The 126225-nt window shown below is 40.8% G+C and overlaps 1 long non-coding RNA gene across 1 annotated transcript; it reads left to right on the forward strand.

Annotated features, from left to right (window-relative positions):
• Positions 1–7612: 7612 nt before the first annotated feature.
• LOC142599934 (uncharacterized) lies at positions 7613–119424 on the forward strand. Its single transcript, XR_012833434.1, has 2 exons — positions 7613–7967; positions 119144–119424. It is a non-coding gene; the product is annotated as an uncharacterized LOC142599934 (long non-coding RNA).
• The last annotated feature ends 6801 nt before the right edge of the window (positions 119425–126225 follow it).

The raw sequence follows: 126225 nt of genomic DNA on the forward strand, positions 1-126225 counted from the left end.
ACAAAAGAGGCTGCAGTGGACCACATGGCAATGAAGAGATGCAGAACCAAGTTACAGAAGGAAATTGTACTGCTTTGTGGTAAGGGGAATATGGTCCCTGCTGCTTTGCAGCACCATGTTTTTTCTCCTGCTCTGGTACTTTACACATCCAATACAACAGGCTCTAAACAGGCTGTGAAACCTGTGAGCTACCAGCCTTGCGGCAGGGTGCAATAGGGGAAGCATCTGTAGGAGCAAATATTGGACTCCAGCTCAATGCAAGATTGATCAGACCTGAGGGCATGTCTGTCTGGAGGGGTGCATACAGTTTTGTCTGTGTCTTCCCCACCTGTGCTTTGGGCCATCTGGACTCCAGCCAGCTCTGATATGGAAGCCATGCAATTACAGTTGGTAAGATAGTGCCTGAACCAGAGCTAGCTTTGAGCCATGAATAACTGCCATCACCTTCCCACATGTACTGAGTGCTCTTCAACTCTTCTTGCAGAGTGCAAGCTTTGGAGTCACCTGTGGGTTTCTTTTGGCAAATTTTTCCAGAGGTTCAGATCACTTTTCTTAAAGGTTCATCCCCTTCAGAGCTAAGGGTTACCTCACGGTTGAACCCTCTGTGTCTAAAGGGTTCTCTCTCCTTAGAGGTCTGGATGTAGAAGTTCAGGTGAATAGAAACTCCGTGGCATTTCTGAGTGCAGGTGACCTGACCTCCTTCCAGGCAAACTTGGGAGAAAGGTCCGGGCAGTGAGCTGCCTTGTCCAAACCCAAACAGCAGCCAGGTTTAGCAGCTATGGTATAGTCATGCCTTCTTTAAGCTCTGCAACAATTTCCAACTCCAAGGATGTGTCTTGACTGCAATCCATTAGGCCTATGGATTACTCTCATCCCTAAGCCTTTAATATGGAAGAGGAGCAGAAGAGCATTTTTTATACTCTTCTGCATGCCCATGCAAGGGCCAAGGACATGCTGAGCTGTTCCTTTAGTGCAAAAGGAAGGTCTCTGCTTAGACACCTTACTTGAAGGCCTTCAGAGATAAATCCTTGAAGTGACCCTCCCATCTAGCTGTTTGTCATTTGACAACACCTAGTCAATGCTTTAAATACATCCTGTTAGTATTATTCTTTGTTAAGAACTGACAATGTATTTGGCAGCCTATAAGGAACAGCAGAAGATGCCATTATCTGGTAATGTCAAGGTGGAGAATGTGGACATGGGGCAATTGGCTATTTGTGTCCCTGGGCTCAGTTCTGCATGTTTCACACAACAGTAAATGTGACATCAGGAGCAGTATATTTTTTAAGCACTGAATTGTGGAGCTGTGTAAGATGTTATCCATGAAGGAGCCAGTCCTTCAGCTGAGACTTTATGGTGGCGGACTTGAGCATCTGCCCAAAGACTTTGAGGTTTGCTTTTGCAAGAGAGCTGCCAGATCCAGTTGGAGGACGTAACTCCTAATTATTATTCATGGAAAGAACAGTCCATCTGTCATCAAGATTTATTTGGGGATAAATATTAAAATTCACTTCTAATCTGAAAGGATAGTATCTGTCTGGTGTATATTCCCTAAGGACGGCAGCCTGGCTAGATGTCAGTGTGGTCAAAAGTTGGCCTGTTTCAGAGAGGGAGCAAAAGGAGAGGGTTATATTGGTTTGTGTATATATGCATACAAGCATATGTACATATATATGCACATATGTATGTATTCATGTATGGGTGAATATACATATAAATGTGTATTTACTCATACTGCAAGCAAAGTCAACATTCCTGTCAGTACTGTATGCTTTGAATGCATGGAGGGTGAAAAAACTTGAAATCCATCTTCCCTGGCCAATTTTTTTTTCTTCTAAACTCCTCTTCCTCCCACCAAACTACTGGAGTGACAGAACCATCCATCTTATTCATGAAAACAGGTATGTTTGCAAAAGAAACAATAAGATGCACCTTGGACTCAGATATGGATCCTGAGTCGGTATAAAATACCCTAATTAATAGAGCTTTGATTGCTATGACAAATTACTGTTAAGCTACTGCCTTTTATTTTTATGTTATGTGATTTTATTTTGAGCAGCAGTAAATTTTAAATCAGTCTCCCTCCACTCTTTTTGTGTTCTTGCCATTGGTGAAAGATATATTTTCTTAAGACTTTAGAGGATTAAGCTGATCATAAAATGAATCTACAAACTTCATCATACTGAAATATGACCTTTTTCTGCTTAAAAAATCTTAAAATAATTAGGTCAAAGTTTTTGTTGTTTATATTTGTGCTACAGTAATTCATGGCTGATAATTTAATTGAATTTTCATATGTATGAAGCAGATGTTATAGGTTCTCTGCTACATCACTATGGTAGTGTTAGTCATGCAGATTTATAATAAAGCAATTCCTTATTGTTCCTTCCCACATTTATCTACATTTTGTGCTGCAGCTGATTTTGCAATTGTCTCATTTAATTATGAACATTGACATCATTTACAGGATTTATGCATCTAATTAAGTGGGCTCTAATAGAGAAGTTTCAGACATAAAGCCAAGAGACTAATACATGTTTGCTAGTGGTTACATTGGTTTCTATTGTTTCTTTAAGCAAGAGGAGTGAGAAAAAAATAAGGTCTTTGTTTCCTGATATCAGAAGGAGTCTTAAAATAAAATATTTTCAGTCTTCTCAGTCATATTATATATGAAGGAATATTTTAAAATCTTAAATTGACTGTTAATGGTAAACACTGTGTAAAAGTAGCAGAGCAGAATACAAAAGCAGAAGTGGTAGTAGAAGCTGAGAAGCCATGGTTATAGGCAGTCTGTTAACCAAGGAGATTTTATAACAACTGGTAAACCATTTATTAAAGCATATATTTATTCATTGAATAAGCCTTTATAAACTATATGCTTGTGACATTATTACAAAGTGTGAACCTTTTCATTTTCCAGGCAAAGATAAAAGATATTTGTTGATTAATGATCCTCTAAACTGGTGGAATGGCCCAGCAAGGTCAAGAATGAGAAAAAATCCACTTCATTAGTCAGCAGGTTTTCCTCCTCGTGGTTTTATTGCTCAAGCTTGCTTATTTATTGGTCAAGACAAGGGAAATGAACAGGAAAAAAGCCAGCTAGGGGTATAGTCCAGCTCTGTAACAAGCAGATATCTCTTCCTGCCCTTCAGGACTTTCCATTTCTGCTCATCCCCCAGCCATCAAGTGTTGATGTGGTCACAATTCGCTGAAAACCACAAGTAACATTAATTTAGCCTGACCTCCATCATAGAATGTATTTATTCATTTCCATAAATCTGTCTAAGCTTGATGGTCCTTCCTGTTTTAAAGCCTTCAGGTGAAGGGAGGGTCTACTATGTCCATAGATGCTTTGTCTGATCATTTATTCAGGACCAGGCTCATCACCATGAACCCTTTTTTGTTAAGTATAACAGTAGGGTAGTTGGGGTGCCACTGTTGGAGTTGAAGATGTTCAGAACAACCTATGTGTGATAGGTATGTCCTATCTTATGGTAATATGTCGTATCTTAAAGAGGTAGTGGGCATTCAAAAAGATTTGAACCTGGAGTAACCCATACCTGATGAAAAATGGTGCTTGATGAATCAAGAAACAACAGAATTCAGAGGGACATCAGTCATCTAGCCCATACCTCTGTCCCAACCATTATCCCTCTCGTGGTTTAACACCAGCCAGTAACTGAGCACAACACAGCCACTCACTCACCCCTAACCCCCAAGGAGATGGGGAGGAGAATGGAAAAAACCTCATGGGTTGAGATAAAGACAGTTTAATAAGATTACAAAGGAAGATATTATTATTATTATTAATAATAATAATAAATAAATAAATAATAAAAAGAAAATATAAAAAGTAAAATCTAAAAAACAAGTAATGTACAAGTCCAATAACTCACCACCCACAGAAAAACCCCCACAATGCCCAGCCTGTTTCTGAGCAGCAATCCCGCCTCCCGGCTAGCTTCCCCAGTTATATCCGGAGCATGACGTTATATGGTGGGGAATATCCCTTTGGCCAGTCTGGGTCAGCTGTCCTGGCTGTGCTCTCCCAGCTTCTTCTGCACCTGGCAGGGCGTGATGGGTTGACCCTGGCTGGGGGCCAGGTGCCCACCAGAGCCACTCTATCACTCGCCTCCTCAGCAAGGCAGGGATGGGAGAAAGGAAGATGGAGAAAAACAACCCCAAACTTGTGGGTCGAGATAAAGGCAGTTTAATGTAGCTAAAGCAAAAAGCCGCATGCGGAAGCAAAGCAAAAAGCAAAGATTATTCTCTACTTCCCATCAGCAGGCGATGTCCGGCCACTTCCTGGGAAGTAGGGCTTCAATATGCGTGCCCCTTACTCCGGAAGACAAACATTGTAAAAAGAACCAACGAATGCCCCCGCCCTGTTCCTCCCCCTATTCTCAGTTTCTTACTGCTGAGCATGACGTCATATGGTATGGAATATCCCTTTGGTCAGTTTGAGTCAGCTGTCCTGGCTGTGTCCCCTCCCAAGATCTTGCCCACCCCCAGCCTGCTGCTGGAGGGGGGGAAAGATATGTTGGAGAGACAGCCTTGATGTGTGCTGGCACTGCTCAGTAGTAGCCAAAACACTGGTGTGTTATCAACAGTTTGCTAGCTACCGATACACAACACAGCACTATGAGGGCTGCTGTGGGGAGAATTAACTCCATCTCAGCCAGACCCAATACACAGGGCTTGACAGCAAATTCAACAACCTCTCTAGGCAATCTGCTTGCATAAGTAATAGTTGGGAAATTCTGTGAGTTTAAAATAATTTTGTCTTGTATTGATTTAATCCTATAATTTTTGTGTCCATTTGCAGAAAAGATGAAAACCAATTTATTATTTTCTTTTACATATTTGAAGGTTTGTATGTCTCCTTTCAATCTTCTGTAAGTTGAACAGGATTCATTTTTTTCTAGGAGGGAATGGAGAGAGGTATTCAATACCCATGAATTGAATACCTATGTGCAATATTTTTTAATTATGTAGCTGTCATCTCTCTTCCCCAACTTTTCAGCATAATTGTCATGAGCAGTACTTCTTTCCATTCTGATTTTTTCATCAAAATATTTTTTTGTTTGTTTTGTTTTGTTTTCATTAAAGTCACAGCTCCAGGAGTCATGGGATTATTTGAAACTTTCAACTTTTCTTAGAAGAACTTTTCAGAGATAAATATAGCATATAAGCAAAGAAAAAAAGAGTTTGTTCTGGGCTAGCATGCACATTCTTCTCCCTCCTCAACCATATAAAAGATTTTTTTTTCTCTCTTTAAAAGAACAGATCATCAAAAGCTCTTATTTTGCTTATTTTAGCAATTCATGTGAAAGAACATTTGCCAACATTGTGTTGGCTAGCAGACGACACAACAGCTGTGAAAGCTTCCCAGCACCTACGGTCAATAAGGAAATGGCTACTGTACTAGCTGACAAACTGCAGTGTTTTTGAGAAACTCATTACTTCCAGGAGAACTATGGTATTGTTCTCAGAACGGAGGATAATCTGATGGCTAGAGTATGGTATTTTTCATCTGCGTGCTTTCAATTTGAATAAAAAACAGATGCAGAGGTACTAGCTTTCATTTCTCATAATATTGTCACTCTTATCAGCAAGCTGAACTGATAATATGTTGAAAAACCATAGCTGGGTGGCCATTACATTTAATCCTCCAGCAGTTATTCTTGCCCTGTTGTTTCTCACCGCCTTGCAAATACCCCACAGTTTATCCACTGCCACCGAGCACATATTTCTGGTGGAGCTCTTCTGTAATCGTATGGAAAGCAGAACAGGCTAGCTGTAAAATAAAAAATGGATCAGGTTGTGTGAGACCCACAAGGTGACTTTACAACAAGAGCGCTATCAAAGAAGGAGAGGTGTGACTAGAATTAAGCAGAAGACAGCTGTGTCAGTGGGGTGCCAAACGACAGGATGGAGTTGTCTGTCTGAAAATATCTTAATGTCTGCCACTTAAGCATACACCAGTGCTTGAATAGGTAATTTATTAGAAAGTTAGAGTATCGCTCTTCTTGTTTGTGTTCCTCCGCGCATTAGATGAAAAGGCATGTTTCATCTTAATATGCTGAATGTGTTTTTCTTCTGTCCACAATCCACAGTTAAGTGATTTAATTTTCATGTCTGGCTTCTATTTCTTCCACAGAGCCAGAAATCTTACCTCTGTAATGGTCTGATGCAAGCTCCTTTAGAATTCAGTGGAAAGTCTTCTGCTGACATTAATGGGCTTTAAATCACATTTCAAATCAAAGTTTTAAGTGAAGAACTGAGTTGGTAACCTCTGTATTTCTACAGATTATCGATAATATTGGGCTGTATTTTTAAGAACTGAAGATTCACTTTACCATGTAAATCGGCTAATTGTTCTTCTAGGTGCAATGTCTGAAAATGATCATACTCTTTTCTGAAAACGCAGTGGACATTTTTTTAATCCTTTTGTAATGTGGCTCCATCGTGTTAACCCAAAAGGAAAATTGTTCTATTGCTATAAGCTATTCATATTGTTATAATCTGTATATCTGTCAACCTTGGATATTCTTGAAGGGGATAGTGAGAGTGGGGAATGAACTCATCTGAACTCAGCAGGAAATTAAGGAGGTACTTGCAAAATAAAATGAGCTACAAATAGAAATGCCCGCAAAGAGGAAAGCAAGAATTAATGGAGGAAGCATCTGGAAATACAGAAGAAAGAGTTTATTGGTCCTAAACTAAGGGGCCATGCCCAAAGTAAGGATGAGAGAGGGTAGGTGGGGTGTGGAGACTTTGTTCTTTGCTTTCTCGTGGGATCTAACAATTACTGATGTGAGGGATGCATGGGGTTGGCTTCTGGCATGCTCTAGTGCGCTCTGGTTTTGGAAGTGTGTGAATTGCCAGCAACTGTCAATCTAACAGAGGTTTTTGCATTCCCTTTTTCTGTCTTTTGCAAATTCCTATGAATCTGAGGACTTCTGTTCTTTTGTAGGTTTTGTCTTGTCTCTCTGTAAAGCGAATAGAGGGGAAGAGAGGTGCTTGAAATACACTTTAAAGACAGTGCTTGGATAGAGGAGCTGAGAACAGGTACCCCTGACGCACATCACAGACTCTCATGTGCTAGTGCTGCTGTGTAGCAGCGATAGCAAGAAAGCAATTCACAGCTTTTCGAGCTTCCCTCCCCCATCTATATTTATACCCATGGATATTCTCATTCTGCTGAGACAACCATATTTAAAGAGATGATTTTCACACCTGTAATTACCACTTATTGTTTCCACCTTGGAATAGAAGAGCTAACATGTGAGGACATAGACTACTTCTGTGATTTTTTTTCAGGGGTCTAATGAACCCTTTGAAAACATTTCCAAGCGTATTCATACCATTCTGTGTTGGGTTTGCATGGCAAGGTTTTGGTAGCAGGGGGGCTACAGGGGTGGCTTTTGTGAGAAGCTGCTAGAAGCTTCCCCTGTGTCTGATAGAGCCAATGCCAGCCGGCTCCAAGACGGACCCGCCGCTGGCCAAGGCCAAGCCAATCAGCACCTCTGTGATAACATATTTAACAAGGAAAAAAACCAGTTAGAGAGAGCTTTTGCAGCCAGAGAGAGGAGTGAGAAGATATAAGAAGCTCTGCAGACACCAAGGTCAGTGCAGAAGGAGGGGCAGGAGGTGCTCCAGGCGCCGGAGCAGAGATCCCCCTGCAGCCCGTGGTGAAGACCATGGTGAAGCAGGCTGTCCCCCTGCAGCCCATGGAGGAAGGATGAGGGGGTGTAGAGATTCCACCTGCAGCCCGTGGAGGACCCCACACTGGAGCAGGTGGAGGCACCTGAAGGAGGCTGTGACCCCATGGGAAGCCCACGCTGGAGCAGGCTCTTGGCAGGACCTGTGGCCCCATGGAGAGAGGAGCCCACGCCGGAGCAGGTTTGCTGGCAGGACTTGTGACCCCGTGGGGGACCCCACGCTGGAGCAGTTTGCTCCTGAAAGTCTGCACTCCGTGGGAGAGACCCACGCTGGAGCAGTTCGTGAAGGACTGTCTCCCGTGAAAGGGACCCCATGCTGGAGCAGGGGCAGAGTGTGAGGAGTCCTCCCCCTGAGGATGAAGAAGCGGCAGAAACAACGTGTGATGAACTGACCGTAACCCCCACTCCCCGTCCCCCTGTGCCGCTGAGGGGGGAGGAGGTTGAAGCTGGGAGTGAAGTTGAGCCCGGGAAGATGGGAGGGATGGGGGGAGGTGTTTTAGGATTTGATTTTATTTCTCATTCCTCTACTCTGTTTTGCTTAGTAATAGATTAGATGAATTTCCTCTCTAAGATCTATCTGTTTTGCTCGTGACGATAATTAACGAGTGATCTCTCCCTGTCCTTATCTCGACCCACAAGCTTTTCGTTGCACCTTTTTTCCCCTGTCTAGTGAAGGAGGGGAGTGATAGAGCGGCTCTGGTGGGCACCTGGCCTCCAGCCAGGGTCAACCCACCACACCTTCACACCATGCTTACAATGTATAAAACAGACAAAAGAACATTTCAGAATAAAGTTATATCCTTTATTTTTATCCAAGCACTGTAGCAGCTCTGTGCAATACACTGTAAAAAACTACTTTGTGCTTGATTGCTGTCTTGTCTCATGGTTACAAGTTCATCACGGGTTACAAGATCCTCCTGGGGAGATTTTGATTGGACATAAAAGGAGCATCTTTCAGAATGAGAACAATCAGCGTTGGAATAATATCCCCAAGGAAGTGGTGGATTCCCCAACATTGGACACTTTTAAGATTTAGCTGGACAGGGTGCTGGGCCATCTTGTCTAGACTGTGCTTTTGCTGAGAAAGGTCAGACCAAATGATCCTTGAGGTCCCTTCCAACCTGGTATTCTATGATTGTCTGAGAAACGGTTTTTCTTCCTGAAACAGACCCCAATACCCTGCCACCCTTCCAGCCTTCCTCCATCAAAAGCAGGCAAAGTACAAACACAAGGAAGGAAACCACCCCCTTGGAATCGGAGTGGCAGAACTTGTTAATTAGACACAAGGCTGCCCACAACAACCTTCTGCAGTGTTGAGTTCACTCATCTTTAATCTCTAAAAGCAAATGCAGGTGAGGAACTCATCCATAATTCTGCCATCTCTGAGTGATATACTATGTCTTTACCACACACACACGTGCTCCCTTTCTTTGAAATGAATAGAGCGGGAAACGCCTGCTGTAAAATACTTTCCATGCTCTGAAAAAGCAACACATCTGCTAATATTTACGATTCTTCCATTTCCTTTTGTAATCCCCTCACCCTTCATACACAATGCCATCTAACGCCCCTCTTTCATTTTCCCAGGATAAGACCCACAGATTTCACTCATCTCACTTTTAACGGATGATAATCCCCAAGACAAAAAGAGAAATTATGCTAAGCTTCTGACACAATCTATTCAGCACACCACTGAAATGAGGCACCGCAGCCTCTGCTGAGGTACATTTGCAGCTCTTCCTTTCTCCACATATGCAGAGGATGCCTGAAGCACCTCACATCACAATCACAGCTCTCCCAATTGCTCCATATTATCTTCAGCCCTTCAGGACACTTACAGCTAATAAATTGGGCACAGCTAAACTACTGACAGGTGCTTCCTGCTTTCTATCACTTCACTCAGGGTCAGTAGAATTAAAGATGTTTGGGTAAATAGTGCATGTATATGGCTTTTCTCTGTTATTTCCTGGCTTTCAGAGGTCTGAGATTTAGGAGCTCAGTTGCAGAAAATACCGTTGGTAGCTGCAAATAGCTGTGGGCTTTTGGGAAGCATTATATGTCCTGATGACTCCGGGTGTTTTCACACGAACATGAAATTCCTCCCCAAGTATACAGCCTGAATTAATATGCTAAGTGTATTTTGGACTCCAACAGCAAGAAGTGAAGGTATTTTCCTTCCCTGCCTGAGTTATAGCTGAAGTCTGCATGAGGAACAACATGATTCTTGTGTGAGGTTCTTGTCTTGTAGATACTGTATAGAAAGAGGGAAACTATCTTCAAGCTCTCACCCTTCAAACACCACTCCCAGGCTTCCTATTCTGACATTACAGACTCTGAGAGTCACTTCTACAAAATGCTGAATGTTTATTTCAACAGCTGAGCAGATCCTGGATTCCCTTTTGCTTTAGTGGGCATTTAAGGAGCCTCAGCAACTTCCAGAAGTGCCTGCAGCAGCACTGACCACAGGTGGGATTTCTGCGTCAGGGAGAAGCCCAGGAGGAGCACTGCTTTTTGTGGTGCTACGTACTGCTCCTGCACAAAGTCGCCCCATGTCGATGCCCGTGGACTCAGCCTGCAGCCTCGTCCTTTGTCATTAGGAGAGCACAGAGGAAGATGTTTGTTAGAAGGGTTACAATTGCAACTATCCCTTTAAGGAAGTGGGACATAATCTGTCCTTAATTAGCTCTAGTAGGTAACTTATTTTATCTTATTTTGACATGAGTTAGCCAAGTATTTCAGGCCTCTCTTCTTAAACCACATGGAAATCTCATAAAGCTTGGATAAAGTAAAGCAACCATTCCTGTAAACCTTCTCTTTCAGTGAAGAGATGTTTTTGATTCAGAGACGTTTTCAACCTGTGATCAGAGGGTCCTTGATAGAGCTGTACTGAATAGCATCCAGGACCTGAGTATCTTTTGTATATGCTCTTCAGATCAGAGTATATCTGTACCGGTTCTGCTGTGTCCAAGACTGATCTCTCCTTTCACTCAAGGCATCATTGTTCTCCGTAAAGAATAGGTGACCTCGGTGCTAGGATGAAGCGTCTGGTGATTTTTAAAGTCAGGAAGATGGGCCACCTCATATTTTCTATACGTACCTCAGTATATTTTCTACAGAAATATACTCTACCCTACTTAACATAAACTGACCTTCCTCTGTGTCTTTTGAAGTAAGGCACAGTTACCTGACCTGCATCTGGAAATGGAGTTGCAGCTCTTCAGACAAATTAAGGATATCAAAATGCCTGACTTCCAGGAAGTCCTGCACCACTATATTCCCATGTATCACTGATGTGATGGCTGTCTGAAGCCGTATGCAATGACCTAATTCTTTACTTAATAGAAATTTTCCTATGGATTTAGCTGGTGCAGGATTTTTTAGTGGGGAAATGAATTATGCCAATATAAGCAGAGTCCTGTCAGTAATGTTCATTTAGTCCATATGAAGCAAAACCGTAAAGGCCTCAACTTCTAACAGTAGCAACTGAGACTCTGGCTTTTGCTATAGCTCTGCTGGATCACTTATCCAGTTCTTTTGACTGAGCTTTCATATTCATGTCCCGTGTGCTTGCAAAACACTGTTGCAGTTAATTTTGTGGGAGTGATAATTCCCATGATTCCCATCTCACCCGTACACTTCTGCAATTACTCTTGCTCCTTCACTACAGAGAATTAGTCTCACATTTTTATATTATTTTTGAAACATTTTGTGCACACAACTCTGCTTATGTCTGCAGATTTAAGACCTGTTCCAGCTTGCTGTGCTTGTCCCGCCCTTGATTTACTATTTGAAATAATAAATGCAGAGCATTTATGTAACACTTTACCTATGGAGGCTCCGTGGTGCAGAACAAAGAAGGCAGGTAACACTACCCCTGTTTTACAAGTGGTAAAACATGACATAACAGCAGTTTCAGCCGTTCCAGGCAGTTCTAAAATTAAGGCTGGAATTCAATGGAGTTATATGAGTATTAGACCTGAGCAAAGCAGTGTTGAATTGAGTATTTATAAAACACCAACCCTGTGATGTCTCCTTTCACTTACACAGGATGGAAGAACCAGCAGTATTGAGATGGTGGGAGACAAAGTGCCAGAACAAGCACCTAACACTGGGCACAGGTATAAATTGGGAGAGGAGCGGCTGGAGAGCATTTCTGTAGAAAGGGATCCCGGGGTGCTGGTCAACAGCAGGCTCAACACGAGTCAGCAGTGTGCCCTGGCAGCCAGGAGGGCAAAACACATCACAGGGCGCATTAAATACAGTATAACCAGCTGGCCAAAAGAGGTGATTATCCCGCTGTATTCAGACAGGTGTTTCACATACCTTTACCCTGCCCTTTGACACCCCTGGTATGTATATTGATATCTTAAGCCGACCTAAAGCAGCGTAGCTCTATGAAAGTCAACAGAATGACACCGCTTAGGGCCAGCTGACAGCCTCAGTCATAAACATACCTCCTGTGAAGAGAGCTTGCTGTTTTAGATGCAGATGGGATATTGATTGAAGAAGAAATGAAGACCACCAGGATAGTTTTGTTTCCGGTATAAGCATCAGTCTTCGTTATAGATTAAAAGCAGCGTGTCCACGCAATGGCTCCATTTCTCTCATCATTTGTTTTAATCACTGCTGACTCATTGTTTTGCCTCCAATCACTTTGCTGTGACAACAATGACTAATAAGGATAATTCAGAAATATAAGTTTATGGAGAAAGTAGGATTTGATATCTGGGTGACAAACATATACCTCTCCTTTTAAAGTGAGAAGTCTAAAATAATATTAAAATTTAGAAAATATTGTCAATTCTGTGAGCTTTGCTGTGCTCTTATGTGACAAGCAAACTGTAACCCAATCATGCTAATGAATCACTATGTATTTTACACTAAATAATTAGGGAGAAATGGGATACCATATTAAAAATGTGCATGGGTTTCATTTTGGTTAATCACAAGCCATTTTCAAGACTAAAGAATATCAGTAGCAAATGGCTTTTCTGCAATTCCATGTGCAGTCCCTGTAGAAACCACATTCAACTTGGAAATGAGGCATAAACAGAGGATTTTCAAATGAATTAATAACAGCCATAGACTGGAATCCAAAAATCCTTTTCATGTTTTAGATACCACCTGATGTGACAAAGAATAGACACAACCTGCTTCTTATTTCAAGAAACGGACTCAATCCATGAATTGCAAAGGCTTTGCTCTATTTTTTTTCAGAATTTATTATCTCACTGGCTGAGGTTTTATAGGTACTACCTTTTCCAGCTAAGATTTGAATAGTATCTTTCCTACGCCACCCAAGGCCAAATTTTCAGCCACATTCAACTTCTGCTAGTGCGAACACATCAGCCTGGTGTTTTGTTTGCAAATGGATGTTTGCATTTTCCAGGGAGATTATGGGAATAATCCATCCAATATTAAAGACTGTCACACAGAGCTTGGTCAAAATTTCCAAATCTAACATCAGACTTCTGAAACTCTACACAAATAAACCAAGATTTATTTTCAGGAACACTAGAAACCTGTCGCTGCCATTGATGTAGGCAGAAGTTTGGGGTACTCCACAACTTGGAGAATGAAGCCACATTTATTTAGTTGCCTAGATATGAATTTAGGATCTTAATTTAGATGCTTGTTCTATGGCCATCCCACCAAGTTAGACAAGCTGGGAAAAGCTTCTGGGTGTGGAGGCCCATTGCTCACATCTACTCTAGTTAGCTGCTCGAGCCACAAAGAGAGGGTGACTAAGTGTCAGCTATATATTGGGAATGGTCCCTGGGCCATTTAACATCCAGGATATATCTGGGATTTCGGTGAAAGAGATGATATGAAAAGCCCATACACATTCCGGGGAACAGCCTAATGGTTTATTAGCAAAGATGACCTTGATCCAGCGGGGAGGAATGTTCGCAGGCAAACTTGAGTTTATTACCATAGGTGCTGTGTTTTGTTTCATAATTTTGCTTGGATATTTTAGGAAAGCCAGGTGCCCACCAGAGCTGCTCTATCACTCCCCTCCTTCACTAGACAGGGGAAAAAAGGTATAACAAAAAGCTTGTGGGTCGAGATAAGGACAGGGAGAGATCACTCACTAATTATCATCACGAGCAAAACAGACTGATCTTAGAGAGGGAATTCATCTAATTTATTACTAAGCAAAACAGAGTAGAGGAATGAGAAATAAAATCAACTCTTAAAACACCTCCCCCCATCCCTCCCATCTTCCCGGGCTCAACTTCACTCCCGGCTTCAACCTCCTCCCCCTCAGCGGCACAGGGGGACGGGGAATGGGGGTTACGGTCAGTTCATCACACGTTGTTTCTGCTGCTTCTTCATCCTCAGGGGGAGGACTCCTCACACTCTGCCCCTGCTCCAACATGGAGTCCGTCTCACGGGAGACAGTCCTTCACGACCTTCTCCAATGTGAGTCTCTCCCACGGGCTACAGTGCTTCACGAACTGCTCCAGCATGGTCTCTTCCATGGGGTGCAGACCTTCAGGAACAGACTACTCCAGTGTGGGGTCCCCCACGGGGAAACAAGTCCTGCCAGCAAACCTGCTCCGGTGGGCTCCTCTCTCCATGGGGCCACAGGTCCTGCCAAGAGCCTGCTCCAGCATGGGCTTCCCACGGGGTCACAGCCTCCTTCAGGTGCCTCCACCTGCTCCGGCGTGGGGTCCTCCACAGGCTGCAGGTGGAATCTCTACACCCCCTCATCCTTCCTCCATGGGCTGCAGGGGGACAGCCTGCTTCACCATGGTCTTCACCACGGGCTGCAGGGGGATCTCTGCTCCGGCGCCTGGAGCACCTCCTGCCCCTCCTTCTGCACTGACCTTGGTGTCTGCAGAGCTTCTTACATCTTCTCACTCCTCTCTCTGGCTGCAAAAGCTCTCTCTAACTGGTTTTTTTCCTTGTTAAATATGTTATCACAGAGGCACTGATTGGCTTGGCCTTGGCCAGCGGCGGGTCCGTCTTGAAGCCGGCTGGCATTGGCTCTATCAGACACAGGGGAAGCTTCTAGTAGCTTCTCACAGGTACCACCCCTGTAGCCCCCCTGCTACCAAAACCTTGCCACGCAAACCCAACACAGAAAGTCAGGTTTAAGCCAATGCATTGGGATAATCCTGTGGTTTTCACTCCATTGAGAACCTTAGCTTGCCAGGAAGTTAATTTTTAGAAACTTAAGTCCATCTGGGTACTTTAGGGTGCTCAGCTACCCTTTGGTCTAAACATCTCTTTGCAGCCCTGAGGAGAAGGACTTGGGGTATTGATTGATGAGAAGCTCAACATGAGCCGACAGTGTGCGCTTGCAGCCCAGAAAGCCAACCGTGTCCTGGGCTGCATCACAAGAGGTGTGACCAGCAGGCCGAGGGAGGTGATCCTGCCCCTCTACTCCACTCTTGTGAGACCCCACCTGGAGTACTGCGTCCAGCTCTGGGGGCCCCAGTACAGGAGAGACATTGAGCTGCTGGAGAGAATCCAGAGGAGGGCCACAAAGCTGACTGGAAGGCTGGAGCACCTCTCCTATGAGGACAGGCTGAGAGAGTTGGGATTGTTCAGCCTGGAGAAAAGAAGGCTCCGGGGAGATCTAATTGCGGCTTACCAGTACCTGAAGGGGCCTACAGGAAAGCTGGTGAGGGACTGTTTATGAGGGAGTGTAGTGACAGGACAAGGGGTAATGGGTTTAAGCTGAAGGAGGGTTGATTTAGATTAGAAGTTAGAAAGAAACTCTTGACTGTGAGGGTGGTGAGGTACTGGAACAGGTTGCCCAGAGAGGTTGTGGAGGCCCCATCCCTGGAAGTGTTTAAGACCAGGTTGGATGAGGCTTTAGGCAACATGGTCTCGTGGAGGGTGTCCCTGCCCATGGCAGGGGGGTTGGAACTAGATGATCTTTAAGGTCCCTTCCAACCCAAACCATTCTATGATTCTGTGATCTACCATCTGTGTGAAGGACCTTCCTTCACTCAATGTGATACAGAATAGGAAGTACTTGTTCAGGAATAAATGATAAAAATGGTGAGCAGGCTGCAGTTGAGCACAGAAGCTGTACATAGCAAAAACCATAAGGATTTATGTTGCATATGCTATCAGTAATATTTCCCATCCTACCTGAGCAACTATCAGGCATCTCACTCCCTCACTCCTCTCCTCCTCCTTTTCAAACATAAATATGGGCTGCTGGTGTGATATGGGGCTCCACTGTTTTGTAGTCTTGCCCTTTACGGAATGCCTCACGGCCACTGGCAGCGAAAGTGGAGCCTTTGCAGGGAGAGCTGTTGGCTCTGGCTGAGCCGAGCTCCCAAGGTGGTGTTGCAAGGGCAGTTTCTCATCTCAGCTATGGCTGAACGAGGGTGAGATAGAGCTGCAAGGGAGTGGTTTTAAAAGACTGTTCCTTTTTTTTTCTTTTTTTTTTTTTTTAATTTCTCCTCAAGGGTCAAATTGGGGAGTCATTGCAAATCTTTAGCAAAGAGAGTGAGCTAATGTTCAGTAGCATTTATTTCGAAAGCCCATGTTTTCTATTCTCTCTTTTAAGGTCAAAGTCAAACCTCATGAAATAAACATCTACTCATCTTGTACAAGTGAGGGAAATGCAAGTCAAGATCCCACTCCTTTCCCACTCCTTCTCTCCTGCAGCAAAACCCCACAGCTGGAGTGGGAAAACTATCATCTCCTCTGTAGCTTGTTTCTTCTCAGCGCACAGAGCAACAACATGATGCAAACAAAGTTTGTGTAAGAGCAGTAGCTTAGTGCTATCATTGTACATGTGAGTTGAGACCCACTGCTATTTGAGGTTTGAATTCCTCAAACCGAGTTTCTCCCTTCCTTTTCGTGTTTCTTTAACGATTTATTAATTTTCTGCAGTTTATTATCAAGTCATAAACATGCCCATAATGCTGGAGAGCTGTTTGGCGCCTGTTCATCCAATGGCCAGAAAAGTTATTAGCTGCCCCATCTGAGAAAGAGCACAGCAAAGCACACCCCACAATACTCCAAAGAGGGCATGCACACTTATCTAAAGTGGATCACGGGAACACACGCATCTGTACCACATGTTCTCTTAAATTAACAAACACTTTAACAGCACAATAACTTGTATTCACAAGATGTGACTGAATGGAAATCTGACTTTAGACTTATTGAAAACCTCTCTAATGAGAAATTAAAGCTACAGAATGATCTTATCGGAAAGGATTCTGAACACTTTCCTTGGACTGAGAAACAAAATCCCTGAATGCCCTTTTGTGCTCAGAGTCACTGAATGTTACTGGCTTCTTTAAGGAACGTCTTTAGTTGGCTATTAAATGAGATTGGAACCAATCAGACAATCTCTCACAGATGATTTCTTGAGAAAAGCGTGAAAAGAACTAGAGAATTTGATCCCACATTTCCTCTTCTGGTCCTTTTATTCTGTCTAGCTCTGCTCCCTTTTCTTGTGACTGATTAAACAGCATTTGAATCTCAACAAAGGGAAAGAAGGTAGGATGTGTTTTGAAGGCCTTGGCCAAAAAGAAAGTTCATTAAGTTTATTTGCAAAAACAGCTAAAGACCTCAGAGAAAAATATCTTTGAATGTTTTTTGAAATGCAGCACCTTGGAAAAAAAAGAAAGCTATATTTCCTTGGGCATGCCCGGCTAAAGAATAGAGAGAGGATTATCAGAGGAGCAGTTAGGAGCACAGTTTCCATGGACTCCAATATGTCTGTTCAGTTTACTAAAAATCTTCTTCTGCCAGAAAAGGAAAAAAATATTTGTCAATCTTTCCAAATATGAACCAAATAAGAAAACTGTTAAGAACACACAGAATTACTCTCTTCCTCTCACAGAGGAATTTCTGAAGTGGCAATGCATGAGTGCATCAGAAGCACTATGAAATCTGCCTCACCAAGGGTTAACAGACAAGGCTCACAAGAACACATTGTGCAGAAGAAGCCAGAATTTGGATCTGTGGAGCTTGCCACAAGCTCCATCAGGACTGAAATTTAGCTGGCCTCTAAAATGTTCAGGAGTGTTAGTGAAAAGCCTATGAATTCTGAGCTGCAGATTTTTCCTGGCTTTGTAACACTCAGGATGTATTTCTTCAGGCTAAACAGATGACTTACAGACCTCTTAGAAGTACCATAAAAATGAATATTAGGAAATAATACACTCCACGCTATGTTGGCTTTGTGTAACGCATTGAATAATATTTCCATGCACAGTACACTTTCTTTGTTGTGTGAAATATTCACAAGCTTTTTCAGAGAGATATAATTTTTGTACTGTGGCATCAGCTGTGTAATCAATGTTTTATTGGCCAACAAGATTGAAATGCAGCTCGTTCAATATTATTATGTGATTGAGGTTAGAAATCCCTCCCCCACCCCTAAAATAAAGTATTAGATAACCTTTATTTAGCATTCTAGTGGTAATTCATTTCAACTGGATACTTATAACTGATACAGCCAGGATGTTTTTATAGCTGTGGAGGTTGGGGCGGTGGCACTGCACATATGTTTAATTCCTTATCATCATGCTGATCAGCAATGTTTGTTTGCTAAATGCAGGTGGGATGAAGCTGGGAATGGTAGAGATCTGGCAGCAGCGACAAATTGTGTACAGTTTCCACTTCCTTTCATTAACAAGATCCTGGGGAAAACCTGCAAAAGCATTGGATCACTTCATATCAGTTTTGGATGCCTGCTCTGAATAAATCTGTGTCTGAGCTAGTCACCATCAGCTCCCTTTAGTCAGTGGAAAGAATTAGACATTTAAGGGCACAAATTAGATGTCTCATTTTGGGTGTCCCATTTTAGATGTGTAGTTTAGGGTAAGATAACCTATTCTATTTCAATGCCTGTTTCTCTCCAAAAACTATAAGGGGAAACTAGGAATCTACTTTGTATGTTGAAGTCTACACTAAAGATGTTTAGTCAGGTGAAATCCAGCTTGATGTAAAAGCCAAAATGAATACCAAAAAGCTCTTTATAGCTGTGTAGAATATTGGCAAGGAGTCAATAAATCATCTTACAACAAAGACCAAGAAGTAAAACACTGGCTTTCCAGTGGAAATGGCTACTACACACTTCTGTTTGTGCTTCTTGCTTTATTGAGAGATTTTGTCACAAAAATGGTAGGAGAAAAAGAAAGAAATGAAAAGTATATGGTGGAAATAAAAAAGTTTTTTTCCCTGAAAGAGTACAGAAATAGAAAACTTTGCAAATTGCTGTGCACAAAAATAATCAGATTGAGCAAACACTCATCACAAATTCTTTCAGTGTAAAATAATTCACAAACAGAAACACCTTAAAGTTTTAAAACAGCTTGTTGTGCATCTTGAAATATGTTGATGTGACAAGTTACAAGATGATGCAATTTGGCAGGTATACATTAGGACAAGTATTATATCATATGTAAGTACTTCAGTGTTTTCAATAGAATTTAAGTTCTTAATAGTCAAAAATGCTTTTGAAAAGCCCACACGAGCCTCTTTAGGTGATGTGGGCACAAATGACTGTGTTATTGCTGAGAATGACTCTAAAGTTACACATGATGAAATGCAATCAAGCCATGGAAACTTGGAAAGTTACTACTCATCATTCAGGCTCCTAGCACTGATTATATGTACCTTTTTGGCATACAATCCAGAATGATTGAATCACTGTGGCGTAAGAAATCATTGCCTAGCAGCTGGGTGGTAATAACCAACTCTTCATGCTTTTCCCCACCTTTGGGGAAACTCATTTTGCTTCATCTAATATATTCTGTTTCATTATTGGAATGAGCCAGGAGGCACAACTGGCCAGCTGTGGGAGCTCAGCTGCATAGTGGCAATTTGTTTACCTGTCATAACTCAGCCTTGTAGATCGTGTGTCCACATCTGCTGTGCTATAGGCCCTAGACCTGGTTCTTTTAAAGTGGATCTTTGGGTTCTAAAATGTAGAAAAAAAATGAAAATTTTTCCCTTGTGCATCAGTCAAACAGAATTTTTAATTACAGTCTAACCAACACCGAGATTTCAATGACAACAGACACAAATAAATAAATCCTTCCATCAGTTCAATCTTCTGTCCAGTTCTCAGGATTTGGTTTGGAAATTGTAATCTTTTCTCATGGTGAAAAGTTTCATGAGAATTAAGTCAGAGCAAAAGTTTTAAAAACTAGTTATATTAAATGGTCATGAAGTCCATATGTAATCTTTCTACAGAAGCATCAGTACAGATGAAAGAAGGATCAGAAAGCTCTTTTTTCTTACTATTACTCCCAGGAGAAGATTTTGATATGGAAAATCAGGCTGTCCCTATATTTTTATGAAAAGGTGGTCTTAATCTTATGCTCTAAAATAACCTCAAACCATAGAAGTTGTCTTCAATCTGTTTTCTTTTACATCTTCTGTTTCAGTAAGCATCATCAGCAGATTCTTTCTGAAAGCCTCAGGGACACTAGGGGTCAAGTAATTCCTTAAGACTGTCCTTTGGGACACATCACTGAGAAAACAGGGAACAGTAGAAACTGTAGGAAATGTTTTCTATAAAATACATAGTAGAGCAGCACTGCAGGATAGGACCCCATGAATAATTGATTTCTTGGTTTGGCTGCTAAATGGAAGAGGAAGTTTTATTTCAACCTGCAATTTTTTCAATTTTTTTTTAAACTTGTCTAAATAAATTTAAAATAAAAACTTCAATGCAACATTTGAAACATTTTGTTTGATGTGAAATGAAGACCCTTATTCTAATTTTGGACATCTTTAGGAAAAATGATACCGATGGCTCTGGAGGACTTTGTTCAAAGCCCTTTCCCAAAATAAAGGAAGAAAGGGAAATGTGTCCCTTCTAATCAGCAGCTTAATATCAAGGGAGCTTTTTCAGGACTGAGAGACTTGAACTCAGTTCCCTACTTTGTCTAGGGGAAGGAGGACTCACATTTCCTGTGGATGTTTCCCCAGTTAACTTGGTACTGGGCTTTTTGGGTGGGTTGTTCTCAAACTGTAGTTTCATAACTGGTAGAGTCAGGTGGAAGATCACCTTGCTGATGAAAGCTGCAGGATTGGTCTCCTTCACCTTGTCCTCAAATGGCTGTTCCCTTTCCCTCCTTGGTGCTGCTGCTCACACTTGTGCGGCCAGGAATATGGTCTGGCTGCAAACTAAATCCATGCAGAAGAAAAAAATAATTGCTGCTAGCTAGATCCAATCCTGTCTCCAGGCTTGCTGCTCAGCTGCCCAAGGGCTAGCGCCGGTGCGAAGAGTGTGACTGCACTGCTAGAGATGGCGGTGGAGCATGCAGCTCAGGGTTTTAGCTGTCTGTGACCCAAGGCCTGCATTTGTGAAGCTGAGCTCTCTAATTTCAGCTCAGCTTTACTGAAAAAAAGTTGGTGTTGAGCTCTAAGGGAACATAAGCCAAAGCCATGCAAAGTAAGAAAAGTAAAAACACAGACAGAAGCAAAATTGTTGAGCCATAAATTAAGTACTCAGGAGAAAACTACTGACATGTGACGGTATAAAACTCCAAGAAATAAAATGAGAGCAACTCAGCAAGGTCAAGGTTCAGTCATTTCCAACAAGGCGGTTGACGCTTCCCCATCTGACTGACGGCTGCCCGGACAGCAGATACTCATGGGGTGCCTCTATCATGGGCAGCGAGTGTGCTCGTGCTGAGCCCAGTAGCCTGTTAGCCCTGGCTGCCTGCTGTGTGTATTAACTGGTAAATAATTGTTGTGAGCTCATAAAATGTTTATAGTGCTGCTTGCAGTGTCTCTGCACCAGGCAGGCTACAGGGCTACCCACAGCCCCGCTTCTTCTGACTCCATACTTATAACACCACAATGTGCACACTGGAGCAACGTCCACAAGAGAAGCTGACGTCTACTCACCGCATCGTCCTATGTCAGGGGACAATTAGTATGATCAGGGAGATGTTTTGATCCTCTCCATCAGAGCTGGGAACCAAGCCTGGGTCAAAGCCCTGGCCACTGTGATCCTGGGTAAAATGGGGTGACCATCAAACTGTGCAAACTGTTAATTGAACGTGATCTGCTGGAGCCCGGCAAGAGCCGTCCAGTGTGATGTGTCCTCTCCTGTTGCAAATTAGCACATGGCCCACCACCAGCACAGACAGACATCATACTGCTTGTAATCGACATGCGTGGAGCTGTGCCAGTCGACACCAGCTGAGAATCTGGCTTATCTACAACTTGCATTGAATTTATTGGCAGCTCGGTTTGTGCGCATAGGCTTTGTCTTCAGTGCAGAGAGGGGTGTTTCTGCAGGATTTACAGCTATCTTGCTGTAAAATGCTACTAGAGACTGGAGGCTGGTAGTTTTTGCTGCAAATAAGTAGCCAAAATCGTTTGCAGGTGAGGACTGCGGGGCTGAGTTAGTTTAGTTTTACTGAGGTTACAATCTGTGCCTTGTCATTAGGATTTTGCAGCAAGAGTGATCTCTGCATAGGAACAGCCATCACTGGAGTGAAGACAAGCCATAGCTGACACCAAAATTCGTATAACACATCATGTTTCCCCCATGGAAAGAGCACATGCTGGGATGAAGATGAAAAATTCACTGATACATACTGTTTGGTTTGGTAAGAAGACACATTACATCTCTTTTGCACATTAGAACAGTGAGCTAAATTGATCCTAAAAACGTACTGGTCCGTACAAACGGGAAAGCTGCTCTATTTGTATGTACATAATAGGCTCATCCCTGCTGGGGAGCCAGCAATAGGTTATGGGTAGTTGAGAATCGACATGCCTAATTGCTTCACCTCGGTAATCGGTGACAAAATGTGGGGCGAAGAGCAGGGGGGAAGGTAGCAGAGGTGGCTCTCAGGCAGACCAATGCATTATTCTGCTATTTCTTCTCATGAAGCTTTGTTTCCAAACTAGTGATCCTCACTGTAACTCCCATCCTCTTTTTCATTTGTCTCATTAGACCCACTGGACTCATTTACACCTGTTCAGATGAGTTAACTTTCAAAGGCGATAAATGAAGGGGGAAATGAAAAAATTGCCTACTCCCCAGGGGTATTTTTATACTAACCCATTCATTACTGCTTGACTAATGTCCTGAAGCGTGAGATTTTATACCCTTTACCTACTTTTATTCTGTTTTATGTAGCTAGCTGATATTATCCCTATGTCTAATTAAGATTACCATTCCTTAATTCTGAAATAGAAGAGAATTGCTGCTGTATTTCCTCATATAAAACTATTTAATCAGCTGGCAAAGTGATCTTTGTTCACAACCTGTAAAACTCTTTGTGCTTCTTGGGAATGAAAAATGTGAGCAAATTTTTCTGGAATATGAGCGTAGAAAGGAATATATTGGCATTTATAGGCTTTCCTGTATTTGTAAATTCAAATGAGGGAATTGAAATCACTCAGTTGTTTAGTCATTACAGGGCAGATAAATGAGTCTGCTACCTACTTTTTAAATTTTTTTTTTTCCTAAGGGTAGGTATTCAGATCAAGAAATAATCAGCAAAATTGGCAATCAGCAAATGAGCCAAGTAGCATGGTCATTGAGTTAAACTCCTGAAGATACATTGCTCCAAGGCTGAAAGCTTACTTTATGGCTCCTTTTTAAAAAAGTATTCCACCTTCTTTCATGAGCTCTTTTAAGTTACCATTATTTTCAACCACTCTTGTGGTTTAAAAATGCAAAGAAAACCTGCATGAAAGCATTTGCAACCCTTTCAAAATTAGCTCTATTTTTGCTCACATGTTCTGAGAAGCCTGCATTTGCTCACACAATATCTTCTAAAGGCTTTACAGAAATGTATTATATTTCAAAGTTTCCTGTTACAAATTTTGCACTTGTAGGAATTTTTCATAGGCAGAGTTTTTTACTTGTCTATGTATGAGACTTCTTCATTTAAATATTGTAATAAATGGAGAATTTTGCTATTATGAAGAACCAGATGGAAAGCAGCACAAACTTTGAGGAAGAAAACTGTTAATTTTTATTGCTATAATTTTAGGATTCCAGTGCCAGTCTTCTGTCCCAGCTCTTCTGGCACTGCTATAGTGTACAGCTCATTAGTGTCTCCCAATGAGTTTTCCTTTATAAGTGTATTTAGTCCACAGAAATGCAGATGCTCAGAGTCCTGCCCTTTCATTTGGTTCTTATTCTTCACTTGTGCAGGCTTATAATCATACTGTCCCAGAATATATCTTTGATCTATGTAGGCTCTGACTAACGCTAAAATGGTAGATATTAAGCATCTTTGTGTGTCGGGGTTCTCTGGAATCTCCTTTAGCAATTTTTTGATAGCAGTGCCTGTATAATTTAAAGAGCATACAGGATATGCTAATGAGGTGTTGAAAGTATTAACAGCATTTGCGAAATTAAGAATTGGAAGTCAGCCTCAAAATGAGCCCTTTGAATTTAACTTAAACTAGCAAGCACATATTTTGTGTTAGTGTCTCTACAAAAAGTATATTCTTTGGTGTTTACAACGTGATGAGAATTTATTTCGCTGATAGGAATTTATAAAAAATGTGTGGTTTGGTTTTTTACAACATTTTGTCTTGGGATGTGTTTTCATGAGAAGACAGGGAATATTTGAAGACATATTTCCATCACCCCATCTTCTGCTTGCAGAACAGTAAAGAGCCCAAAGTGCTTGCTAAGAGTAAGACCTTAAGTGGATAACCTTCATGTTTAGTCTCCACAACCAAACAAAAGATTCTCCCACAAAAAAAGAAAACAATAAGAGATGTATTTAATAAATGCCTGGCCCCCACCAGGGCAGGGGACCCTTCACTCCCTCCTCTCCCATGCTGACCATCATCAGCCAGGGAAGACCCCTGGTCCTGAGGTGACCATCCGTGCAGCGCCTTGTGCACAGCACCCTCCTCAGTGCAGGCAGGAAAGGGAGCTGGGGGGCTCAGCCCCTGGCCCGGAGAAGCTGGGGGGGGCGGGGTGTGTGTGTGGCATTTGCTGATTATTTTCCCTTTATCTGGCACTAGCAATATCTACACTTCAGTGTGTGAATGCCCTGCATGCATATCCCTGTGTTGTGTAAGAGGAGTTTTCCTGTAGCTGTGTTCATGTCTAACAAAATCTATTACTGTAAGAGCTTTTTCACACTGGGGCAGCCCTTCCAAAGAGAGACAAAACTGCAGAGCATGGCTTTACCCATGCACTTTTTGCCTGTATCCTTACTGTGCCTGATACTGATCATAATTTGCAAAAAGCTGGAGGCTCTTCTGATTTTCAGTGTGTTTTTCCTTGATCTTTTTCAAATGACCATCTATCTTCTATATCACAGAGTTTTCTATAGCATCCATCACTGTTCAATCTACACACTTCCCTGCTAAATCAATTCTACATTGTGAAGTCCCCGCAGGACTCTGCGGCTGTTTCTGCTCAAGTCCACAGTCTGCTTGGGGAATACTTTGTTTTAAATCATCATGATTCTTAAAACCTTTTAAATTGTGCCAAAGTACGACTGTCTTTCTAGTATAGACAAAAAAGGGCTTAGGAGTGTGTGTTTGGAGGGATATGAGATAATTTAAGAGATGTGGTTTTGGTCAAAATGCCAAGATTTTTTTTTTTTAAATCAATTTATAGGAAAATAATTCTCTCTAAGCAATGTATACTGAATGTTCATTGCCTTGTGTGGAATTCTTCACTGTTTCAACAGGGGCTTTGTTAAAGAAAATAAGAGGAATGAAAGAAGATCAGAGAGACATGCCGTGGCTGAAGGATCTGTTTAGCCTTGTCGCAAGGTTCTGGCAAAACAAATGCTGAAATACAGATACTTGCTGATTTGTATCCAATGGGTCGAATTCTGCTGTTAGTCACAAACTTTGGTGAGTTGTAAGCGAATAAACATATGGGAACAAATGACAAAAAAATACTGCTTCGGACACAGTTGCTTCACCGCACTGCTCATGCTCCAGCAGGTATTCAGCGATACTCAGTGTGGAGGGTGTTAGTGGAAATCAGAATAAAAGATCTGGTGCCTGGTTTTGACCTTGCTACCAACTGGCCGTGTGGGGTAAAGCATATAATTTAATCACTTTGCTGGCATCAATATCTTCCCAGGAGTTTGTTTCTGTGCACATCTCATCTACACAAGCACCTATTCTTATTGCCATTTTAGTTTTCCCTCCCTTGCACTCTGATTTCTGTTTTGCTATCAACCTCTGCTCAAGTTGGCTCTGATTTTTGCAGCCATGGAGGAGAAAACTGCTGTCTCTGCACAGAGCCCCTCTTGTAATCAATAGAGAGCCTGCACAGGGAGCGGCACATTGCCAGTTGCCAGGGTTTAGCTCGAACTTAAAAGCTTTTGGAGTCAGGGCTGACATCCTGCTGTTTGTTTGTTCCAAAAAGTTGTAAAACAAATAGAGCTCTGATCCTGGACAGGGCTTTGGGCAGTGTGGCCTTGCAGACACTAAGGAGAACTCCAGGAATCAATGAGAAGCAACCTTCAACTCGAGGGAAGTAACACAGAACCAACTTTAGTGAGTGCTTTGAGATTTCTGGTTCAGGTAAAAAGAAAACTGTGCTTGTATCAATATTTAATTGATGTAAAGTAGGTTTAAGTAGACTTTTCCTCAGAGGGGTAGTATGAGCTCTCTCTGACTAATAATATTCAAATCTACTTTCATTCTAATGTTTCAGATAACTGCTTCCCACTGATGAGCAAAGGCTTTCCCTTCATTCATTTCTAACGGAGGACTTTGTCCGAGCTCACAGTCTCTGGTCATCTCTCCTGCAGAGGATACGTGATTATGAAAGAGTCGGTGGGTGTGCCAGGAGACCTCCCAGCCCTGCACACACAGCATTCCTGGAGGAGACAGGGTACAACCCTGTGAATATATTCAGGGCTGTTCAAGAGCTCACAGCGTCGAGAGCCTCTAGCGGGTACCAGATAGCGTGACGAATGCCTGGAGGCTGAACGGGTTTGTGCCAGACGATGCACAGAGGCTACGGTCCAACTCATGAAACAAGATTGTTCTCCCCATTAATTTCCTTTCCTATCTCATCTTCCCACATGTTGTCTCATTTCCCTGCTGAATCTGGCCACCTCCCTGTTCAGTTTCTGTATGGGAAGGGGCTTCCCATTGCTACTGCCCTGCCCGGTGTGCAGCCTGACGGGACCGTGCTTTTTGCCTCGAGGCTGTTAATTTCTCCTGCGGTAGGAATGAGGAGTGGTAATTCAGGAGAGGGATCAAGAGCAAAGCTTGGGCTGTGGGGTGTGAACTTGCTGCATTTTGAGTGGTCTGCTATAATTGTCCACAATGATTTGTTCTTTCTCCATGACAAATGTTTCTGACATAAGAAATGAGAGGCACCTTTCTCCTCTTATGTTGATGGTTCGAGTAGCTGGTGTATTTTGCCAGATAAAAGCATGTCCATAAGCATGTCACAGACCAAGTTAAACACTACAAGTTCACAGCCAAGATTATCCAAAGGAACCTGTCCCTATGTCCCTGCTCTAAAATAATATTGCTTTGCAGCTGTCTTGATTTCCAGTTCATTTTTTGGGCATACCAGCAAAGTATATTTCTCCTGCTGAGAGTCAGTATTACATTCTCACTAGTGACTGAGTAATATCTTTGAATTGCAGAGAAACAAATATTTACGGCTCATAGGGGTAGACAAGAAAAAACATTAAGGAATAAGATCCAGCTATTGAGGCTTGCTATAATTCTGTGCTCCAAATTCACAGAGAGTTGCTACATTTTGGTATTCTTGATGAATAAGTCCCTGTATTTAGAATGGGAAGCACCATGAAACCAGTAATATGGTTAGGGTTATTTTATTTAAGAAAAAGGAAAAAGTTTTCAATGCCTTTGTATGGTGTACAGTTACCCAGAGGGTATGAAACATCTGCTTTACTGTGGTAAGTAACAAATAACTCCAGCTGAGCATCCAATCACAAAATTAATCTGCATTTTATGATCTATATAAAAGACACCAACAACTTAACACTATTTTAGATTATATTAGACTGTGTTTTGAAGTAATTTTGGAAAACAGTATTAAGCAATTAAATAAAACCAATGTCCAAATAAAACACTGAAACACTTGGGACTAAGTAGTCTGCCTGATTTTTTCAAAACTCTCATTTTGTTACTGTTTTTCTGGTAGAACTTTCACTTTAAATTGAAATGAGAACTAATTTTGGTGACACCCAGAAAAAGAAATAAAAAGCAAAATGAATTTTTGTGCAAACTGCCAGAATGGGAAGGCACAAAATGCTCAGTCATTCAGTTCAGGTACCTGTTCATCTAAAAAGGTATCTGTGACAAAGCCAGGGAACTGTGTTTGAATAGCAAAGAAGAGGGGAATGAAACTGACTTCAGACAGAACCAAACTGACAAAACCTGCATTTAATGGAGGTAAAAAAGAAGAAATTAAAAAGAAAAAGCAAACAGGCAAGCAAAAAAAAAAAAAAGTTGGAAGCAAACTAGGTATGGATTTTGCTTATCTGGAGAATATTCCTTTGTACAGGTTATTTTAATTGTATACTTACTATTTTATTCCAGTTATTCTATTTTCTTCCAGTTATTCATACTAAATTTTACTTGTAGGTCCTTAGAAGAGCAATTCCAAAGCAAGTTTTCTTTTCTGTTTCTTTTTTTTTTTTTTTCTAATTTGTAAGTGAATATTGATTATTTTACCCTGCTTGCAGTGGAGCTTGAAATGAATATTTTTGATAGTTTCCTTGCTTGTGCACCAGTGCTATCAATAATCCTGGCAGAACATTAGTAAGAGGAGGTGAAACAGGCCCAAGCACCTTGATTTGCTTGGTACAACTATAATGACATAGGTAGGCTTGCTGCTGATTTACACTAGGCAGGCTTGCTGCTGATTTACACTAATGTGATTAGGACCAAGCCATGTAAAAGCAGAGCATTTGATGAGCCTGACCTTAAGGTCCAGGGCCTACTCTTGCTGATGTCCATAGCAAAGCCCTTGGTAATACCAATACATGCTCGCCTAGACATGGTGTTTGTAATATCATTCCTAGCTTTCTTGAGAAACATTTTATTTTTACTGTATTCTAATGGAAGTCCCGTGTCTCCACGATATAGGTATTCCTGCAGGTACATGCTTTAGACTGGTAGGATGAAGTCCTTGTCACCTACGTTTAGCTGTTTAGCTGTCTAAAGTTAGGCTAGTTGCCTACATATCCACTGCATGTGAAAAAAAGTCATTCCCAGAAGGTGATCCAGGCCAAGACAGGCATTTGCAGAAGTGACTCCCCAGTTCCTCTTACCTCACCTACTTCTCTCCTTTGAACAGAGCAATCCAGCCTCAACTGTCAAAAGTTATGGACATAGTCCCTCATCCCCTTCCTTCTTAGACATACTGTCATTATTTCAGGGTGTATGTAAAATGCTACATGATGGATACTCTCCATATCTGTAATGAACCTCTTACAAGTGCTCTCCTGTCCGTCCCACCCTCCAGACCACCAGAGGAACATTGTCCTCTGCTGCCTTTTGCTCTTCTTGCCAGGATTCCCCTCGAGCCGCACCGAGCTGTGCATGCAGTGGGGAGCGGTAGCTGCGTTGTTTAGATGGGTGATAGCCGTCAGTCCGAGGCATGCTGTAACACATTGGGTAACAGCTTCTCAATTTCAGTAATTCTGGAGGTTTCAATATTGCAGGGCTAAAACTGCTTGCGAAAAGTAATTACATTTTGATTTGAACTGGAAAAAATGTTACAGTAGGTATGAGATTCTGCATTTCAGGCCAGTGACAAGAGGAATGAGGAAGATGGTTATGTGCATATGAGAGAAGCAAAATAATTATTTTGCTCTACCTAGCACTGCTGGGATTATAATTGGAATACACCAGTCTCTTACAAGCACCAAGTTTCAAAGACAACACAGAAAAATTAGGGAGAGTTCAGAGGAAAGGTAACAAATACAGACAAAGTTTTGTGAAAGAAAACTTCTCTAGGTTTTCCAGAGAAGTTCAAAAGAGGCCTCTTTGCATACAAGGAAAGAATGCTGAAGGAAGGCAGACTAACTAGCTATAAACACAAAAAATGATAATACAAACCATGGTACTTTGCCCTCGCATAGCACCTTGGTATTGTTGTTTCTCGTCACAGTCGCTCGGCTGGGGCCAGCCTTGCGCAGGAGGTCAGCCAGCGCGGTCCTAATGAGTCCTGCAGCCCCTGCAGCCCACGTACCGTGCTGTTATTTGCACAAATACAGAAGAATGCCTGACAGAAGCCAAAGTGCTCACAATTTTCCTCCCAAGGATCTCTGTGTGTTTACAAACACATAACCAGAGAAAAAGTAATAGTATTAAACGTCATTACTTGCAATTTGTTTTGTTTATGGTGGTTCAAAATATACATGCTTTTCACTCTATGGCTCATAGTGATGGAAAAAAGCAAAGCACCATGGAAAGACCTAATTTCTTCCAACACTGCTCAAATGAACTATACTACAATTTTAAAAAGCCAATTTTATCCCTATAAATACTCATCTTTCTTTGCACTTCTCAATCAACCTTTTTCCTGAAGCCTTTCTGAGCCCTGTTATTACCAGTTGGGAAAAAAAAAAAAAAAAAAAAAAGCATACTTATATTTTATTGGGTTGGCATGAAGGTACGTTAAGTGAATCCTCATATAAAACAGTTGTATCAAGCACTGCAGAAATATTCCTGAGTAAACAGCCAAATATCTTGAGCTGCTATAGATATTATTAATTAGAGATCAAAACAAGGCTGCAATGAAACCTCTTCTATTAATATTTTGACCTACCTTCCATTTTGTCAAAAGTATCCAATCTTTCCCTGTTGAAACTCTTAAAAACAATTTTAACTGATGTCTGAGTTTATGTTGCAAAAGGCACCTGATCGGTGGTCAGAAATTATGCAAGTGGTGGGCTCGATCCGCTGGGCAGAGAGTTCCCTGCCTGCAGAGCTGCCTGCATACCCAGCAAGGGGACATCGCTCCTAATGGCCCCATCAGCCAACCAGCACATCTGCCAGTCCAAACACCCACCGCGTTTAGCGCTTTGGTAACTTAACAAGCAGAGGTTGAACCAGCATATGCTGCTTTATTCTGCCTGGCAAATGCTGTCTGATGCTTCTGAGCTACGGTCCAGGCTGAGAGGAGAGATTTTGGATAACATTTGCCAGTCCATGCCTCTCTCATTGCTTATGTCTGGGTGCATGGTGCAGCCATTCCCATGCAGGCATGGACTCAGGAGCTGCAGGAACATGTAGGGTACCTCATACTGCCTTCCTGAGCTGCTTCTGCCAGGGAGTGGGGCCATCCCCATTCCCATTACAGCCACATGTACCCCCATTTTGCTTTATTTTCTTTCCTTCAAGCTGTGCCAGGAAAACACCCAGTTTACTAATTTCAGAGTCTGGGACATCCAGACAACTGACGGAGTCTTACCCTCCCTTCCCTTGCCATCCTGCCTTCCTGTCTAAAAACCTGAAGTTTCATATTGGCTCACCCACTGCCATTTCACTCTATGTGTGTTTTGCCCAAGAGCTGACCAAGGAGAAAACAGTCATAAACCAGAAAACAGCCTTAGTACCCCCACCCTGCCCATTGCACTGAACAGGAGCATAACCACCTTGGTACCAGCTGCAGCCACTGCTCCTCCTGCAGATACCAGCCCGTGCCTGATGGTCCCTTAGAGGAATATGCCTGCTGCTATGTGCATACAGACCACTGATGCATTCCTTGCTCAGAAAGTAACAGCACAAAACACACACTGTCTCCCTGAATATCATAATTGCTTGCTTTATAAGTTAGGAAATTAAAACACTTTTGTCTCAAAGATGACCTCTCAGCAGAGAGAGTACTTTGGGCAAGGAAAAAAAGGTCATATTTTTCTGACTGGGGATTATCTCAACCTGAAAGCGAAGAAAGCTTCTTTATTTTTCTTCCTAATTATATTTCATAGATGTCCCAGAACAAGCCATTTCTGCAAAGCCCCTTGAAAGTGCATGGGGTGACGTGAAATATGGTGTGCTTTCCCAGAAGAGCTATTGGAGTGCCCTTTCTTTGGCAATACAAAGTACACACTTGAGCACTCAAGGGGCAAGTGCTTCCCTTCAAATGCTTCCCAGTTGAAAAGGAGGCACTGAAAGAAAAATTGCTTTCTGTGAGCTTTGACATGCTGTGTAAGGCAAAGAATGATCCGGCAGAGACTTACTGGACTCTGGGTATATCTGCACTGCCCTCAGAGCAGCTCACAACACTTTATCCTGGAAGCTTTCAGCTAAGTATCTTGGGTGCAACCCACAGCTTAACCCCCGCTGAAGAGAGCTTAGTGCTGCCTGCAGCCTAGCAGTCACTGTCTGGGTGGTTTAAAGTGAGTTTCTCTATAGACATTCTCTCCATACATCTCCCGTTGCTCACAGGAGGCAAACTCAGCTCCCCATAGTGTTAGAGTTTGTGACATTGGGACTGTCACGGTGGGAGGAATACCTCTCCCCAGACAATCACTGATGGAAAGTGAAGCATCTAACCTGACCCCGTGGCATCTATGCAGTGCCTAGAGATAGTTGCCTCTACCAGCGACTAATCCCAACCAGTCTAAGCATATAAAATCATTAGATCGAGATGCACAATTTGTGACCAGCTAAGGTGAGAGGAAATGAATCTGAAATGAATCTTATCCTCAGCATCTCTGTAGAGCAGGGGAAACTGCACTCACAGCCTTTCTTCTTCTGTTTTATCTGCTTCTAGTCACAAATTTTGGGCCAAAATAACTCCTTTTTTGTGCTCTGGAAATCTAATCTTAATGGTATTTTGAGACTTTACAGCTGGGACCAAATCTATTTTCTGTATTTGTACAAGAAGGTCACGGTCCTTTACTTTGTCTTCTCAGCACTGTTGCAATCAGACAGGTTCAGAAGGACCACACTGTAGAAACAGAATAGGTCGTTCATTAAAACTTTTACTGTTTTCAGTTTAGTACATGCAATTTAAGCATATATGTCATGTTATAAGAAAACAATATGTAGTTATAGTGAACAGATTCTTAAAAATATGAAGCTGATCCTATTTCTCACCTGCACACTCTTGGGATTACCAGGAGCAGCTCACTTCCATCATCTGGAGCTGAACTGGATGCAGCTCTGAACTTGCCAAAGGAAGCCAGACTGTCAAGCTTAGATGTTCAAAACTGAACAATCTACAGGTGAAGGTACACACTTTTATAAATAGAAATTCATTTTCGGGGGGGGCCTGCTTTAATTTTTAGAGGTAGATACCAAGGCCCACTGAAATTTGGCCTGATTCTCTTTAAATCCTTAGCTTTGGTCTTAGATATTTCAATTCAGGCACTGAACTAAGTAGGAAACACACCTCTTCACAGCCACTCCAGCTTTCCTTTTGTGAAGCAAGGTCCGATCCCCACACCTCTAAAGTCAAAGGCAAGACTTGCATTGATTTCCAAATGCACAGGTTGATGGCCATAAGGCCTCCTCCAGATGATCAAAAGTAGGGTTCATTTGTTTGGATGTCATGCTTAATTTGCCACCTCTATTAAGTAGCTGCACTAGCTACCAAGAATTGCACAATTGTGCATTTGGCCTCCTAATCGCTACTTCATTTTCATTTTTAACACTCATTTTATGAGAATGTAAATGAAATTAAAGACTAATTAGGTGACCAAATACACAACAGAGCAATTCTTTGGTCCTATGTCGTGTAGGCCAATGACTAAAAATCTTGAACGAAAATGCCAAAGGGAGCATGAGCGCTTCATCATTTTTGTGCTACTATTTCAGGCCTTGGTAAATGTATTCAAAGATAACTGCGTTGCTAATCTTCCTCTTCATCTATGAATGCTACCAACAATCCACCTTAAAAGAGTTGTGGTTTTCAGCTTTGCATTTTTTGTGTCGAAGCCAAGTCCTTTGATAAATTGCAGATACCTTAATTTGCTTGCTAACAGGCAGGGAACTTCTAGTGTAACACAGTGTATTAATTTTTCTGGACATTGAACACTTAAAATACGAAAAGCTGTGAGACTTACAATGTGTGATGGTTTCTGATACAGGCTTTTGAAAATAAATATCCTTTAGGTTTAAAATATATGTTTGATCCATAAAAGCTTTCATCCCAACTGGTCTAAAATGTACACAATAAATCACACTGTGCTTGAAGATAACCAAGATTTTGTTGATAAAGTATAATAGAATATTCACTTGGCAACAAAAGGAAATGAGCAGAAAAACCTCTCTGATGAACAAACCAAGAGAATGGCTCAATTTTTTTTCCACCCTGCTCTTTTTGCAGCCCCAGGTTAAATCCATCACAAAGAGTGCTCCCAGAAAACAGACCGATAGGTAGACCCCATTAATAGAAGATTAAAATGACTTCAAACTGCCCTTGTTCAAGGAGGAGACATATGGGGAATCCCAAGTGGAAGAAGAAAGCATTTGATATTCCATGGATGGCAGCTGGAAATGCTTCCTTTTGACTTCATGTGCATGCATTCAAATAGTCATGACCTTGGATATTTTTGTCCCTTGCAGTACACAATTAAAACTGTCCAGAATGATAGTTTACTAGTAATTTTTAATTGTGCAGAAATGGTGGTGTTTATAGTGAAAATGGTATGTCATTGAATTACCATAAAAATTACAGTAATTAAATGCTTTATACCTTTTAGCAATTAGGGTTGTGTAGTAACCTGTTGCCATTTCCTACATTTATTTTAATATTTAACTACACATGCTCTGCAGGCACAGATTTGAGGTCTCCTATGATCACTGGAGAGGGAGGGAAGGGGGAAGTGGGTGGGTGGGTAAGAAATAGTGATAACAAAGGTTTTATTTTATCCTGCAGGTGACATTGAAGACATATTGCCATCTGGCATGATAAACATTATAATATATCAGTGCTTGTTTGCCAGATGTTGCTAGACACAAATAGACAGTGGTTCAGATGCATAGGGATGATTTAGCAAAATGAATCTTGCAAAATTGGAGTATCTGAGTTGTCACATTGCATCTTGCTTCTACTGGCTAGGTATGTAAAGCAGGAGGGAAATCGGAGTTATTGAGAATTAAGCAAATTGTACGGTAGAGCCGATCTTCTACTGCAGACCAACAGAAATAAGGCTACTCTGTGTAATAGCTAGTTCAAATCGATATTGTCATTGCAATAGGCTAACACGTGACAGTGTGCCATGCCAACACTTCATACATTCATGCAAGCACTTTTCAAACATAGATTGCAAGATGAATAAATGTTTCTACCCATATTTTTCAGTTTTTCAAACCAGAACTTTTAAATTTCCATTTTGATCAGTGTGTGCATGTGTCTACGTGCATGTCTATGTCTCTAATGTCTCGGACTTTTTTCCTCCTCCCTAGCTGAGACCAAGAATGTCACAAACATCAGTCTGCCTTTCACACAGAAAATCAGAACATTTTCTGTCCTGAGTTACTCACACATTAAATAAAGCCAAAGTGATAGGGGACCCTGGACCCTGTGAAAATTGAATGTGAACATCGGTAGGCATTGCAGAGACTGGAAGGAAATTTGAGTGACAAGAATTCTACATTACCCTGAAGGTACCCCGGTATTTTCATCTATATTATAGCTATACCAGGAATCAAGGTAATCTGGAAAAAAACCCAAAACAACCAAACAAACCCTGGAAAATTTTCTTCCTGATTCCAGTCTCTTTGTATCAGCCCCATGCGCAGCCTATGGAAAACACAGGAATGAAACAGGAATGAAAGGTCTCTTCATTCTTGTATCTTCCATATATTTTCATTTCACATATATTTTTCATTTCTCCCAGAAATATCCTCTCTGTTCAGGATAATAGATGGGGGATGAAAACTGGAAGAGTGAGAAAATGGCAAGGAATCTTCCACCCTGATAGAGCATTGATCTAGGTCTAGACTGCTGCTTTGACGTCTTGGTGATACTGATGCTGTAGACCAGACTGATGGATGATATCAGGAGAGAAGAAGAAAAGAATAAATAAGGCATTGCTATAGAGATGTCCCCAAGGCAGGGCTTATGTCACAATATTTCACCTCTTAATAAAAAATGAAATGCCTTGCTGGGTTAGACCAGTGGCCCATGTAGCGCAGGCTACAGTGGAAGAAAGTGAGACTGTGCGAGGAGAAAACCTGAGCCCAGCTGCCACCTGTGGTATGCTTTCCCTTCCCCTGTACACCCCTAGTGTGCACTGCTGCAATCAGCAGCATGCTAATATCTGTTTGTGGATTTGTTACCTATGTCTAATCTGGTTTTGAACCTGTTGATCCTGTCTGCTTCCAAAACTTCCCTTGGAGACAACTTTGCTACCAGATACATGAAGAACTACATCCTTTCAACTGTTTTAGACCAACCTCCTACCAGCTTGAGTGAGCGTTCCTAGTTCAAAAATTGTGGGATTTGCTGAGCAATAGTTCTGCATCCCCATAATCTACTGACTTTGTGATTTTTCAAATTTCAATCATATCTTCACTGAGCCTTCTCTCCAAACTGAAGAGCAGAGATATTTTTAATCTTTCCAGATAAGACAGCTCCATCTTTATCATAATTTTCTTCTCTGTATCTTCTCTATCTCTGCAATACCCTTTGGAGGTGTGGAGATAAGAATCATGCTCAGTAGTCAAGATGTGGGTGCGCCAAGGTTTTATATAGTGGCAACATAAAACTTTGTATTTTGTTCTCAGAGCACTGTCTGATAATGCCTACTGCTTTTTGGTCCCAGAGTTGATCCTTGGAGGACCTATTTCTTAATTTTTTTTCTCCACTTTGTGAAATGACCATTAAGTCCTACCTTCTGTTTCCCATCCTTTAAACAGCTTCTCATCCATAAAAGGTCTTTTCCTCCAACGTCCTTCTGCTTCTTTGGTGATCTTTGGTGAGGAACCTTCCAAAAGTCTTTCTGGGGAATGAAATCTATGATGTCTGTTGGATTCCCTGTATCAGCCTACAGACACCCTCACTGAACCGAGGCAGGAATTCCCTCTACAGGTGCCATGCCAACCCTTTCCCAACAGGCTGTCTTGATTCACTTGCTCTGTGACTTTTCTCTGTTTTACAGATTCTCCTGTCACACTGAGACTGGAAGTCAGTCTTGGCAGTCTGTGCTTGCAGAAACCCTGCTTGACCCTTTTCTGTAGACAAGTCACCCTGACACCCCACCACTCCAGTAGCACAGGGGATCCTAGCTGTGATGTATTTGACATGTACCAGCTGCAGCTCTGCAATTTCATGGTTTCTTCAGTTCTTCCAGGTAAATGTCACCCAGTCCTGGTGACATGTTAATTATCTCTAGGGTTTAAAACACCCTGTGTAGTTATCTGTATCCTTTCAAGCCTCTCTGACCTACCTATTACAGAAAAAGTTGTTTGTGGGCATTTCCCCTGCATAGTAAAGACTGATGCAAAGAGCTTTTCCAGTGTGGACTAACCATCCTTGAGTCCCTTTTTAATACATTTGTCATCAAGCAATACCATTGATCATGTCAGGTGGTTCCAGCTTTTGAAGTTATTTAATGAACTTGTGACGATCAGTAAAAATCCCACCCTGTGCAAGAGACACTTCGCAGTCCTTCTAAGCCTTTTAATGACCTCTTTTACTTCTGACCTGTTCTCCTTGTTTGAGCAAGCTTTCTGTTTTTTAACTGCTGACCTTTCCCCTGCGACAGCCTCCTTTACTTTCCCATTGAGCCATGCAGGGGTATTATTAGACTGCTTTGTTTTCTTTTTGAATTATGGCACATATTTTATCTGGGCTCCTAATACAATATTTGTCAAAAGCCTTCATGATGTTTATAGACTTCTTGGGTTTGGACTACTCCTTTTTGGTTGTGTTTTTATTTGCTTTTCTGGATCAATTGCTTCATTTTTTCTGTAGTCTCTTTTTGTGTTTTATTGATGAGAAACTGATTCTCTTGAAAAGTTAATAGGGGCTATCAGGTCTTTGCTGGAGGTCTGAGTGGATGGATAAGAACCAGCCAGGGCTCTGAGTCACTCGCAAAAGCAGAGCAGATATTGTTGCTATCAGTCATCTTTTTATTGTTTTTGAATCAACCCAAACCTATTTTTTTAATATTCTCCTTTCCTCCAATGTCACATTGTGTCCACTGTTCACTCAGACATTCCCCAAATAGATTTTACTTTTTATACATATTTTACTTTTTTTAAAGAATGGTAATCCTCCCTGACATGCTTTCCCCCTAGAACTCTCAGAAAAATAAGATTCCCTTTTTTAATGAAAAAGCTTTTGGGAAGAATATTTTAATGAAAAAAAAATTCCTCAAAATTATACAATTTGATGTTTTTTATTGTTGATTCTTCCAGTTTTCTGAATTTTTACTGTGTTGTTTAAAAAAAAATGATACGAAGCGTGCCTAGCCCATTACTTTGTATTCTCTTTTGCTCCTCATGCATTGTTCCTTTCTCTAAACCTCCCCAGATTCAACATCCTTAGCTCTTTCCTTTGCTCTGCAAAGGTTTCTGATACCAACAGGAAAAAAAAATAGAATGAAAAAGAGGATGGACCTTCATGTACCCTGAGCAGGATAGACAATATTTATTGTTTGCTAAGTGATGGAGTAAGAAGATGAGTGTGAAGAGGCCTCTCCAATGCAACAATATTTCAGCAGTAACTTTCAATTTCTCGAGCAGTTCTGGGTTGATTTTTTTTCTTTTATTTAGTGTTTTATTTATATCTCCAAAGTTGGCTCTCTTCTTGCTCTTGCTTAATTTTCCTGTGATACAGCATTGCTAAATGCGATCTCACAGACGAGTACTGTAGCTTTGGAGTTCAATTTTGGCATATCCAAAACTAGGAATCATCTGACTATCCAACATAGAAAAGAAAGCATTTCATGTCAGAAATGGCTGCTATATCCTGTTTCTTTTTCTGACTAAATTTATTCTTTTCTGTATAGTAAAAACAGCCACTCCCCATAGTACTACACATCAACCTATATTTTGTCCATAATGTGCAACAAAGGTGTGAGTCATTGACTTTTCACTTAAGGGACATTACTAGAGTCTGTGTATAAATTAGAAGGTATGTGTGAGATGACACTGTTCGTTTGAGGAAATGTCATTTAACTTTACACTGTCCAAAGAGGATTCCAAGGAAACTGAAATGAAAAAGGGACTGGTGGAGTTAGTGAAAGATGAAAAAATTAAGGGAGTGCCATATGAACAAAGAATTAGAAAGCTTAGCATAGGCTGGTGGCTTCTACCTGGATCTTCATGAGAGGGTAAGAACTGTATGTGTTCCTGTACTGTCGTCTGGAAGCCCTTTTGTTTGTCTTTGCTACTGTAGGTTTCTCTGTAATTATCTATAAATAGATGAGATGCAATGAGAGAGTGAGATAAAAAAGAAAATAAAGAACATATATACTGTCACAAGACAGTCCATCTTTAATGAAAACCTAGAGAAAGACAAGTGTAAGAGCTGATGCAGTGTCCCATCATTATTATAACTAACAGGCTCCTGCTGAACTGACCGTAGTGCCTTCATTTCTTCTCAGTGGTGAACTGCTCATCACTGATTTCTCTGAAGTACCATAGGGCCATGAGTTTTTTGGTTTAGAAACAGCTAACTAAGAATAGTCTCAGTTCTGGATTCTTCTCTGTGTGTCTGTGTGTGTATGAGCAGGAGATTCATGAACAATTATAGTGCACCACAATCACTACTGAGAAATATGGTCAAGGATGCTCTATTTAGTTTAAAACCGGCGTGGTCGCAGAAAGACCCATCTTTCTTGCTGACAGGAGAAATTTGCACCCATATGAGCTATGAAAAGTAGCTTACTTGTTTGCTGGGTACAGTCAATTACTTTGGTTGTTCCTTTTGTGTTTTGCATTTTGGAAAGGACCATCTGGCTTCAGAGAGGATCGTCTAATGAGAATGATGAATGCCTGCTGAAAGACTGGTAACTTTCTATGAGTTTGGTAGGTACTTCAGACATTCTTTAGCCAAGGGGTCTGAGAGACATTAAGGTTCCTTCTTTTAATAATGACTGCTGAGGTTGCATGCCCCATGCTAATGTTTAACACCTGTAATAAATGAACTGATTTTCACTGGCACTTGGGAATTCAAAAATATCAAAGAAAGCTGAGTCTGTACAGCACATGTGAAAATATGTTATCTTTTGCTTTCATACACAGATTTAGTGTATGTGGATTGTAGCAAGTCATCCTGAACCTTCAGTAGAGGAGAATTCATATAGGAATTGTCAAATCTCATTGAGTGACCTCTGCTCACGTACCCTGAATGAACAAGCTCCTTTTCAAGTGACATAGGAGGGAAGGTATTGGCAGGATCATATTATTATTATACCATATAACAGGCAAGAGTCAGCCATGAAGAACACTTCTGATCCATCCTGCCTCTTGTCCAGAGTAAGGTCTAAGTGACTGCATTCAGCAAACTTCCTTGATGATTCTTTTTCTTATTCAGTACATGTATTACCTCTTGAAAGAGCAGTTGGTGTGGTTGGATCCAGCTGCTCTACTTTTTCTCAACTTGGCAGGTCTGATTACTTTTCCCAGGCATTCAAATGATCTTTCATGCTTACTTGCAGACTTCTGGGGGACAATACTCCTGTGAAACTAAGTTGTGCAAAAACCTTAGAGGCTTTTGGTGTTTTGTTTGTTTGTTTGTTAGTTAGTTAGTTTTTTCCTAAGGGGCTAAACTAGCAATGGCTATCAGTGCATGTAAATAGGAAATATTACTGCGTTGAGATAACAATACACAATCTCTCTGTCACTCTAGTGCACCTGATTAGTCATAATGCTTGCTATAGAGCGGAGGCAATGAGTTTGGATGATATATGTGATCTCCTGGGAAAAGAAGCCAGCATGTATTGTACCTCCACAGATCTGCTGAGCAGTGACAATGCAGTCAGTGGATTAGAAGCAGCAGCTTCACTTTTGTCTAATGCCAGAGAAGTAGCTGTTAACAGCTCTGCTCTGCAGAGGCACTGCAATGTCACTGTAAGAATACGCTTTCGTTATAATCAGTGTAAACACCTGAATTGTTTACAGGAAAGAAAAGGGAGCAAGGAAGGGAAAAAGAGAGAATGATCAAATTAGAAACATGCTGAAGCTGAATGTAAATCTTGCAGGGACAGGTTTTTGTTTGAAAACTCTCATTCATAATAATGAATCCTGTACTCATAGCTCCAAGTTAGAACAGACTGAACAGCTGCCGTTCAATGGAAATGCTGGAGAAAAAAATGATCCTGAAACAAAGACTGGGCTTGAAGCAAAGACTTAATAATTAATTGTTGCTCGGTTTAGAATTAAAGTGAAACATTGGGCTTTAGCTCAGGAGGAGACATGAAGGGAGTGTGAATGATGGGGGCTGAGATCCAAGCACCAATTCCCAGGAGCCCAGTCAGTGGAGGTGTGGGCAGGATGAGGGACACAGCACACAAATCTGCACAGCCCTGCGTTTTGGGGGGAGGATTTCAAGGGGTGTTTGTGCTGGCCTGGAGATCCAGGGCTACCTGGCATGATATTAGAAGAGTTTGAGATGGTCGCTAACAGAGGTAGTAAGGTGCCCTAGATCTCCTCAGTGAATCAATATCTAGTTCTAGGTAGCTTTAAAGGGTCCCTATACAAGGTCATGAGAGAGTACACTAGAAGAATGTACCTTCATAAGCCCAAATGAAAGTGTATGATTTAGAATGTTAGTCTGTTTTTAAGCATGATGTTGGACTCAAACTGCTTTAGACTCACTGTTGTAAGCACTTCATATCGAACTGTTCCTCTCACAATGTCAAGTGGATTTTATAAAAAAGGCAAAAAGCAATAGGACATATGAAAGACAATTCTTGTTACGATCCATGGTAAAATATTATTGACTGCTAGTTGAGAGAGACTAACTTGGGTTGAATGAAATTTTAAGAATTAGAAAATAAGCAATAATTTTCCTGGAACATAAATGAGTGTGTCGAGAAAACATATTTTTCCATTTTATTATGTTTTGTTATAATGCTTTCATGGATCATCTGAATTCTGTGAAATGTTGAGAATCTGCGTAAAGTCAGAGGAATTGGAAGTGTTTGTTATGACATTGGGTTGGGATTTTGGGTTGGGGCCAAAACTGGTTTTTGATTGTTTGCAGCTGAGGGTGTTAGAATGAACTGCTTGACCAGGATTGTTCTACAACAAATGCATTCTGGTGGAAATAAGGAGATAATAGCAACTAATATCAAGTCCTTCACAGAATCTATTCAGGTTTTTTTCGATGTTCATGAATTGTTAATGAGCAGCCTGTTATTTTATTTGAACTTCTAAATTAATTAAATTCATTTTCTAAATATTTTTGATAAACACTTTTCTTTTTCTAGATTGTTTATAAACAATTAATTGCAAGCACACCTCAATCAAAATTTCATTGTTCATTAAATTTCATGTTCATTAAATTATATCACAGCCGATGTTCTGTGTGTTATACATAGAGCTAGGCAATAAACATTTCTTCTGGGGTTTTTTGGGGTTTTTTGTTTGTTGTTGTTTTGGGGTTTTTTTGGTTCAGATTTTAAAAATCCTATTACCTGGTGAAACTAGACATTTGGAAATTTCTCACAAAAGAATAACTAGGCTGTCATGATACCCAAATTGTATCTATGTGGACTGTATAATTCCTACATGGAATAAATCTTTGTTCGTTATACTTTGAATTACAGTCACTTGAGATATTGTTTCTCTGGGGTTTTTCTATCTTGTATTTTGACCTAGAATCTTGGACCCAAGAAATCGTTCTTGATGAACATTTTATCATCACCAGGAAATCTAAAGAAAAAACATTTTGATTTAAGCAAACAGTATTTCCAGAGGAAAGTGGTTTTAATGAAAAACTCTACTAGCCCTAACTATAACACACATTTTAAAATAGATATGGTATAAACTTCTCAAAATCAGGGAAAAAACCACCATCATTTGTTATTTCTTCAGTTCAGCCTTCAGAGAATAAACCAGCCTAACTATTTGGCACTGGAGAAAAAAAGCAAAACAACAACCTTTCCCAGTAAACAACTTTCTATTTGCCTACAGCAAGAATTTTTGTACCCATGAGTAAGATAGGTGAGGTGGGATTCATCTGGCAAAAAGGAGCTGTCTAAACCCAAGTTAGTCAACTGAGGTGCCTTACTTATCTTATCTTAAGGTAGACGTCTAGAATAGGTAGACTGTAGGTGGCACGGCAGCATTTTGAACCTAAACCTGCTAGAATTATCTGAAACAGTCATTTATATGTCTTTTGCATTAGTGGATAAGCTCTTAAGAGTCTTTTTCCCAGAATAAATGTTCTCATTTGCAAGTCCCTTAATCTCATGCTCTGCGAATTCTTTTAATATCCATTTAGAATGAAGCATTTCTTTGAATGCTCCTTCCAGCCAATTTCTTCTCTAAATGGCTCATGGAAAGGAGGGGACGCGGTGTGTTTGATGTTGGGATGAATCCGTGGGCTGGCTAAAGCCTTTGAGATGGAACAACTAACTTTTAAAAGACATGCGTGCCAAGAAGGACCAAATATTTCTAATCTCTAAAGCTTTTATGTTATTAGAACCCAAAATAACAAGCCACCATGACATAACTCTTTACGTTGAGGATACGTGGAGTGAGGCAGAGGAAATCAAAGGCTTAAAAGAAGTCTGTCCCCTTCCCCTACCCATTTTGTCCTTGCAAGGTAAGTTTTTTCTTTCTTGCAATCCTTTGTGGATGTAAGCAAACTCCACAGTACTCTCAGGATCCCTAGAAAACCCTCCTTTCCATCACTTTTCTAATTTGACTTCAGATATGTTCTCTGCTGCCAGCAACCCTCCAGCTATGTTCAGGAGTTTCCTGTGCTGCATTTGGACTCACTGTATATTTCTAAATCCCTTTTTGTCCGATTGCATTCCAGAAGCTTCACTCAGCTGTGATTACTCCATTACTCTCCAGGAGGATGCTCTTTCTCCTCTGTTCAGAACAAAGCACAGCATGTAATTAGCAAACAGAGACCAGAGACCAATGAAAAGGCTGTACCGTCTATTGGAGGTGTGAAAGCAAGTCGTGATTTGCTGTTATATCTCTCTCTGTCCTTTAAGCTCTTCCTATAATCTCCATCATCAATGTACTCATGCAAGGGAAGTGGTAGTTTGCTTTATTCTGCAGCTTGCAAGGCCTGTGCTTTGGATAAACTTGTAGCTGCAGTACCTGCTCTCGCAAGCATCCAGCTTCATTTTCTGGTAACATCTTTGCAAGGCTCCTCAGTTTCAGAGCTTGTTCAGGATGCACAACTGCAGCACAGTTGTTCTTTGATCTGAGATGGTAAGTAAAAATACATACACAGACAAACATACACACACACAAATATATACCTGTACATGCCTGCCTTGCATTTTTTCATCAGCAGACTATATAAGACTTGAAATCAGCCAAGATTGCCAAGACGAGTCAACAGAAAATAGTGATCCTGATACTTTTCATTTCTTTATTACTGTCCAGGTGGTCCTACTGCAATCGGAAGACTTGTTACAATTTGCTTCACACTTTATGCTTAATCAAAGAAATGATAAAATTGTACTTGAAAAGCACACTTTCCATGCTGGGTAAAAATGTAAGAGATGATTGACAAGATTTTTCCAAGAAATTGTGAAGAAGTTCTGTAGGTGACAGGAGGACAGGACACCAACAAAGGTACAAATCGAGATTTCTATAGGTTTAATTCTTAGCTCATCAGCCTTAGAGTGAGGGTCTCGTTTGAAACCCCAAAACTCAGTATATTATGACAATATGTAGTTTCCTCTAATTTTCCTGGGAATTAAATGGAAAGCATGTAAACACCCAAGAACACATTCACAGTAAGAATGAACCTTAGGATGTGTCCATTGGTGGAAAGAGTCAAGAGGAGGAAAAGCATGAAATGACATGACATTCGTCTGTCCCACTGATGCAGCTCACTGGGATGGTAAGTGGTAAATAGCAGTTTGGAAGAACACAGATGTTATACACAAACCTACTAACTATGCGATACAAAGAAACTGAAAAAAAGACAGCAAATTAGCAATAAAACCTCCCTCCTTTCTTTCAGGGGAAAAAAAAAAAAGACAAGACAAGAGATTGCAGTGTTTGTCTTTCTCAAGGCAGAAATATACATAAGGACGTGGGTGTTTGTTTTCTTATATTTAGCTGGAAGCTAAAGGAGCCAAAACCAGATTGTTCTTTCTATAACTGCAGAAGAGCATACAGACTTGCAATAGCTGACTGCCTTTTGCTACTTCTGTGTGACACTACAGATGTTTTATTAAGTGAATTGTAATATCTTCTCGCCTTGAGAGTCCAACATCATGTGGTGATGTAATGAGATGTTCTTCCTTTTATGTTCTTTCTGATTCTTTTTGCCCTTTTATTCTTTTAAATGCTTAGACAGGTGGTTTGAATAAGTCAGGAGTACTACCTTTTTATGTACTTTCTATCTTGTATCCTATGTTAAACTGTTTCAACTGAGTAATAGGAGATGGGGCAGTCTTTTGCATTAATAGATTTATGCATAATAATCCTCCTTTGTGGCACAGGGATGGGTGGGATAGCGGAGATCTGATCCAGGTCTTCTTCTATAGTTGCAGGAAGGTGATTTTTAAATCATTTGCTGTTTCAGATATTTCTGATACCTGCATCGTGGATGGACACAAAAGAAGTGTCATTTATTTGAGAAATTAATCTGTCTTTTTTTAAATGCAAGCTTTTAAGGGAGAAGGGATATTTTTTACCAGATCAGCTGACAGAGCTGGAGAAAAATGGATGTTATTTTATGTTTAAAAATTCTTCTTTGGGTCTCTGTCTCACCAGGACTCTGAATGTGAAGCCTGCCCCCTTTTTTTTTTTGTTTGTTTGTGTTGTTTAGTTTAGTAAGAGATACCACATGTCTCTAACCCTTCTTCCTTAGGCCATGGTGGCTACCACATCTTTATTTTATTGTTGGTGTTTTGTTTTCTGGCTTGTCTGTATGCAGTGATTTGTCTGAGTGGGAATCTCTTCTCATTGGTTACCCATCTGCAATTGTCATTGGCTTATATACAAGTCCTTCTTTAAAAACTTCTTGCCTTTATGACAGAATATAATTCCACTAAAAATAATATTCCATATCACTTTACTGCTTTTCATTATGATTGCTTTTCCTTTTTTTTTTTTTTTTTTTTTTTTTTAGGAAAGCTTTCTAAGTGGTCTTCCCTGCTTTCATGGTAACAGTTGTAATATATTGCTGAAAAGATTTAAATAATTGATCTTGTTCTCCATATAAGTCACTGAGTCATCCAGCTACTGAGCCACCATGATTCTTCTGCCAGCTTTTGAGTGTATTCAGAACTGGGAGCACAGAAATTTTTTTATAACATGCTCCTTTATAACGAAAGGTCTATTGAAAACTACTTGGCAAGGAAGGAGTTCTGTAAGATTCCCAGATACATAAAGGATGGTCATCTGATCCTGATTAGACCAACCTGTCAGCCTAAGCCCATGTCCTCTGAAAGCATAACAAAACCTTCTATTACTATCAAGAATGCAGTTCAAACCCTATTGCTTAAACTAAGGACTTGATCGGACTGTAAAAAAGCATACAAATACAAAAACTGCTCTGCCCATGCGAAATCCCACCAGCATTGATGCGGGGGTTTATGTCCAGGACAGTTTGGTTATACATTGCAATTTGGTGAGGAGAATAAGCTGTCTGACATTAAATCGACACAGAGCCTAATCAGCCTGCAGGAAATAAACACACTCCCTGTCTCCCTGTGAAGCTACGCAGGGCAAGGCTAAGCAGCGCTGGGAAATCCCAGGCTTCAGATCAAGATGCATGTTGGTTGTAGGGCTCTGGAAGCAGAAAGCTGAGCTAACTCAGCTGTGACACAAGAGATCACTAGCGTGAAGAGCACATGCTCGGGTAAACAGCTCCACTGCAGATGTGGGTGGCAGCTTGCAAAAGAATGAGAGAGGTCTGAGAGCACGAACAGATGATGTTAACAGTGGTTGGAGTTAAGTGTGTCTGGGCGAAGTATTGAACCTGCTCAGAATTGCATGAGGGGAGATCGTAACTGAGAGGAAAGTCTGGGGCCGTAGCCCACAGACCTTACACTTGAACTGCTGACTGGTTTGACTCTCCTGTCCCGTGTGATTATCACTGTAACACACTTCCTACCTATCGTACTGCCAAAATAGGGGCATGTAGACTATCTGGTGCAGCTTGTGGATCAGTCCACGTGCATAACAACTGATGGATGAATGATGGATATGCATGGAGGCAAGAGGAATCAGAACTGAGTCCATGCTGCCATTCGTGGCTCATCTAGTGCACTATTTAAAATCAATTTTGAATAAATTTCTGTTTCTTTTGTCATCCTTGATGGAGATCAGGTCATCCTTTTGGCAGATGCGGCACACGCTGAACACAGTATATATGTATATTAAGAAGTAGTTTCAGCTGGGGAAGGTGTCTCCATATTACCCTTGTATTCCCATGATGGTCTGAGCAGCCCACGATCCTGATGCAGGCAGGACATACTCGGGGAAGGATCATGCTTTCCTTTTCCTGTCTCACAGTAAATACTGACTAATGCCTCAGACAGTGACAAGAGACCGAGTCAGCTAGGCCTTTGGTCTGACCCCAGGTGACAAAATTGTGTTTTATGATTTTTCTCAAAGCATGCCTACTAAAAGTAGCATTTTTGAAAGCTCATACTGGCTTGGGAGGCAAAGTTTTGTTTCTAAATCTGGTTATATCAGTTCAAGTCAATAGTATGTCTGTGCTCCCTGACCAATCCCACCCCATTCCATCCCTAGCACTATTTTGCTGACTTTATGGGGATACTTTGTCTGCCTGTACCTGGCAGCATGCTATACTGACAGGAACTTCTGGACTTACAAGATCCTTGTTGTGGTTTAACCCCAGCCGGTAACTGAGCACCACGCAGCCACTCGCTTACCCCTACTCACCAAGGGGATGGGGAGGAGAATGGAAAAAACCCTTGAGATAAAGACAGTTTAATAGGAAAACAAAGGAAGAGAATAACACCACCACCACTAACAGCAGCAGCAGCAACAACAACAATAATAATATTAATAATAACAACAAGTGATGCACAAATGCAATTGCTCACTACATGCAGAAAAACCCCCAAACCCGATGCCTAGACTGTTGCGGAGCAGTGATCCCACCTCCCAGCTAGCTTCCCCAATTATATCCAGAGCATGATGTTATATGGTGGGGAATATCTCTTTGGCCAGTCTGGGCCAGCTGTCCTGGCTGTGCTCTCCCATCTTCTTGTGCACCTGGCAGGGCGTGAGAAGCTGAAAAGTCCTTGACTTAGTGTAGACACTACAACTACCTAGCAACAACTAAAAACATCAGTGTGTTAGCAACATTATTCTCGTATTAAATCCAAAATACAGCACTGTACCAGATACTAGAAAGAAAACTAACTCTATCTCAGCCAAAATCAGGACAATCCCACATGCTCGTTTTTGTCCGGGAAAGGCTTCCACAGTTGCTGTCTGAATGGAGACAAAATGATATAATACCTATTTGAATTAGTGGACTTAATGATGAATACATTGGAAAACTTTTGCAAAAGTGTGTTAAATATTAGGTTAAGTTCAAGCATGGACAAAAAATTAAAGTCCCTAAATACCCAACCTCCCAGCCATTGGCTGGCCTTCTGAGGGCACATAAAATTTGGTCGCATAAGCAAAACTATGGGCAATAAACAAGGCCCAAGAAAACTACTCGCAGAAATACAGACATTGTATCTACTGATACATTTTGTGGTACCCACAGGGTGACGGTCAGTGCATAACTCCACTCAAGTGAGTGCATAACTTCACTCAAGTGAGACTGTCTAGACCTCCTAAGTGGTTTGGGACAATCTTAAAATATTTGCCTCTATTGTTCTTGCCTCTTTCGGTTTTTATATGAGATTATGCATTAGATACTGGCTCCACATCAGTACTCCTTCCTCCTTCTGGGGACTTCTTTTCCCAGGAAAACCCTTCTCTTGCTCACCTTATCTCCAAACCCTTGTACTGCCAAAGTATGGTTGGTGGATTTTGCAGTGGTAAGAGCTCTGTATTTCTTTCAATGTAAAAACCTGGGGGGGGGGGGGGGGGGGCAAAAAGTGTCTGGTTTGATGGAAATGAGATATCATTCATTATCTTGTACAGAGGCATCATGAGTGATAAACAATGACGTTTTAAACTCAGTTGATAGACAAAGGTCCTTCAATTCCATTCAAGGAATTGTCTTTCTATCAACATATGTGAAGGACATCAGTATACATCTTAACATTTCAGGATTTCTGGAGACGTGACAGTGTATCCAATGAACAAGGCACATGGACAGACACACAGACTTATGTTACAACTTATATTGCGGATATAGGGTACCATTATATTGTATTGTATTGTATTATATTATACTTGAGAAAGTGACAGGTATGACCTATTTACCTGCTATGGGCCATGTTCACATTTCTCTAGCATATAATGGTCTTGCTTGTAGGCTAGCGCAGTTCGTAGTGGTAAATGATTTTTAGTTCAGTAGTTGCAAACTTTGATCCCAACATCAGACGAAATCTCAAATGCATGTAACAAAGCTGCCACTATTTTTAGTCTGCAGTAATTCTTTTATAAGGAGACAATTCTTATACAGTGTATATTAACTCCTCAGAAAGCCTTTCCACGTGGTAAAATAGATTTGGAGAACAAAAGCGCTGAACATTGCAACTTGAATAAGAAGACGGTCTTTTATTGTTAGCTTTGAAGCACTGAACAATGTCTGTGACTTGTTCTGCAAAAGAGAAAGGGAGAAATAGAGACTTTCACCTCCATTTACATTCTGATGTTCTCTCAAAATAGCATTTCTCTCTGGCCGTCGAATAAATACCATGCAGTAGCTTGGGGATATTGCTTTAATTTAGGTGGCTGGTGACAACAGAATTGGACAAAGTTTCCTTTCTCAGATGTTTATTGCCACTGCTTGAGTGGGGGTTGAGTTGGAATCATCAGTAAGGTGAAACCTTCCACAGTAACAGGGGCTGCGCTGGCCTAACAAATCACTTTGATTCTGATTATTAAAATGATAATCTGGCATGGCTGGCTCTAACAGTAGCCTTTCTGTAGGTAATAAATCCTATGCTGAATGGATGGTGCTTCCCATCAGACAATCTCATCAGAGGCGGGAGCTGGTAGTGGTGGCGGTGGCAGGGGAAGGGTGGGGAAGGGGCTGCTTGCATGGGAAGACGTGGCAGACAATAAAATATGACTTGGGCGTGGGGTGTTGTCCTGCTATTTAGATTCCTGACAGTGAATTTGTTTCTCATCATTTGTTTGACTAGCAAACAGAAAACCCAGCAGAAAAGAGAGGGAGAAGGAACTCCAAGAGGAAATCCATTTGCTGAGAATGGCACGTATAGTTTTGGTTTTTTTACAGCTGAATTCTTTTTACTCCCAACACATATTTGCATAGTCTGTTTTTTGCAGACTATCTGCTTTATATCTACCTGCAGCTATTTAGCCTTGCGTGTACGTATCTGAACTGCTGTCATGTTGCATCTAGCCGGCAGCACTGGGACAAAGCCAAATCTGAAGAACTGTCTGCCCTTTTCTTACTGTGACAATCTATGGACTGTTTGGCTATTATTAAAGTTGTCAGCATGATGCAAACAGCTCACTGATGTTTTACCAGGGTTATGATTGTTCTCACTGTTGGCACAGGCACATCAGGGAAAAGAAGAGAAACTTGCATACTGGTTTAGGACTGCTGCTTTTAAGCCAATTTTAATTTAATGTGCATGAAAAAAAAAAAGGCCTTTATCCTGCATTCTCAATAGCAGTCCAGTAGGAAGTCTGCTGGACACAGAACAAGACTGATCAGGTTATCTCACTGCATAATATATACAACATTATATATAACATTTATAATATATAATCATATTTTATATATATAACATAATATAATAATTTTATATATATATAATGTTATATAACATTATATAACATACATATATAACATTTAGTGCTTGTTTTTGCTCTGTGGTTAGTACATTAACACAGGTAATCCTGAGTGTTTTCAAAGCTCAGCTCAGGTTTTTCTACTGCACACTGCATGAAAAAATATTGCAGACCAATCATTGGGCAAATTGGATGTTGTCCAGAAAAGTTGTTTCTAAACAACTGTCTTCTAAAAATAATTTTTTTGGCAAATGCCATGCTACTCAGTCAACTACTTTTGGATATATTCAGAAAGTCATGCTAAATTAACAGTTCCCATTCTTATAGCACCAACTTGGCAGGCTGGACAACCAGAAGCATTAAGATTCACACGGCTATTTGACTCAGTCTTTCACATGCGTGTGTTTGTGTGAAAAAAAGAGAGATGCTGTGTTTGGACCTGGGCAGAGTTTATTGCCTAGATTGTTCTGTATGTTACTGCCTCTTGCCGCTGCAATTTGGTTTTGCATGCCTTGCATTGGAACTAGTGAAATGGTGGCATGTATTGGTGAGAAATTAAAAATATATTTTGGGAAAGTAGTGGGTGGAAAGTAATTCTGGGGAAAAAAAAAGGAAACTGCAAAACCATTTAAGATTTTCAGAACTCATTTAGCATTGACTGAAATCTTATCCTCACTTGGGGAACTGGTCAACACAAAACTCAAGACAGATGCAGCAGATGACATGGCTTTTGGTGCCCACTTCATTCTGTCTGCTCCTTGATGATTTAAATTTACAGTAATATTGTCCCCACTGCTGTGTGTCTTTCTTGGGTCCCTTTAGATGTGGCTTTTGGCCATGCCAGCATGATAAATGGCGGGTCAAGTTCAAAAATTTTAGTTCAGATTGCATTATCATTGTAAAATTGAGATAGTCCTCAGAAGACTGCAGGCTTCAGTTCAAACTCAACTGTGTCCTCATACAAGGCAGAAAGATCTCTGACTGATTCATATTTCCATTGCTGTGAAGCAGTGTATGGGGCTGGGAATGAACATATCTACTGGTAGTCTACTGCTCAGCTGCATCTGCATGTTAATTTATAAGGGGAAAAAACGTGATGGTCTCAAAAAAAATTGTCATATTTTGTCCTTGCTTGGCCTCGGACTGCTGTTTTTCTGCTGTGCTAGCTGATGCCTGTTATCATCTCCAATATCACCTGTCCTCTTTTAGGCTCTCACACTCAGCCTCTATGCTTGCACGCTTGCCTTTCAAATGGTGCAGTACAAGAAGCCCTGATTTGCACATGTAGGATTTGAACTGAGAATTCCATGGCAATCAGAACTAATTGTGTTAATACCTAATGGCCACAGCATCAGTTCTAAGGTGAAGAAAAAAATCCTATCTTACTTCTCTAGTAATTACTGAACTAGCAGGTTTTAAAATGGATTTTGAGAAACTGTTGAAAACTTTCCTTAGCAGTCTCCTGTCAAATGCATTCAGACTAGTAAACACTTAGAAAAAATATAAATCAGTAACTTCTTGGTTGCAATACTCTCCCTGTTCATAGTTAAACTCAGGGGAAAAAAAGGAGGAGAAATTTAGGCAGATCGTCTATAGTTATACTTGTGCAATTCTTTGAAATGAGTTTTGCTCTGTGGATGGCAGTTGTACTAGAGATATTGATTTCTGTGGAAACAAGTTCATGTGTCAAAGAAAGGGCCGTGCCATGGAGAGAGAAACTGCCCCAATATCTATTATACTGAAATATTTCTGCCTGGGGTGCACCTGAGTTTTTCTCCTGCTCCAGAGGCAAAGTTGCCAGATTTAACTGCTCAGCTGTAACGGGGGGGGAAGAGTCTGCCCTGGCTCCAGAGACAGTGGTGCTAGGGTTGAAGTGTGAGCACCATGGATGGTCAGTGCGAGAGCATGAGACATGGGTGAGATGCATTTGTTGTGTGTGTGAAGTGACAGACATGGCAGATCTGAATGAGAAAGCTGCTCAGGAAGATTTGGTGTTAGGAAGGAGACTTTGGCTTTGTCATTCTTCTCGTAGGTGGATCATAAAATACATAGAAGGAAGCAGCAGTGAAAAGCAGAGAGGCAGAAGGGAAGTAAGTAAATAAATAGAATCTAGACAGGTAAATCTGTTCTTTGGTGCACTAAGTCAGTGGGTAAAACTGTGAGAACAGCTGTGGTCACCTGCAGAAAAAGAAAAACATTGCCAGCAGGATGAAGGAGGTGATCCTTCACTTCTGCTCAGTGCTCGTGAGTCACATCTGGCGTGCTGTGTCCAGTGCTGGCCTGCCCGCTGCAAGACAGACAATGACATACGTGTCCAGCAAAAGACCACTAAAGTAATTAAAGACTTGGAGCATCTGCCATACAAGGAGAATCTGAGAGCTGGGACTACTTAGCCTGGAGAAGACTCAGGGGGATCTTATCAATGTCTATAAATACCTCAAGGGAGGATGAAAAGAGGATGGAGCCAGGGTCTTTTCAGTGGTGCCCAGTGAAAGAACAAGAGGCAATAGGCACAAACTGAAATACAGAACATACGCTCAAATATAAGAAAAAAACTTTTTCACTGTGAAGGTGTCTGAGCCCTGAAGCAATTTGCCCAGAGAAATTGGGTAGTCTTCATCCTTGGAAATATTCAATACCCAACTGGACACAGCCCTGAGCAACCTGCTCCTGCTGGCCCTGCTTTGGACAGGGGCTTGAACTAGATCTCCAGAAGTCCTCTCCCACCTCCACAATTCTGTAATTCTATGATAAAGGGAATTTCTTACAGAAATATGGATTTTATTCATCAGCTACAAGTGCTAGCCCTTCTGTGTGTGATGCTATTTTCAATAGTACTTGAATCTCAGAAGTGCTTTGTAGAGCTCATCAGCTTAGGATGAAGAGCCTTAGATATCATCCAGAGAGGGCCTACAGATCCTCACTTTCCTTTCATTTCAGTATCTAAGACCTTAAATCATGTAGCTTGCCTCGGAGAATTCACTGATGTAAACTGAAGATTAAAAAAAAAAAATAAAATAGGGTTTTTACTTTCCTGAAAATAATACAGACAGCAACATAATGGATTCTCATAACATATTGTCATAGAAATTTAGTGCCTACGTCTTTCTTAATCTCCCAGTATTTTAAGAAGGTGAAATAATAAAGGAATCTCAATATTCCTTTAGAAGTAGTCCTATGCAATCTTAGAGATGACTATTTCTGACTTATTCCATAACATTTGACTGATATCAGTCTCTCCCAAATAATTTTATAGGATGTTAACTTGGCTTTATATTAAGATTCTATTAATAAAACATATGTAAGGGGTTAATAAATGATTGATAGTGACCGTAAATGTTTTATAGATTTGGGCCATGTCTTAGTTATAAGCACATCAATAGATGACAATACTGAGTTTTATAAGACCTAATCAATCATGCCATTGGACTGCATAAAATGTTCATCCATTCTTTACCCATTTCTTTAAAGCTTCGCTCGTCATTTATTAACCCTTTATAAACCACTTACAAGTGGATTTTGAATTAGGAGTAGAGCATGGTGTGAATAGGGACACCTCTGACACTTTAAAGACTTTGAGTATTTTTAATTTAAGGCCCCTTTGATGCTGGCCCAGGTGCTACCCATGGCATCTGCAGTTGGAGAGGACTGGACATAAGTCCCGTTCCAGTCCTGAGTGCTGAGCTTATGCTTCTAAGCTTTGATGGGCCAAACATAAACTGAACTCATTCCATTAAATTAGCAGACTATCATCAGTTTCTGACATCTGAAGAGATGCCACCTTTGCTCCCTTCTGAAGAGACTACCAATAACCTAAAAGACCCCTGCTATTCTCCTTCAGATGATGAAAACATTTATATGTATTGTATACTTATTTCTTGTTACATACCAGAGTTATAACTGAGGACGGGAACCTCTTTCCCCTTATTAAAATATGATCTGTAAGACAATGATGCTAGATACTCTCTAAACAAGATAACAGGTGAAAATCTAAAAATAATACACTGAAATAAATCAAATAAACAAATTCCTAACTTAGCCTGAAAAACATCAGGCACATCTGGTGTTCTTTAAGATAGAATTTATGAAATTTCAGTATTAGTATTAGTATGTGAGATCGGTCTACAGACATGAAGCAAGCAGTGACCTGCTTCGGAATAATATGTTTGAATAAATGTTGGACCTTCATTTAGATATCAGTACAGTGCTTCACATGTTTCTTGAATTGTTGCCTCGTGAAGAGAAGTTGATCAGAGAAGGTAAGGTAGGTTTGCTGTTCATGGTCATGTCATGCCTGGCCTATGGCATAGGCTTTGGAAAATCCTGCAGTTGCCATGTACTGAGAACATAGGGCCAGATCCAAAACATCAGCTGGAGAAAAGTGTCTGGCTCACATTAAGTCCATTAAAAAATTGAGTTAAATATATTAAAGAAACTTCAGTAGCCAATTTGAATCAAATTTCAAATAAAGATAAGTAGCTGAAACCACAGATCTTGCAAAACCAATTTACAGCAACAGAATATTTGTCCCACCAAGCTGTATGGAAGCAAAATATCAGTATCGATAACTTTGTTATGTTCACCACCAAACATCACTTCATTGGTCAGAGTCATGTGAACACAGAGCAAATTTCAGAAATTTGATAGATTTGATAAGTGGTTTGTTCTTTTTGCTTTATATAAAACAATCTCCATCTGAATTCTCTTGAATGAATGTTGTGATCAATTGTTGGGGCTTGTGACTGTTCTTAAGTGGATTTTCATCTTATACACGGAGGGATTTGGAGGCTGTATTAAAAAGATGAACCTCCTGTGATGACACCTGTTTATTGGGACTACACCATGTTTTCAAAATTCAATAGCTTTGATTGGCTTCCAGGGGAAGCATCTTACAAAAAATAAATGTTTTGCCTGGATGACTTGCCCACATCTGTGTTTTTCTAGTGAAATCCCTAAAATAAATATCTGATAGGGATCTGAGCTCCTGGAAAGGCACCATATGCTGCATTTGGAAAGATCAGAATTGCAAAATAAATGTTTTGAAAAGAGCATACAAAAATCCTTACCTGGCCCCAGTGCAAACGGAGCTGTCACATGCCCACAATGTCTCAGGAGATGGGTTTGCACAATGGTATTCTTTACCAGCGGCAGGACTGTACGTGCAGGGGATTACAGTCCTCAGTCTCCCTCTTTAATCCACAACCACAAAATTAAAGTCTTGAGTCTACAACTGTTATCTTCATGTCTATACCCCCTCGTACTACTTCTCCTTTTAAGCTCTGACTGAAGAGAAGGCTTATGGCTTGGAGTGCCGCTCTTAGCTCCACCAGAGCCTTTCATGGTGACACCAGCTAAGTCACAGTGCGAGGGAGTCTTTGATAAGAGCTTTGAGCCAGGGCTGCAGCCTCTGTGTGCTCATGGACTTTGTACACATGGGTGCTGCTCTTTCTTTTCTTGTGTGTTTTGCTCCACAGTCCCTAAAGTCTTCTCTTTGTGTTTTGTTTAACGCCTGGCTTAGCTGGACCCTAATCTTACCTTGGGCTGCAAGGCACAGCACCTGCGTAACCGGGACTCTATCCCACTCTCCACTGAGGAGTGCTTAATAACAAGCGCAAACAAAATAAGGATTGCTCATTTGAGCTTAAATATGTCATGGCCATGAAAGGTGGTGTCATAAGGAGTTTTATTAAAAGGCAGTGTTTGACTGACTTCTCTCTGTGTGAGTTTAACTAGAGAGGTTTAGGAAATTCAAGTCAATTACTCACAGAAGTAGCATTTTTGGGACAGACAATTCCCTCTTTTTCTTTGTCTTCCCTCACTTTCCAGGACTTTATCTGGGTGTTGCATGTTTGCATTCCCTAATTGACTGAAATACAATATCCAAAAGACATTGAACTGGGTGGTGCAGAGATCTGCTGGTGAAAGAGTATAATTTAGTGTGTTAAATAAGGACTGAATATACCTTTGTTGGTTTGATTTATTTTGGTTTTTCATTTTTCCTTGCTGTTTAGAGCCAATTGAAGTCTTGAGCCAGGTTCTCAGCTGGCATGAATCAGTCAAGTAAAATGAAATCAATGAAGGTACATTGATTCATATCCACAGAGGATCTAGTCCATTCATTGTTGTCAATTGAAAAGGCGTATTTGGCACAGCAGATTTTGGAATATAGGGCAGAAGTATTCACCATAAAAGCATTTTCACATTGTCTCTCTGACCTACAAGAATCTACAGGCATTGAAAGTTTTATAGAACACTCTGGCTTCCTGGCGTATGAACAAATAAACAAAGATAAGTATAGGGCTGCAAATTAGAGCTCAAGTACTCTCCAGCGTGACATTTTGCAGTTCTACAATGTCTCTGAGCATGCCTGCAACCACAAACTCACAAGAAAGAACCGTGCAGCGGACAGACAATGTCAGTCTGTCTTCCTGATTTCTAAATGTTAAATTGCCTCTTTCCTCTGCAATAAAAGAGTGAATAGACTTCCAAAGTTTCAGTTCATATTGATGATCATAATCAGACAGTTTTGTTGTTTGGTATTGGTCTGGATAAAATATCAACTGCTTTTTTACGTTGTGTTAATTTACAGCCACAAGAGCTTCTTGTGGCAATGAACTAATCATAAAACATGTATTAGACATGTATTTCTGTGCATGGGTTTTGAATTCCTAAAAGTTAATTTGCATGGCCTTTTCTTCCCCTTCTGCTCTTTTCAGCCTTTTCATTATTTTCATTGTGTTATCTCCCATTCACACACGTAAATTTTTTGGGGGCGAATCTCTCTCAAACTCAGTATTTAGACTTGTGCTCATTGTTGTGCTCTGACACTCTTCTAGTTCTACCATATCACTTTTGGGTTATGTGGCCTGTAACACACATGGTCGTAGAATCATAGAATCACAGAATGGTTTTGGTTGGAAGGGACCTTAAAGATCATCTAGTTCCAACCCCCCTGCTGTGGGCAGGGACTTCTGCTATGGATTCTTTTAAGAACATGATAATATTTTTCATGTTGCTTCCTAACAATAATCCTTCTGGATCAATATTTTCCAAGTCTGAATTTCATCTCATGCCTGATGTTCATTCACTGCATTCTTTAACTATTAAACAGTGCAAAATAAAGCTCAGTTTTAGGACCATGGAAAATAAATGCTTATGGATGGAATTAGAACCTTTCTCCACATGATAAATCTTGATTTTCATCTTGATGTTTTTGCTTGTTTCTCTAAGTTTGGGGGTTTATTTATTTTAAAGCATCTAGTGACGCTATCACATTATTGAAATAAATTAAAAAAGATTTATTTTGCTTTTTATCAGTGAAATGAATTCTCAGATCCAATGTTTTCTCATCAGAATAATAACAGTTGCATAATGTGTAAGAGTGGTGACTCATGTTTTCAGCTTCATTATTATTCATAGACTCCTCCATTAAGCCGTGGGGCAAAATTATGAGCTACAGTATGTTAGAAGATTGGTACTTCCAGTGGCATCAGGCTGTGCAGCAATGAAAAACAGAAACACAGTAAAACATTTTGGTTTCCAGTAGTGTCCTCTTCAAGGCAGTTTCCCTCAAACCCTACCTTTGATATCCTTTTGGGTGCCACAATCACAAACCCTTCATTCTAGGTGGCAAAGTGAACCAGGAAAGTTAGGGTTTTTCCATGTCCCATAGCTGCTAGGAGCAGGAAGATAGGTGTTGGTTACAGGTTTATATTTTTCTAAGAAGACAGAATATAAACAGAATAGAAGGAGGGAATGAGTTAGATCTGCTCCCCGAAAATCAAAGTGCTATGGGATTATAGCTACATCAAACTTTCAGCACATTGCTGGTCAGTTCCGCTGCCAAATGTACCTCTGTTTTTTACACAGAGTTTGGTTAGGTTCTTGCTCAGAACTTAAAAGTGCCTATGCTGCATTGCACATAGTGTCTCTTGTTACTCCTGTTTTCCATAACATTTTTTAGTTGTTCATGGATTATACTGTGACCTCTTCTGTCAAAGGTAAGCCACTGGGAGGCAGGACGCAGAGGAGCAAATGGTCCTTCTGTATGGTTTCAGTGCCAGTTCAAGCACGTTTTCAGTCCTTGCTCTCCCCCGTATGCATGGACTATGCCTTTCAAGTGCTCTTAGAGTGGTACCTCACAAAGGTGACCAAAAAAGGCAGCGAGAGAGGTCACTGAGGCAACTGTGTTCTTTATCACTAACATCATAGAGTAATTCAAGAGTGGTTTTTATTTATTGTGTACGACACCTGAGCTTTGCCAATAGATTTTAGGACTATTGTGATCATGATAGAAGGGACTAATGTGATTGTCTAATGTGACATCCTATGTTGTGAGACTGGATATCACTAAACAAGCTCAGCATTATGTCTAGAATTCAGTAAGAACTAACAATTAACATTTGGCTAATAGAAAAAGATACTATTCACAGTTTTTCTGAGTAAACAGCATTTGAACTGTGTATATGAACCATTCTGCTGATAATTGCTGTAGATGACCAAGCAAAACATGCTACAGATCACTTATTTGCCGTGGTAAGTGTGTGATAACAGGCAACAGAAACTTGCCATGGACAACTGTAATAGCCACTAACATTTGCAAAAGGCATTCAAAAAAGTTTCTCATTACAGACTCATAAGGACACTGGGATGTGAAAGGATAAAGGAATATGATAAATAACTCACTACAAGATGGGAAACACAGTTGTAATAAATGTTCATTTCTCATAGGGAGGAAAATCACCAAAATAGTTCCACAGTGACCTATGCTGGGGGCTGCGATGTCCCGCATTTGTAAATGTTCTGGTAAAAGGGTTGAGCAATGAGGTGACAGATTTTGCTGGCTGTACTGAGTTATTCAAGATGGAGGATTGACTAAAAAATTGAGGAAAATCCTTGCCTTTCTGAATGACCAGGTGAAAAAATGGCAAATTAAATTCAGTTTAGATACAAACATGGGAGAGAGGTAGATCCTAGCTTTGCAAATATGATGACTGACTAACAACACTCAAGAATGAAATTTTTGTGACTAGGATGGTTAAGTATATAGAACCGCAGCTCAGGGTTGAGTAGTAGTAAAAAAATACACAGAAAATGGGAAGGTAGAAGCTGTTTGGAAAGGAAAGCAAAACAAAGCTGTCATGTGATTGCAAAAAATCCAGGATTTGCCCTCATCTTTAGCACAGTATGAGATCTAGTCCCCTCGATCCAACTAAAAGATACAGTAAAACCAGAAAAAGATATTAAGCAGGGGAAAAAACCAACAACAACAAAAACCAACAAAAAAAAATAGTTAAAGATACAGAATGCTTATGTACTAATACTGGTTGAACAGATCAAAACTCTTCAGCCCAGAAAAGAGATTGTGGATGTCCACACAATAATCTGTGAGTATGGAGAAATGTAGATAGGAAGTTTTGCAGCACATCATGTTACACATGCACTTTAGAGAATCTTTTTGGAGGTAATGTTATAGAGATACTGTTGCATCTCTATATGTGTACTATAACGCCTCAGAAACCACTTGCCAAATAAGCTCAAAAGCAAGGAATGGATGAAAAGTTGACCTTGTAACAAAGACCATGTTACTTGCCTTGACCTAAAGTAACAAAGTGGATTGAATCAGTTCTGGAGACAATACAAAGGAGGTGGCTAAGTGAGGGTGGTCTGTCTAAGACAGACATGCTAAAGCCTCAGGTTGGATAGAAATTAGTTCTGCATGGCACCTAGGAGTTTATAAAGAGTGAGGGGGAAAAATCCAAACAAAAAGCCCCCCCAAACCAGAAAGAAATTTCCGTCTGAGTACCATCAGGATCTGAAACAAACCTCAAGAACCTGGACTCCAATACAAAGAAGTATAAAATATGATGAAATCTTGCTTATCAGTAACTTGGATAATTTGTAGTAATATGGTTGATATGATATATCTTGCAGTTGTTGACAATAAAGTTAAAGTTACACCTTAGGTGACAGTATGTCACTGCATTTGTGCTTTGAAGTGCTAGAATAAGCCAGAACAGCTATTCACCTTCACTGTAGAGGTTTCCTGGCCCGTCTGCTTTAAGAACCAGCTGGTGAGTGGGCTGAAAGTATTCCCTCCCTTGGCTGGCTTGTTAGTGAGTAGCAGTGGTCTTAGAGGTGGTCCTTCTGCCTTTTCCCAATACTTGAATTAAGATTATCAAATGCTACTTGAATTTAACATCTTGAAAACAAATAAAAGGAAGTGCTTATAGTCACACGTGAAGTTAAGGTGTATAATGCATTGCCAAAGGCTGTTGCAAATGCTAAACATTTACATAAACACTAAATGTTTCAATGGGATGTTGCACGGATAAATTCATGGAAGAAAAACATATTCAAAGCTATTAAAAAGACAATATCTTTGGCTCAGGGGCTTCCTGTGTTACAGATTGTGGAGCACTAGAAGAATCTTCTGGTGACGATGATTGCTCTGACTTTTAACTATTTCATGGGCACGTGCTGTGTCACTGCTGGAGACAGGATGTAAGGCTAGTTGGGACCTCAGTGCGACCCAATACATCTGTTGTTTTACCAGCTCACCTCACAGCAATGTTTTTGGGTGTTCATACCCAGGGCTACATGGAGATGTGCAAAGGGCCGTGAATGAACTCCTGGCTGCACTCTGCCCTTTTTGCAGTGCCCTTTTTGACCTCTGCTGCTGTGCTGTGGTAGATACCACCAGCAGCTGTCATTATTCCTCTATTTTGCCTAATAGAACAGGATTGCATTTCCAAGTCGTATTACTGTGTTTAAGACCCTGTATTGATGGAGATTTATGTTTATTGTCCTGGTGGGGTATGGAAAGGCATGAAGCCTTTCATTCACAACTTACTTTGCTGCCTGATGAATTATACTTCTGTCCTTTTTTTTTTTTTTTTTTTACCATAAACATATTTATACCATTAAGAACATTGTAAAAATTACCAATTAACAAACTCTTGGTTTTTTAATAGAAGATAGAACATTTTTACAATAAGCTTAGTTTTGAAAATTCCTACAAATGCAGCCATGTGAGCACATGCTTAAAAAGCCACTCAGATTACTTTAAAAAAGTGAGGATATGAACAGGGAAAGATAAGCAACTGATGGCCATGGAGGTCAAACTCCTATAGAGCAGAGATAGCAAAGGTAAAAGTGCTACATGTTACCCCCAATAAATTATTCAACTCAATTCACTAAATCGCAACCTGGAAATGCCACTGAGGACTTCCTGGAGTTTCTTTTTTTAAATAAAAAAGGGTGAGTCTGGAAGCTATTCCAATTGGTCTTTGGCTTACTCTCTCCACTTGAACCACTTTTGCATCATTGTGCAGCCCTGGCCTGTCTTGGAATGAGCCCTGTCTGAAGTCAGCATTAAGAGAGAGGAGAGCATTTGCTGAGATGACTGTTAGAGATGTCTAGAGAATAGCTTTATCTTTTATGTATAGTGCAGCAATATGATAAAACAAAACAAATGCTTACAAAACCACCAGGAAGCAATTAAGTATCTGAAAGAAGGGCCAGCAGAAAGAACAATCACACAAGGCTGTGTATTTCGCAGTGAATGCAAATCCTTAGAAGGAGAATAAATATCCTTGGTTCAATTGTAGGTATTCTCAGGCTACGTAACCCAATGGGAATGTGACCAGTTTGTTCTGGGTGGGTGAACATGGCACTTCATGATGATTTTATAGAGAAAACCTCCAAAGGGGATGTGTCTGGACTAAGATTATATGTCTCATTGAGTCCTGGTTTAGCACAAGGGCCCGGTTGGTACTGAGTTATCTGCAGTGACCTGATTTCTTTACTGTGCTGCTTTCGTTATGCAGGTCTCTTAGTGAAGCAAAGCCTTTCCTACCTTATCTCTCCTAATGTCTGGGTGGTGGTGGAGAGAGAGAAATTCTGTTTCTTTTTCTGTCTGAAGTGACACTGATGATCAATGAACAGCTTGTCCATGGGAACAAAATTGTGAGCCTGTGCTGGGAACAGCTTCGTGTTTATGAACTGCTTTAAAGAGTCCTACACATGTTAAGTTGTATGTTCATGGCAACCAAGTTGTCTTCTGTTGCAAGTATTGCTAAAACTAGCCATATTTACTCTTAGAGTTATTTGTGTGAACATTGCTAATAAGTCCTGTTATGCATAGGAATCAAGTGCAGTTGCTGCCTGTAGCAACCAGTAGCAGCTGGAAGGAAAAAAAATTAAAGTAAATTTAGGGTCAAAAGGGTCCCTTAAAATTATCTAATTTCCTACATGAAATAGACTGCAACTTTTGTTTGACAGGTTCCTGTATGAAGTCTATAATTTCTGGTTAAGTAACCGGGAGACATGTAGAAAGAAACATCCAGCTAAATCTCATTCCCCAAATGGAATATCTGTGGGGAGAGGAAAGTTATTTCTGATTAAGAAGAACTTTCCATCTTAGTAAAACTGGAACATTTCTACTGTGGTTTCACATTTAATGTTACCTTAAGAACACTCCAGATGCTTTCTGGATCACATAGTCAAAGCTGTACCTTTGTATTATACACCTGAGAGAAATAAGCAAGAGCTCAAGGGCAGTGAACCTTCCATTCCTCAGTAGAGATGAGACCACATCTGGAGTACTGTGTCCAGATTTGTGGTCCTCAGCACAAGGAAGACATGGATGTACTGGAGCAAGTCCAGCAGAAGATCACTGAGAAAGTCATGAGGCTGAGGCATGGGATGCAAAAGGAGATGCTATGAAAACTGAGTTTTGTCAGCCTTAAGACAAGACAAGGGGAGATCTTGTTGCTGTCTACAGCTACCTAATGGGAGGTTGTCTAGAAGATGGACCTGAACTCTTTTCAGAGGTGCACAGATACAGAGGTGCTTAGGACAAGGATCAGCAGACAAAAATTGGAATATGGGAAATTCTACTTAAATGTAAGGAAATACTTTGGAAGAAGTTTCTCAGAGGGATTGTCAAATCTCCATTCCTGGAGATCCTCAGAGCTCAGCTGGATGAGTTCCTGAGAAACCTGACCAAACTGGATCCAGCTCCAAACAAGGGGCTGGACTACACAACGTAAACTTTTCTAATCTAAACTGCTCTATAATCCTATAGGCATTCTGCTATACATGCCATGACCTCATGGACATGGTCCCTTTTTAAGTGCTAAGCTTCTTGACAGAGATCTGCCTGGGTTCAATTTGCTGTTCCTGCAGAGACAGTTGAAAAATTATACAAATACTCATACTGAATGGTCACTCAACATCTCATTGCCATGGAAATTTTTTTTTTTATATATATATATATATATATGACAGAATGTTGCCACTGGAATACTAGTTCCTACTTGCACATATTTGCAAAGTGACAGAATTCCTTCTGGATTTCCCAATTGCCAGGTGTAATCTTGGTTTGTGTTGGTTTCTATCCAATTTAATCTAGCTGAAGCTCCTGGGAGACTGCAGAGGACAAATGAGAAACATTTATACAGGCTGTGTCTACAGGCAAGAGATACTGCAAAGATAAAAATATTTAGAAGTTGCCCAGTTTGGCAAGAGTTATTCTGAGAGCTACAGTGACACACTACTATAAAAGAAAATAACAGGACCAGAGGGGGAACAACTCATTAGCCTGGGTGTTAAGATAATACCCTAAGTGGTGCAAGTTGGTTGCAGATCTTGCCTGAATGATACAAATAACAGATCTATAGTTTTTTAAGACATAATTTGTGTTGAAAATCGATACCTACCCCAATTAATATCTGAGCACGTCTTTTAAAGTCAGGTAGTATTAACTAACTGGTGATATTGAAAACACTCTCTCAGTAGTATTCTTGAACACAGTGTTTATGAATCTGTTTTGTAACTGGGAGAAGTGTTCAAACCTTCTTTAGCCAAAGAAGTGAACTTGGACTTCCGTACTTAGAACAAGTGTAATGTGCATTGGGGTAAAAGTGTCTCTATCCAAATTGTTTTCCTCCTTTGTTGTTATTGTTCTGTTTTTCCCCATTCAAACCTATTTGGTGGTTTTGACCTGAATTCTCTATGGTCATGGTATGAAGGACTGCGCTGTTCAGCCAAGAGCATATTTACTAAAAATATCCCTGTCTTTTTGTGTTTGGAATTGTATTGATGTGGGTTTAAGCTACTGGAGATTTTGCCTTCAGAGAGAGGCTATGTTCTGGGGAGTATAATTGCAAAGGCTGAATACCCTAGTCAAAAGCCTGGGCCGAGTACATAGAGACTCTAAAGTATATGCAGTTAAATGGTTAAGTATTAAAGTTCAATTACATGAGTTACTATAGACCCTGAGACATTTTGAACACTGAGATTCGAGAGGCTGAATGTATGGTGAGAAACTTAGATACCATAGCAATGGGAGCCATTGGAGAAAATACAAAAATAGCTTTTTTAGATTACTGAGCAGAATCAGCAATACGATGATGACTTAACTTCCGTGGGTAGATTTTCTTGAGTGGGCAGAATTCAGTCTGGGTGGATGGCTTTCAATGGGGATTCAGCAAAGTAACAAAAAAGCCTCAAGTATTTGTTTCTGCAGACAGGAGACGAAGAACATGTCCTGATCAGCTACTTGTTCGACTAATGCTGCTAGACTAGGCTCCTGGAAAAAAGATGGAAAGTGTGCTCAGATTTGATTTCTTTTTATATTTTCAATTCTCTTTGGGTCCACAGGGCAACACCAGTGTAAAAGGAGGGGGAATTGAAGAGTCATTCCCTTTATTTTTAAAGTAACTGCACATAGAAAAGTGAGATGATGGGAGAGTGATCCAGGTGCCTACATTTAGAAATCAGTACCCTTATGGATGCTCTGGGATATCCAAAATGTCTGATGGATATGACATCATAGGGTGCCTCATCTGGCACTTAGATACACTGGTTTCGACACTCAAATTGCTCTTTAGAAGTCCAATTTAAGTCTACCACTTCCACCTTTCATCTTTGCTTCTGGCTGTGTCCCCAACACTTGCATTGTGACAACTCTGGTGCACAACACACGTATTTATTTAATTAATTAATATAGACCCAAAAGAGGTCTTTAGTTGTTTTTGAGTTGAGTTAATGATATCTCTCGGGCACCAAAGCTGGTGCAAGAGGTGGAAGGGAGGAGGACAGAGCAGCTGCAAGGAAGGGAGGGGAGAAGGAGGACCTGTGGAGGGTGGTTGTGGAGGGGAGATGCCTCACCTTTCCATGGAAGGGGTTAATTAAATTAACTTGATTGCCATGAACCGCAATCAAAGTGGCTAAGACCAAAAAAGTTGCATACCATAGACTGAAGGTAAGTTGGGCACCTTTACCAGTGCCGGTGTCAAGGGGAGCTATGTGATATGTGCTGTGACTTAGATTTTGAAAAATGAACCAAGTGCTTTAAGCTTTTCCTGGATATCTCAGACTGTATTGGATATCTCTGTCTGAGCACAAGCTTAGACTGACCTTAAGGGACCTAATGAGGTCTCACCACTTGATGCTACAGCTACAGTCACATGTAGCAATAAATTACAGGAAATAAGAATACTTTATCAGTGATGGGATCTATTCTGGGCAAACCATTCTTTGAATACACCTTTTTTTTTTCTTTCTTCCTACAGGTCAGTGGAAATATCCAAACACATTGCAGCGCAACATTTAATTAAGAATAAAAGAGGTTTGACACAAAGGAAATTGTTGTACGGGTCACTCGCGACATTACTCTCAAACAATCAAAATGCTGAAAATAAGGCTCTAAAGGCCCACCAAGCAGCCAAGGAACGCATAGAGGGCATGTTATATAAATATGTGTTGAACAGTAGATTTCCACTCTATTTTGCGTGTCACAGACTCATCCGATCAATAAAATAAATAAGTGTTGAAGAGAACCAACAGAGGAAGAAAGAGACAAAGTGTGCATGACTGAAGCTTTTCAAATATCACTTTAATTATATCTGTGCTTTGATGTAGACTTCTCTCTGTAGCTGTGTAAAAGTCAATTTTTGCATATTTCCCTCTTCTTCATGTGCCATTAATGTAAAGACTGAAGAATGATATATGAGTTATTTATGCTACTGTCAATATGTATGTCTCTATCTGTCAATGGGAGAAGTCTGGGGATGATATGTCATTTAAAAATGCTGATACAGAATAATTGTTACTGACTAGAAGAGGATAACTGCTGCTGTACTTAGCATTGCTGTAATCCTTTCCATCTTCGAAATACTTTCTAAATGTTAATTAGCTACTGTAACTCACAAAAAAAAAAATTGTCAAAAATGTTTTTTTGTCATCTAGTTGGGTTATTTTATCCTGGAAGCAGATAGTTTTAACAAAAATGGATGAAACTGTCATGGAGAAAAATTCAAACAAGAAAAGGTGTACAGGTAAAAATGGAAAGATTTCATAAAAAAGTCTTTGTGGCAGTCTTGCTGTAATTGGAACCAGTGTTCTCATATGCATGTTCTTGCTCTATGAAGAAGAGACTAGCTCAGCTATGACTCCATGGTCTGTGACCTACTCCAAGGTAACCACTTGATCTGTCGTGAGAACAAACTGAAGTGCATGTGCAGAAACACGGTCTGGCCATGCAGCCTGCACCTAGCTAAGAAACATGTACAAACCATGCTGATACCACCTCTGTTGAGGAAGTCAGACAGACTACAGGTAGAAAAGTGGAAAAACTTCTGGCTTATGAGATGTGCGTGAGATAAAGCAAAGTGTCTTGGGGATGTGCGGAGAACTATGTGCAATGGAATGTGTTGAAGAGGGCCTCAAAGTAGGTTGCAGCAACCCTGCAATGTGTGGTAGACTTATTGACTACCGTAGCTTCCTCTTGCAATTCCTGAACAGAGATACTATCCCACATGTTTCAGGGTGACACATGCACAATGAGTGTGATGGTGATGGAAACTGCTGATCGTAGTGTGCCACGGCAACACGGATGCTCCAGGTACCTGCAGGTGTGTGCAATGCCTTCGGGGGTGTTGGGCTCAAGGCATCACCATCCTCCTCTTCCCTTCCTGGGCTTGTGTTGGGCATTCTGGCCTGACTTGCCCCACATCTTGGACAAACGCAGAAAATACTCCGAATTCCCGCAGATGGGATACTCAGGTTGTTATAACATCAGGCAAAAAAAAAAAAAATTCACTCCCTTTTCCCCTCTCATTTTTGACACACACAGCAGAGCAGGATGGATACGTGAGTCTCTGCTCCTTCAGTGCAAACTCCCGCACCTTACATTAACTATAGGTGAAAGTGTGCTTAGTCTCAGCCTTGGCATACTTGGTGCTGAAATATTTGTGTACACTTCTGCTTTGGTAACTCTGCTACGAAAGATAGGCTGAGCGATGACAACAAGCAGTTACTAAATTGTTGAACTGCCCAAATTAAATTCATTGTTGATGATCTTGGACTTTGCTCCTCAAAATGTTGACACATTGTGCAGTTATCTGCAACCTGCATATCAAAATTGGACAGAGGATTAATTATAAAAATATGTTTCTTTAGTGTCAGCCAGGGGCCCTTTGTGCTGGGCTCTGCCTGCACATTTATGTGTCAGGAGCTATTCCTTGCTTGGAAGATGGAAAAGGGCTGACAGATAAATCAAGCAATGGGTGATAAATAGAAAAAGTGGTGAAGTAACTTCACTGTGGTGGTACAACAGATCTGGAGCAGATCTACAACACTCCGCGTTGCCTCAGAAGTTCTTATACTCCTGTGCTCTGCTCTGTTTCAGTGTTATCCTCTGTCTTAAATAATTTTCAACAGCATGTGAAGTAGCAGGCAATAAAGTAATTCAGTTGCTGAGGGCTTATTACATTCCTACGATTTTGCAGAAAGCCTATTTAGGAAAGGCGACACATACTTACCGATGGATTTAGGATTGCTATTCACTAGTTAGACACTATAAAGAGAGTAGGGATCATGATGTTTGTGTAATAATGTTTACTGTGATTGGATTGAAATGCAGCTGCATACTTGCTTCTGAAAAAATAAACTGGAGATGACAGTTTGAGCTAAATCTCTCAAAAAAAATTTCTATCATAATCCTTGGGTGGGCATGCTGGGGAAAGATATATCTATCTTTGACACTGCTTCTGCACTAAAAAAAGAACTGAAAAAGATCTGCATATCCTGAACGGAGTAAATGCTCATATTGTCAAAAGCCTTGACAGTATTCACAAAACAAGCTAGCCTTTCGGTGCAGGGAACTGCAGGCTTTGCAGAAAGGCACGGCGTTACCAAAGCTTCCCTGTGGCTACTGAAGGACGATGCCTGGCTGTCCCAGGTCTGCTGGAGCACTCCCGAGTCTGTAACGGGCTCTGCTATGGTGTTTGGCCTATGCTTTTTTATGAAGACATGAAAATGTCCTTTTCTGTCCTTTTCTATCTGTTATAATTGCTTTTAAAATGGGGAATTCTCTTTTCTGCTTGGGAATCCTAAGGGATTGGTTAAGTGCCAAGTTTTTTTCCCCTCAGTGAGAAAAAATTACCCCTTGGTGCCCTTTTGCTACTGACTGATCACTCTGACATAGGTTTAGTCTGATGTAGTTCATTCAAAAATATTAAAGGGTCAGAAAATGCCATTAGTTATATCATTACTGATGACCTGAGGGATGGAGCTTTGGTTTCAAATCCATCAATTTTCAGCTAATAACAATCATTAGCAAGTAAAGATAAACAAGGGATGTTTTATAGTACATCTGCACTTCATCTGCTATATACAGGTAGTAGATCTTCTACTGCAGATATGATACCACTCAGGTGAAGTGGATGACGGAACATGAAACTGTTTTTTGTTCTCCAAGAGACAGTTTCTGGCTAGAAGAAAGCACTCATTGACAGTAACTGGTGATAGAAAGAATTTATGAGCTACCATTTTGTGTCATTTACGGACAGTAAATGACACAAAATCTCAGCAGCAAAACTGATCAGTCAGAGTTTACAAGTGTGATCTCTTTTCATGACCTCGGCAGCTAATGATCCTTTGGGACACCAAAATGACCTTGGAAGTTAATAGCCTACTTCTTGCTACAACAAATAAAATTAAATTCTTCTTGTTTTGATGAATCGTTTTCAGGACTGTTAATTAGAAGACCTGGCCCTAACAGAGATACAGGGTACAGGAGACTCCTTTCTGCTTTCTGCTGACTTTTGGGGACTGATTCAAATCCTGTTGGAAGCAATGGGTAGACTTGATAGGGCCTTGAATTAAATTGTTTAAATTAGTATCTATAAGCAAGTCACTTTATCTCTCTCAGCCTCTTTGTTTATATGTTCACATGGGGACAGCTAATAATTACTTATATCAGGATGTTTAGAGCATTCTGCAATGTGTCCGTGGACAATAGTATAAAAGGACAAATTAGTCATTTAAATGTGCACAATCTATTATTTATTCAAACTATATGCTATAAATATCATAGTTTATGATGGGATTAATATCTGATTCTATAGTAATTGGCAGTTAGCTCTAAAAGGATCACAAAGAAATGCAAATGAAACAAATTAACTTATATGAAGTAAACGATTTGTGAGAATATCTAAAATCACATAAAAACTTAATGAAACATAAAAAATAATTATGATACAAGCAGAAACGGCACTAAACTATGATAAACCTGTGGTGTTAGTAATTCTCAGACTTGTAGTTAAATGGTGATAAGTAAGTGAAAAATACACAGAAAATCTTATTGTGCAATACAAAGAACACCAAGGCCTAAGTAAGAGGATCAGATATATTGGTAATTAATGCAGGGCAGATTTTATCTTGGATTAATTCAGCCAACTTCATTTAGGCAATTCCAGGAAGGAATCTGAGCTACGTATATGGATATTATTTAGTTTGTATGTGACAGACTTTTTTCTAATTTTTTTTTATTATTATTGAGGGTGAATTATCCTTCCATCCCCTAATGAATCCATTTAATTGTTGTATTCCAATGAAAGTGTGATATCCATATTTGTAGAAAGACCTTTATTTTCAGAAGTATTAATCTTAGAATAGAAGAGAAATATTAATCTTAGAATAGTTTGTGTCCTTGATCTCTCCAGATCCCACCCTGGGCTGAGACTCAGGCCAGTGCCACTTCTCCTCCTCTTCCCCATCCCAGGTTTTGCACAGGAAGAAAGCATCAGCCCGGTGGCACACACCAGCAGTTTTCTAACCTGATGATGGAGAAACCTTCATCCCAGCATACGCGAGCAAAGACCCAGCAGCCTATGCATAAGAAACATCAACCACGGAGCAAGCAAATAAGTAAATCTTAGTCCTACTGAAACCTAGAGTAAAACTTTGTTGGCTTTGCTAGGAGTGATACCATTCACAGACTTGCAGTGTGTTTCTTACAGAAGCCAAGGAAGCTCCAAATCTTCCCTCTTTGTAGAAGAGTTCTCCCTGGGACCCAGAGGGCATCTGCAGGAAAGGGAGAGGGGGGACCTGCAGAAGAGGCTGCATCCCTACACAGAGGCAATTTCTCTTCCCTGGTGAACTGGCCTGTAGGTGTAATTTGGTTACCTTAGGAGATGAAAACATGGTTAGTGTTGGTTTAGAGCAGATGCTTTGCAGAATGGCTCTGGGGATTGAAAAAGCCAGAAAAAAGAGTGTTTTCTCTCACCAGGAACCATCCTAAGGTCACACTTGTGGCAGGGCAACCAATTTGGTTTTTATTTCTCATGAGAGAATTAATTGTAATTTTTATTGATGAAACACAAATACTAGTAAGTAGTATCGTTTAGTATAAGGAGTTTGAGTTGGTCTGTCTGTTCAGTTCCTTGTCTTGGTACCAACATTATTTTTATAGACACAGAACAGCAATCCTTAAATTGCCATTTAGAAACTTAAAAACATATAAGGAGATAACATAAAAAATACTTGAAAACGGGAGGCAAAACAAGCTAATCCATCTCTTCATGTCACCAGCTAGTGTAACCACCATTCTAGATGGAAAAAAAATAATTGGATCCCTGATCATGTGTAGTCTGTGCTTGTGTGCAAATAGGGTTGTGTGGGCCAAGCCGTGTGGGCCTGAGAATGGTTTGAAAAATTGTGAGTTTTCACTCTTATTAATAAGGTCAAAATGTTCTTTCTTCTATTTAGGGGAAAAAAAAGAGAAAGAAAAAAACACTCAACACCTAAACAACAGTATAAGAGTGAAGTGCAGCAAATCTGGAGGTTAATATAAAATCTACATGTCAACCTGTCTGTGGGAAGTATTTTGAAAGCCAAAGGCAACTCAATAAAAAAGCAACAGAAGCATCAACATTTCAATTAGGTGAGAAGAGAGTAGGACCTGACAGTTCATTACTGAACTGCCTCTTCCAAATACTGCCTTTTTTTTTTTTTCTTTGTCCCAGTTAGTTCATTAACGCAGGTCTCCAATTAGGAACAATATTTCTAACGAGATCTCTAGTTAGTAACCTTTGCTTTTTTTTTTCCTGCCCATTTCATAAGTACAGTCATAGAATTGTAGTGTAACTTTGGAAATCTGAGGGCTGAATCGCTGTTAGTGACGGTACATTAAATCACTGAGCCCCAGAGAACAAAGATGTTGAGGAGTGAAGTAGCAAGAACAGGAGGAAAGAGATGGAAAGAGAGAAAATCAGGGCAGAACTGACCAGACCTTGGTCTCATCAAATGCACCTGCCTTTCTTGCAGCTCTCTTGCCTTTAGGCATCACATAAACTCTGAAAAGAAGTGATATCAATCTCAGACTTTGATGAGGACCGTGGCAGCAGGGATCTTTGCTTACTGTGTCTGCCTCTGCAGCAATAACTTCAAGCGTGTTTGCTGCACAGGCTGGGGAGATGTCACTGCCACCTCCGAACCAGGCAGCTCGGATGCAGGAGTCATCAAAGCATTTATTCAGCATATCTAGCTCCCTATAACTGCTTCCAGCGCTCTCGGTGGATCTGTTTTACCCTTCTTTAGTTTCCCACTTCTTAGCTGTTTAGATGAGAGAACAGAGCTAGGATGGGAGTCAGATAAGGAAGGTAAGACAGATTTCCACTCCCCAAATACCTGCTGAGCAGTGAAGTTCTTTCTGTTTTAAAGTTGCCGCTTTCTGATTTCTTTTTAATATTAAATTATGAAGCTCAAGAAGTAAAAAACAGTGTTGAAAAGATCCAATGAAATTGCATTGACTGAAAGAAAAAAGCATAGCACCTAATTCCATGTTAATGAATCCCTCTCTTCATAACTTCATTCAAAAAACTGCTGGTATACTTGCAAAATAAAAAGCTTGTAAATAACACATCTAAAAGCTTCCAGTTCCTGAAGGATATATGTATTTTGTCAACACAAGAAGAAAGTATTCTACATAATACAAGAAACCTATCTATTCCCTAGCCATGACAGTTTATTCAACTTTAACAGGCACATCTATATCAAGATGTATAAGAAATAGGAACTAAAAATGGAGCTGTTATAAACTTGGGAACTCAGTATTTCATAGGTATATTATGCTAAATGGCTTACCCCTTATTGATTCACACAGTTATTAATCAGAAAAGCCTGAGTATATAATCCCACCTGATCTTTAGGTCCTTGGAAATGACAGTTAAAGCTGGCAGCTGGCTTAGTGGAAGAATGGTGGGATGAAAAAAGCAAATTAATATCATGCTGCATTATTCATATAATTCCACTAACAGAGACGCAGGACTTCCGTTAACTGTTGTTGCTGAAGAGCAGGACTCAGGATAAAAGAAGTGCTGAAAATACTATTATGTGGCTGTGCAAGCCTATTCCATATTTTTCTGGTTTTCTTGTTGCTGTCTTTTTTATATTTGTGACCTATGACGAAATATGGAGGTTTTAACATCTAGTTTCTGTCTGACTGAGGCATGCGCAGATCCTTCTGACTTTCCTGATGAATCGTACAGGTATATTTAGAGATTGCATTTGATCATGAAAAGCTGCACCAGAATGAAGAAACAGAAACTGGGGTGGCAAGTGCAGATGTCGTGAATCACCACCATAAGCAAAGCGCTGCATATGTAGATGGCTAAGGCAGCGCAGTATTCTTGATGTCCAGCCTTATCCAGACATTAATGTTATTATAGCGGTGTCCAGACAACACAAATAGGAGCAAGGGACCCTGTTGTATTCGCTGATCGCAGTTTAGATAAATGAAGGAGGGAAGGAAAAAAGAAACATGAATATATGAAATGATTTGCCAGAGCAAAGCAGCAGAGAAACTGGACTGGATCTTACCTAGCCTTTTATTTCTCAGTCTCATGCCTTTGGGAGGGACTCAACTCATTTAGCTTCAGTCTGTACAAATTTAGCATTTAATGTGAACTAGACATCAAAATCGAGCCATAGTCTATGCAGAGGCATATTCAAAGAGCTGCTCATCCCTTCCTGGGACAGCATATACAATATGGGAGAGATGGACGGTTCTCTGGCAATGCCTCTCTTTTCCCCTTGACTACACAAGGAAACTAAAGGATTAATTTCAACTGGATGACTAAATTCTAATGAAGTTAGTTCAGATGAGTCCCAACTTATTTCATTGGCTCACAGTACAAATTTCAATATGCTAGATGTACAGCACTGGGATCTTCAGATAGATATTAGTCAAAAGTCTAAGATATGGTCAAGTATATATGTGCATAAGGACATCTTAATTTAAACTTTTCTACCTACATGTGAATGCCTAAGTAATAGATCTGATTTAAAATGTGATTTGATCCTGTTATTTGAAAGCTTTGCCCTCACCTAATCTTTTTTTCCAGTTTTATTTTTAAAAGACTTTTTGCTTCTTCACACCGCAGTTTTCTTTCCAGTACAAATTTACACCAACAAAAGGTTTATGGTGTACCGCTGCCATCTCTTTCACTTCCGTAATTACAGAATATGAATACAAAATTAAGCAAATTGTACTATGGTGGATGACCCTGAAGTCTTTACGGAAAACAAACCCCCATTGATTCCAGCAGCAGCCGTGTGAAACGTGGGCCCTGACAGGCGGGGAATGCTGGTTAACTTGGGGCTCTACCCAAGTGGCATACTGCTGCATGTTTTTCAGGCTGCCTGATTTTAGTGTGCCAAAGAAAATAGCTTTCTCTTGTACTAGTAATGCGTATTTTATGTTCTATGAATAATGTATGTTCCCTGTGTAACTCTCCAGCTTTTGAAGGCATAGGGTGCTCCGGTTTCCTGTTCCGTACCATGACGAGGACCAGCAATGATTATAGAGTTCCTGAAGTTGCTAATTTGCTCTAAGAAATAACTTAAATTCATACAAACTCCCTTGCAGACTTCTGAGATGTGATTTTTGAGGATTAGCACAGAGTCCAAGCCACAGACAATGCGTGTAAAAGAAAGTCTCATGCTGTCAAGCTCTCTGCTTCTCAAAGTCATTTATTTTTCACGCAAACCCCAGAAATGAGTCATAGCTTCACTCACACATTTCTATGCCCATTGCAGATATAAGTCAATTTATGTCAATGAATTAATGTTTAGTTAACAGTCAGTGCGACTTCAGAGAAATATATGCTATTAAAAGGATACGTCATCGTCACAATATTTGGGGAATTTTCTTTTTATGCAGAGGGCAGATAGTTTAAAGTTCCATGGAAAGAAATGTGCTGGTAACACTCCTGATGTATTTGTATAATTATCCGTGCATCTGGTCATTTCTACAAGCAGATCAGCAGAGCTGGGTGTGGGATCTGGATGCACAGTTTGTCACTGTGTCTTCAGGAAGCCAGCCTGGGGCTCTTGGAGGTTTATTATAGATGTTTACCTTTTCTTTGGATTTTTACCACAATCATAACTTTGAACACAGAGAATTAACATGGGAATAACTCTCTACTTCCTGAAACTTTTGCTTTTTGCCACTTCTCTAGCACAATGACATCCAATTATGGCAGCAACAGGAACAGGACTTGGGTCAAAGCTTCCCAGCAGCTCCTTGCCCCACGCAGAGCTTGTCCAGAAATGGCAATTACTGAGGTGACTTAAACTTTCTCTCCCTTCCTCTTTATTGCGCTCCATCATTTCTGATTGAAAAGCTTATTTATTTTTCCCCACCTGATATGCTTTTTCCTCTTTATATAGGCTTTACCAAGGCTAGAAAATAACAACAAATACAGGAAGCAACCAGTGTACCACTTAGAAAATGCCGTCCATGTAGAACACAATTTATTTTTACTTCACATCCCTGCTATGTTATATGTGAAAATACTTTACAGAAATTGGTAGGACAGAGATGAGAAATGAGTGGGTAACAAAGGCACTTCCCTTGTGCTAGTAGACAAGGAAAATAATGTACAAAGACAGAGACGGAGATGAAGGAAGAAAAAGTTGGAATTTAAAAGCAGCCAAGTTGCCAGAAAAGTATTCTCACAGACTAGCTACAAATGATGGGAAAATGCAAAGAACAGAAATGGTACTTAACATTAATCAGAAGCTAGAGTGAATGGGAAAGCTTTAAGGTGACAGATTAAGGAGGACTTGGTGGTAAGGAGATGGTCAGAGAGAAGAAAGGGTTCCCAGAGGGTGCAGCAGCATAGCTGGAAACAAACCCTGACACGCGGAGGGGGTGAAGGGGAACAGTACGAGCGAGAGGGATGGGGTACAAGGCCAGGCGGGGCAGATGGTGTACAGTATTGCTGGATTGAGCCACGTGGGTCAGAGTAAGGCAAATAAAGTATATTGTTAAAGCCACCCATATGCACTCTTATATTAACATATTCCCCCAGACTTACTGTGTAACACTAATGGCAATTTTGGCTTGTCCTGTCTGAGACTCTTTAGCTGAACTTGAGGAACAGAAGATGAATTCCCATTTTAGAATTAAAACTTGGGCAGTCTCAAGGTGATGGAATCTCAAACTAATAACCTGTGATAAATGAACCAGGTGGTTCGGTTTTAATTGCTTGGACTGCGAATGATCATATTTAAACTTTCTACATCTCATACAATAAGGAACATTTTCAGCCATAGCATGGAACTGTACATTTAGGTTGGGTTACATCTGAGGTCAGTACGTCGTGACTAGACCCTTCGAGATTTGATAAAGCTCTAACTTTGATCTGAAAAGAAAAATGAAAAATGAAAGTTTCTGAAAAGTTACACTGAACAGAGGAGAAGTCTCCTTTGGTAAAACATGTAAGAAAATATCGGAGATAAGGGGAAGGAATATAAGAAATAATTTTTATGTTGGGCTAAGGAATAAAAACCTGATTTTTTTTTTTTTTTAAGAAACCAGGATGGTTATTTCTGCATAGAAAGGTTATCCCCAGTTCTGGACTCAATATTTGTTTAGGACTCAATCTAACAAAGCCTTTAGGCCAGTAAAGCATGTAAAAGAAAAGTCCTGCCAGAAGCTGTGACTAGGAACTCATCTGGATGAAGTAATTGCTTAGAGGCTTTGCTGGATCTTTGCAGAAAATTGACTTAGTTGCTAAGGTGATGTTCATACCAATAAATGAAATGGGTGAGGGACTATATTCTTGGATTGCTGAGGAATGGCATGGCACAGCTTGCAGCTCATATTCCTGTGTCTGAGCTTGCTTCTCCCCCAAAACCAGTGGCTGTCTACCAAGCGGGGGCAGCCCTGGGGCTGCTCTCCTCTGGCCTGCAGCCCACAGGGATGGAGCATGCATGCTGGCAAGGGCCAGAACTGCGTCGGGGCTGTGCTGACCAACTACTGTGAGCCTGAGCTCCAGGTTGCACCCATGTGCTGTCTAGTGTAACGCTATCATTATCCCCTTTTAGATTCCTCACTGACCACTTATTCTTAAACCCTTAAATGGTATGGGGTTTTTAAGTATTTTTAGTCTCTGCTAGCATGGATTCCCTCACTGTAGATGAGGACCGAGTCTCTGAGACATGGGTGCCCTGCAAGTCTATCACATTGCAGATAGTACACTGATAGGTATGGCAGGCACATCTGAGATGTATACATAAGGCAACTGGATCTATGGAGTCACAAGAGGTGATGCCACTTTATACAACACGGGGGTAATTTCACCTGGATTTGATCTCTGTCACTGCAAGCAAAGACGATAAAAACTGGCACACGCTCTAAAAACTTCAAATAAACAAATCCTTCAAGTCATAGGGAAGATGTCTTAATAATAAACCTACTGGCAGGTAAAATGCTGTCACATAAAAAAGAGTTAAATGGAAGAGGAACAGTGTCTGGCTCAACAGGAAATATATGCAGCCTGAACTCTGCCATACAATAAAGAGAAAATATGCTGGCTGTAAGCAGGAGCACTGTGTAATAACACAGTCCCACTAAATTTCAAAGCTGGTTTTACTGAACTCTGGCCATTTATCTAATTCCTTCTCTTCAGCAGGCTTGCTGGGAATTATTTTATGATTGTTTAAAGAGAGAAAAAAAAAAAAAAAAAAAAAACAAAACAAAACCACAAACCAAAAAGAGAGCATCTGACTGTCTCCAGTATTATGAGTTTAATTTTTTTACTCACTTTCCTTGGTGTAAGCAAACTGCAGTATATTTTTTAGGAAATAACAGACATATGTCTGTAGTGGGTTAAATTAAATAATATAAGAGAGTATTAAAGGAGGTAGTTTTATATTGGAAAAGACAGATAGTGCTTTCCAGATAGTACTGATGAATTCGATTCAATGATACAATGATTAAATGTCACTTAAATTAAATCAAACTGGACCTTACAAGAAGTGACATATACAGTATGTGAAAGTATTTTAAAATTAAAATTCTAGCAAAGCCTGATGGAGGAAAACTATCTTATATTTTATATAGATGGTGTTATTCTGTATCTATCTGCGTTTACTTTCATCAAAGAAATGGAATATGCAAGAAGAAAAGGATATTAAAAAAACAATAAAAATACGTGTTATGCTATTGACTCCAATAGGACTGAACCAATATTCTCTATCCTGGTACAATTACTCAGTTTGGAGTTCTTCTCATGTAGCTTTGGGATGGGTTTTAGTTGCTTAAACACAGGTTGCTAGACCTATTTTGAATGTCTAAGAATTACCAAAACATCCAGATGGGGCTCACAGATATGGCAACGTTAGGCAAGTTGCACACCTTTCTGGAGTGGCAGCCGGAGGCCAGGTGAGATGCCCTGCCACATAGCAAATGTTGCTTACTTTTAGGCAACTGGAGTCCCTGAGTGGTGTCTACAGTGTAGGGATGGTCCCAGTTCCAGATTCAGACACCTACATTTAGATGTCTACACGTACAGGTGTGTTAGTAGCTAATACTAGTAGCTGTGAGTACTACCAGTTGTAGCAGTACTCATACCTGGAGCTACTGTCCCTGCTGCCAGAACTATTCTGTTGCTTGTACTCCAGCATAAGTTTTCTTAGCAGAAATCATACTTGGGACTGCAGTCCAGAGATGACCAAGAACACCTGCATTTTGCCACTCTCCAGAGGTGGAAGTTACACTTTGTGATTGTCACAGCTTCACCAATTATTTTTAGGACCTTTCTCATCCAGTAAGAATCAAGAAATTCAGCTGGCTCAATCCAGAAAAATGATAACTTGTTTTGATGGCTGGATTCATAAGTGCAGTGCCAGATGAGCTAGATGGAGAGAAGACACTCATGTTAACATAGATGTCTAGGTGAGTTTCTGTTGTCTGAACATGGGCATGCAATAGTATCTTAGTGTTGTGGTCCCATCCAGCAGCCCAGATGGCCACTAAAGGCCACAATGAACCTTGGACTGAACCTCGTGCTGCCAGGCTTTGGTACACCTGTAAATGCTACCATCACACATTTGGATTTGGTAGTAAAAAGAGACCTGTCACTTCACCTTCCGTCTGGTAAGGGGTAAGCTGCCATTGAAGACATACAGCTGTGCGTGATTGTCAACAATTCCATATCATTAAGAAAAAAAAAAAAAACAGCTAGTGCCCTGGATGAATTTCCAGATGGTTATTTACATTTCAGCTATCTACAACAAGATGTATGTGTGAATATAATACAAAAATGCACTCAGAAGTCTGAGAAAATTCCAGTGAAAAGTTACTTAACTAAGTCAGTCAGTTATTTTTTTAAGTTTGACTATATGTTGTAAGAGTCAGATATTTTATTTTGATGTCTGCTAAAAGGCGGCTGACATTTTTAATGGTGTTCGTGTGCTGAATTCCCACTCTTTTCAGTAAGAATTAGCCATCTAATCCCTTCAAAGCCTGACTCCCAGTCCCAGGAATTCAAGCACAGTCCCTGCACGTTCCTGTTTCCACACTCATGTCTTCAATTCTGTGCCAACATGGTTGCAAGGCAGGAACCAAACCATCTAGCTCTGAAGGACACCAGTGCAGAAGTGAAGAAGACATTTTACCTCCTGGTGGTGCACACAGATATTCCCTGCATGTTCAGGAGCAAATGGGCACCAGGGACATGGGGCAAGCTGTGCCTGCAGGGCGGGCAGGCTTGGGGGTCCAGCCAGCCGGGTAGGCAAGGTCGTTTCTGCTGACTGGTGGGGGGAACAACCAGTGTGGAGCCTCTTCTCTCCATCAGGTGCAGAAGTAAGTTTTTCCTTGGGAGAACAAGGATGTCACTGAATGGCTTCCGGCAGCAGGCTCCCATGGCCAGATTTACTGCGGGATTTTAATGACTAAGGATACCTGTAGACCTGGATCTTAAAAAAAATAGTATTGATTTAGGCAAATTCCTTGCTAGGAATACTTTTTAATCCTGGTATATGTTGCCCTGCACCTGTATATGCATAAATTACAGACCTGCTTGCAAAAGGGAACTTTACACTAGGAGATGTTAACACTTAAGACCATGCTTGCCATTTTTACTCTGAAGCAAAATCAAAATATGAAATATGGACTCCCTCACGGAATAAAGTTGCCAGCATATTTAAGCTCAATTAGTTAGAAGTGTTTAATATTTCACAGCATTCTAATGTAAGAAGGTAAACATGCAGTACGATATTAATTATAATATAAATATATGCAAGAATGAGGTTAACTTCAATACATTATGAAACTGGAAGCAAGATTCAAAGTATTTTCACTATAACAAAACAAACTTTCAAGGACATTAGAAACATTTTTTGTGTTTTTCTCCACAAAAACATAATCAAATTCTGTATGTTTTCACAGAATATATCAATACAGAGGTAATCACATTTGCTAATGGAAAATCTGTTCTGGTGGAATAACCTGATCAGTCCCAGTGAAGACATTCAGTCTGGCCCCATAAACGGTTGTTTTCCCCCTCCTAACAGCCCTCTCATGCCTGTATTGAGGGCACAGTACATTTTTTGTCATTTTCAAATCTTTTTTCAGCTTTTTTTCCCTCCCACTTGGTACATTTTCTCAAGGATATGTCTTTCTATGCTTGCGGTTTACAAAAAGCTAAATTAAAATTAGCTGGGCTAGAAGAAAAGGGAAGAAACTTTCCTACATTTGGTAATATTTCCTTTCTTCTTTTTCTTGTCTTAAAAGCAGTTAGAAAATGGATCCCCTATTTATTTTTTAATCATGCACACCCACAGCTGTGCAAAAGAGGTGATTGCTCACCACTGTTGCTAGCTAATGTCACAGTGCACCGCTCCTGCTGTTTAGCGATGGGAAGAGCTCTCTAACGAACCTGACATTGCCAGAAACCATGCTGGTTTTAGATAGTCCAGGAGCATTGTTTAATGTAACCATGGGATTAGCTACCTCCAAAATATATTGTTTTATTTTCTGGACTTTCCTTCTTCAAAGATTGTGGTGTGATAAATGTCATCATTAAGACTATGTGACATATGCATGGTGAGCTTTCAAACCAGGAATATCTTCTCCACTAATTGTGCAGAAGTTATTATTTTTTTCCACTGGGATGTATTCCTTCAGCAGATAGAAAATAGCTGTTCACACCCCTCTTCTGCCTTTTGCTTGATTTCTTCTTGTTGTTCTTGCTGTTTCTATTATTTACTCTCATTTTTAGGGGGAGAGCTAGCATGCAGCAATGCCAGAAGAGAAGGGGTTTGACAAGACTGTGACGGAGGTAAAGGTCCTAGCATGTGGTGCAGAGATTTAGAGGGAATTTATCTACACGGAAAAGGCCAGCAGAGAAGGCCAGGTGCTCACCTTGAGGTGAGTCAGCTATGAAGCTTTACAGCCTGATTAGCCTGTCCTCATCCCTTGTCTGCGGCAAACCTTCTTGTGTGCCAGCCTCAGTTCTCCCCTCCTGCCACAGCCTCCGTGCTTTGCTGGAAGTGAAAGGAGCAGGCTACAAGATGGGTCATGATTAGAAATGTTAAAAACCTTTTAAAATCCCTTACTCCTATTTTCTTGTCTGCTATATAGCAAGAGATCGTATCTGGGGACAGAAAAGAGCCTATGTGCTCAGAGGTAAGGCTTTGTTAATGCAGCTGCTCGGCTGCTGGACCGTGTCTGCCTCATAGCACGGTAGAACTCAAGCACGGCCAATGCAAGGACTGTTAGCAGCCTCCCTTGTAGATGCACCCCAAGGTGTTCTGAAACCCAGATCTGTCTCACTCAACACTCTTTCCAGGAACGTGCAGAGTATGACAACAGTCTTGTAGTCAATAATAATTTGTATCCCAAAGTAAGCAATTTGTATCCCAAAGTAAGCACTAGATGTGCTAGTTCAGGTTAAATTCAGCAAATGATTTGACTTCTGAAAATGCAAAAAATAAAGTTGATTTTTAAAAAGATTTTCTAAATTAAATTAACTTAATTTCTGTTTTGAAATGATGTCTTTATAAGTTTAAATTGGAAAAAAAACCCAAACTAACTCAACTGTAGAAATAAATACTTGAAAATTAACTAAATTTTTTCTTAAGAGTTGACCGAGACATTTGTTTGATCCAAAATACATTTTATTAGTTTTCAGGAGCGGAAGGAAAGAGACAAAAGAAGAGAATCTGTTAAGTCAACCTGATTGATTGATTTTTTCTCTACCATTTTTTTTTATTTGTCTACTGTATCAAAAATTCATTTATTCCTACAAACCATAAAGCCTTGCTAAATCTGAAGCTAAATTACTGTAATTGCTAACTGCCTCAGACCCTGGAAGGATGCGCTGCTATCTGGAAAGAAAATCCATAATTCACAGACAATATAAAAATGACCACGCTATGTAGATTAGAAAAATAAGAAAAAGCCCAAACTAGTACTCATGCATACACATAAAATGCTGTAACAGTGGCCTCATTTACTGGCATTTTCAGCTGCTAACTTTTATGGAGTAAAACAGGTGATTATTTTGTAGCAGCAACAAAAAATTATTTTGTTTTCAGTTATAAACTTTTTATTTATTACTGTGCCTGTTCCAGCACTACCTGGAAGAATGAGCTGGGACCAAGAGCTTCACTGTGTTGTAAGATCAGGGATTAGAGAAAGTATGGAGACTTTTCAACCTAAAATAGACAGAAGGAGGTACAAGACATTTAGAAATTAAGCTTCAGAAATAGGTTGGTTACAGGAGTCCTTGGACTCTGATGAGGAAATGAGGAGTGGGAGGGAAACGTTAGGGATTTTTTGAGGATGGAAAAGAAAGAACAGATGAAGAAACAAGTAGATGTCAATTAACAATGTACCAATACCGTACATCTACTGGAATGCTAAATGTACACAACAATGATGCTACCACAATCCTAGTGTGATTACCAGGCTACTGTTTATTAGCACATGGACCATGAGCCTTTTCTCCAGGAGGTTTAATAGGTGTTGCAAGATTTGATGGTGTTTGTTTCCCTTTGAGGATACCGCTACCAGGAATCTTCACCCCTTGCTACCTTCTACACGACCTTGCAAATTCATTCTTTTTCTCCAAAACGGTGTAAATATGACCCTTATCAGCCACAGGGGAGAGTGGAGACACCATGGCATCCAGGGTCTGGGGCGAGGACCCCCACTGAGGATGGAGAACATCAATGTTTGTTTCTGTTGGGGCAGAGCCCCAGCCTGAGCGTGGGGTGGGCTGGGGGATGCTCCACTGTGTCCAACTCTTGGGCTGATCTTTTTGTTCTGGTTCGGCTTTGGCTTTTTTTTGTCTGCATTTATTTTATCGGCTCTAACAGCTGGTGTGGGTATGCTTGATGGCAACAGTTGCAGCAACAGTCATTTTAATCTGGAAAATGCCAGGCTGGGTGGTACGTGTAATTTATGTGCTTTTTCCAATTTTGGGAACTGAGAAGTCAGGCTTCCCTGGTGATAGGAACTGTGGAAATTAATAACAAAGAGGGAAGAGTAACACAGGGCACGACCTAGTCTTTTGTGAAAATAAAGGAATCCAAAGGATACAGCAAAATATACGATCTCATCACACACCTGTTCCATCTGTCCCTTCTGACAATTTATCCCTGGAGACTCGTTGAGCATGGAACTGCTAAGGAGTTCAGCGTACCCCAATGGCTTAGAAAGCCACTTGCTCTGCAGAGATACTTAGTGTTTTTATTTAGAGGAAATAAATGTGTTCTGGTACCATCTGCTGTGAAATCCCCTCTGGCATGAGGAGATGGTGAGGTTCCAGTGCGGTGGCAGTACAAACAAAACACAAGAGGCTCTTCTTCCCACAAAGATTTAATAATTGCCCAGAAATGTGTTAACTGCTCTGGGTTAAGAGCTAGATGGACAGCTAAGCCTGCTAAATACTGCAGGATTCTGAGTGAAGGCTGAAGGGAGAAAAATGAAAAACAGTTTAACTTAAAACAGATTACTGCAGTACTTTGGGCTGTATATGTGCAATTTAGGTAGATATCGGTGTTTCGACTGGGTTCTGTATTGGTCTCCTCTGGTACACCCTCGGCCCCAGGTCTCCCAGTCCAGGTTTGGTCCATCACACCAGCTCCTGTACAAATACATGATAGACCACTCACAGCATAAAGAAAGAAAATAAGCCATCAGCATCCCCATCTTGGAGACAGGGAGCTGAGGTAGCAAGAGATTAAGTGGAATGCCTGACGTCATGACAGAAATCTTTGACAGCGCTGTCAGCGGGATTCATATCTCTTCTGTCCTAGCCTCGTATAGCTAACGATGGGGTCCATCCATCATCTTCTGTAACAGTTCCAACTTTATCTATCAGTCCAACATGGTATGTGGAATTTCTTCCCTTGTGTTATTTACAGAACCTGAAAATTAAATTAGAACACTGTTTGAAACAACTTTTACGCCACATTCTTTTTCATTTCTCATTTTATGGATACCTGACTTCTGTCCGGGAGTTTTATTTTTTTTTCCCCTCCAAACACATTAATGTCTAGAGCGAGAATATACCATTCAACAGTCTGTTCTGCAAAGACAACTTTTTTATTTATTTCACTTGGACAGCTGAGATAATGGTACAGATCAGGAGGTGCTATCATGGTTTCAGCATGCCCCACTACACAGAAATCATATTACATTCATATTCAGCTGAATCCAGACTTTTCATCTTTTGCCCTCAAAACCCCCACTTTTAAGCTTACTGGGAGCAGGATCTCAAGGTCTTTTTCTGTTACTGTAGGCTGAGACTGCGTCTTGTTGTTTCTGCTTTTATAGATCCAAGCCCTGAGGATGGAAGGGCAGTAGGAAGTAACCATGCTGTCCTGTGTGCAGGAGGAGAGAAGTCAGCAGAAATTTGGGAGGAAATGAGATGTCCTGCAATGCACTGGACAAATGTCTGCTGCTATGAGGGCAGCTACAGAGTGGTGTTTCAGTCCTTCCCACTATGAAAAAGTGGCATTTTCTCTATAGATGCACATCCTAGTATTTCTTTAACATCAGTTATTCTGGGACTGCTGCTTGGGAAGATAAAGAAAGGAAAAAAGAGGCATCAACAACTAATCAATTCCACCCACTTTTCTAAAGACTTTGTAAACTCACTCTAAGAGCTGATTGTTAAAGGTGATCAGGCTATTGCTTCTGACAGTCCCTCTAAAATGACAATACAGACTTCAGGCATTTTTAATGCAAAGCAGTTCAGTGCTGATCACAGTTAAAATTTTAGCTCAGTTACTGCTTTGTTACTAAAGGCCAAATACATTCTTGGTGTTGCTTAGCCCAACTAAATGAGGAAAATATTATTCACCTGTCCGCAGTTTTGGGTTTGTTCATGAGACTTTGACTTTGCTATGAGACTTGCATCCAGGAATTAGTACTGCAACCTGATTTCAGGAGGACCCTGAGGTGGATACTGTGAAACCAGGACTACATCTGTACCAGCATTAAACCCTGCCAAGCAACATACTCAGGGTACTTGAGCTCTGTCATCTACATTGTTTAAATGTCACATTTTCAGAATGGCTCTTGGCATGCTTTTGGCTCATGCGAAAATACCATTCTCCTAAGTATCTCCTAGCTATTATTCAGCTGCAAACACAGGCAAAGCACTGTTCCCAGGAGAGAGTGTGCATGCAGTCAGTATATTCTGAAGGGCAAAAGAGTGTAATATTGTGGAAACTCGCAGTACTCTGCACATTGGCCTCCGTGCCAAGAAACAGTCTGAGATTCAGTTAATGTTGTGTCCGCATTACCATTTCCATTTACATCAGGAGCCTGCTTTTGAACTGAATGTCCCTGTCCATGCTTTGGTTCACATCACAGAGAAAGCTTGGAGAACCTGAGTTGGATTCTTCTTGGAAGACTAACCCAGAAAATGTGCACAACCATTACACTCCATCTGCCAGGCTTCAGAAGGCCAGACTGGAGGTAGTCTGCAGTGAGTCCCATAGATGTGCACAGTGTGGATGCTGGGTCCTTGGCACCAGCTCTTTCACCCTACAAATCCCTTCCTGCTCCTCCTTGCTCATCCAGACTCAGTCTGGGGATTCACACACGTTACACGCAGTTCCCCAGGCAGTGACATGGCCACACTCTATTGTGTATTAAAGAGGAACCACAGCTCTCATCCACCTGGAGCTGGAGCAGGATACTCAGGAGAAGTAATTTCTTATGCCTTCTGGCACTGAGGTTGTAGATGAATCCTAAACAGACAATGCAATAGTCACACTGAAAATCTTCCAGAGGGTATGGGTATAGCTCTTATATCTCCACGCACAAGAAGTACTACACATAAAATCGCCATTGGCCTCTCCTGCGTCTATGGCACAGTTGTCAACCCAAGACCCTGAACCTGCAAGTGCTGCCATGATAGTGGCTGCTGCCTTTGAAAGTCCTAATGTATCAAAGGTGCAGTGCAGGGCCAACTGAGTGGGCTTGAAACCCACTGAATGGGTTTCAACACATCTATAAATGACAGCATGACAAAATTTCAAGCAGTTTATCAGAAAAAAGGTCTGTAAAATGTGTGACCTTGGAGTGGCTAAGGACTTTGGGCTTGTCTAGTTTGGAGAAAAGAAGGCTGAAGGGTGACCTCATGGTTCTCTGTAGCTTCCTGAGGAGGGGACCTGGAGAGGGAGGTGCGGAGATCTTCTCCCTGGTATCCAGTGACAGGATATGTGGGAATGGTTCTAAGCTGCTCAAAGGAAGGTTTAGACCAGACATAAGGAAACATTTCTTTACCAAAAAGGTGGTCAAACACCAGAACAGGCTTCCTAGAGAGGTGGTCGATGCCCCAAGCCTGTCAGTGTTTAAAGCATATTTGACAATGCCCTTCGCAACATGCTTTAATTCTTGGTCAGCCTTGAATTCGTCAGGCAGTTGGACTAGATGATTGTTGTAGGTTCCTTCCAACTGAAATATTCTATGCTATGCTATGCTATGCTATGCTATGCTATTCTATTCTATTCTACAAGAAGATGCAAGTCAAAGTTGTGATTTCTTCTCTCCAAGAACAGCAAGAATGCTCTGGGGATGGATGTCACAAAGGCAATCTTATCAAAAGACTTATTTTTCTAACATCCTTGACCAAACCCCAGAGGTCAAACATCCCAGAACTTGAGATTTTTTGAAATTTCAATGTTGGGTTCATTTTAAGTGACTCATGTCATTACAAGGTATGATATCTGCTACGTGAGCACCTTGAAATATCACTGAGATTCTTTGAAGGCATTTTCAGCCTGAAATTTCATACGGCTGCTACTGCAGTCATGGTTCCCCAGGGAAATTCAGTGTCCCCACAGGCTCACACCTCTTCTGTGGTGGTGCGCTGACTTCACACTGTTACACTCCCACCTGTAATTTAAACCATGCAGGTGCTGCCTGATCCAGGCCTGCTCCTGGCTTTTCTTTACACAGACATTATTTCTGTGGGATTGTTTCTTTACATAGCTTACTTCAAAAGCACATTTGTAGAAGGGACAGGACAAACCTTGATCATAAGCACTATGATAAGGTTGCTACCAAGTCACAGTGAGATGAAGACTGGCTGTTCTTTTCTTCTATTTACAAATGCCAATACGGGCAATTGGCAAATTATTGCTTTCAAAAAGAAAAAATGTTTGAGTTTTAACATGCTTATCTCTTACCTCGAGTGGAATTCAGCCCTTTTCATAGGGTTAGTTTGTCCAAGCGTCCAAGAAAACCCCCTTCTCCCTCTGGAAAAAGACATAATGATGTGTAGGTCTGTCGCAGCTTTCCACATGTGTTAGTTCCCTTGCCCTGTGAGCATGGAGTTTCAAACGTGTCCTGTAGGCAGCCAAATCAGAAAAAACAGTGTACTCAAGGAACAGGAAAATAAAAAAATACTATGAGTGCTCCCATACTAATATTAGCAATGTATCTTGAATTTTGAACCACTGGATCAGATGAATTTTGAATTACTTCATCTCTGCATTGGAAAAAAATTTCTAAAAAGATATTGCTGGTGGTGCTCAGACAATGGAGCTAGTGATATATTTGTTAGCAGGTCAAGAAGGAAAAAAAGAGGCCCAGTTCTTGGCCGATTTATTGAATCAATAAATAACTGTGAATAAATCATAATTGCCTGCTCATCACAGGAGCGGGCTGAGGACACATTACACTGGTCATAAAGAGTAAAGTTCAGAGAAAATCAGTGCATCAGCAGGGGTGACACTTCTGGTGTCTTGGACTCGGGAGGGAGATTAAGGAACCCTACGTGTGGGTCTCCTATGTGGCCCACTGTGCACAGAGTGTTGCAGAGAAGGCAAGGGAGCTGGTGGTCCCACGTCTCTCCTCACTCAGCACCAAAGTGCTTGTGGAAGCAGTAACTCGGCCCTGATTTAAAGCACAGCAGGCTGCAGTGAAAGTCAACGCATGTATCTGAGATTCGCTTCTCTTGGAGAACCTGTGAGTCAGCCAAGCTACACAACTCCTTCTGTGGGCCAGTGTCAACATGTGCAACTCCGATCCAGCGCAGTTACTCGTCTGGCAAAGTGATTGTCACCAAGCAATGGAAGCTGAAAAATGCCCCTAGGAAGGAGTGCTGCAGAATCCCAAGGTTTATTCTGGAGGACATGATACAATTTAAATTACTGTCCTCCCACCTTCTGCTCTTCTCTGCAGACTACACATACATGCAAAAGTTTGAGCAATTGGATGTGCCCTCTAGTCTCAGCTTTTCCTTACCAGTCTGAATCAAGGGGGGGGGGGGGGGTCTTACCACAAACAGCTGCCAACCCACCCCCGTGGGCTGTTAGCTTTAGTGCTCACACTGATCTCAGCTCTGAGTGAACTGAAGATAATCCCCAAGTGACTGCAGTTCTGATGGGACGTCAGGACACTTTTTCACAGGACCAAAGATGAAATTACAGGACTTTAACAGGGAGAGCTGTGGAGTTCTAGCAGAGGGATATCTTCAGGGTAGGTGGGGTGGCCAGGATAGTGCCTGTAGGTGCCTCCTTGCCTGCTGAACCACAGACCATGCATTTCCCCTGGAAACCTGACCCTTTTTATAATTAGAGCCTGTAAGGCTGGCAAACGAGACATGCAGGAAGACTATGAAAGTCAGGAGGGACAGACAGGGTGTTTTCTTATCTACCAAAATAAATTGAAAAAGCAAAAAAAACCCAAGGAGATTAAGATACTTAAGGCCATGTTTGGCAAAGGTGATGATGCTGTCGGACACAAACAAAAGCAACAACTGGTAGATGACTTACACAAATGCACCATGACTATGATAAAAGTGAGAGATTTATGAAAGCTTAGTATATTTTGTGCCCTTCTTCATTATGCCCTGCTCATTTAAGTGGCATCAAATGTAAATATTGAAAACCCAGATGATGTGCTATTTTGGATATTAGTTCAATCTGTTTATCCTATTATTACCATGGCATTTGCAAGTGTTATCTTTGGGTACCAGAGCATGGATGAATAACTATGAATGATATTTCAGAGCTGTCCTATCACTAATGAAATCCACACTCGTAATTAGTTTCATCTAAAGAATATGAAGTTTCCTCACTAGGCATTTATGTTTTCCATTCCTGATTTATAACGTACTTAACTGATGCAGGAGTTAACAGATTAGATTGCTGAATGCCTGGAGTGATCACACAGACGATGGAAACAAAGCATCTTCTTAATCAATCATCTTGCTAGCTATTTAGCTGGCTTTGCTACTAAGAGATCACTGGACAGAGAGGCCATTACTCAAAAAAGAAAAAGAAAAAAAAACAGAGAGAAGAAAGTGCATTCATTATTATTTTCTAACTATGCACCCATGCATAGTCACAGCTGCTTAGTCAACATGAATGACATTATTTGTCTTTCTTGAAGAGTCCCTAATCAGGTTCTGTACTGTTGACTGTCTTTGTCTGGGAGGTAAGCATGTCTCTGAATTAACCTCTGTAACACTCCTCTTTCCCTCTGTGCTGCTCAGTGCACACGTAATCCTGGGAACTGTTCATCTTGGATTCAATTGTCCATTGTCTGAACAAAAGACCAGACATCACTTAAGGCTCTAGGAGTTGACTGGCTATTTACAGTATATCAGAAGTCCTTCGGGCTTTCATTTCAGGTTTCAGAGGGATTTGCGGTGAAACTTGTTCACCTTTTAGCCCTTTTTGCAATGCTGGATATGCCTTTTCTCAAATTCTCTAAATCTATTTAACTGCCTAGGCCATTAATGCTCAGCCCAAAACAATGAAATTATACAAACGATGTTTTCTTTAAAAGCCTGCTTAATGCCGTGTATTAAGATTCCTTTCGGCCTTTTATAAACAAGGTTGCAGAGGGATGTGTGTTTTGTTCGGAGCCCAGCGTTGTGCTTTCCAAGTTATTTCCGAATAGAGACCTCTGTGCGGGGTCTGTTTGGTCTGAAATTCTATTCACTCTTTCCATTCAGGTTTTCTTCTCTTCATAAATTTAATCCTCAGCCCTGGAATTCTCTCCTTATTTTCTTAGTTATGATGAGAGTGAACAGCTGGACCGTTTTGCAGACTTTGTTGACAGTGCTTAGTTCCTACTTCCCCACCCCAAACCCCCCCCCCCCCCCCCCCCCTTTTTTTTTTCAGACAGTCCCTGGCTCACTTTGTCTGGCTACTGTCTGACATGTCAGCTTACACTATTCCAGCTCCCAGCTGTTCTTTCCTTTCATGCTATGGATTGTTCTTTGCATTATAGTCAAACATGGGTTTTTATTTCCAGAGGGCTAATCTGTTTCCACAGCAACCTATAAAATGGAGAAATCTGATCCCAGAACTTTTCTTTAAAACTTTTAAATGTGTATATAAACACACATGTATTTGTCCATCTTAAAGGCAATTGCTGTAGCTATGAAATGGAAGCTGTTATGAACACTCAGGAATCAGTAAGTTCTCAAACTGCTCAAGCTACATCATCACATTTCTGATTCTCATTATAGATATTGGCAGAAAATGACTGGGAATATTTTCTGTCAAACATGGTTGCAGTTGCAAAATTGGATATGTTAAACTAAATTATTGGGATCCCCCTGTTTACTCAGTGTCAGATATTTCTGTGTAAATTTTGCTGGTTAACTATTAATTGTCATTGTCAAACACCACCACTGCAAACTTACTTGGAACCAAGCGCCTGAGCTGATATCTCTCTGCTCAAGCTGTAAATGGTCTGAAATCTGAATGAAATACTGCTATGTAAGGAAAGCAAGATTATGCCTTCCCCTTTTGAAAAGCCATCCTTTGTAGCTACTGAAAGCTAGCAGCAGCACAAACTTTCCTTCCCGTTGATAAGCCAAGACAAACAGCAAATACATATCTGTGGAGAAGTCTCAGTCTTCTCTGTATTTGTGTGAGCAATTTTGAATGAAGGTGAACATATTAAATGAAGCAGCCCCCCCAAGCAGAGTCTGCTCAGATGTGATGTCCAGACCTCATCACCTGGAAGTTCAGATAAAGTACAATTTTTTATCCTGATCTAAAACTGCTGATCCCCAGGGAAGTTTGGGCAGCTCCAGCTGGCTAGCTGTCTTGGTGTTACCAAGACATTCAAGTCCTCCCAAGCTGGGTGCCATAAATCCTTGGTCTTCATTGTGTACTGGCAGTTATTCAATACATAGGCTGAGCCTTCTTCAGAACCCATCGAAGCCTGCCCTGTCTTTATAATGGGGGCTTGGCACCCAAGTATACGGGATGTCTCTTAGGAGGTTAGGCCAGAATTTGATTCATTATTCACTTAAGGATTAGCTTCATTATGTTAAAATCAGGACAGTGACCTGACACCTTCTGGTCTAGGACCAAGAAGGATGAAAGGTCAATGAACCCAGACTGGTCAGGGTATACTAACCTCATGTGGCAAAATTTCTGGCTGCCTTTAAATCCTTGACCCAAGAGTGTCAGGATGGAAAAGTCACAGCACTTTTCAGATACTACTGAGTGCTTCTCTTTGCACAATTTTTCACCAAATACGGAGCATTAGGCATAAATGTGTATTAGTAAAGCATCTGAACTGGAGGTGAGTTACATCAAGGCTTCTGAAAACATTTTTAAGTGCTTTTAAGAATGACATCAAATAACTCAATATTGGAATACTCCTGGGGCATCAGTTCACTCCAAATCCACCTCTTGTATTGTTGAAGAGGATTTTAGCTCCTTATTTATTTGTTATTTTAATCAGTATATATTATAGGAATAAACTGTAAAGATTTCCATCAAAGTATTGCCTAAAAGAGTGAAACACACTCTCATGGCACTGATAAGAAACAATCTTGATTGAGAGATTGCCCGTATAACTGTTCATGGACGTTATGCATGTGTTTATGCTCATGTTCCCTGATCTAGCCCCTATTCCTTCGCACTGCTACATCAGACACCTCACCAATACACTGTGCACCCTTGTGTGGTCACATATAAAGCCACTTGCTGATGATGTAGGCTTCCAAACTTGTCTGGACATGAAAGGTCCCATCATCTATGGTCTAGAGAAGAGCCTTAGCAAGACTTCCAAAACACAGCAGTGGAGCTAGACTCACGCAAGCAATTAGACTAAATGTGTTCCTGGAGGATCAGACCACAGCTTGGTTTGCTCACTGCTTTTAACTCCTGTATTCATCCTGCTTTATCTTCTACAGAAAAGTCAAACTTACTCCTTCCTTCATCGTTTGTTTTTGGGTTTTTTTTTTGTTTGTTTGTTTGTTTGTTTGTTTTTCCCTTCTCTTTCAGCTCAGTCCTACCCTCTATATGAATTGTGTTATTGTCTGAGAGAAATTTTATTCCTGGACAATCCTTTCAAAAATACTCATAGCTATGTGGATTGCTGATACAACACCTCTGGGTGACAGCAGTATTTAAAACACAGTTTGGAGGAACACTCCTATTTCCTAGCACAGTCAAAGTCATTGGCTCATGAGTAAAATCCCAGGGCAGAGAAATCATGGGCTATAATAAGGCTAATGAGGTATTGTGACTGTGTTTTATCATTAAAATTGGGCAAATTTTATGATCCCGCAGGATTTGTGAACATCTCTAACTAGTCTTGGAGAGATGCCAAACTAGTTTGATGTTTCCTCCTCCCTAATGCACTCTTCATCCCTCACATCTGCCTCCTCAGTCCTTTGGTGATTTGAACAAAACAAAAACCATGTAAGTATATATACTTTTTCTCCTACTTAATACTGAAACTTGTGTTTTCTATTAAGAATTCTACTTTCTGTTGGAACTTCAAGGGAAATGTGTTTATGCTGACAGTGTTCCTTCTTCTCTTGCCTGATATTATTTTAATTTTCTCTCAGCTGGATTCTTCTCTCTCTCTCCCCAGCCCTTTTCAAAGTGGGTTGCTAATCTGACATTGCTCAAAATAATAATTAATTTTTAACTTCCTGGGAATTTTGAAATACACGCAAATCTCCCATCAGTGCTTCCAAGGGCATAAGTCACTGCAGTATTAATGACAACCTGTGGAAATACAATTATTACTTTTTTGATGCATGGCCTGTGGTAGTGGAACCCAGAAATTTGTGCATAGGGAGATTCATGACATATTGCCCGAGTGAATGCCTAACTGCACTCACTCACTCTGCCCATAACTTGAGTTGCTCCGGCTACTTGTGTTTGTTTGTTTTCTGATCTTTATATCAGAGTTTGCTGCCTCTGTGAAGCACCAAGCTGACTGTGCCTGCTCTGGTCTATGCACGTGCAGATTCTGAGAGAGGTTTCAAAAGCATTATCAGTAATTGCACATGCATTGACCAGCAGAAGGTTTGCTGTTTTCTGGAAGCATCAGCTTTACCACATGTGTCATGGAACACGATTAGATACCTCTGGCATTTAGGTGGTTGTTGATGTGCAGAGATTTGCATTTCTGTGTTGGAGTGAAATACGTACTGTACTGCTCTGTTTCAAGCACCCATATGTTTTCTTAGATCTGTCCTTGAATGCCTCATAGTCCCTCACTTATTTATACTGAATAAAGCTGAAAAATGCTAATAAGGCCATTTCACTACATGAATTGTAAAGCACAGGCATCCATAGCCTGTGCAACAACACAGGTATGAGTAGCAACACAAGGGCCTCTCCTCCAGCCTGGGCTGGCACCATGACCATTTTGGCACCCGTTCTCTTCCTCTTGGGGTGAGTTCCCACTGTTTGCCACTGCCTTCTTGCAGCATAAACTATTGCAGAAGTATGGGGAAAGGGCTTGTTCGATGTCTCAGTCACCTGTGTAAATTTTTTTTTTAAGCAACCAATGCAGACAAATTTCAATACTCCTTAACTGACACCAGAAGAAGTGTTTGAAGGTGAACAAAGAGCTATGTCTTCAAAGTGGTCTTTGTGCTTGTGGAATAAATGTCTCTTCTCTCTACCCTTTGTGGGCCCAGGCGATAAGAGCCACTTTTGGACAAAGGACACAGACTGAGATAGGTGGGATGGACAGCTCAGCAACTTGATGGGCAAATGTAAGTATCCCACCCCCAATCCTCTTTAACAATTGGACTTTCACAGCACAAAGCCTCCTAGAGTCTGGCTTTCTAATTAAAGCAACCTTACGAAGAAAAGGTCCAAACCTTCACATTGGTATTTTTTTCCTCCCAGGCTGTACATTTGTAATAGCAGCAAGTCTCAACTTGTCAGAGAATGTCTCTGATATAATGAGCCAGAGGAATTAACTAACTTACCACAGCTGGCCTCACTCTTGCCCTGAAAATTCCTGTATTTAGGTTAATAGAGCTGTGGACTTCCCTCCATCACAAAAAGAGGCTGAGGGATTAAAAAAGAAGAAAATAAAAAGATTGTAACAACACCCCTCCCACCTCCCCATCCAAACCTGCTTTTGGGGTTTGTACATCCTGTCCCAAGGCACACGGATTTTGTCTTTGAGGATCCAGCCATGACAGTCCCCAAGTATCTTGACGTATTCTCCTCTCTCAAACATGGTTCTTGCAGTGCACTAGAAAATCCTCCTTTGTGCCCAGTCTTCAGGCAATATCTGAGGTCATTAGTAAAGAGCTTTTAACTCACACAATAACAGTTTGAGCTTAAGGTCCACTTCATGGTGCAGGAGTGACAGACATTCACACTTGCCTTGCTGTATTTCAGGAATGCCTACCTAGCTTACACAAAATGACTGAAAATGAAGGAGGTTAAAACTCATATTAAAACCAGAAGTTATGTAGTCTGGTATTTAGGATTGATCTATATTAATAGCAGAGTCCACCATGAAAGTCGTCCCCACCAAGGTGTCTGAGCCTTCACATACCTCTTCCTTATCACACAGCAGCTGTCCCAGCTGCGCCCATAACTTGTGGGTCCTTCAGGGGAGTCCCAGGAATCAACCTTCTTCCAAGCTCCTCTCTAAGCGCAGGCTATACAAGAAAGGGGAAGACACTCTAAAATAGCAGAAGCAGGGACTACTGTTTAATAGCTGGCTTTCTGACAGCTCGATCTGCTGGACTGCATTGGATGTATGCTTCAGAAGAGCTGGGGCTAAGACAGACAGTCTGAGGATACAGAGTACTTTTTTTCTCTCCTCTTTGGTTCATGAGCTCAGAGACTTACCCCCTGTGTCAAGTTGAAAGACAGATGTCTTAAACAGTGGCTCACTGTGTCTGAGATCCCCATGGCCAAATGGGCATGTATGAGTTTTCACGCATATGGCTGGTGGTGGGCAGATATGGGCCAACAAGAAAAAGTGTGGGAAAACCTGGTCCTGCATGCCTCTTGTGCACTGCATAGGAGGAGGATGTGATCGCCCATATTTTGTGATATGCATGGCACTCTTCAGCAAGACATGTTTGATACCAGACATCAAAGTTCATCAGGGTTTCTGGGTCCCGAGATGAGAAACTTCTGCAAATGGCTTGTGGAAATGTTTTGTGAACTTGGCCAGAAAGTAGTGCTAAGGTTGACTCCAGCTGCCTGTGTGGACCTATGCTGAGATTTCCAGGCTCCAGAAAAGGGCAAAATTTCAATCATGCCTATTCTCTGTGCTCATTTTTCAGCCATCATTCATTAACTATTTGCATGCTGGCTGTTTTGAGGGCTGTTTCTCTTTGTGAGCGGAATATAACATAAGGCATGTGGGGAAGAAGCTGCTCTCAGTTTTGCTGTTATACTTGTGTATAGATGTATAAAATATGTAAAAATAAAAGGAAATAAAGACTGTGACTCACTATATGGCATATGAAAAATCCAAGCACAAAGTGACTGTGATTCAGAGCACAAACCTGAAATGCAGTTGTCTGACTTTCAGAAAGTGCTAACTTTAGTAGCATTCAAGAACAGGAATGTCATGTGTTGTTTCACCTTTAGAAAACCTCTAATTCCTCTGTGAGATATGAATTGGAAGTTTGATATTCTTCATACATTCCCTAAGTGACAAGCTTTCCTACAATCAGTATTTCTGTCTGTCTCCCCTCAAAAGCTAAATATTTTATATTGAATTATTCAGCTTCAAGAGAAGTGAGCATCCCACACAGAATTTCCTGTTTTATGTAGATTAAATCACTTTTTAAGCTGTTGGTGTGTTCATATCGCCTGAGAAGAGGAGGAATCTGAACTATTATTTCCCCCATTTCTGAGGAAATGCTCTTAAGGAACGCTCCAGGGATGATGTTCTGTAAGAAGCTCACCACTTATTTCACTTTATTCCACTTTTAAGCCAGAAGCATTGGGGAAATTCAGTCTGAAGTCTCAAATTATTCTGGGGTTTTTTTCTACTAAGAATGTAAGTATACAAACACATACACAGAGGGAAGAGAAGGAAGGAAGGAAGGAAGGAAGGAAGGAAGGAAGGAAGGAAGGAAGGAAGGAAGGAAGGAAGGAAGGAAGGAAGGAAGGAAGGAAGGAAGGAAGGAAGGAAGGAAAGGAAGGAAGGAGAAAAAGACAGAAAGTGAGGAAAAAAGAAATAAAGGAAGGGGAAAAAAGAGAGAGATAAGAAGGAAGGGAAAAAACCCCACCCACATTAACACCAAATTCTTACAGAGATGTTCCTGTCTCTTTAGCACTACATTTTTCTGTTTGCCCACAGTTTTCCTCAGTAATATATCTGGAACAGGTCTTTGCCATGACCAGCTTTTCTCATTCTGTCTCTATAAATGAGTATCCATTCAACACAAAACCTTCCCATTCAGAGGAAGAGGGATTTTAAACAGGGATGTCCAATCTTTCTCCTTGCTTGGTAGGATTCTGGGACTCAGTGCTTCAGGACAATGCAAATTCCTGACATAGAAGAGTAATTCCTTACACAGGACAGTTGCAGTCCACATAAACCACAGAAGAAGTCTCATATATGAGAGAAATATCTTCCCTCAAGACGGAATTTGCAAAATACCAAAAGCATCAGATAATCACAGAATCACAGATTGACAGATTGGCAGGGGCTGGAAGGGACCTCTGGAGATCATCTAGTCCAACCCCCCTGCTAAAGCAGGATCACCCAGAGCAGGTTGCACAGGATCACGTCCAGGTGGGTTTTGAATATCTCCAGAGAAGAAGTCTCCAAAGCCTCTCTGGGCAGCCCGTTCCAGTGCTCTATCACTATTTAAGCTATTTAATATGTACCAATCAATGAACTGTAAATATTCACAGGTCAATAACCAGAATCTCCAAAGCATGTAATCAAATTTTGGCCAGATTTCTCTGCTTTTGTATCCTTCCTGATACAATAATAATAATATTTGGGGATTTTTTATTATAAAACATTTTTCTAGACATTCTAAAGCAAAACCCACAAGTGATCTATGCTTGCCCACACTGATTCTGACTGTAACAACCTTAAACTTTATTATTAAATGGCACCTTTTTCTGGACACACTGTTGTGCTGCAAGGACTTGGCATAAACAAGGATTAATAGTGATTTTTCTTGGAGAGAATGAGTGCCTCAGGCAATAGATAAGAGTGTATGAGGACCATATAAGTACTTAATAAAAAGAAATAAGCTTCATTTCAACTGTGGCAGTCAATGAGAAAAATAATTTCTTTTCTTATTATCATTTTTATAGGACTCTAAATTGTGAATCGTGTTTTCTGGATAAGTGACATGACAGGTTTCTGTGATATTAAACTTGATTTAACTTAGTAAAGACTATAAACTAAAGAAATTTGTATGACTACAGTGGTGAACAGGCAATGCTGTATTTTCACCAATGTATGGATCGTGTTGACTCCTTCTTCGCTCTTACATATAGTTTATCAAGTAACATATGGGGAAATATGAGTGTGGACTGATGCCCAGGAAAGACTTCATCACTGGAAAGTGATAAGAAGAAAGTCTCTGAGCTAGGGTCTAGGCTGTAGCTCGTGGTGGTTGGCATGAATGCACATTACGGTATGTCTTGTAGATAGACCATGAGCTCACAGGACAGGACTTCATTTCACCTCTGGTTGTGAAGTGCCAGCTACTGGGAAATCCACAGGTAATAACCATTAGCTAACAGAATGTATCCTTGTATGCAAGGGACGCAAGGGGTGACTGTATCAGCAGGAAAAATCTGCAATAATTGGGAAAGTTCATGGTGTGGAAACTGAAGCATGAGAGTGGGAATGAGGTTTCCTTAGCAGTAGTCCAGAGAGAGCCAAATGCCTTTTGATTTGCATTTTTCTTCAGTTTTGTGTTGGAGAGCAAAATGTGTGCTTTGGAAGAGACTCGCGCATGGCCATGAACATCTATAAGGCCGGGAAACCTATCAGGCTGCTGCTTACTCACATTGAACTATGAAGGCCAGTATTTTTTAGCTGGGAGAGCTTAGTTTTCTACAGGTATTTTTCAAACAATAAAATGAGTTTTCTTCCACCATTAAAAAATGCTCACAGCTGTCAGGATGAAGTGTAGGGGAAGGTCCTTTTGATATATGGCAGGGCTGAAAAACTGAACGTTTATCTATTTAACAACACTTCACAGTTGCCAGATTTACGCACACATTGTATTTAGCCCAGTAGTAAAATTTATAACTCTCCTTTTGGACAGCATAATTCTTTCCCTCTGCTAGGAAAAAAAATATATCCAGGGGAAAAGGCAAATGTCCTTTAAAGATCAGTCAGTTGTTTTGTTAAATGTTTGATGTATATTTAAGGGCATCATTAATTGTGTTAATAATATTTGTTTGTCACTAAACCTGCATAAACACTTTGTTGGCAGTGGGTATTTTTATTTCATGTAAGGATATTTGGGGCTATATTTGGAAAAAGTATTAACTTGTTTTGCACAAGACAAGCATCTAGTGAGGTTTTCAAAAGTAGTAAATGCTTTGGAAGTAACAGTGGTAAGAACCAGGGTGCTTTGGAGCTTTTGAATGAGCGCTAGCAGCTTCTCTGAGTTGTTAGGCAGCAAAGTGTCTTCCAGATCTCTTCCTGTGGCACTTTATCTGGTACTCCAAAGTCAGGTGTTGTAAGTGGCATTTCATGAGGGATGTAGACAGCTTGTGTGTCTGGGCTGTTTTGGAGGAGAAAAAGCATGGGGAGGGATGTGGAAAAGAGATTTCTGAAACCAAGGAAAAAAGATAAAAACATCTGAGAGCACAGAGACTGATTCCTAGGAGGAAAGGGGAAGGGCAAACAGCAATGAAATTTAAGCATTTTTTAAATTTTCTGAATCTGAGTGAACTGGCTCCAGAAAGTTCCTATAAGTGCTTTGGATACACTGAAATGGGTAGCACTTGTGCAGAAGTAGGTAGGTCTAATCAGGACCTCAGCTCCTCCTTGGATCCTCCTGAAGTAGAGTAGGACAGGAAGAGGTAATGGTAAAAACTGACTGTATTGGAAAATAGCACAAGGCCAAGTGCAAGGTCCTGCACGTGGGTTGGTGCAATCCCAAACAACTACAGGCTGGGCAGAGGATGGATTGAGAGCAGCCCTGAGGAGAAGAACTTGGGGGTGCTGGTGCATGAGAAGTTCAACATGAGCCGGCAATGTGCGCTTGCAGACCAGAAAGCCAAACGCGTCCTGGGCTGCATTAAAAGAGGTGTGACCAGCAAGTTCAGGGAGGTGATCCTGCCCCTCTACTCTGCTCTTGTGAGACCCCACTTGGAGTACTGTCCCCAGTACAAGAAAGACATGGAGCTGTTGGAGCGGGTTGAGAAGAGGGCCATGAAGCTGATGAGAGGGCTGGAGCACCTCTCCTATGAGGACAGGCTGAGAGAGTTGGGGTTGTTCAGCCTGGAGAAGAGAAGGCTCCGGGGAGACCTTATAGCAGCCTTCCAATACCTAAAGGGGACCTACAGGAAAGCTGGAGAGGGACTGTTTACAAAGACAAGTAGTGACAGGACAAGGGGTAATGGCTTTAAATTGAAGGAGTGTGGATTTAAATTAGATATTATGAAGAAATTCTTCACTTTGTGGGTGTTGAGACACTGGAACAGGTTGCTCAGAGAAGCTGTTGATGCCCCATCCCTGGAAGTGTTCAAGGACAGGATGAATGGGGCTTTGAACAACCTGGTCTAGTGGAAGGTGACCCAGCCCATGGCCAGGGGGTTGAAACTAGATGATCTTTAAGGGCCCTTCCAACTTAAACCATTCTATGATTCTATGATTCTATATACTACTCCAAAATTTACTGTAAGAAAGGGATTGTTATGAAGGGTCAACTGGTGCTGGGGTTACAGCTCTGGGGTATGCTCTAAGACACAGAAACCCTCTGGTCTCAACTCCATGCTTAGAAATCCTGACAAGTGAAGAGCTAGTGGTCCCGGTGGTGTCTGTTTCTTGTCAGCTTTGCAAGAAGGCTGTTGAGAAGCTGGTGGCCAAACTGACAGGAAATAAGGTAGCTCTCTGATGTCTGGAGCTTCACTAGATCAAGTTGTTTCTTCTTGGTGTTTTGTTTTCAGTCAGCCTTGGGATCTGATGAAAACAAAACTCCTAAATGGCATAGACAGGCATGCTTTTGTAGAATGGTTCAAGAAAATACTGCACTCAGAGGCACAGTAAATAATAATCTGCTCCTTTTCCATGCAGAGGAGAACAAAATCACTTCAGACAGTCTTTGGCCTAAGTCAATTTCCTGAATGGTATCTCAGAACTTTGTACTGAAAAAACTGGGTACAGAAAGTCGTGCCCCTTTGTAGGCACAAAGTTTCTAAGGGCCAGGTTTGTGAAGGTGGTTAGATGGTGATGTAAAGGCAGCTAGATATCTAGAGAGGTTTTCAAGAGCTTCTAGTTGCGTAATTTTCATTTTAAAAGGAGTTAGAGAACCTGAGCACTTATGAAAATCTCAGAAAATGCCTTTTTGTGTCTTAAGGGACCTTTGTAATTCTAGCCCTGCAGAGCTAGGGACATTTCACTCTGTTCTCCTTTGTCCATTTGCAGTTCTTCTGCTGTTACGCTGAACTAAATGGTCCTTCTGGAGCCATCTGTATACTGTTCCATCAGGGTATGCAGGAATGTAATTGTCTGTCTTAAAAAAATGCTTCACACAAATTACAGCTTTGACTTCAATGCGCATCCAGGCACCACTCAACACCCAAGTACAGTCATATCTAACCCCACTGAATTCACCCTTTTCATAAATGGTTTAATAAAAAAGCAAAACAAAACAACAACAAAAAAACCCCAACCTCTTCAAGCTTTTAAGATTCTTTAAGGCTAAAATTGCTGGGGTGGTTTCCCCAGCAAGAACAGATCTCAAATGAAAACTAAATGATGGTTTTACTTTGATCTTCATTTTGTCTGAGGCATTCTGAATCAACCCCACAATGTGACTGAGACTTAAATGGGATTCCTCTAAACAGTCATCTTAGCCTCTTAATTCCAGCACTAAGCTACTAAATGTGAAATGGTACAGAATCGTATAATTGCAGCCAGACATTATAAGCAATAATTATCTGTAGTCTGTCACAATACTTCTGTTGTAATTTTATACCTCATTGTAGACATGCTGTCTACTTTACCTTCCATGTACCAGCAGCTGTCTATGGTAGTAAACTTCTGAAGCCTCTTTTCCCCCCCTGTACTGACATGATTAGTTAGGTAAACTTGCTTCATACTTAGCCTGTCTGGATCGCTGAGTGAACAGGAGTGTTAATACTGGCATCATGTTTGCTGTGATTAATCCAGTCTTTCCTTCAGTATCAGTATTTGCATTGGGTTTGCAGTTTTCTCTGGAATCCCGCAAAGACGTCTGCCCTGTGCTAAGTGTGTGTATCAAGTCTTCTTGATTATTATTCAGTGTGACAGTGGGATGACTGATAAAATAAATGAGGAGAATAAATAGCAGATTTAGTTTTTAATTTCTTTTTCCCTTGATTGCTCTCACTGTGTGTTTGAAGAGGCATGAAATTATGGTAGCTCTCCTGTAATAAAAATTGCCAGGAATTTGCGTGGATTCACTTGTAGAAGGGTTGATCTCACAAGACCTATTACAAAGAGAGAAGGAAGGAAGGCAGGCAATTCAGAAGCAAAAGTAAAAAATGGCCTTTTTCTTGAGTATTTTGTTTCCAAGCATTCATGTCAAATGCTCTTCTGGCAGCATGATGCCAGTAATGTTTATAACATTTAAGACTTTCATATTGGTAAGTTCTGTTCATTAAATTCCATGTTTTGCCTGAGTAAATCCTACAGTCTTATAGGCATAGCAGGAATTGTGGGTATATTTATCACTTCATATAATCAGACACTTGGAGGTTTGCATTTATCTACATTGGTAATATCTTCTCTCTAAAGACATACTGAATCACACTGGGCCGGATCATGAAATCTTCAATACTCATATGATGAACATTTACCAAGTACTCCTGTTCATCAGACTAGCGTATCAGCTGATCACAGGTGAATACGTTGCTTTATCTAGTCCGCAGGGCTGAGTGGTCATCCATACACGTATCTGCCCATCAGGTATTGCGCTCTCTTGAGTGTGCTGATCTGACATTTGACTCCGAGGAGCCAGTGCTGCTCTGGTGGAGCATGCTCTTACAAACGTAAATCAGTGCTCACTTTATTTATTTTCATATGAAATGGTTGACAGTTTTACAGTGACTTCTGTGGAAGCAGTATCACATCCTGAAGTTTTTATTCAACTGTTTCCATCAACATTTGCACATAGAAATCCCTGCTGCTCTTGACTGTTATCTTCTATCCAAGATCTTCGAACTTCTAACCCTACAATGTTTATTGACAGGCTGTAAATTCCTGAAATAACAGGAGGGTCTGTTGACACAACAGTAGGCATGCAGTTGAGGGATGAGAGTAACAGCATGCACTAGGTTTCATCATGACATGGAAAAGAGGTGAGGTTGAGGTGTGTGTCCATACCTGGGAACTCAGCAGGGTGCACGCAAACATTGAATCACATGAGTGCTAGGTGCGGAGAAATACTTATCTTTTTACATTTTTGAGAAGAATATTTGGATTTCTCCAGTTTCTGATAAAAGACAGCAGCATCACAAAATGGAGGATGCGTGTCCCATATTTGAGCCCATGATAGGTGCTGTTGCAGTAAGTTGCCATGGAGGATGCATGATGACAGCAGGGTTTGCCTGTGAGTGTGGTACCTCCCTTACCACACGTTGAACGGGAGATGTGGGGTGACAGAGCAGAAGAGCAGCACTGTGAGAGGAACCCTGGCAGCTAGGGGTTGTGAGAACTCAGTAAATACTGTCCTCAGTGCATAAGGGCTTGCAAAATCTATTTCTCTTTGGTGGTTTTTAATGGATAGGAGATGTAAGAGATGGGAACTGCAGGAGGTATGTATCTGTCCAGCGTGAAACAGCATCTTCTTCTGGCATCAGTTAGGGGAAGACAGATCCTGTGTGACACGTGAGCTAAGCAATAGATTTACTATGGAGGTATTCCACTGTGTGCCTGTATGAATTTTCAAAAGAAAGTATATTTGATCAGATTCCAGTAAGTTTGCTCATTTGCTGCAAAAATAATAGTAAAAATTGTCTTTGAAGGTCTAGGTTATGTGTTGTCTCTTGTTCTTTTCAATCCTACAGTTAATACTTATGCACCACTTCCATTTTACATTTACATTTGGTTTCATTTTTCTGACAGTGACAAATGCTTTTACAGTTAATAAGAAACAATTGTTGATTTGCATCACTGACAAAGGAGAAGAAACATTTTTTTAATGGCAATCTGCAACAACCAGATCTTCCAAGGCAATATTTAGACACTAAAGAAAACCTTTTACCAGTGACTAGGCATAAGCTTCTCCTAAAAAGGCAATGATGTGAAATTGTGATTTCTGGGACTGAAAGGTCAGTCCTGAATTCCACAGTAGTTGAATGCATGTATTTACTATTACCTTGTCATATGTTTGTTTAATCATATCAATTAATATTACATTGTAAGACCACTCCAGGTTCATTTGGATTTTACTATAGTTTATTTTTTCATATGTTCCATTATTAATGAGTCTCCCAGTACTTTGTCATTTATATTGCATCATGTAATTATTAATTTATGCTTATTTTTCCGGCCTGTTTCCATGTATGTTCAGCATGTATACCCAAATTCCAATCTTTTACTGGAGCAATAAAGGAGATTATGTTGCAGATTATATTAAGCATTATTCTGAATGCTATTTTCAAGAGATATGTACAGAACTTCACCCCTAGTTCTCTCTATGGCTTCCAGCTGCAGTCCTCATGACCAGCAAGCTTGTTTCTCTCCTCTAGTTTTAGTTTCCCAGATTGTCTTTGCATTTCTTTTTCCTTGGACCTTTCACCTCTTTCACCTTTCTTGATCCTTCTGCATCTTAGATTTGTCATCCAGATTCTCCAGCAAAGACACTGAGAACCGGCAGACATAACTGCTTGAAGGTCAAGGGTCTATACTGACCCATAGGAACTGTCCTTTACAGGACAATTCTGGACTTTCTTTCATAAATATGGTTTTGAGTGTACTAATCATATGTAATGTCCAAATAAGAGCTGTGACAGGAGATGATAGAACATGCTTAGCGAGGATGGTGCCCTTCATTGCTAATTCCTCCAGCCCCTGAGAAGTGTGAATTCAGATTCATTAAACTGCTGCATGCCCTCATGGGAATGTCAAAAGACACGACGTGTCCTGGATAGAAATTTTATTTCTTGATGAGTTCCTAGCTCAATATCAGAGCTGTAGTTTCACAGCAAAAGCAGACGCATCATGGCAAGCTAGTATGGTCCAGGCCAGCAGTGGTTCAAGCAGTTGCTTGCAACTTGGCTCTCACAGCATCTCCTGGGCCACCCTGCTTTCCACAATAAGTATAAACTATCTCAGCAGGGGCTCATCTGAGCTGTCACAGTCATCGGCAATATGGCATTCTCATGCAGGAGCGATAGTGTGGTGCTGTTCAACATAGAAAGTGGCAGTTTGGCACACTCTTGCATAGCAGCTCCATCTCAGGCTCAAATATCTATTAAATGTCTCTGAATTCACAGGGCTGAACCATAGCATCAGAACCAGTCCCTGAAAAACTACTTTCAATATCGTGACAGATGGGAAAAAAAAAAGAAAAAAATATGTAGTAATGTTTCTCAGCTTGCAAAAAGCAAAAAAAATATCTCCCATTCTCTACAGAGAAACCTAAATCCATCACACAATTCAGTCGTCCCAATATCTGATTTTGTCTGCCAATTCAGAACAATCACAGACCCAAAGACCACGTCTACAGGGGTAATACTGAGGAAACATGGCCGTGTTTGCCATTGGCCTAAGGCATGACACTGATTTATACCCACTGATGCTCTCATCCAGAGAGCCTTAGCTTTTATGTGCTAACCTTGTCGGGAGGATGAACAGAATGCTGAACTGTCTGAGTCTGTCAATATCTCTTTTGCAGTTGCTGTATAAAGTTACAGTAAATTGGATTATAAGATCTTTCTGAAACCAGAGTTTTCATTTCACTTTAAACTTTCTCCAATATCTAACGCACTTCCTCTTCTTTCCAAGACAATGAATGACAGATCCCCATATAACATCTTAAGTTTTTGAAATGAGGGATAACAGCACATCTATTAAGAGAAAATCTCTAAACCATCTTAAAGTTTATCCTTATTTTAATAGTCAATGCTCTCAAATAATTTTCCCCTGACTGGATATTTAATAGGAGGGATATATTTCATTTTATTTATATAGGGTTATGGCCTGCACCACATTAAAGGTTGTGTGCTAAAATGTGCAGCCAGAGAGTTGCCTTCAACAAGGAACTGTGGGCAGAGATGAAGAATCAGTTTCAGTCTTTAGAGGACCAAGTAGAGGTTGTAACAGTTGCTGAGGGAGATGGTACAGCTCATGGCTTGGAAAAACAATTGCATTATTAGGAAAGTAAGAAGCTACAAACTGTTAGAGAAAGGTAGGAAATCTGCGTAAAGATTTGGATTTGTGAAGAGAGCTGAATTTGCTGTTTTACTAGTGTAGATAAAAGCTACTAGCTAAAATAGAGACTGATAGAAGACTATAAACTTTTTTCTCTGTGTTAAAGGTGGGATGATGCAGAGACACATGAAAGGAAATGTTACTAAGAGGTATGAGAAGGAAAGACATCAGGAGTCTGAAATGGAGAGTGCTTACAGGGTTATCAGCAAAGAGATGAAAATTAAAATTAGATGAGAGAGTAAGGTTACTCTGGGACCGGGGTTAGATCACCCCAGGCAACTCATCACAAATTCCTGCTGGGATCTGCTTCTATCTGTCCTGATCCATGTAAAAAGCTCTTCCAACTGCTGGTTATCTCTTTTCACAATGAGGGAATAAAAAGTCAGCCTGAAGGGATTCAGGCCATACAAGATCCTGCCCTTGGAAGAATCATCAACATTTATGCTCTTCAGATGTTGTATTCTCTGAGAGATTCATATGCATGCATATATGGCCATGAATATTACATGGTTCTCCAAAATACAAGTGAATTTTGTGATATTTAAGTGTAGCACAGGGTGACTGTTGTCTTGATACTAGCTATGGAAGAAAAAGATCCAAAAATAGATTTTTTTAATGACTCATATATAAATTTTAATGAAAATAATCTGTTTTAACATGATGGGTACCTAGCAATGGTATGATTGTTCTGTTGAGCTGAACTGAACAGCATTAGTGGCTTCGGAGTACTTGGCAGCTTTGGCAAAACCTGAAGTCAGCAGTGCTCTAGCTGACTGTTTTTACTGGAAGACCCTGTGAGAGGTGCGGTTCAGAAGAAATCCTAGATTAAAAGAGGAACGTTAATTTCTATAAAAACAGGAGCAGGAAAATGTGTGTTTGGGAAGAACCTAATGCTCTTGTGTACCCTTCTCATAGTTTGCATAAACCAGCTGCTTTCCCTTATGAGATCTTGATTTCCACAGTTCCCAGTCGCTGCACACTCGCCTTGCTTGCAGTATTGATGTGGAGTAAAGTCAGGTAAGGGAGCAGGACAATGACTTTCCCAGCTGAGCAACTCAACAACTAGATTAGAGGATCAGATACCTGTTGTTCCTAGCTTGACAGATTCCCAAATCTTTCATTGCTGCCATAAGAAGAACTCTAACAAGGGAAGATACTTGGAAACCCCACACCCCAGTGACTGAAGTTTTCTCATTGATGATGAGATTGATATTTCTAAAATTGTTCATACTGACTGGTCTCATTTCTGAGGCTGGTAGTTTCACCAGCATTTTAAAATTACTTGAAAACAGCCCAAAAAATTGGCTATGCTATGATCACAACCAGTTTATTTAACTGTCAAAGGGACTTTAAAAAATTCTGATTTTGGGGTTCCAGATGGCCTGAAGTGCCTAGGTGGTCAGTTCATGAAGCATAGCAAACTTTTAGGGATGCCTAAGGATTCAACTTTTTGAGCCTACAAAATTTTTCACTTCTGAGGTGCCTCAGCAGTACAGTTGGAGTTTTCCTTAATTTTCTCTGGAATGTGTCTACATTTTGCCTGAGGCTCCTACATGCTTCTTGCAATCTGTTCCATAAGCTTCAGATATGCAGAAGATTTTAGAAGGATCACCTATTTCTGATGAATAAATAAATAAACAAATAAATAAATTCAGAATGTTCCATGTAATGTACTACAAAAATTGTGTCTGTTTTCTATGTTCAACAGCCAGCTTAACTATTTGCATGGGGCAAAAACCGCAACGAAATTACCTCAGGCTTGATTTCACAAACCAGCACTGCAGAACAGCTACAGATTTCAGTGCCTTGACCACTAAATTTGCTTATGAGAAACAGCCGAGGAGTAAATGATATTTGCTTACTTAACCGTGATAAGAACTGATCCCCAAACCCAAGTTAATACAAGCTGAAGCCTTGACATGGCATTAAGGCTGTGGTGTTTCCTCATGGAGCACAACAGGTCTTTGTGACTGGAAAAGTCCTTTGGTCCATTCCACATAAAGACAGTTGCCAGGGGTACATTCCAGCTGCTCCAGTAATATTTTGCCTACTTTAAATGTATACCATTGATAACCTCAATACAAGACGATTTTTTCAATGTCTTATCCTCTGCTAGTGGATAATGTTGCTGTAAGAGCCTTTAAGAAGAGTTTTGCATTCCTCTACAGAGATACAGATATGCCACTGGTTTATTTATTAACTCCTGCAATAAAGACTAATTTGGTGACCACCACAAAAAATATCCCTCAGAGGTCATTAGACCAGACCTATAATTTCTAAATCTAGTAGAAGAATATGTAAAACACTCTGAGAAGCTTCAGGATTAAACCCATCATAGAAACAAAAGATTCCCATTATTAATCTTAAGAAAAATATTTTATTTATACCAAAGTATTTCAGTAGAGTGTAAGTAGTTGCCCATTATCTGCTGAATGCTAGTAAAGTGTGTTCTGCCAGAAAATAATGCTTTTATTATCAACGCTTTCTACTTAGTAACTGACCTTTAGTTCCTGTAGGAATAATTAGGATCACTGACGAGAGATATTCATGTTTTCAGACTCCTGTGAATAACACGATGATGTGATTTCTTGCCTAGAAGTAACCCAGGAGCATTTTTTCATGCACTAAAGAAGAGCTGATAATGATTAAATGTAATTTTATAAGTTTGCTTTTATTTCCTACAAGGCTCAACCCACCCTCTGTGTTATAACAGTTACTTAACTCTCCTGTAGACCTTTACATATCCAGGTTATAGGATAGGGTCAGTCATTCATGCTGAATGGTGGGTACAATTATAATATAGGCAGTTTATCTGCTCCTTCCTTTCAGAAGTTTTTAAGGAAACATCTTTCTGTGTGCCCAGGTCAAGTGGTTCCCTGTTGGAATTCCCTGTGTGGCTGTTCCCCCACCATAAAACACCAGGCAGAGAGGACAGATCTTTTATACTAGGCTGCATTGTCTGTACAAGGCAATAACTTCGGTCAATGATACACTCCCAGAGGAGATGAGTAACCGTTTCTTTTAATATTATTATATGTTAAACGAGCTGTTAATTTTCCACCCTATTTAAAATTCATATGTTTTATAGCAATAATATTTCACGTCTCACCTTTGCATTAAAACCTACCTTGGTAGCAGTTCCAAAGTTAATATTAAGAAGCTATTTCAAACTCTTTGCATTGTTAAATAATTTTTGCTGCAGTTTTCTTCACATGTCCATTTCCTCTGGACTCCTTCCAGACTGAATCACCCCAAACGTCTCTGTAATATAGAGAGGGCTAATTTGGCACAGGAAGGGCTAGACCGGTTTAGTGGAACCAGTCTGAGACGTGTATATAAGTCTGTGCCGGCATACATGTCTGCATAGACATATTATTATCCTGACACCTTTGTTCCAGCAATCCTTCAATATAAAACTAGTCTTGTGTGTGTGTATGCACATCTCTCTCCCATTACTAACTTTATTAAACTTCTAGAGCCACTGGAACTCTGCCACCTCATGGGTGTAAAGCAATGGTTCTCTAACAATGCAGTTATGAGAAAAAAAAATTTTTGACAGAACTTGAGAAGTAATTTCTTAATATGATGTGTTTCTTCATTTCTGTAGACTTAAAAATTCACTCATCTCTTTTTCCTCTGGGTATAAGCAAAAAATAGATACCTGTCATAACAAACTCACCCACAAATAAACTTCTTGTAAATGTCTCTAGCAAAATCTGATCTATTTTTTCTCCATATTTGGGTTCTTTGACATTAATAGCAGAAGTGATTTTCAGAGCTCTGGGAGAAATCTCAACAGATCACCCACACATCTCTTTCCTAAAGGTTGTCCAGGTGCCCTCTGCAGTGGTTGTAAAATGCCATACCCACTGACCTCTTGGGTTGCTTCCTTTAACTAACATCGCAATGGCTTCAGCTGGATTAAACTTTCAGTGACTCTTTGTTGCCCAGAACCACATTGCACCCAAGCCCTGGAAAACACCCCATTGCCTGGCTGTTAAAACAGTGTAGAGAATGAGATGCAGATCATCTGCTGCAAGAAGAGGATGCAGCATCCCAAAACATTTTGCTCCTTCCTGGAAGTCTCAGTTGGCAAACACAGGTGATTAAGCAGGTGGGGATCCCCTACCACAGTCCCTGGGAGTGAGAGATGAAAGAAGCCATTGCCACCTTTGAGTGCAAGGGCTGTCTGTACCTTTGCCATCAGAACGTGGAGAGCTTGCCACTTCCTGGGTTAAGGCACATGCACCATCCACTTTCTGACTTCCTATGATGTTGAAACTTAAATGTATCTTAACCATCATCTCACTCCCATGTTTCTGCAGAAAAAGTGTAGATTTGTGGGCCAGAGGTGAGTTACAGTGTGTCAAACACATAAGTTTGGACACAGTCATGGCAGAGAGATCATTTGAGTCATCCTATGCATTACATCGGGGTGTGCCATACGCAATGAACCAAAAATTCATGAAGTAATGCATGGTCTTAATCAGCAGTGCCATGTGATAAAAGAGAAAATCATTAAGCAGTGCTGTATTCAGGGGCATCACATTTGTTTTCGTGGCTGAACTTAGAAGACTATACACAGTGTCAGCACTGTTTAAACTTCTCTCTACCCCAAACTTCAAAATTGAGCCCATAAAGTCTAACAGAGTGAATGACAGTGCAATGAGGCAACCTGCTCCTATAATATTTGGCAGCATTGTCACAGAACAGAACAATGTATGAAGGGGAATGTATCTAGAAGAATGATGTATTGTATGGAAGCAGAATCCAATTATTCAGCTCAAAATTAATGAGTTGCCAGCCGCAGCCAAGCTGTGCTTTTCTACTGACAGCACATGGCAAGGCCATAAATGGCAGAACCTTGGTTTTACATCTCGAGGCTGATGTCCACTCTCTATACATAATCAACGTGCTTTACAAATAGTACTTTGGCCACAGAAGCGGTCTAGAAACAGGAGAATAATTGGACAAAAAAGTTCTGAAGAGCACGAATGAAAGAATGGATCTGACTAAAATTTGGGAGCAGATACTGCATCTTCCTGTGAGTGTCTGGATTTGTCTTTCATGTGTTTGAATGCTAGTGTAAAACAAATCAGGAATAATAATAAAGGTGTTTACCAACTTGTAGATATAGAGGTCCGTGGGAGTAAATTACTTCAGACTGGCTTATAAATGTTTGTGCTTTGTTCCAAGTAAATTAAAAAACATGCCTTTGAGCATGTTCATTAGTTTGTATACCTCTTGTTGTGTAATGTTCACTCATCGATCTGTCAAATCAAACAAAAGTGGATTATGACTTGGCCAGATGGCTCACAAAGATTATCTTTGAATATTAGGTGTTAGGAAGAAAAAAATGGGAATGAATTTGTTGAATGCTTAATATAGCTCATGTTCGAAATGACTGAATTAAGTCCTAGTCACCTGCCTCAGCTGACTTAAGTAACAGTGCTTTCTCAACTGTGTCTAGAAAATGTCTCCTTTTTAGCCACTCATCTTCAGCTGTCAACATGTATAGCAACAATTGTTGTTACTGTCAGAACTGACATGAAATATCAACCACAATCCTGGATTAACTTCTCTTTGGATGTCTCACAAACTGCTCTCACTAGCAGTGATCCTGTGTCTTTCTTATTTCCACAGGCTTCGTTTGCTTTTTTTTTTTTTTGGTTATTGATTTTGTTCTTTATTTATGGGTGTTGTTATTTGCTTTTCTCTCTAAACTAGTGAATAGGTTGCATGGCATACATAAATTCCTCTCCGAGCTTTGCAGAATAGGCAGAGAGGAGCTGTGGCATTTGTCTGGTGAAACCCAGATAGCCAATGCATTGCTCTGAGAGGCTGCAAGCAGAAGGAAGGAGTGGAAGCAGAATCTGTGCTTTGCTCAAGCAAGCATTAATGCTGTCTTTCTTTACTGTCTGAATTTACAGTGAACTCCTCTCTGGTGGTCTCATACGTTACTTTTACTGCACTGGGACAAGGGCAGGAATGTTGCTGAACCCTGATATTCTGCAGATAAGCCTTAATGAAAACCCATGTCAGGTGGTGCAACCTGCATGGGACATGGTTCCTTGAAAGGTTTAACTACACCAAAAAAATCACTGAATGTGACCAGAGACAACAAATCTTGTTTCTTCTGCTAATCTTGCTCTTAAATGCAGTCGTTGTCCATACCTTCTGCAGCTGGGGCTTGGAAACTGGAAACCTGGATGTGGGAGCAGGTGGAGAAGGGTGGTGCAATCTGGGAATGAGACGGCATGGCAGAACATATCTGCCCACAAGTTAAATGTTGCCTGAATGACCAACTTAATTGCAGTGTTAAAAAGAGGCTTGTTTTAGATACTTTAATGATAACCTCAAGCTATCACCTCAGTCAAATGAGGTGATAAATGTATCCTTGAATCCATATACTGCAAGGGCAGAGACTCAATTTTTTTACAGCAAATCATATCTAAGCATGATTGCCAAGTTGTTTCTTTTTAGTTTGGATAGAATGACAGATCCACAACTTGCTGAGATTAGTGGAAGTTTTTCCATGTATTTCGATGGGCTTTGGATTACAAATGTGATATTTGCTAGGCTGTACAACATAGAATCATAGAATCATAGAATGGTTTGGGTTGGAAGGGACCTTAAAGATTATCTAGTTCCAACCCCCCTGCCAAGGGCAGGGACACCCTCCACTAGACCATGTTGCCCAAAGCCCCATCCCACCTGGCCTTGAACACTTTCAGGGATGGGGCCTCCACAACCTCTCTGGGCAACCTGTTCCAGTGCCTCACCACCCTCACAGTCAATTTCTTTCTAACATCTAATCTAAATTGACCTCCTTCAGCTTAAACCCATTACCCCTTGTCCTGTCACTACACTCCCTGATAAACAGTCCCTCACCAGCTTTCCTGTAGGCCCCTTCAGGTAGATCTCCCCAGAGCCTTCTTTTCTCCAGGCTGAACACCACCAACTCTCTCAGCCTGTCCTCATAGGAGAGGTGCTCCAGCCCTTTGATCAGCTTCGTGGCCTCCTCTGGACTCTCTCCAAGAGCTCCATGTCTTTCTTGTACAGGACACCCCAGACCTGGACTCAGTACTCCAGCTGGGGTCTCAGGAGAGTGGAGTAGAGGGGCAGGATCACCTCCCTTGACCTGCTGGTCACGCCTCTTGTGATGCAGCCCAGGACACGGTTGGCTTTCTGGGCTGCAAGCGCACACTGCCGGCTCATGTTGAGCTTCTCATCAGTCAATACCCCCAAGTCCTTCTCCTCAGGGCTGCTTTCAATCTATTAGTCGCCCAGCCTGTAGTTGTCCTTGAGATTGCACCGACCCACGTGCAAGACCTTGCACTTGGCCTTGTTGAACTTCATGCAGTTTGCACACATGAAGTTACATTCTGCTATTTTAGAAGGAAATGTTCACATTCTGATATTTTAGAATTTTATTTATTTTCTGAAGTATACATTCTGCTATTTTAGAAGGAAATGTTCACATTTAAACGGCAGCGAAAACCCAACGTAGATTGTTATGTTTCTCAGCCTCTTTCTGATGCCCTGACTGTTAAAGCAGAGCATATATGTTTATATAAACTGCTGCTGGAATCTGCCTACAGGACCAAATACTTCTTGCTCCTAGGAGAAATCCAGATGCATCTCAGACAAGGGACAAAATACCTTTATTGCCTAAGATGGCAAAGGAACTGGGGGAACATTTAGTTCAGTTCGGGTGTAGCAATTTGAGGGTTTTGTCCTTCATGTCCTCACCTCTGCTGATGGAAATTGGGCTCATGCTCACTGAAAGCAAAGGACTAGAATTTCATCTGGTGATACTTTAACAGCTCTCAGATGAGGTACCTTAGATGAGCATCAAGCCCAGTGGAGCAACTGCTGTAAACTTCAGTGAGTGAGAGGAGAGTCAGAGCCATTCGTGGTGGTTAATACAAGTTTGCTGGCAGATATTCATTACACACATATTATATAAACACATATAAAATCAGAGTTTGCACGATTTATATATATATATCACATTTTAAATTAAACACGTACAAATCATAGGTCAAGCTCATAAGAGGCAGCACTGAAGTCAGTGGAACAAAACTGGAATATATAGACTTTTAAAACTTCTGCTTATCCTACTTAGATGTTGCTCGGAACAGAATTTGCTTCGGTTACAATAGTTAGGTGAATAATGACTGCTTTCCTAAGGAAAAGATTTGAGAGTAGACTGTTTGAATCAATAACAGAGCAATCTCTGGGTTTCTGAGTGTATAACCAGAGAATAAATGAAGCAACTATGATTTCTCATGCACTGCATTTTTGTTTTTCATTTGGATGAACCAGTGCACATAGTTAAAGAACTCTTTGCCAACATCAATAAAGACATTTTGTGCCAGACTGCTATGTCTTATATTGTAATATTACATTGTGACTTGAGCTGTATTTCTTCTATTTGGTGCTTTTTGTTGGTGTATTGTTAGGTTTGGCTGGCTACAGTACTAGTGTACTCAGGGCTGGCAGATTCTTTCACTCATTTTACAATGTAAATATTCATTTTCACAAAGAAGTGATGCTTTTTTTGGCCCAATGAATTCAAACTCTCAGCTATGCCTTGTATGTAATGTTTAGAGGAGACAAAAAAGGGAGGAGACTACAATGAAGATTTTTTTTGTACCTATAGTTGCTGTATGAAATGAATGAGGCTAATTAGAGACCAACATTCTGGTGGGTCTTTTAAGGATCATATAGTTTTATGAGGAGAAAAACAATACTGCATAAGCAAACTTCTTTCTTTCTTTTTTTCTTTTTAATTCCATTTTGAGTGGAAAGGGGTTTCAGCTGGCAGAAATCAACACAGTTTTATTAATCTCAGTGGAATTTCTCTCGCTAACAGGGTTTACATCTGACAATCCTATCCAGAATTTAAATTTCTCTTGTATTTTTTCTTTTTTTTTTTTTTCATGAGAAAGGGAAGCAAATTTGTCCCTTCTGAAGAAAACAACAGAAACACAAGAACAACAAATCCTCAGAAGTCTTATCCCTAACCATCTGTATCGCAGGTGTATCTTATATCTAGTTCACCTCTAATATGCCTAAAACCCTGAGCACCACATCTTGGAGAGCCCTTTGCACCTCTGGAACACAGAGGTTGGCACTTCTTATAATTTGTGGTACATGTGAGAAGTAAAATTGGACTCACATATTTCAGAGGGTTCCACCTCCCTGCAGAGTGCCTGCCTTGAAATATAAAAAGGTCTGAATTTCCTGCTGTAGTTTGTTATCCTTTAGAAAGTTTCTTAACTAATAGGTTGTACCATCTGTTGGGCAATTTGCCTAGATGCCATCTTGCCAGCAGCCCTCCTGTATTTAGTCATGTTGCAATGTGTACTAATAGAGTAGATAGGCACCTGTCTCCCTTTTCCCTGTGTTTGATGGAGTGGTGGTGGGGGAAAAGCCTTGGGTGCTTTTCTTTTTTTCTTTTCTTTTCAATAATTTCAATCTCCCTTTTGCTTTCTCTATGTAAAACACAGAGAAGTTTCTAAGCCTAAGCGTCTAAGCAGATCCTTTAAAAAGGTTTTTTTTTTCTTTCTAAACTTTTTTTTTTTAGTGGGACGAGATGGAATGGGATGATAACTGGAATTTTAAATTCATTTTCTTTCACTTGCAGCCATGTCAGTATACTCAGACAAGTTTCTGAATAAATGCTATTCATTTTAGGGCTTTTTTTCAAAAAAGTTAGTGTGTCCTTTGTATCCAACCAGTTCTATCTAAAATCACAAGGATTAGTCAAGTCAAACTGGTCTCATGGAGAATAAAGTAAGACCAGAGGTTTCCCACTGTACATTTAGTCAGAGGGTCAGCTACTGGCATTACATATACCATCTGAGACATTGCAAAGATGCTCCCAAATTCTTTGAAGCCCTGCACACTTGCAAGTCATGGGACTGTTTGTCACTCTGCATAGTTGCCATGCCACGTGGGCCCATGTCTTCTTCTGGATCTGTGATGCTCATATTCACCTCTGGAGGATAATACAGTAACCACCTTTAAATTGTCAATAATCTGCTATGAAATACAAGGTACCTCTGGATGGTAACATTCACCATACCTGCAGTGGCATATGCCATGGTGAGTGTCCTGTATCCTTGCTGAATAGCTGAAGCCCCCAGTATCTGCTTGCCCTTACTCATAGCTGGGAAAAGAGTACTACATAGCAATGGCTTGAGAAACCTTGTTGGAAATACATCCCCTTTTGTCTTTCTGGATAGTTTTTATCACACTCTGCTCCCTTAATCTGGAAGAAAAAAAATCCCCAAACATTTAAACACCCAATAAGAAATAAAGCTTGGCGATAGTAGAGTGAAAGAAAAATATAGCAGGCCTCTAAAGTTATTATAAGGAGGAGATGACAAGACAGGATTCATCTAATTAGAATTAAGTGGGGCAGATACAAGGCAGAGGAACACATGTTTATTTTAATCCATTCAGGAACAGTTGTCCCAGTCACTCTTTCATCCCCTTCCTCTTCCTTCAGTGAAAATGCTACTTTAAGTAGCGGTGCAAGCTGTAGGTTTTATAAACGTAGTGCTGCTCCCACCTTTGAGTATCAAGATGGGTCAGGAGGAACGCGTGGTACTTGCCGTTGACCTTTCAAAGCACTGTGTGGAAAATGATTGACAGCTAGTGTTTGGCTTAAATCTTCAAGGGCTATGAGATAGCGTAACACAAAGTCATTTCTCATTCAGTCCCTCTAGGCACATTAAATGTTTCATATTCTTTCAAAAGTCACTGAAGTTACAAAACTCATTACATTCTATTTTAATTATATGCACTTTTTTCCCTTTTCTTCACTAGGTAGAAATTATTGGCGAATATATATATATTCAAGACAATCTGCATTTTCTTTCTAGCCTGAAATCTAATATGCAGTTGCATTAAAATCAGTCTGTTACCAAGAGAATATTCCAATAAAAGCTGGTAATAATGAAATAATTCTGTTTGGATTTAATATAATTCCATATTAAATACATTAAGGGTTCTTCCATAATCTCTTTCCTCCTTTGATGCTTTTTCTTCCTTTTTTTGGTTCTGTTCACCAGCACAACTCATGAAGGTAAAATCTTTTCAGTGTCTTCAGAGTGTGAAGTATGTTGTTCCCTACTGGCTTCCCAAAAATGGGTTGTACTTTTAAACATGTCTATGCTGACACTTGTGACTGACCAAAAAAATCTCTGAATTGTAGTAAGGCTCAGAGAAGATGGGTCAACGTGATGTGCCTGTGAAGTTCAGGGAATAACCCAGGATGTGACTGACCACAGCTGTTGCAAAGAATCTGATTTTTATCTCAACACAAAAAGAGGACCAGAGGGTGGCCGTTAGTTTAGATAAACATCTACCAGCAGTTGAGTGGATCAACTGGTGGTGTATATCTCCCTGAGTTAATTAGAGGAGTGTGAATGTCTCCCTGAGTTATCCAGACCAGCATGGGGAGAGTGAATACATGGCTCAGCCCACCATGGAGTATAAAAACTAAACGAAAGAATTTCAAAGAAAGCAATGGCTTGAGCCAGCTTCAAGCCACGTATTCCTTCCCAGTGACTGGGGATGCCCAGTGTCATGATGACAATGTGACAATTGGTGTCCCTCAGGGGTCTGTACTGGGACCAGTACTGTTGAATATCTTCATCAATGACATAGACAGTGGGATCAAGTGCACACTCACCAAGTTTGCAGATGACACCAAGCTGTGTGGTGCAGTTGATAGGCTTGAGGGATGGGATGCCATCCAGAGGGAGCTGGACAAGCTCAAGAAGTAGGCCCATGTGAACCTCATGAGGTTCAACAAATCCAAGAGCAAGGTCCTGCACAAGAGTTGGGGCAATCCCAAGTATCAATAAAGGCTGTGTTCGGTTTGCATGGCAAGGTTTTTGAAGGGGGGGTGGGAGGGGGGCTACAGGGTGGCTTCTGTGAGAAGCTGCTAGAAGCTTCCCCTGTGTCTGATAGAGCCAATGCCAGCCGGCTCCAAGACAGACCCACCACTGGCCAAGGCCGAGCCCATCAGCGCCTCTGTGATAACATATTTAAGAAGGAAAACAAAACAGTTAGAGAGAGCTTTTGCAGCCAGAGAGAGGAGTCAGATGTAAGAAACTCTGCAGACACCAAGGTCAGTGCAGAAGGAGGGGCAGGAGGTGCTCCAGGCGCCAGAGCAGAGATCCTCCTGCAACCCATGGTGAAGACCATGGTGAAGCAGGATGTCCTCCTGCAGCCCACAGAGGAAGGATGAGGGGGTGTAGAGATTCCACCTGCAGCCCATGGAGGACCCCACGCTGGAGCAGGTGGATGCACCTGAAGGAGGCTGTGACCCCAAGGGAAGCCCACGCTGGAGCAGGCTCCTGGCAGGACCTGTGGCCCCATGGAGAGAGAAGTCCATGCCAGAGCAGGTTTGCTGGCAGGACTTGCGACCCCATGGGGGACCCCATGCTGAAGCAGTCTGCTCCTGAAAGACTGCACCGCATGGAAGGGACCCACGCTGGAGCAGTTGGTGAAGAACTGCAGCCCGTGGGAGAGACTCACGTTGGAGAAGTTGGTGAAGGACTGTCTCCCGTGAGAGGGACTCCACGCTGGAGCAGGGGAACGATGAGAGGAGTCCTCCCCCTGAGGATGAAGAAGCGGCAGAAACACCATGTGATGAACTGACCGTAACCCCCATTCCCCGTTCCCCTGTGCCGCTGAGGGGGAGGAGGTTGAAGCCGGGAGTGAAGTTGAGCCCGGGAAGATGGGAGGGGTGGGGGGAGGTGTTTTAAGAGTTGATTTTATTTCTCATTCCTCTACTCTGTTTTGCTTAGTAATAAATCAGATGAATTCCCTCTCTAAGATCAGTCTGTTTTGCTCGTGATGGTAATTAGTGAGTGATCTCTCCCTGTCCTTATCTTGACCCACAAGCTTTTCGTTATACCTCTTCTCCCCTGTATAGTGAACGAAGGGAGTGATAGAGCGGCTCTGGTGGGCCCCTAGCCCCCAGCCAGGGTCAACCCACCACAATAGTGAAGGGATTGAGAGCAGCCCTGCAGAGAAGGATTTGAGAGTGTTGGTCAATGAAAAGCCGGACATGAGCTGGCAATGCGTGCTGTCAGCCCATAAAGCCAACCATATCGTGGGCTGCATCAGAAGAAATACGGCCAGCAGGTCAAGGGAGGTGATTCTGCCCCCCTACTCCGCTCTGGTGAGACCCCACCTGCAGTACTGCATCCAGCTCTGGGGTCCTCAGTACAGGAAAGACAGTACAGGAGTTGTTGGAGCAAGTCCAGAGGAGGGCCACAAAGATGATCAGAGGGCTGGAGCACCTCTCCTGTGAGTAAAGGCTGAGAGAGTTGGGATTGTTCAGCTATTCAAGAGAAGTGTCACTTACATTTGTATTGTGTTATGCAAAATATATTTTTATCACTGTCAAATCAGAAATCTCATCTTTAAATAGGTAAACTTGGTATTAAACCTTACCCTCTCCACATGTGGAATATTTACAAGAACTTGATCAGAGGATATTGGACTGTTACACCCCTGTACAAAAATTCTGGGACCAACCTGAGACTGTCAAATTGGGATTGCTTTGGAAATAAGACAGAAATAATGGGCAGAAAACTAAGTAACAAAGTAGATCCTTGCAAAATTTGGATCAACGAATAAAAATGCCCATGGTAGAATTTGGTTGGAATGCAGTGATAAAAGAAATAATTTCTTAGAAAGGATGACTGTGTTGACAAAGATCAGGGCTGTTCAGAAATTCACTGAACCAGCAGAGACGCCTAAACATTATGAAGATTGGCTCAAGGCAAAGAGGAATATCTCTTGAACTGTGAATCACTTCCTTTAGATATTTAGGGTTTGTGGGGTTTTGTTTGTTTTTTGGTTGGTTTTTTTTTTTTTTTTTTAAATTCCCTCTGAAAGACTTCAGTCCTTCATTGCTTTTCTTCTTTTCTCTAGCGTTGTTAGAGAACAGGATCTCGAAACTCATTTCTCTAGTCCTTGCTGACATGGATTATCATGGCAGGCCCACCACAACCATGATGGTACAGTGTAGCCTGGGCCATTGGACAAAACACTAAAGCCGTCTTCCAGTCTCTGCTGTGGGCTACAATAGCTCTTGCTTGTTGTAAGCACTCAGACAAGCTTGCAGAGCCTGCAGACAGCCTGCATTCTGGACGGCTGCGCTCTAGATTTAAAGGACATGTAAGTTACAGTGAATCACCACATTCTGATTTTTCGTTTCTTAATTTAAACAGTCAATAAATGAAAATTATGTAGTTTTTAATCTCAAACATTTTGTGCTTCAGTAAGAACACAGTCCTGCCTTTTTGTCTTTCCTCAAATGCCAAAAGTTCATTACCACTGATTGGGACCATGCTTTGCAATAGTGTAATTTAAATAAAAGATTATATTCACAGTAAGAACAGCTCAGGAAAAATTGAAAAAAACAGATATAATGCCGAACAAAGCAAGTGAGTGGAATGCCAAACCTTGTGAGCCAGTACCTTTCATGGCAAAGGCTGAAATGAGAAAGGTGCAAAGCCTTCCTCCCTTTCACGTACATCTCCCTCATCGCTGTCTTTCCTTGCAAACTGCCCAGTCACAGCAGGTATCTGTTGCTTCACCTGTGCCTGTGGCGTGGCTGCTCGCTGGATTGGCTGTGTGTACGTTTTCAGACCCCATGGAAACTACAAATTCCCACTGTTTTATCACCACTATCAGCTAGCAGCTCTGAGCACAGAGCTAGAAAGTAGAACTAATTGGAAAGAGAAACTGATTGAACCATTTTCCTGTCAATGTATTCAGTTTAATCAGAGGGAAAATGGTTCATAACATAGGGTTGATTTCAGAGGAATATTATTTTGAGAAAAAAGTTTTTAAAAAATCTGACAGTGTCAAATTATCTCCTTTCACTTTTTCAGCAAAACTTGCTGTCTTTTTGTTTAGGAATCACTTTTAGTTTTAATTTTTTACTTCTGCATTTTACTATGTATAATTTTATAATAATATTTTAGATTAATAATATGCTATATTATATATTTGTAACCACTTGAACATATTTTATCATATAGTTTAAAAACGTGAAAAAATTTAAATGTTTCGATCTGCACAAAACATTCCTAGTGATGCAAAATATAATGCCAGAGATATCAGAATTCTCTGCAGATTTCAGGAAGTCCTTTGCAAAAGTGGAATTTCCATGCTCTGTGTTCCTTCTTTTACAGACACACCTTGAGAGCTCAAGCTCAATCAAAACTGTTCAGAGTACCTTGAATAGTTGAATGGAAATAAATTGCATTTAAAATACCATTAGTATTATACTGGTATTTTAGGTGTCTATTATATCTGGTAACATGATACATTGGAAAATGTTCAAAGACCATAAAGATTTTTAAGTGAAGGATAAATGGGAAAATGGAACATTGTATGATGCTGTTTTACTAAACCTTTTGCTGAGTTTCATTTCTTTGCATGCTTCATAGCAGTGAAGAACATCTGGACCCATTTGTTCCCCTGCCTTCTATTTTGACTATAAGCTCCCCGAGACAGAGTCTGTGCTTTAATCTACTTTTGCACAGAGTCTGGCATGAGAGGTCCTGGTTCATGACTCAGGGCATATCCACACCAGCACAGGCTCAGCTACCATTTCCTTGGGTTGACAAAACTGGTGGAGTGGTCTAGGCCTCCTGAACCTAATCATTCAGGTGTGGAAGCTTGATAGCCCTGAACTTAGTCAGCAGTGTAGACATACTTGGTGTGCTAAAACTCATGTGAATGGCACTATGCAAGTGGAAGGGGTCTTTGGCTTCAGTGGAAGCAAATGCTTGTTACCACCAAAAATGTATGGTCCCATCTCTAGCATGGTCATAGAAAGAAGAGACAATGGAATAACTGCATTTCTGAATGTTTGCATCTTTCTTTTCCTTGTTCAGAGGCATGCAAGTACCTTGCTGAGCTTGGTGGACCTCATCTTTGGAGTTCACTGGAGTATGCTTGGAGCTGACATCCTTGGGACTTTACATGAAGAAGCAGGGTAACTGAGTCAGGGTCTGGTCCTGGTCTTAACTGACATGGTAAATCGTTGTCAGAGCCACAGAAACCCCAAATGCTGACTTCTAGTTTCTTTCCCTGACCATGGAAATATTTTAATATGCAAGCTCTTCAATACAAAAAAATGGTGGAGATAACTTTGATGCTGTTCTCACCCACCCAACCCAGAGTTATGTTTGTAACTCCATAGATACTTCGATGTAGTGCTACAGATACTGTCAGCTTTAGTTATGTCTAAGTGTAAGGTGACATATTAAATGGATAGCTCGATTTGTAATGAGGCTTAAAAAAATAGGTATTATGTCTTTAGATATATTACCTATTCTTTTTTCAGTTTTCACTTACAAAAAGAAAAAAAAAAAGCCAAAGAATTTTTAAATCAGATATAATTGGTTTTTGCTTTAGAAAAGTAGTCTGAATTACTCCATAATTGCACTGATGAAAAAAACGAGTTAAGACTGTGGAAACTGTAATGAAAGTGCAGCCTTAAAAGGATTGGAAGTTAATACCTCTGAATCAGAAGACAGTCTTTTAACCTGTAGCCTCTGCAGTCTTGTCTTTACCTTACAGCCATTAACCCTGAGAAGTAGTGTTAATAATAATAATTAGCCTATGTTTTTATTCTAATGCACCTACGTCTAAATTCTTTTGAGTGCATGGCAGAGGTGCAACTGTAAATAAACCCTGCAGCTTCCTCACCAGAGGCGGTGCCCCCCTCCACGTGTTGTGATTAGTAGGTGCATTCATTGCAAATCTCCCTTCTCTCCAAGTTCTACAGCTACAGGCTGACCAAAATGCCACCCCTACAGCAATGAAGTATGACCTCTAACTTGTGAAACCTCACCTTTATCACTCAGTGCCTGGTGTCTCCTGGCACTGGAATAATGGTGCCTTTTCACAGGAAACAGAAACCCAGAGCTTTGAAGGGCAGGAGAAAAAAAAACCAAAATGTACAAGAAAAATCTTTTTCTCGTGCGCCCTCACTCTCAGAGAACGGGTGTCAGGACAGAGTCCGGGGAAGGGGATTTGTGAGGTGAGAAAGACACAGAGGAACGGGCTTGTAAAGCCCACAGAGCGACCATATGTGGTTGCTTGTTAATTTATCATTCCTCGTCTAGTCATCTGTGAATGTCCACTTTCAATGGTAATGCTTCTGGATAAAGCCTTTCAAAGTGGCTCCTGTGAGCCGCTGAGCAAGTTTTGGTTGCTGGATGATCAATGCCTTTGGTGAGAAAAAACACGGAAGAGCTTTGCTGAGATAGAGGCTTCCATCCAGGATCTTCTCTGTTATCCTACTGGTGTTATCATGAGGGTCCTTTTCTCTTATCCTGGAACACAGCCCCAGAGGCTGCTCCTTATATACTCTGCAAATACAATGGAAATTTGTTCTACACTCTCCAGTGGTGTTGATCTCTCCGTGTGCTTTCTGATTAATCAGGTCCTTCCAATACTTTTCTAGCATTCTCTGGGTATCAGGCTGCTGGCTCTGATCCCAGATCATAGCCATGGCGATAGTGCACAGGGGAAAACCTGTCTGAGACACTGCAGCATCTGAAAGGTGGACCAGAATCATACAGTTGGAAATACATTATTTTGGCCACTGGAGGGCTCACAGTTTGTTCATCAGCTTCGTAGAGAAACATGTATAATGAGGGGGGGAAAGCGAGTGAAGTGCTCAGTTCCAGGGAGCTCTTACCTCTGCACGTGGACTCCAAAGTCTCTATGAAAATGTTTTACAAAGTCAAACTTTACTTCCCATGTTATAGTCCTGCATCCACAACATGAGGAAGTCAGGAGGGAGATAGGGGTCATCTTGAGGTTATGTGCAGTTTTAACAAACCTCTGTAGGAAATTATCTGCTGCTAAGTGAATCCTTCTGTGCCTTGTTTTCTCATGGCTATATTGCTTCTGGCTCAGGAGCTTGATCTACTTTCTGCATTACACCATGCAGACATGCTTTGGGCAGGTAAAGTTTCTCAAGTATCGTGAATCACTTTGACAATAAAGTTATTGATAACTCGATTTATTCTCTGCAGTTACCTGGGGAATTGCCTGGGGAAAGCTCTTTTGCTCTCTTGGTGCAATTCTTGCAGGGAAGGATTATAGTTTCTTATTATTTGGCAAGGGGGCACTACTCAGTGCCCATGCTTTGGCTGTGCTCCTTCATTCTGGGCCCCTTACTCCATTGCTCACCAGCATAAGAAAGAAATAGTTTTATGATTGTCTGTCATGCCACCTTGGTTTTGCTCTGGTGTTTTGCATTGCATTCCTAGAGCGATCAAAGCTTGCATTCGGCTCAGTCACAGTTTTATGGACTCGAAGCAGAAATCCCAGAGGAATATCTCACAGCTTGTATAGTGGAGGACATCCAACTAGATGCTTAAAATTACCATAAGCAGCTACAAACCCACCACAAAAATAGCAGGATGGAGAAAGCCTACTGTCACCAGAGCAGTACATTTCTCTACCAGTCAGACTTCCTTTCTCTTTTCTGAGATGTTCAGCTGCCAAAGGCAGTGATACAGTTTCCCAGTAAGATTATTTTAAGGCTAATTGCTGTCATAAATTGTAGCTTATGATTCCAGTCCTCTTGAAGTCGACCCACATTTTTCCTCTGACATCAAGAAAAACAAACTTTGATTGCAATGGTTACCATATCAACTTCCTCTTAATTTGAGTTGCACTCCCCAAATAATTTTTCTCCTTTTATGGTAATGTAGATATAGATGTTCATCTGTTCGTGTAAGAAGCTATTAAAATATCTCCATATTCATCTCTGTCTATCAGTCAATGACAAGCATAGATGCATTAATACTGAGAGTGGTACAGTGGAATTCAATTAACTTATTAATAAGACATCAGGATGTTTTAAAGCCTGTTAGTGCTGTGCTTTGGGATATGATCCACACTCTGATAAATCTTCTAGGGTGTGTAGGCAGTGAGCAGAACACATCTCCTTGTCAATAACATTGTGACCACGGATAGAGAAATGCCTCTTAATTCATTAAAAATGGCTGTTGCCATAGTTCTTGCGTTGTCAAGATTTCCAGTGCAATCAAAGCTCACATCCCTTCACACAGGTGAGATTACACAATACTCATGTTGTCTACCCTCAAGCATTTAATCTAAGTTCTTTGAATTGTCTTTTGGAGACACCTACCCCTCTCCAGTGTTTTATGAGTGTACTGAGTTACGTGTTAAAATTCAAATTGGCTGAGCTCTGTCCCAGCTACAGCCTATGGTGTCACTGGCTCTACCTGGACATGTCTAAGTCCAACAAACCCGATCAGTCCCATTCCCTAGTGTGGAAAGCAAGTGGCAAGGCACAACTTGTACGCAGACAGCTGAACTCCCTCCTCTTCCCAAAGGTAAGTTGGCCTCATCCATGGAGCCTCCTGGAAAGAGTTCCATGCCTTGGTGATGTCCTGAGCCGTGCATGGGCATTGGCTGGAGGACTGCAAGGTAGACAGAACTGTCTAAGGGTGAGAAAATGGGCTGCCATGGGACAGGGCTTGAGGTTTCCCCCGGCTTGTTTAATTTATTGCTGTAGATATAGCTCCTGAAAACAGTCTGCATGTCAGTCCTGAGAGACATTTCTCA

The sequence above is a fragment of the Balearica regulorum genome, chromosome 1, assembly GCF_011004875.1.
Source record: "Balearica regulorum gibbericeps isolate bBalReg1 chromosome 1, bBalReg1.pri, whole genome shotgun sequence".
In the NCBI taxonomy this organism is placed as follows: domain Eukaryota; kingdom Metazoa; phylum Chordata; class Aves; order Gruiformes; family Gruidae; genus Balearica; species Balearica regulorum.